The sequence below is a fragment of the Equus asinus genome, chromosome 17, assembly GCF_041296235.1.
Source record: "Equus asinus isolate D_3611 breed Donkey chromosome 17, EquAss-T2T_v2, whole genome shotgun sequence".
NCBI classification, from domain to species: Eukaryota; Metazoa; Chordata; class Mammalia; order Perissodactyla; family Equidae; genus Equus; species Equus asinus.
Window position 1 is genome coordinate 41425721 of NC_091806.1, and position 102141 is coordinate 41527861.

A 102141-nucleotide genomic window follows, 5' to 3' on the forward strand; every position below is an offset into this window, starting at 1 on the left:
TTCTTAGTGCTATTCTATTAGCTTCTGAAATTGCTGTCATCAAAATTGAGGCCCACTATAAAGAACTGAATCTGAGTATAAGGAGAATGCCATAGCTGACTTTCGGACAAGGCAGCAACAGCAAAATCTAAAAAGATAGTGGCACACGTGGATGAAGTCCATTCTGCTTCCGCAAAAGGTGACCATTCATTGCCCATATTTTTCCATGGCAACATGGCAACAGTCTTCTTCTGAATCAGAGAAATTAAGATGGGTAAACAATGGCTGTAAATTAAACAAATGGTTAGGGCTATGGGAAACCAAGATGGCCCCTTGGTTCTTCCCAGCTCCCTGGCAAATCTCATTTTTCAGTTTTACACTCCTATACCCACCACCCTGCATTTAAGAAAAATTATTTTTGTCCCCAGAGGCTTCAGACCTCCTCTCTCTGTACCCTTTGAATACCTGCATCTGGACTTCATTCAAGTGCCACTTAGCATGGGTTACAACTATGTTCTTGTTATCATATAAATGTTTACTGTATGGTTTGAAACCTTCACATGCCACAAGGTGGATGCCCTCACAGTGGCAAAGCAACTGTTAGAAATTACCTGTTCCACTTGGGGTATACCTTCAGCAATCTCCAGTGATAGAGGTACCCAATTCACTGGGCAAATCATACAAGCCATAATGAAAATCTTGCAAACTTTTGGAATTATCACTATTTTTGTCACTCTCAATTATCAGGCAAGGTCAAGAGAACTAATGGCTTTAACGTTTTTCCAGATTTAAAGAAATCTTTTCATTTAAGATATTAACATTTTGGCAAGATATACCTTTGTGAAAAAAGATAAAACAATTACCTTTTCTCTCTTCCTGATCCCTCAGAATTCAGAGACACTCAGTCAGAATTCTTGTTTCACTTATATAAATAATCAGGGAAGTGTTAAGATAAAAAAATACTTTTACTGTGATTATCTTTAGTAAAGGATGGAGGTAATTGTAGTGAGAAAAATTATGTTTGCAGTTTTGAAAATATTAGATTCTAGTCCTGTTAATTTTCTTTGTGATTTTGTTATATACCTGTAGACTGGGCTCCTCTGGTACAAGGTATTGTCATTGTTCTTGCTGACTGTTCTCAGTACCCCACTTGGAAAACATAAACTCACTCCACACAAGATAGTCATTGACATCAATGCTTATTGGTGTTCAACTGTCTGCTGATCCCTTGTTTCCTCATGCTTGTATGACCAGCTACTGAGGCTTTAACGTCTTGTGCTCAAGCCTATCATCAACAGGTTAAAGGAGCTTTCCCACATCCAGTTTTAAAGGATCCCGTAGGTCACCGTCTAGGCCCTCTGACTGGTCATTCTGGAAGCATCATCAGAGGAAGACAGTCCTTGAGCTCCACTGGAAGGGGCATTAGCAGGTGCTCCTGACCACTGACACTGCTGCAAAACTAGAAGGCATTGTAGAAGATGACATCTGATTCTGTACAAATGCTGGAGACCTCTGTATCAAATTGACTGGGAAGAGAAGTAGCTGACATTGATGTAGACTGCTTCTACCCAAGACAGCAGAAAAAACTTCCTACTTTAGTTAAACATGAAACTCTTTTCTTCTTTTCTGTCTTTCTTTCTTTTACTCTGGCATTGACCTTTAAAATAATGCCCAATCTCTACCTCCCAGGTGGTTGCTAAGGTGGGTAACCACCGGAATTTAAAACAACTATTTATATCGGCCTAGGAGAAAATCTAACTGACCCCTGGTGTAAAAAGACAAATGCAATGATTCTTGTGGATGAATCCATTAACAGTGCAACCTCAGGGGAAGTAGCTTGTGCTCCAACAGGTTTTACCTTTGTCTGTTGTGGTTATCATTCTTCTTGGACTTATGAATGCCTAGATGGCTGGCACACAGCTGGCAATGTCTGTTAGGTTACATAACTGTCCCTCACTGCTCTAGAAAGGACCTACCAGGAGACATTTATTAATTCAAAATTAACTCTTTTTCAAAGATCCCTATACCCTTAGTTAGGAGTAAATATTAATGAGGCTATGATCAGAAACATCTCCTTAGCTCTTAAAAATATTGCAGAATTCACTGTTAAAGCAATTACTGCCCAAGAAAAAGGCTTAGACTCTCTGATTGTCCTTGTTAATGGATAGGCCTTGATTTTCTTTCATCTGACCAAGGAGGTAGCTATGCTGTGGCCAACACCAATTCCTATACCTAGACTAATACTCCTAGAGAAATGGAAACTCAATTACATTAGATCATTGAGCAAGCCAGTTGGCTTTAAAGGTTTACTCCTTCAATGAGGTCTTTATTTCATAGGTTTGGGTCTTAGGAACCATGGCTCTGAAGTGCAATCCAAACATTGGGAATTATCCTGCTTATTATAATTATAATAATCTCTCTGGCATGTTGTATTCTCTGAAAAGGTTTAATTGCATATTTTCAGCTCCCAATCATGAAGTAATCTCCCTGAAACTGGAATGTTGGAGAAGGAACAAAGAATAACCAACTTAAAGAATGTGAACTGGAAGACATGGCCCATGAGTATCACTGGGATTGAGCAAAAACATCAGGACCCGCAAATATCACTCAGATGACCAGAAAAAGCCATAAGAATTATGGAGCAGTGGCTGAGAGTGGTGCTAATGCAGTAATTTTTTATCATATCTCTCAGTAAGTCTGAGAGTTTTAATCAAACCAAGGGAATTGTTAAAATAAACAAAAAGCCCCAAATGGCCCCTATGACAGCAAACCAAGATTTAATTACAGTTTCAGGCCTCCCAGGATGTGACCTTTAAACAATCAATCTGAAATTTCCTGAGTTGCACAAGTGAGGTAACCTGCATGATAAAACCCATGCCAATTTCCTTTCCCCCAATAAAGAAGATGTCTGACCCAAAATACCCCTAACTTTTCTTTTGTTATTTACTTCCTTACCTCACCCTCCTTCCTACAAAAACTTTCCATCTTGTATGCCTCCTCATAGTGCCCTTCTAGCAGCTGGATGGGACGCTGCTTGATTCTTGAATCGCTTAAGAAAGGCAACTACATCTTCATATTTACTCAGTTGAATTTTGATTTTTAACAGATGGTATGTGAATTATATCTCAATAAAGCTGTAAACAAAGAAATTTTTAATAGATGAGTTAATGCTAATAAAGCTATGACATTTTATCCCATATTTTCCCTTCATTTCTTCCCTGTCATATTGTGCATGTACCAGAGAGCAATTTTATGAGATCTAAGTGTAATTAGCTATTTACTTCTCCCTTACTCACTGGACTTTAGAGTCATGAAGACCTTGTCTGACACATAGCTGTATTCCCAGAACTAGCATAGAAAAGGTCCCCACAAATGTTGTCTGGATGAATCAATCAGCCAATAAATGTAAACCTCTACAGGAGCTTAACACGGGTTTACCCTTCTGGCCTCCATCACTTCCCACTCTGCCCCCATTTCAAGTAACTCATTTTCAGTGTGAATTTGTGGTATGATTTGAACTTAAGCAGAATGTCACTTACCAAAAGAGGATGATTGCGCCATATTTCACTTGCTTTAGTGTAACTCAGGATTGTTTTCATTACTCTTTTAATCAAAATTCAGTTCTAAACAAGCAAAATGCTTCCTCTTATTTTCAAAGGATAATTAAAAAACATTTCACTTTTGAACCTCCTCAAGTAGATTTGCTGTGAATAACTGCATACAATGTAGCAAGTTTATATTAGATTGTTTACTCAGATTCTGTAGATCAAAATCCAATGCTGACTTTGAAGCGCTGCTGAGGGGAAGAATTTTTACAAAGTACACCTTTAATAGATTTAATTGTCAACTGTCAGAAATACCTCAGCAAAATATTTCTCATTGACTAATGAAAACGGCTACCAATCTGACCCTAAAAAATATGGAGAAATAGTTTCCATGGCCCTGCTTTGCAAGGTCAATTGAAGAGAAAGTGTGGTCATCACACAACTAGTGTGGCAGGAAACTTCCTCTCCCCTTGAAGGTTTCTAGATACAGTCATTTTGCCTCATCACGAGGACAACCTGTTCAACCTCCATGGCCATTATGGAAAATCCAGATCAAGTTGGAGGTCTGAGAAGATTCAGGATTCTTCAAATGATTTCCTTTGCATCTCCAGCCTCATAATGTACCCTCATATTCTATTGGAGAACTTCACTGCAGCCATCCCTAGTCACTACTGCTGGGTCCACATCCTCGACAATGACACTGTATCTTCTAATGGCACTGGGATCCTCACCCAAGATGCTTTCCTGAGAATCTCCATCCCACTGGATTCAAACATGAGGCCAGGGAAGTGTCATCACTTCTGACACCCCCAGTGGCAGTTCCTTCACTTGAGTGGAACCTTCCCTAACATGAGTGAGCCAGACATAGAGTCCTGTGTGACCAGCTGGATGTACAACAAATGCTCCAACTCCTCCACCATCGTGTCTAAGGTAAGACGCCTCATTTACCTCTTGTGAGTACATAGCGTGGTTGTTCAGAGTTAGAAAAATAATGAAGATGCTTCAAGCTTTTTGTCACTATTTAGGTGCTCATCCTTCATTCTTTCAGTGAATATTAATTGCTTCTCTATTACACCCCTCACATTTAAATAAATAATGATCCTAATGAATTAAAAAATAGACATGAACCCTGCTATCATAGTGCTTTTATTCTTGGAAAGACCAAAGTTTAAGCAAGTAATTCATGTAATGTGTTAAAAATGTTATGGTAAGTCAGTAATGCTTACCTTTTGGCTGCAAATTCTAAATTACTGGGAGATTGATTAAAACCTCCATGCTCAGACTGTACCCCAGAGAAATACTATAAGAAGTTCTGTGATGAAATTCAGTCATGAAAAAATTTTAAAACTCAAATAATTGCACTCTATGGCCAAGGTTACAACCATTTATCATGGAGGAAAACAGAGCATCCATAAAACCTACAATTTTAGAAGAGCCTTCCAGAAAAAAAGTTATGTTCAAGCTTAGATCTGAATGAGAAGATCAACTAATTTAGAAGGGGAAACTGGAAAGGAAGACGGGGGCCAATATACTAAAATTTGCAAGTAATGTTAAGGTGTTTCCATGGAAGGGTTATAAACTGCTGTGGAGCTCTCCTTTGCAAATTTCCTTCTCTTGCAGTAGGACCTGGTATGTGAAATTCAGTCACTGCTCTCAGTGTCTAAATTCTTATTCATGACTGGAATGCTTGTAGGAAGCATCATAGATGGCCATTTATCAGACAGGTGAGTGTCTCTGGATTACAGCTCTCATAACTCCAGAGTACTTTCATCATTTCATGAATCATTTCTTCATTAGGAAATAAATATAGCAAATTATACTCTGCTGGAGCTGCCTTGGTCTCCAGTGTTCTAGAAATACAATTGAAGAATTGATCAGTATGGTGAGTGCTATTTTTATGGCATTGAGCTTGGTGTACAGGACACAATAATGACATTTCCATCAAATCTGTAACCACATGAGGACAGAATACAGAGATGAGGTACTATAACTTGTGGATTAGAAAGCTGAGAAAGTGATACCTATTGGAATGGAGAGAAAAATGTTGATGGCCTGAGGTTCAACCTGTTTGAAGACACAGACATGGAAAACTACTTTGTTGGCCTTGGCCAGGGGTGGCATGTTCCTGGACCTTGTGGACTTCCCAAAATGTGGTCATCTTGGCCTAGTTTCCCTTCTGTGATGAGTAGATTTTCCTAAAAAATCTGTGTGGTATAGAGCAATATGTCATTGGTGGTGTGTTGAAAAATTATGCCAGTAGCCTTAATTTTTTGTTTTGCAGAAATAGGTTTTAAAGGTAATTTTTGTAATTATGTAATTAACTACTCATAACTGCTGTCACAGTTTTTCATGTGAGAAGTTTGGGGAATTCTGTGCCTGACAATACCTCTTCTGAAATAGAATTCCTCTGTAATCATTGCCAACACCCAACCATGTCTCTCCTGAGGGAGATGGAGCACATGAGATGCCCCTTACCATTCACCAACATAATATTTACTGTTGTCTCGGCTGAGAAATGTGAACGCTAAATATATAACAGTAAATGTAACATGGAAAAGAGTTCAGAGCCAGAGTGTTCACTTTCAGCAGTCCAGTAATGTGGCCTCCTGTGACAGTATCATGACAAATTATAGATATATCAATTTTTATGAATCTCATGGTAGTAGAGGTGAGGGATGGAACACGCTTAGTAGCATATAACAGTGGAGAACTAGTTGAAATTGAGGTGGCGAGAAAAATCCAAGGATTTTGAACTTCATCAGAAAGCTAAGAGGAAAAACTAAAGTTATGTGTAGGAGAGGGGCATGAACAAATTGACATTTTTTAAATAACACTCTCAACTATTCATAATATTGAAATAGCAGAAACAATATGGAAGTCTGTCAATAATAGAATAAGTTACAGGATATTCACATAATAAATTCATCTACAGTAAAGGGAATGAACAAACTATTCAGTGCAGTAACATGAATTAATATCAAAACCATGAAGTTGATAAAGAAGTAAAATACAAATGATTACATACTAGACAATTACACTTGGGTAGAGTCAAAAACAGGCAAGCTATACTATGTTGTTGGAAGTCAGCAAATTGGTTCTGTTTAGATTTTTATTGTGATTGCCTGGAAACTACTGAGCAGTTTAGATTAGATTTTCATTTTTAACTTATTGATTTTTCTGATCTATGAATATTATGGGGCTCTCTATTTAGATTTTTTAAATTCCTTTTTCAATGTTTATAGTTTGTGTGAATTGTTATGCATTTTTTTCATAAAATATACTTCCATTTAACTTGGCTTTTGAGGCTATGAAGTTGTTTTTGTAACTTTAATTTTTAATTATCCATTGCTCATATGTAGTACTGTAATTGATCTTTGTATATTCATCTTACCAACTGCCACCTTGATAGATTTATTTATTACTACTAGTAGATTTATTGTCAATTCCTTAGAGTTTTCTATTATACTATCTTTTCATCTGCCAGTAAGGATAGTTTTACTTATTTTCCTGTCTTTTGCCTTTTACTCTTTTTCCATAAATAGCTAGAATATTCAGTATCACGCTTAATGAAAGTGATGAGAGATGATAATCTTGCCTTATACTGACCTTAGGTAGAATGCACTTATCCTTTCACTCTTGAGTATAATATGAGATATAGGATTATGGTAGATACCCTTAACGAGTTTTAAGAAGTTTTCTTCTGTTTCTGGTTTTCTGAATATTTTACTTGGAAAGATATTGACATACAATAAGTATGATTTAAGACATACTACAAACCAGATAAGACCTGAAGGAGATGATTTATTGAGACTCTTTGGGAAACTAAATTCAAAAGCAGCCATACATAAAGTAAGGGATTTAGAAATCCATGCAAGAGGCCATGCAATGCACATGCTCAGAAAACACATCAGAACATATAAAGCTTTTGCCTCAGGTGGAAACCTACCCTAGCACAAACCCAGCTAAGGCTTTAAGGAGTGCCCCCAAAGAGATGCAATCTGCAAACATTGGGAGACTTCCTTACACACAAGTAAATCTCTGTCAAAACTTAGCTAAATGTGAGCTAATAGTTTTGCAAAATAGTTTGGAAAGCTCTCAAAAAATAGACTGCCTAACCCTTCAACAATTAAAAAAAGAATGAGCAGTCGCTGGGGCAGAGGGAACATCTGATTTCCAGAGTTACCACATATAATAGTCAAATGTCCAATTTTCAACAACAAAAAATATCAGAAGTAATGCAAAGAAACAGAGAAACATGACTCTTTAAAAGGGGGAAAAACCTGATAGAGACTGTTTGTGGGTAAGCCCAGAAGTCATACATCCAGACAAAGACTTTAACACAACTGTCTTAAATATGTTCAAAAAGCTGAAGTAAAGCATGGAGAAAGAAAGAAAATATCTCTGGAAAATATACCATGAGCAAAATGAGAATATCCACAAAGTGACAGAAATTATGCAAATGTAACCAAATAGAATTTTTGGAGGAGAAAAATATAACTGAATTAAAGTTTTCTCTAGAGGGATTCAACAGCAGATTTCAGAAGGCAGAAGAAAGTGAGCATGAAGATATGACAGTTGAAATTATTGAGTGTAATGAACAGAAAGAAAAAAGAATGAGGAAAGGGAACATAGCCTACGGTACTTAGGAAACACCAGCAAGCAACCAACATGCTAATTATAGGAGTCTCAGAAAGAGAAGACAGAGAGAAAGGTGCAGAGACTTTATGCGAGAAATAATGCCGAACACTTCCCAAATTTGATGAAAGATAACAATGTACAAATCCAAGAGCCTAAAGTAAATCTAAGTAGGATTAACTCAAAGAGACCCACATTGAGACCCATTATAAGCAAAATGTCAAAAACCAAAGGCAAAGAGAGAATCTTGAGAGCAGCAAGATAGAAGCAACTTGTCATATTGAAAGGATCTTTGATAAGATCATTTGTTGATTTCTCATTAGAAACTTTGGAGGCCAGAAGGCAGTGGGATGATATATTTAAAGTGCTGAAAGTAAAAATCTATCAAACAAGAGTCTATATCTGGCAAAAGTATTATTTAAAAATGAGTTAAAATTTAAGACACTTACAGATGAACAAAAGCTGATGGAGTTCAATACCACTAGACCTAACCTATGAGAAATGTTAGAAAGTGTTCTTCAGTTTGAAATTAAAGAACACTAGACAGTAACTCAAAGAAGAAATAGATATGAAGAAAAGAGTTCTCTGATAGAGGTCAATATATAGGCAAATATAAACACAAGTATTATTGTAATTTTGGTGTATTAATTTACTTTTTATCTTCTAAAGGATTTAAAACACAAATACATTAAAAATAATTTTAAATCTATGTTTAAGTGTATAGAGATGTAATTCATGATATCAATGTCATAAACAGGGGGACCATACAGCTGTATAGATGTAGAGACTTTTAAGCAATTGAAGTTAAGTTGGTATCAATTTAAAGTAGATTGTTATAGCTTTAGGATGTTACATGACAACCAAAGAGAAAATACACAAAAGGAAATGATAAGGGAAACAAAGCATGTCACTACAACAAAATGAACTAAAGGAGAAGAGGGGTCAGTAATAGAGGGAATGAGAAAGAAAAAAGCTTTAAGAGATACAGAAAACCATAGAAAAATGGCAGAGGTAAGTCCTTCCTTATTAGTAACTACCTTAATTGTAAATGTGTTACACTCTCCGGTCAAAAGGCAAAGATTGGAAGAATGGGTTAAAAATAGGATACAACAATGTGCTGTCTACAAGAAAGATTCATTTTGGATCTAAAGACACAAATAAGTTGAAAAAGAAAGGATGGGAAAAGATATTTCATGTAAATACTCACCAGAATAAAACTTTGTTGGCTAGACCTAATATGAGACAAAATAGACTTTAGCTCAAAAACTGTTATAAGAGACAAAGAAGGAATTTCTGTATTGATTTTAACAAAGTCAATTGAACAAGAACATACAACAACAATAAACATAGATGCACAAAACAACAGAGCCCAAAACATATGAGGCAAGCACTAACAGAACTGAAGGGAGAAATAGAGAATTCTGTAAGAGTTACATAATTCAATAAAACATTTTCAATAATGCACAGCAATATGAGACGAAATAGCAATGAGAAACAGAAGACTTTAACACTATTATCCAACTAGACCTAATATGCATATAATAGAAGCCAACAGCAGAATACACAAAATTCTCATGTACACATGGAATATTCTCTGGGATAAACCACTTATAGGACACAAACAAGTCTCAAGTTAAATAAGACAGGCCCCAAAGGACAAATATTGTATGATTCCACTTATATGATTCCACAAATTCAGAGAAAAAACAGTAGATTAGTGGTGACCAGAGACCAAAGGGAAGGGAGAAGAGTTATTGCTATATTGAGCACAGAATTTCTGTTGGGGGTGAGGAAAAAGTTTTGACAATAGATGGTAATGATAGTTACCCAACAAGGTGAATGTAATTAACGTCATTGGTTGTATGCTTGAACATGATTAAAATGGCAAAATTTTAATATGTATTTAACTATAATAAAAAGGAAACACTAGTATTAATATAAAAATGAAAAACAAATATGAACATTGATGGATATGATAAGTGGCTCACAAAACATAAACTAATAATTATCTGGTCTTTGCAGGAGATATTTACTGACTCCTGATATAACAGTACTCTCAGGCTCTGTGTTGATTATTTTAAGGCATTGTCTCTCTTTGGTCTTCACCTTCTAAAACTTCTATTGCTCTATCTTCAAGTTCACACAGTCTCTCTCATGTGTCCACATGGCTGTTAAATCTTTACAGTGAAATTTTATATCAGAAACAATACTTTTTGAGTTCTAGAATTTCAATTATTTTCGTTTGTTTGTGTCAACTTCTCTGCTGAGAGTGCCTATTTCTTAGCTATGAATTTCATATATTATTAAATCATATTTTATTTTCATCTTTGAGGATACTTATACAATCACCTGAACATATTTATTGGTTAATTCAAAATTTGTCTCATGGCTGGGGAAGATTTGAATGACTTCCATTCTCTTGAGACTGAGTTTTGTTTTCTTGGTTCTTCGTGTGTCAGGAAATTTTTAATTGTATCTTTATAATTATAAACATTAAGTTGTGGAGATTCTGGATTCCATTATTATTGATCAGTAATACTGATTCTTTCATTTTAGTGGGTAATTTTCATGTCTGGGATTGAAATACAAACTTTTTCTTATGCAACTGGGCTCAGCTCAAATTTCTGTCTTTAGCGGACCTGCTTTGAGCTTATTCTTCACATGCATGTTTCAGGGTCCAGTCCAGGATGTGTGGCAGACATAACTGAGAGAACCCCTCTTTGCCTCTTTCATTCGCTGGAATCCTCAGTCTCTTCAGTGTTCACAGGCTCCCAGGGTCTGTGAGCTGGCTCTCCAGACCACAGGAGGGCAGGTTTTGCACATGTACCCAATCACTGTACTTACTGTGTGGATTGCACCTTAGTTCAGGTTATAGCCATGGAAATGGGATCTTCCTCACATAGCTCCCTATCAGTATCCTCTGAAAGAGCATACACTATACACCACAGTCTACCTGCTTCTGTTCACCCTCCGATACTCCAATACTCTCTTGGTACTTGCTTTTTGTGTTATGCACAGGCTTTACACTTCTTTTATGATGGAGTGGAGGACAGGCTGCAGAGTTAAAGTTCTCAATTCCTGGAAACTGAAATGGACCCATAAAAGGCTTTTAAGAAAAGTATTATGATAGAATCTTTTAATTTTCTTTATAAGTGATTCATTGAATAAACTGGAGGAGAAAAAGCGGTGGTAGGGACATCACTTAAGAGACTATCAAACAATTCTTAGGAAAAATTATGGGGGTTTTAATTAGAAAGGTTTACCTGAAAATGGCAACAAGTAGCTGGATTGGCAAAGCTATCTGTGGAAAGATACAGTAAAACTTCCTGATGGTTTTACATTTTTAAGGAGGTTATGATATGGCAAAAGGAGGATAAAGGATGATATCTGTATCTTCAGCCTGAGCAAATGGATGAATGCTGATACCATTAAATAAGATGAGGGAAGACAGGAAATGGAGTCCATATGGAAGAGAAAGTCAAGACTTCTGTTTTGGGCATAATAAATTGGATGTGCCTACTAGTCATGCAGGAGGAGATGTCAAGTTAGGGAAAGCAGTACTAAAAATATAGACCTGCTTTAAAACAACCTACACCAAATATAACCTCTAGCCAGGCTGATAGTCAGCTACAAAATACTCAAGAAACCACCTCCCCATGAGCGATACTCTACAGGGGAAATATATGGTCCAGCATGCATGTTCTAATGTGACCAGTTCATTGTTAAGGCCAATGTCCACTATTAATCGTCAGGCCCCCTTTTTTATTGTTGCTATATGTTTTTAATATTCCTTCTGCCCATTAGAACGTCCTCTTCAGCCAAAATTCAAAAATATGCAGTCTCATACTGTGTCTGGAGTCTTCATTCCTTTAAAATGTTGAATATATAAATGTTTAGATGTAAATAAAGCAACTAAAAACTTCATGGCATGAATCACTAAATGAAGTCAGACCTCACCTTCGCTCCATTTCAGGGACAGGAGCCACACTGGCAGCTTTGTAAAAAAAAAAAAAAAAAAGCTATGAAAACAGTTGGTAAGTGTGACATAGTGTCAGACGACATGGGCTTCGGGTACTTAGATAGCTGCCTTAGTGATCACAGTCTTGTGCTGACTGAATACTAGTAAGCTTAGAGAAACCTACTCAGCATCATTTCCTAGAATCCCTTCCCTTTGTTGACTCAATGCAATATCCCGACTTCCTTTATTCCTTGAGTTACCAGTCATCCCACCTGCCTGGACACTCTAGGCTTAATTATTAATAACATTCTTTTTTGATCTCAAAAGTATCCCTTTGAGGATAAAAATTTTATGGTCACTCTACTTATTTATGACTGGAAAGTAGAGAGGAGTCTTACAACTCAGAGTTTGGGGAAAGCCAATCACCACTAATGCATGCAGGACTTTTGATAATGATGAAAAATTTATTATGAACCCTGATGTAAGACACTGACTTCGAGAACACACAGAATGTCATGAGATTCTTTTCTGCCTAGCCTCTTTCAGGATAAAAGAAGCCTTAAATAATTGGGGTAAAGAGGTGGAAGTAATGAGCCATGCTCACTGTCGTAGAGTAGAAATTGTTTACTGGTGGCTCTTTGCATGATGTCAGTAACAAAAGCCCTTACCTATTCCTAGTCTCAAGATGTCAGTTCTTCCAAGCTTGATCTATAGATTGAATGCAATCAAAATCAAAATCTCAGCAAGTTATTTTGTGGTTTCTGACAACTAATTCTAAAGTAATCTGGAGAGGTGAAAGGCCAAGAACTGCTAAAAAAAATATTGAAGAGGAAGAACAAAGTTGGAGGACCAACACCGACTTCAAAACTTGCTATAAAGCTACAGTAATTAAAACTGTGTGGTATTAATTAAAGAATAAACAAATAATTTTAAAAAACAGTATTGAGTGCCCAGAAATAGACCCACATAAATATAGGCAACTGATCTTTGATAAAGGAACATAGGCAATGCAATGGAGGAAAGATAGTCTTTTTGACAAACGGTGCTGAAACAACTAGACATACACAAGCGAAAAAGTGGATTTAGCCTGAGACTGTACACCTTTCACAAAAATTAATTCAAAATGCATCACAGACATAAATGTAAAACACAACACTATAAAACTCCAGGAAGATAACATACAAGAAAATCTAGACACCCTTGGGTTTGGTGATGACTTCTTGGATACAACACCAAAGGCATAGTCCATGGAAGAAAAAATTATAAGCTGGACTTAATTTAAATTAAAATTTTTTGATCAAGAAAAGACATTGTCAAGAGAATGAAAAGGGGCTGTCCTCATGGCCAAGTGTTTAATTTCACATGCTCTGCTTGGGTGGCATGGGGTTTCATTGGTTTGGATACCAGGTGCGGATATGGCACTGCTCATCAGGCCATGTTGAGGCGGCATCCCACATAGCACAACCAAAGGCACTCAGCTTTGGGGAGAAAAAGGAAAAAAATAAAATCTTAAAAAAAGGACTCTGAAAGCCATCAGCAAATAAAATGCAAATATGTACTTTAGTTTTTTAACCTTTTGTTATTTTCTGACCAAAGAAATGTGCCATGTAAAAATTAGAATATAGATAAAAATTAAAAACACATTTTAAACTGTCCTTAATTCACATTCTGTAAGAAAACAGACCTGGACTTTTCAAAAAAGGAATGTTCTGGAAAAAATAAGTGGAGTGATCATTCTAGATTGAAAAAAAATGTAAAACAAAATTCAATGTGTAAACCCCAACTATATCATGGATGGAATAAAGAAAAATAACAGCTAGAAAGAGATTTTGAGGACTTTTGTGACAATTTGAATATGGTCTAATAGCTGATAAGATGGAATTATTGTTAGTGTTCCTATGTTTGATAACGGAATAATAATAGTATTGGAAACTGTCCTTATTCTTAATGCATGCATGCTAAAAACTTCAGGAGCCATGTGTCATATGATTTGTAACTGCCTTTCAAATGATTCAGCAAAAAAGTGTGTGTGTTCAAATACATGGAAGGAAATAAAGCCAATGCAGCAAAATTAAATCTCCTAGTGAATCTGGTTGAAATTTATATGAGGATTCACTATAGTATTCATTTAAACTGCTTTTCATTTTTGAAATTTTTCAAAATAAAGAGTAGTTGGGAATAAATCCACCCAAATGGGAGCCAACATTGACATCATTTTGTTATATTTACACACATCACAAGTACATGTTTTAAGTAAAATTGGGACGTCTGATATGTGTATGTGTAATTGTATAACCTCTTTTGACATATTTGTTTATAGATATATATCACATTTTCTTTTCAATACAATATTTTTTAACATAAATTTGGTAACATACACAAAATAATACACACAAATATTCTCTACTTATCTTCATTAAACATCATTGTAATCACAGCATTATTATATTAGTCAAAGTAACTGGTTGCAGTAAAAAATCCAGAATCATAACTGGTTACCTGAGTAAAAGAATGATTCTCACTGATGTCATAATTTCGTGTGGATCAAGTAGCGATCTAGGCCCCCATCTTCTAGACAATGACTAAGGAAACAGTTCCTTTCATCATGTGACTTTTTCATCAATGAGATCTTTGTTTCCAGCCATGTTGTCAGATGGAATAGGTAGAACCAAAATTTATCTTATATGGACAGACCTAGAAGTAGTCTACGTCACTTCTGTCCACAGTTCATGGTCAACACAAAGGTGCATGGGCCATACTTAATTACAAGACTGGGAAGTCCAGAAAAAACAGAAGAAAAGGTGAGCATCTAGCCAGATTATGCAATAATTAATAATTATAGCCATATATTTTGCACAACATGGATTTCCTTTTTGTGGATGTCAAGAACAGATGGTTGAATTATCATGCTCCTCATTACGTAAGACAGTGTTCTCATTCATTTGGCCTTGAAATCTCCTCATATACACGTGTATACATCTGTTTCACTCTCTTTCCATGCTCTTCTCCCATTTCTCTCCTTCACATATAGCAATTATTATAACATGTTAACTAAACTATTTTAAATTTATATGTTTTCACCAAACAAGTGACATTGTTTCATTTACATATATTGTAATTTACTTATTATGTAAATGTGTCATTTTCTCATAATTTTCATTTGTACAATCATCACTATGTTTCTGAGACAAATACACATTCCTATGTGTATTTCTAGTTTATTTTCCTAATTGCTGCAACAGTGTGGTTCCATCACACTGTTCTTAACCCCTCTTTTGGGAAAGGACAACCAGATTGTCTCCAAAGACCTGATACCACAGATGTCACAACACTTAAAACACTTACACGTGACCATTTACTTTGAGTAAATTATATATCTTTATATATAACTGCTTTTTGTTTTGACTGACCAGGCTTTCCAGTAATCATCACTACATCATTTCCTTAATCATAGTGCTTCTTTATATAGATCCTATACCATTCTGAATTGAAACACAAATAGAGGAACAAAGTATATATTGTGCCACAACTCAGACTATAAAAGATTTAATAATTGTATTATAAGTATAGTGTGAGTGAAGTGAAGATTACAGAGCAGTTGCCCAATCCCAATTTTCGTCCTTTGTTAATATTACTCGTCATATAGAATCAGCACAGTTTCTTTATTCCAAGTCGTCTACAGAAAGACGCCCTTTTCCAGAGACCTGTGAAATGTGGAGTTCTCGTTCCCTTTTATTTTTTAACCATATAATTCTCCATTTAGTCATTCTCCATCTTACCTAATTCTTCCTCTTAGAACTTTGTATAAGTTCTTCTGTCTTGATTGTGGCTCTCTTCTATCCTGCTTTAGAGGAAACACTCAGTAGAGAGGAACTCTTATGCAACCCTTTAGTAACTCTGGTATATTTTTTCACAGATGTTGCTTTCACATCAGGTTTGTTTTTCTGTTAGAATGTTCCATATTCTGTTTTCCAGGTTAACTGAGACATAATTAACATATAATATTTTGTAAGGTTAAGGTGCACAATATGATACTTTATACAGATATATTTCATGGAATTATTACCACAATAGGATTAGTTAACACCTCCATCACCTCACATAATTACCCTTTTTTGTGGGTGGTGGGGACATTGAAGGTCTACTTCCTTAATGACTTTCAAGAATATACCACAGTATTGATAACTACAGTCTCCAGGCTGTACATTAGATCCCTAGAACTTATTCATCTCATAACTGAAAGTTTACACCTATTGACCCGCATCTCCCCATTTGTCCACATCCTCCAGCCATGGCAACCACCGTTCTACTCTCTGTTCCTATGAGTTCAACTTTTTTTGTTCCTGGTGACAAGAGAATAACCTATAGTGATTACACAAATGAACATGACGAAGAAGTTAAAGTATATTGGTACCAAAACATCAAAACACAAAAAAACACAACACAATAAGAATCAAGGAAGAACAGGTCTACGGAAAGTCAGAAGACAATTAACAAAATGACAGTAGTAAGTCCTTACCTATCAATTATTACTTTAAATGTAAATTGATTAAATTCTGTAATCAGAAGACATGAAATGGTTGAAGTGATATAAAACAAAATCCAGTGATAAAACAAAACAAACAATCCAATGATATTCTGCCTACAAGAGACTCATTTTAGCCTTAAAGACACAATTTACTGGGATGAAATCATGGAAAAAATATTTCAAGCAAACAGTAACCAAAAAGGCAGGGGTGGATATACTTATATCAGATAAAATAGGCTTTAAGATAAAAGTAGTAAAAAGAGACAAAGAAAATCATTATAACAGAGGGGTTCATACATAAAGAAGATACAACAATTGTAAATATTTATGCACCCAACATCAGAGAAGCTAAATATATAGAGCAAAAATTAACCTAGGTAAAAGGAGAAAAAACATCAATATGATAATAGTTGGGGAATTAATATCCCACTGTCAACAATAGAAAGATCATCCAGAAAAACAATCAATAAGAAAACAGAGCAGTTGAACAACACTAAGGACAAATGGACCTAAGAGACATATGGAGAACTTTCTATTCAATAACAGCAGAATAAACATTCTTCTCAAGTACACGTGGAATATTTTCTAGGATAGACCATAGCTTAGGTCACAAAACAAGTCTTTGCATATTCAAGAAGATTGAAAGGATACCAAGCATCTTCTCTGACTACAGTGGTATGAAACCACAAATCAATAACAGGAGAAAAACTGGAAAACTCACAAATACATGGAAATTAAAACCACTCTCCAGAACAACAAATGGATCAAACAAAAAATTAAAGGGGAGATTAAAAAGTATCTTGGGAAAATGAAATTGAGAATACGCAATACCAAAATTTACAGAATGCAACAAAAGCAGTTCTAAGAGAGAAGCTCATAGTAGTAAACATCTACATTTAGAAAAAAGAAAGATCTCAAATAAAAACCCTAACTCAATGCCTCAAGGAACTATAAAAAGAAAAACAACTTAAGCCTAAACTTAGCGGGAGGAAGGAAATAATAAATGAAATAGAGAACAGGAAAACAACAAAAAGATTAACAAAACTAAGCGTTGGTTCTTTGAACAGATAAACAAAATAAACAAACCTTTAGCTAAAGTAACTGAGTAAAAAAAGAGAGGATCTCAACTAACAAAATTATAAATGAAAGAGGAAACATTACAACTGATACCACAGAAATACAAGAGGCCACTTGAAAGAACCATATGCCAACAAAGGGGATGAACAAGAAGAAATGGAAAAACTTCTAGAATAACCTATCCAGACTGAATCAGGAAAAAATAGAAAATCTGAACAGATCAATTACTAGTAAGGAGATTGAATCAGTAATCAATCATCTCTGAACAAAGAAAAGCCCAGAACCAGATGGCTTCTCTGCTGAATTTTACCAAACTTTAAAAAACAATTAACATTAATCTTTCTCAAGCTCTTCCAAAAAATCAGAGAGGAGGGAACGTTTCCAAAGTCATTTTATGAGGCCCGCATCACCCTGATACCAAAGCCAGAAAAATTCACTACAAGAAAGGAAAATCAGAGGAGTAAAGTCAGCATCGTATCACAGTGAGTTGTTCCCTTTGTCTCTCCCCTCTAGATTTCAAGCTGTAGGACATCCATTGGCCAAAAAAGGACTCCCCAAACAGCACATCAGAATGTCTGAGAGATCCATGCATCTATACATCTGAAGGTGTGTGGATTGGACTTCTGGGAGGCGATGGAGCCAGGGGAACAGCACCCTGCCCCTCCAGTGGCAGTGGTGCTCCAAAAGGCAGATACCCGCAGCAGTGGTGGTGGTGTCCTGATCTGAGATTTCAAAAAAGGCAATGGCACCAGAGACCAAGGCTGCAGAAGCAGCAAAAACATTTTTGGTTTACCCCTTTCCCTCTCTCAGTGGTAGCAGAGGGTGCCTACGATGTGATGATTCCAGAAACACAGCGGTGCTTATGGCCCAGCTCCCTCCCTCTCCCACAGTGGTGGCAATCCAAAACGTGAATACCTCTAGCAGAGGCAATGATGCCCTGACCTGAGGTTTCCAAAAGTGCACCAGCTCTTGAGGCAGAGTCTCCAGGATCAGGAGCAGAGCTCATGGCTGAGCCCCTCCCCCTCCCCCTCCCCCAGCAGTGGCAGGTAGCACTTGTGACCTAAGATTTCACAAATTACAATAGAGCCTTTGACCCAGCCACAGCTGGCAATATCCCCAACACCAGCCTTATCAGCAGCCAGTGACTTATACAAGACTCATGACCCCTGGCAGAGGCAGTAACACCCATGACTCAGCCCCTAGCAGTGGTGTTGCCCACAGCCAAGATAACCCAGAAGCAGCAGCACGGGTGGTGCATGATGCAGCAGCACCTGAGCCTGTGGAAAACCCACAGAGAGCCAGTGGGGGACCATGAGACCCAGGTGACCCCAGAAACAGCAGAGGTGCTTGCAGCCTGGTGACCCGGCAGGCAACACCCGAGACTGAAGAAACATTGTAAGCAACAGGGCACCAGTATGCTCGGAGGCACAAGCAGTACAAGGAGTGCACTGACACTTGTGAAAACATTCCCTAGACTTTAAAATGTCACTTATTTTTCACCCATATTTTTACAATAGGTTGTTCTTGTTCTATCACCTAAATCTTACCTGTTTCTCAGTATTGGCAGGAGGTTAACGTTCAGATGGTGTTTGCACCAGTTCACCGTTGCTGACACCTGTGTGGCGTTTGCTCCCATCTTGCTCCTTGACTGCTTGCTATACTTCTTGGCTGGCCTTTCTGTCGTGACCATCACGGTAAATAGTACTATGCTCAGTAAGTCAACACTTTGATCTTGTACATTTTCCAAGCCTTGACTTTGATGTTGACATTCCACCTTTGTTTAAAGTCAAAATCCTGTTTGTGTCTTCTTTCAGGTGCAAAATGGACAATGCCCCCATTCCAAGCCATGGGAATGACAGTGAACACCTGTGTGAGTGGTATCGGACAGATGACATCAGGAGGTCTGGTTTATGCCATTCAAGACTGGCACACCCTCCAGCTGGTGGTTTCTGTGCCAGTATTTGTCATCTTTCAGTCTTCAAGGTATAAGCTCTCTTAGTCTTAGAGGATTCTGGAATGAAAGATGCATGGAGTCAGGACACATGAATTCTGTTTTGTCCTTGGTCAACACTTGATCACGTGCTCTACTAATATATGTAACTCCAGAAGATGAACAGACAGCATTGCCAGATTACATCATGGACACTAAGTTAAATTTGAATTTCAGGTAATCAACAAATATTTTTGTATAATAATATCCCAAAGGTCACATGGTGCATTGTTACACTGAAAATTATTCATCATTTTTGTGAAATTTCTATGTATCTGAGAGTTCTGTATTTTTATGTGCTAAGTAGACAAAGTATAGAATGTCCCGTCAAATTCAACTTTTGGATAAATAACAAGCAATAGTCTAGTACAAGTATGTCCCAAATATTGCATGGAACATAGTTAAAGAGTTATTTACTGTTTATCGACTACAAGTTTAAGTAGGCACACCGTTTTTAGATGCTGATATTGGCATTTACCCTGAATAAGAGGGAAACCAATATGACTCCAAGTCTGTGTTCCCACTAGTGAAAGTGCACTGCATTAAGATGTCATCCTCATACTTTCCTAGTTATGGTACAAGAAAAAGTAAATTTATATTTTCTGGGGTAACTAAACAGTGGTGGGTATCATTTAATACCAGTGGAGGGGAAAGGCACGAGCAGGGGAGGAAAAACTTATATTCTACCCTCCTAGGTTCTGTGGATGGTTTAAGAATTAAACTGACATAAGATAATTAACAGGAGAAATGCATGTAAATTTATCTAATATTTTATATGTTCATGTGAGTCTTCAGAAGAAAAATTAAGACCCAAAGAAGCCATTAGACCTGAAAGCTTATATACATTTTTACACACACATAAAAACTATAAGTTGTGGAGATGTGACATGACAAAGTGGCTTGGGCTAGGGGCAAGAATTTGTGGGGCTATGGCTAGGAAATATATGGGGAAACTAAGGTAAAATAAGTCATTTCAGTAAGTTTGTTTGTACAGGTCCTTTTTGGTGTCAGCCCCCAGTCTTGGTGATAAGAAGATTCTTCTCTTCCTGGTGCAAGAAGGGCATCTTTTCATGGGAAGTTTTATGACCTACTTTTAGGTAAAAAGTGGAGGATAGAGAGCTCTTCCTGCATCTGCTGTTTCTCAAGTGCCTTCAGCTCAAATAATCAATATATCAAAACAGCATATTTTGGATGGCATAGTCCAAACTCCTTCCCATCTCTGGACAAAGGTAATATGTAAAATGGGCAAATGAGAGTTAACTGCACCTCTGTTCTGTTCTTTGATCAGATGGCTGGCAGAGTCTGCTCGGTGGCTTATTATCATCAACAAACCTGAAGAGGGCTTGAAGGAACTCAGAAAAGCTGCCCACAGAAATGGAAAGAAGGATGCTGGAGACACCCTAACCCTGGAGTTGAGGAGGATGAGAGTTGGATTTTGGATGTAGAGAAGACGTGACTTGACATCCATATTAGTCAGTATTCACAAAAGGAATGCAAGGGAAGGTCTCAGGAGTGGTTATGTGTCTTCTGACCTCACTGTACTGATTCTGAATGAGTGTCAACATCGTTTGGGTTAAAATTAAAAATTGGCATACTGTTGCCGAAAGTATTGAACACCCGTTTTACTCAATGGAGGCAGAAAGCACTGAGTATGAACAATTACAAAAATTGTAGATTCACAAAGAAAAAATAGAGAATGCGCAAAGAAAATTAAAGAAGAAAAAAGGAGAAACTGCAACACATACCACTGAAATACAAAGGATTATAAGAGAAACTATGGAAATTTATACACCAACAAATTGGGTAATCTAGAAGAAATGGATAAATTCCTAGAATTATACAATCTTCCAAACTGAATCAAGAAGAATAGAGAATCTGAATAGACTGATAACAAGTAAGAAGATTGAAACAGTAATCAACACCCCCACAAAAAAAGTCCAGGACCAGGCAGCTTCCCTGTTAAATTATATCAAATATTAAAAGAAGATTTAATACCTATCCCTCTCATTCTTCCAAGAAATTGAAATGGAGGAGATGCTTCCTAACTAGTCTATGAGGCCAACATTATGTTGATACCAAAACCAGACAAGGACAGCACAAAAAAATAAAATTACAGGCCAATATCACTGATGAATAGATGCAAAAATCCTCAAAAAAATATTAGCAAATCGAATACAACAATACATTAAAAGGATCATACACCATGATAAAGTGGGATTAATTCTAGGAATGCAAAAATGGATCAACATCTGAATATTTATCAGTGATACACCACATTAAAGAAAATGAAAAATAAAAATCATAAGGACATTTCAATAGAAGCCAAGAAAGCATTCAACAAAAAACAACATCTATTTACGATAAAAACTCTGAATAAAATGGATATGGAAGGAAAGGATCTGAACAGCTTACTTTTTAAATATTATATAAAACACTGAAGAATCCATCAAAAAACTATTAGAAATGATAAAAGAATACAGTAAAGTTGCAGGGTTCAAAATCAATATACAAAAATCAGTTGCCTTTCTAACACAAACAATGAAGTAGCAGAAAGAAAAATCAAGAATACAATTACATTTTCAATTGGAACAAAAAGAATAAAATACCTAGGAATAAATTTAACTAAGGAGGTGAGAGACATGTACCCTGAAACCTATAAACCGTTGTTGAAAGAATTCGAAGAAGACACAAAGAAATGGAAAGATATTCCATGCTCATAGACTGGAAGAATTGACATACCTAAAATATCCATTCTTCCTAAAGCAATCAACAGATTCAATGCAATACCTGTCAAAGTCCCAATGACATTTTTCACTGAAATAGAAAAAAGAATCCTAAATTCTACGTGGAACAACAAACAATTTTGAACAGCCAAAGCAATCCTGAAAAAGAACAAAAGAACAAAGTTGAAGGTATCAAACTCCCCAATTTCAACGTGTAATACAAAACTATAGTAATCAAAACAACATGGTACTGGCAGAAAAACACATACACATATCAATGAAACAGAAGTGAGAGCCCAGAAATAAACCTACAAATCTACAGACACTTAATTTTTGACCAAAAAGCCAATAACATACAACGAAGAAAGGAGTCTCCTCGATAAATGGTGTTTGAAAAACTGGACAGCCAAATGGAAAACAATGAAAGTAGACCAGTATCTTACACCATACACAAAAATTAACTCAAAATGGGTTAAAAACTTGAATGTAAGACTTGAAACAATGAAATATATGAGAAAAATATAGACAGTACATTCTTTGACATCAGTCTTAGCAATATCTTTTCAAATATCATATCTCCTCAGACAAGAGGAACAAAAGAAAAAATAAACAAATGGGACTACATCAAACTAAAAAGCTTCTGCACAGCAAAGGAAGCAATAACCAAAGTGAAAAGACAATCTAACACTGAGAGAAGATATTTGCACCTCATATATCTATGAGGAATTAATATCCAAAATATATTTAAAAACTTATATAACTCAACACTGAGAAAACAAACAACCCAATTTAAAAAGGGGCAGAGGTTATAAATATACATTTTTCCAAATAAGATATACAAATAGCCATGTGACATATGAAAAGATGTTCAATATCAGTAATTATAGAGAAAATGCAAATTAAAATTTCAATGAGGTATTACTTTACACCCATGAGAATGGCTATTACTCAAAGGACAAGAAATAACAAGTGTTGGAGAGGATGTGGAGAAAAGGGAACTTTCATACACTTCTGTTGACAATGTAAACTGGTACAACCACTATGGAAAAGAGTATGGAGATTTCTCAAAAAATTAAAAATAGAAGTACCATATGATTCATTTATTCCTCTTCTAGGTATTTATCCAAAGAACACGAAAACATTAATTTGAAAAGATATATGCACCCCTATCTTCATTGCAGCATTATTAACAATAGCCAAGACTTGGAAGCAACCTAAGTGCCATAAAAGGATGAACGGGTAAAGAAGATGTGATATATATCACATGTATAACATGAATATACACACAATAGAACACTACTCAGCCATAAAAAGATGAAATCTTGCCATTTGTGACAACATGGATGGACCTTGAGGTTAAAATTATGTTAAGCGAAATAAGTCAGACACAGAAGGCCAAATACTGTATGATTTCACTCATATGTTAGATATTAAAAAACAAGAACTCCAAACACACATGACATAGAGAATAGTTTTGTGGTTACTAGCAGGGAACAGGGTGGTGGGAAGGCGAAAGGAGTAAAAAGGCACATAGGTGTGGAGATGGATGGCAATTAGACTTTGGGGAGTGAACACAATGTGGTCTACATATAAGTCACAATATAATGACATTTACCTGAAATTTATATGATGTTATAAACGAATGTCACCTTAAAAAGTAATTAAATAAAAATTATTTTAAAAGAAGATTGTATATGGTTCTCACTCTAACTGTGTAAGAGAAAGTAATAAGTAATCCATTCCCTTCAGATTAATGTTCTGATGACCATTTTTCAGAGCAGTAGGGTCACTAGAAGGATTAGTGACCATGATTAGTGACTAGAGAATAAGGAGGTTCTCCTATTTGTTCATTCACCCGTGCACTTTCTTTCATGCGATATTTAGTGAGTGCTGACCTGTGGCAGGTTTCTTCCTATCCCTGGAAATACGGCAGTGACCACAACAGTCCAAATCCAAGTTGTGTGGAGTTTACACGATCCTTATTACAAGTTTCAAGAGCATGACTGAGTGGAAACGCCTCAGAGAAGTCTTTCTCATTCTTGTTTTCCATCTCAGATAAGGGAGGCAAATTTTGTCTTGCATAATTAGTTGAATCATTCTTCATGTCATGCACATCTATACATATAAAGTACTTACCGAAATATTATATTGTGCCATGCATGGCACTAGATCATGAATAACAGAATAAATCAGAGTTCTAGCATTTAAAGAGCTTTTACATTAATATGAGAGAGAAAAATTCATAGACATTTTTAAATCCAAATATTTAAAAAGATAACAGAATGTAAAGAATGCTAATGGATAGACGGAAAAAAAATCTACCTTTTATTGACGAAGGAGAAGATTAGAAGTTAGCCGTCCAAAGAAGAGGAATAAAACATTTCTGGAAACATACAATGGCACATCTGGTGGAATTTGATTTTTTTTAATTTTATAAAGATAATTCAGAAACTTGTGGTCTTACTCCTGTTTAAAATTCCATCTGATAGATTGCCAAACACACCTGCTCCAGACAGTTCTTCTAACTTAAAGCTGCGCCACTTTATGTCAGTATCAATCTGTTGATTGCTCCAGATCTCCAGGAAGAGTGGCCTTTCATTTCTCTGAATTCCCTTCATCGTGGAATTTTCTGTAATGAGCTTCATGGTATTGGTTCATTTGTATAGATGGTAAGATAATGGAGCTAATATTATTTGAATAATTAATAAATCAATAACTGCCTGATCTGGACTACATATAATTCTATACGCACATTTGTGACCTCATGCATGCCTTGGAAATCCTTGTGAGGGAGACATTTTTTTCTCCTACTTCTCGTGATCCTAATTCTTTTACATTTTCTTCTTTTTTTTTGATGTATAATCAACATACAACATTATTTTAGTTTCAGGTGTACAACATACTGATTTGATATTTGTAAATATTCTAAAATGTTCACCACAATAAGGCTAGTTATCATCTGTCACGATATATAGTTACAAAATTTAGTTTGCTTGTAATGAGGAATTTTAAGATTTACTCTCTTAGCAATTTTCAAATATAAAGTACAATATTATTAACTATGGTCGTTATGTTGTACACTACATCCGCATGTCTTATATATTTTAAAATTGGAAGTTCTTGACGTTTGACTCCCTTCACCCATTTTGCTCACCAACCCCCGCCCCCCGACTCTCCACCTCTGGCAACAAGTAATCTGTTCTTGGTATCTATGAACTTGGTTGTGTTTTGTGTTGTTTTGTTTTAGATTCCACGTATACGTGAGGTCATATGGTATTTGTCTTTCTCTACTTGACTTATTTCACTTAGTACAATGTCCTCAAGGTCCATCCATGTTATCTCAAATGGAAAGATTTATTTTTTATCACTAAATAATATTCCATTGTATATATACCACATTTTCTTTATACATTCATCCATCGATGGATGTTGTTTCTATATATTTGGCTGTTATAAATAATGGTGCAATGAACATGGGGGTGCATATATCTTTTGAAGTTAGTGTTTTCATTTTCTTCAGATAAATAACAAGAAGTGGAATTAGTGGATCTTATAGTGGTTCTATTTTTAATTTATTGAGGAAGTTCCATACTGTTTTCCATGGTGGCTGCCTTAATTTACATTCCCACCCACTGTGCACAAGCATTCCTTTTTCTCCATATACTCACCAAGGCTTATTTCTTGTCTTTTTGAGGATAGCCATTCTAACAGGTGTGAGGTGTTATCTCATTTGTAGTTTTGATTTGCATTTCCTGTATGATTAGTGATGTTGAGCACCTTTTCATGTACCTGTTGGCCTTCTGTATGTCTTCTTCAGAAAAATGTGTGTTTATATCATCTGCCCATTTTAATCATATTATTATTTCTTGTATGAGTTCTGTATACATTTTGGATATTAAATGGTTATCAGACATGTGATTTGCAAATATCGTCTCCATTCTGCAGGTTGCCACATCTTCTTATTCTTATTCATCTTTTTAATGACAAGGAAATTGAGGCTTGGAGATGTCTTGTTACCTTCCTCAAGGCATATTCCTAGTATGTGGCAGAGCCATTGTATAATGCCAGGTTATACAACCTGGGTATAAATCATACTACATCATGATCTCCCCTGATTTCATCCTCATATTTAATTCTAGGCATCTCAATCAAGGAGGCACAACATACACCAAGATTTCCCTTAAAGACGCTGACCCCAAAACCAGAATAAAAGCTCTCAGAAAATTATTCTCCTTCTTGAAAATAACTGTTTTTCTACTAAGAAAAGCCAGCTGAGAACCAAGCTCACTGGCCGGAATTTTCATGCTTTTCTGGTATAAATGAAGCTTTGGACTCTAAATGGAGCAACTCTTCATTTAGTTTGCTTCCTCATCAAAATCTCTAACCGACACATCCATTTGATGCCCAGCAGCCAAACTGAGTCTCATGTTAGAACATCGTTGTCACTGTAAAATTTCCCGCAGGCCCCTTTAGCTCCCTAATTCATCTTTCATACCACTTTTACACCTGTCATTGCATCTTCCATGGCTATATTTTCCAGAGGAAAGAAAGAAAGTCAACTATCTTGTCCTCTGTTGGGGGCTTTACAATGTCTACCATTTTGTGACAACTAAACAGTTTGCTGTTTTTGTTGTTGTTGAAGTTTTTGAGATCCTTCATGCCAGGGGAGCCGGAGACAGCATAGAATAAACCTGTGTGTGACTTGCTCCGCACACCCAATCTGCAGAAAAGGATCTCTTTACTGGTCTTTATGATGTAGGCTTCAGACAGTGCACGAGGAATGTTAAAATAGTGGAGACATGAAACAGTGGCGATATCTCACTTCAAAGATATAACATGCTATAGGGACAGATTTGAAATAAAACATGAAGAAGCCACAAAGATAATTACTATGTTTGGAGGTAGTGAAATGTTATGAAAAGGCTAACATGGAACTAGTTGTACCATGAGGAGTTCTTTTTTGAAATTGAGGTCATTTTGGCATAAAACATTGTGTGACTTTCAGGTGTACATTATTATATATCAGTTTCTGTTTGTAATGCATCGTGTTCACCACCAATAGTCTAGTTTTTTATTCATCACCATACATATAGATGCCATTAACCCCTTTTGCCCTCCCTGTACCTCCTTCCCCTCAGGCAACCACTAATCTATTTTCCTCATACATGTGTTTATCTCCCTCATATTAGTGAAATCATATAGTGTATGTCTTTCTCTATCTGACTTATTTTGCTTAGCATAACACCCCAAAGGTCCATCAGTGTTGTCACAAATGGGACTATTTTGTCCTTTTTATGGTTGAGTAGTATTCCATTGTATATGTATACCACATCTTCTTTATCCATTCATCCATTGTTGTGCACTTGGGATGCCTCCACATCTGTTTATATCCTCTGTTCATTTTTTTATTTGGTTGCTCATGTTTTTATTGTTGAGTTATATGAGCTCTTCATATATTTTGGAAATTATCCCTTTGTCATTTATATGATTTGCAAATATTTTCTCCCAGTTGGTGGGTCGTCATTTTGTTTTGTTGGTGATTTTCTTTGCCATGCAGAAGATTTTTAATCTGAGGTAGTCCCATTTGTTTATTTTTGTTTGTTTGTTTCCCCTGCCTGAGGAGACGTGATATTCCAAAAGATACTGCTAAACAAATGCCAAAGAGTGTATTGCCTATGTTTTCTCAAGAAGTCTTTTGGTTTCAGGTCATAGGTTCAAGTCTTTAATGTGTTTGGTTAATTTTTGTGTATGGTGTAAGACAATGGTCTAGTTTCTTTCTTTTTCACATTGGTGTCCAGTTTTCCAAACACAATTTATTGGGGAGGCTTTCTTTTCTCCATTGTGTGTTCTTGGCTCCTTTTCTGAAAACTAGCTGTCCACAGATATGTGGATTTATCTCTGGGCTTTCAATTCTCTTCCATCTATCTGGGTGTGTGTGCTTCTGCCAGTACATGCTTTATTGATTCTATAATTTTGCAGTATATTTTGAATTCAGAGATTGTGATACCTCCAACTTTGATCTTTCTTCTCAGGATTGCTTTGACTATTTGGGATCTTTTGTTGTTCCATGTAAATTTGAAGATTATTTGTCCTATTTGCATGAAGATTGACATTAGAATTCTGATTGGGATTGCATTGAATCTGTAGATTGCTTTACACAACGTGGACATTTTAACTATGTTTATTCTCCCAATCCGTGAGCATGGAATACTTTCCATTTCTTTCAATAATGTATTATAACTTTCTGTCTATAGGTCTTTCACCTCCTTGGTTAAATGTATTCCTAGATATTTTATTATTTTTTTGGCAATTCTACATAGAATTGTATTCTTGATTTCTTCCTCTGCATGTTTGTTATTAGTGTATACATGCATTGATTTTTGTATGTTGATTTTGTACCCTGCAACTTTACTGTACTTGTTGATTATTTCCAACAGTTTTTTTTTGTGGTTTCTTTAGAGTTTTATACAGAGAGAAACATGTCATCTGCAGATACTGACAGTTTTACTTCTTCCTTTCCAATTTTGATCCTTTTTATATCTTTTTCTTGCCTAATTGCCATGGCTAAAGCTTTCAAACTATGGTGAATAAGAGTGGCAAGAGTGGGCATCCTTTTCTTGTTCCTGTGCTCAGAGGAATTGCTTTCAGTTTTTCACTGTTGATTATAACGTTAGCTGTGGGTTTGTCATATATGGCCTTTATTATGTTGACTTGCTTTCCTTCTATAGCCATTTTATTGAGAAGTTTTATCATAAATGGATGCTGAATCTTGTCAAATGCTTTCTCTCTTTGTAATATTGGGATGATCATGTGATTTTTATTCTTCATTTTGTTAATGTGGTGTATCACATTGATTAATGTGCCAGCATGGAACCATCCCTGAATACTGGAAAATGTCCCACTTGATAGTGGTGTATGATCCTTGTAATGTATTGCTGTATTCGATTTGCTAATATTTTATTGATGACTTTTGCATGTAAGTTCATCAGAGATGTTGGTCTGCAATTTTCCTCTTTGTGTTTTCCTTTCCTAGTTTTTGTCCTGGGGTAATGTTGGCCTTGTAAAATGAGTTAGGAAGGTTCCCTTCCTTTTCAATTTTTTGGGAGAACTTGAGGATGGTTATTAAATGCTCTTTGACTCTTTGGTAGAATTCACCAGAGAAGCTGTCTAGTCCTGGACGTTTGATTTTGGGGAGGATTTTGATTAGTGTTTCAATCTCTTTACCTGTGATTGGTCTATTCAGATTCTCTATTTCTTCTTGATTCAGTTTTGGGAAGTTGTATCATTGTAAGAATTTATCCATTTCTTCTAGGTTATTCAATTTGTTAGTGCATAGCTTTTCATAGTATTCTCTTATACTCCTTTCTATTTCTGTGGTGTCCATTGTAATTTCTCTTCTTTCATTTCTAATTTTACTCATTTGAGTCTTCTCTCTTTTGTTCTTAGTGTCTGACTAACAGTTTATCAATTTCATTTATCTTTTCAAAGAACCAGATCTTAGTTTCATTGATCCTTTCTATTGTTTTTTTAGTCTCTATTTCATTTATTTCTACTCTTATTTTCATATTTCCTTCCCTCTATTGACTTTGGGCTTTGTTTGTTCTTCTTTTCTAGTTCTCTCAGATATAGTGTAAGATTCTTTATTTGAGATTTTTTGTGTTTCTTGAGGTAGGCTTGTATTGCTATGGACTTCCCTCTTAGTACCACTTTTGCTGCATCTGGTAAGTTTTGGTAAGTTGTGTTTTCATTTATTTGTCTTTAGGTATTTTTTTATTTTTCCTTCAATGTCTTCATTAATTCAGTAGTTGTTCAGTAGCACGTTTTTCTGTCTCCACATATTTGTGACTTTCCAGCTTTTTCTTGTAGTTGACTTCTAGTTTCATACCATTGTGATCCAAACTTGATATGATTTCAATCTTCTTAAATTTATTGAGGCTTGTTTTTTTTGCCAACATATGATGTATCCTTGAGAGTGTTCCTCATGAACTTGAAATGAACGTGTATTCTGCTGTTTTGGGATAGAATATCCTATATATATCTATCAAACCCATCTATTCTAGTGTTTCATTTAAGGCTGTTGTTTCCTTGTTGATTTTCTGTCTGGATGATCTATCCATTAAGGTAAGTGGGTTGTTAAGGTTCCCACCTATTATTGTGTTGCTGTAAATTTCTCCCTTTAGGTCTGTTAACAGTTGCTTCATATACTTTCGTGTTCCTGTGTTAGGTGAATATATATTCATAAGTGTTATGTCTTCTTGATGGAATTCCCCTTCTATAAATATATACTCTCCATCTCTGTCTCTTCTTATCTTTTCTCTTAAAATCTCTTTTCTCTTATATAAGAGTGTATAAACCTGCTTTCTTTTGGTCACCAGTTGCTTGGAGTATCATCCTTTATTTCTTCACTCTGAGCATATGTCTGTCTTTAGAGCTGAGATGGGTGTCCTGGAGGTAGCATAATTTTGGATCCTCGTTTTTAATCCATCTAGACACTCTGTGTCGTTTGATTGATGATATCAATCCATTTACATTTAGAGTGATTATTAATATATGAGAGGTTAATACTGCCATTTTATCCATTGTTTTCTGGTTGTTCTATATTTCCATTTTTTCTTTTTCCTTGTATTTCTGTCTGCCATTTCAGTTTGGTGGTTTTCTGTGATTTTTTCTCATTTTTCTCTTTATTTATGATTTATGACTCTGCTCTGATTTTTTGTTTTGTTATTACTGTAAAATTTGTATAAAAGATCTTGTAGATGAGATAGTCTTTTTTGTGATAGCCTCTTATCTCCATTATCCAATGCAGGTTCCATCCATTTCCTGTTCCCCTTATATGTTTTTATTGCCACAAATTATTTTTTTGTGTTTGAGTTTGTAGCCAAATTGAAGTGGTTATAGTTATTTTTGACGCTTTCTTTCCCTTTAGTTGTTATGTTATAATTAAGTGTTTACTAACCTATTCTGATAGAGAGCTGTAATTTTCTGATTCTGTCTATTTGTCCCTTGCTCGAAGCCTTACAAACCTTTGCCTTTTTGTTTCAGGTAGGAATGCTCTTTTCATTATTTCTAGTAAGGCCAGTCTTGTCGTGATGAACTCCTTCAGTTTTTGTTTGTCTGGGAGAGCTTTTATTTCTCTGTTGCATGTGAAGAATAATTTCACTGTATAGAGTATTCTTGGCTGGTAGTTTTTTCTTCCAGCATTTTAAATATATCATTCCACTTTCTCCTAGGCTTTAGGGTTTCTGCTGAGAAATCTGCTGAAAGTCTGATGGGGCTTCCTTTGTAGGTTATCTTCTCACTTGCTGCCCTTAATATTTGGTCTTTGTCATTGACTTTTACAGTTTTAGTATTATATGCCTGGGGGAAAGTCTTTTTGCATTGAGGCAATTAGAAGTTCTATTAGCCTTATATACTTGCACATCTAGTTCTTGCCCCAGGTTTGGGAAGTTCTCAACTATCATTTCTTTGAATAAACTCTCTGCTCTTTTTTCCCTCTCTTCTAATTCTGGGATACTTACAATCCTCATGTTACTTTTCCTTATTGAGTCAGATATCTCTCAAAGAATTTCTTTTTTTTTTTTTTTTGAGGAAGATTAGCCCTGAGCTAACATCTGCTGCCAATCCTACTCTTTTTGCTGAGGAAGACTGGCCCTGAGCTAACATCTGTGCCCATCTTCCTCTACTTTATATGTGGGATGCCTGCCACAGCATGGCTTGACAAGCAGTGCCATGTCCACACCCGGGACCCACACTGGCAAATCCTGGGCCGCCAAGGTGGAAGATGTGAACCTAACTGCTGTGCCACCAGGCCAGCCCCTCAAAGAATTTCTTATGTAAAAAATCTTAGTTTTCTCTCTTCCTCCATGTGAAAAATTTCTAGGTTTTTTTCTACTTTGACCTCATTAGTTCTCTCCTCCATGCAGTTTGCTTTATTTTTAATGCTTACTACATAAGTTTTTATCTCATTAATTGTGTTCATCTTCCATGGCTATATTTTCCAGTGGACAACAATGAAAGTCACATATCTTGTCCTCTGTTGGGTGTTCACAATATCTACCACTGCAACAACTGAACGGCTTGCTGTTATTGTTCTTGAAGGTTTTGACATGCACCATGCAGGAGGAACTGGTGAGAGAACACACCAAAACTCTGTGTAAGACTTGTTCCACACACCAACCTACATGAAGGATCTGTTTACTGTCCTTCTTGAGGTAAGCTTCACACAGTGCATGAGAAACATTAAAATATTGGAAACTGGATTTTATTTGTTATTTCAGGTGATACCACACACTTGGGGATAGAATTGAGATAAAACATGAGAAAGCCACATGATAATTGCTATGTTTATAGGTAGTGAAAGGGTTATGAAAAGACTGGCAAAGACCTAATTGTGTAATGAGGAGTTTTGTTGTCACATCATTCTACTAGGCTCATCACTGGAGATGAGGCTGAGAAAAATCACAGTACAGACTTCAGCTTTAAGTTTCTTCACTTGTTTGTTTTCATTTTAATTGAGGTAAAATTACAAACACTAAAGTGCTCAAATATATACAGTTCAATGAATATTTCTCTATGTAAGTATAGAAACATCATCCAGATCAGGATATAGAAAAAACTCTAAAACCCTAGAACACCCCCTCATGTGTCCTCCACAAAAACGCTCTCCACTTACCAAACTTTTAGCAACAACTGTAACCTCCCATATCATACTATAATTATATGATAATTTTTAAGTCACTAACTTGCAATGAAGTTGCATTTAAAGTGTACTGAAGATCTGTTTTAATCGTGTATGGTAAGACACACAGACTCAGAAATGATTGTCATGAAAGAAGTTTATACTCACAGATCCTTAGAAACAGGAGGCATGAAACACCAGACAGGGCCATGTGAGAGACACCAGTGTCAGTCCGCAGGCAGAAGAGAATGAAAAGAAAGAGCATGTCCCAGAGACTTTATTGGGGTTCTTGTGAGAAAGAATGGGAGAGGAGGATAGGTACTCTGAGTAAGCTTAGGATTTGATAGTTTGAATAATTTTAGTGGATTCTGGGCTATAGTGGTGGTCCATAGCTGTCAAGCACCTAGCCCTGGGTTGATTTATGGGAGGGGAGACACTGGCTTGGTGTGTGAGTTTGATAAAGGAGATGGTTGAGGGTGTGGGCTCTGGATTGAGAGTTTGTATATGAAAGGTGCACTCACAGGGGAGTCATTTGCTATCTTTAGGAATTAGCTAACCATGGGAAAGGCAGACTCTCCAGAATGAAGGCCCTAAATGCCAGAGCATCAAAAATATGGAAAATAAGAAAATATAATCAACACACAAATATTCCACAAGTCAGATCACACCTTCTTTCTTGATACTAACCTCTGGCTTCCTGACTCAATATCATCATTTCTAAGACAATCAAAACCTTATGACATCTGTGTTTCCTCTTCCTTTCACCACAGATTTGCAACTTTAATTCTCTTATTTGGCCTTAGTCGCCACCTCCAGCACCAGGGGAAAAATATTTTCCTGTTCCAGGTTCTTTTTGGTGTAGTCAAAATGCCAAGCACTTACGTTGTACTTTTAGCACTGAATCACCTTGGCCATAGAGTAAGCCAGATTCTTTCCCTGTTCCTGCTGGGAATCTCCATTCTGGCCATCCTATTTGTGGCCCAAGGTGAGAAAAGAGCACAGGAAAAAAGCTCCTTGACATGGGTCTTAGCAATGAGTTTTTATATATGACACCTGAAGCACAAGCAACAAAAGCAAAAATAAACAAGTGGGACTACATAAAACTAAAAAGCTTCTGCACAGCAAAAAAATTATCATGAAAATGAAAAAGACAACCTACAGAATTAGAAGAAATATTTATAAATCATACATTTGATGAGGGATAATATCTAAACTATATAAAGAACTCATAGAACTCAAAAGCAAAAAGCCAAATAATCCAATTAAAAATTGACAAAGAATTTGAATAGACATTTTTCCAAAGAAGATATACAGATGGCCAACAGGCCCATGAAAAGGGGATCAACATCACTAACCGTTAGGGAAAAGTGAATCAAAACCACGATGAGATATTTCCTCACATCTGTTAGAATGGCTATAGTGAACAAGATGAGAAATAACGAGTGTTGGAGAGGATGTGGAGAAAAGGGAACACTTATGCACTGTTTGCAGCATTGTAAATTGGTACAGACACTATGGAAAACAGGATGAAGTTTTCTCAAAAAATTAAAAATAGAACTACCATATGATCCAGTAATTTCACTTCTGGATATATGTCTGAAGGAAAGAAAAACACTATGTTGAAGAGATATCTGCACTCCCATATTCATTGCAGCATTATTTACAATAGCCAAGACATGGAAACAACCTAAGTATTGATCAATGAATTAATGGATAAAGATGTTGATTATATACATAACTTAGCCATAAAAAAGAAGGGAATCCTTCTATTTGTAGCAACAAAAAAGGACCTTGAGGGCATTATGCCAAGTGAAATAGGTCAGATAGAGAAAGACAAATATTGTATGAACTCAATTAATGTGGAATTAAAAAAAAAGAAAACACAAACCCGTAGAAGAAGAGAACAGATTTGTGGGGACCAGAGACAGGGGGGATTAAAAAAGTGGTCAAAAGGTACAAACTTCCAGATATAAGATAAATAAGTAGAACATGATGATTACAGCTAACACTGCTGTATGATATATTTGAAAGTTAACAGAGTATATCCTAAAAGTTTTCATCAGAAGGAAAAAATTATTTTGTCTTCTTACTTTTGTATCTGAGATGATAGAAGATAACTAAATTTACTGTGACAATCATTTCACAATATATGTAAGTCAAATCTTTATGCTGAACACCTTAAACCTATACCATGCTGTATGCAAACTATATCTTAATAAAACTGGAAAATAATATGTACACCAAACATCGAAATACCTAAATATATTAAGCACTTACTAACAGATATGAAGGGAGAAATAGACAACAATATAATAATAGTAGGGGACAGACATATACAGAACATTCCATCTAACAGCAGCAGAATTCATATTCTTTCTAAGCGCACATGGAATATTCTCCAGCATGGATCATATGTTAGGTAACAAAAAAACTCCTGGAAAATTTAAGAAGATTGAAATCACATCAAGATCTATTCTGACCACAATGGTATGAAACTAGAAATCAGTAACAGAAGGAAACCTTTCACATCACTTTAGCCTTAGCCTGCATGGTCCTGGAGTCCAAAAACAGTCTTCTATCCACTGTGTTCTAGACACTATACAGAATTTCCTCTTGCTAAATGTGTGCTAGTACAAGGAATATTTATGACATGTTAAAATTTCCAATATTACAGCCTTTTATTTCAATTGGTGTCAAAGATCTACTGGTAACAGATTAGAGAAGAAGCTTTGTTGTATTTAGTAGCTGTTTACAAACAGGGAGGGCTGCTTCTGAGAAGATCTGTTGTTGGTTACCTGTTGATTCTGTAACATTTTAAGTGCAAAGTTTCACTTGTGAAAACATTTCCTAAATTTCAAAGTGCACCTTCTTTTTCACACTTATTTTTACAACAGGTTGTTCTTGTTCCCTAATATAACCTGTACCTGCTTCTCAGGTTTGGGAGAAGGATAATACTCAGATGGTGTTTGCTCCAGTGTTTGCCCCATCCTCCCTCATTGACTGCTCATTGTGCTTCTTGGCTGGCTTTTCTGTCGTGAACATCATGTTAAATAGTGTTATGCTCAATAAGTCAACACTTTTTTTCTAGTACATTTTCCAAACCTTGACTTTGATGATGACAGTACACCTTTGTTTAAAGTCAAAATCCTGTGTGTGTTTTCTTTCAGATGTAGAATGGACAGTGCCCTGATTCCGAGCCATAGGAATGACACTGACAAACCGTGTCAATACTTTTGGGTAAGTAATACTAGGAGGTTTGGCTTATGCCATTCAAGACTGGCGCACCCTCCAGCTGGTGGTTTCTGTGCCAGTATTTGTCATCTTTCTGTCTTCAAGGTATAAGAACTCTCTTAGTCTTAGAGGATCCTGGAATGAAAGATACATGGAATCAGGACACACGAATTCTGTTTGTTCCTTGGCCAACTCTCGAGCATGTGCTCCACTAATCTGTGCAATTCCAGAAGCTGAACAGACAGGGTTGGCAGATAGCATCATGGACACTAAATTAAATATGAATTTTGGATAAACAACAAATATTTTTGTATACTAATATCCCAAATGTTGTATGGTGCATAGTTACACTGAAAATTACTCACTGTGACAGGAGATTTTCACATACTGACGTACATGGGGTAACTATTTGGGTTCAAAATTGATTTTACTTGAACTAAAGAAGCCTGATTTATGGCCTATCAAACACTCATTGTACATCTGTTTCAACCATTAAAGAATGCACTCTCTTAAGATAAGAATGCCTACTTCCCCTCCTATGCCCTATTGGTAATGCCCATATTAGTCCCTTTCCAAACATAAGGGTCATGTTGACCTGCTAATTTGCAACTAAATATCTCTTTCCAACTTTGATGAAAATGTATCCCGGGTGTGTTCAATGTATGTTCTTTGTTCTAAAAAGATACGAATCTGCACTGAAAACCATATTTCTCCAGAATGTTTTCTTCCTTTCTGGAAAAGTCCTCCCCAAGTTATAATCATCACTCTGGCTCAGGTAAAACTCACCTTATTTCTTTTCTCTATAGAATGGTTATTGGCTATTGCATCAACAACTGTTTGTGTGAAATTTCTACTTATCTGAGAGTTCTGTATCCTTATGTACTAGCTGGATAAGATACAGAATGTCCCATTAAATTCAAAGTTTTGATAAATAACAAATATTTTAGTATAAGTATGTCCCAAATATTGCACAGACTGTAGATATACTAAAGAGTTATTCACTGTTTATTTGAATACAAATTTAACTAGGCACACTGAATTTTTAGTTAATAAAATGGGCACTTCCCATGAATAAGAGGGACGACAATGTGACTCCAACTCTCTGTTCCCAGCGGAAGAGAGACTTTAATTTAATTACACAATATAATACAATTATGACACTATCTACCTAGAGTTACCATCATATCCCACAGATTAAGGACTCAGGCCCACAAGGCTGCCTCCCCACCACGACAGGTACCAGTTGCAAGCCCGGGTTATTCCCTGTGTTTCTGACCCACCAGCCGTAGATTGGAGGTTCCAATGACCCCCTCCTTGGCTTCTATTAATTTGCTAGACTAGCTCACAGAACTCAGGAAAACATTTACTTATATTTACCAGTTTATTAAAGGATATGATAAAGAATACAAATGAATAGCCAGGTGAAGAGATACATAGGGTGAGGTCCAGGAGGGTTCCAAGCACAGGAGCTTCTGTGGCTGTGGAGTTGTGGTCTGTCACCCTCCTGATGAGGATTTGGTTACCATACTGGAAGCTCTTTAAACTCAATCGTTTTGGATTTTTGTGGAAATTTCATTATGTAGGCATAATAGATTAAATCATTGGTCACTGATAATTGACTCAATTTCCAGCCTCTTTCTGTTCCTTGGAGATGAAGAAGGTGGGACTGAAAGTTCCAACCCTCCAATCACGTGGATGGTTCTCCTGGCCACCAGCCCCATCCTTAGGCACAGTCCAAAAGTCACCTCACTAACATAACAAAAGATACCTTTGTGGATCTCATCACTTGGGACATCCCAAGTGTTTTAGGAACCCTACGCTAGAAATAGAGATGAAGCCTAAATATATATTTCTGATTATAAATTTCAATATCACAAAGAGGAAAAATACCAATTCACTAGAGAAAATTGAAGCCTCTGTCACCTGTAGTTGGTTTTTTTGGTGGTAATAAAGATGTTCTGTAATGAGTGATATTCTGTGGTGTTGGTTCCACAACTCGTTGGTAACTAAAACCCACTGAATTGTACACTTTAAATGGGAAAATTAGATGTGTTACAAAAAAATAATAGGCCCAAATGGCCCCAATGACAGCAAACCAAAACCTAATTACAGTTTCAGCCACCCCCCCCCCCCACCCCCGGAGGAATGTGACCTTTAAGTCAACCTGAAATTTCCAGAGTTGCACCAGGAAGGTAATCTATATGATAAAACCCCTGACAGTCCCTTCCCCCCAAAATAGAAGACGTCCTGGCCCAAAACAGTCCTTTCTTTCTTTTGCTAGTGACTACCTTGCCCCATCCTCCTTTCTATCAAAATCTTCCCTTTTCCCAATCTTCCAATTTCCCAACCCTAGGAGTGCCCTTCTAGTTGCTAAGTGGGATGCTGCTCAATTTATGACTCACTTAATAAAGCCTATTATATCCTCAAATTTACTCATTTAAATTTTGGTTTTTAACAGATTTGGTGAGAGTGGTGGGACTGACGTGAACTTCTGATGGCACTTGGGGACAACACAAAACACAGGCATAATGCCCCATGAACCCCATTTTGAGTTCACTGTCTTTCTTATCATTTCTAAGGGCCATTGGTTAGTTCCTCTCAGTTTTAGCTCTCCTCTCTTTTTATATTCTAGCTCGCAAACTAATTGGCTTTCCTTTACAGGGCAGGTCACCTGTAGCTGGTGGATGATTCTACCTGGAGCCCATTGAGTTCATAAAATTCTGCCTGGAGACAATTGAGCTGTCAGAGGATTCTGCCCAGATCCAAGTGAGCTGGCACAGGGTTCTACCAAGAGCCAAACCCTTAATCTTTCACATGACAATTCCTTGGGTGGAAAATCCCAGGTCTTAGCTCTGTCCTTGGATTTCACATAGGGAACTGCTGATAGTTTAGTCCACAATTTCTCATTTGTTTGGATTCAGTCTCCAGATTCCACATTGGGAATTGTTGGTGGCAGCTCTAGTTCTCCATTACTTTTGGAATCACTCTGGAGTCTCCATTGTTTGGGGTTTGCTGGTTCAATCCTTTTTCTCAGCTCAACAATCCATGGGAATTGGTGGTGGTTACCAGCAAGAGTTGGACTGTGTCTGATTTAAGAACCACACTAGGACTGAGATCAGACTGAGTATGATTTAGGCTGGAATGAGTCTGGTGAGAGGCCTCATGTGAATATTAAATAAGGGCTAATTTGTAATGGGAATCTCTGAAAAAGTTGCAAAATGGGTGTGCTTGGGTCAAACATTTAAAGGCTGTTAAAACACTTGTCACTTCCCAACCCTACAGCAAGTCCCTCTTAGGTATTAGTTTGGCTCAGAGAAACCCAAAAGCCTTAGATAAAAGAAATGAGATCATCAAGTTTCAAAGAATTGCGTGCACAACTGTTTATTTTACATCTAAGAACTATGGTCTCAGGAGTCATAGACTCCTTCAAAAATGGTAAAATTTGTCTAGAGACAATGTAGAACTGCAATGGTCATTCTGGGAAATAATCTAGTTAGATAAAATCAATGCAAAAGCTTAGAAAAGTCTTCAAGATTCAACAGTTAAAGATTCATTGCAAAAGAGTAATAAAAAATTAAAGAGGTAAGAGTTACCTAAAATGAAAGACTATACTGCTGATGTAACACTGGCTTAACTCCTACTGCCTCCTCTATCCTCTCCTACTTGAGTACTTATTCTAGTAACCTTCTGAATGAATTGTTTTTCCACTCTGAAAAAACTACATGACCATAAGCAAAAGCTGCCAAGGTTAATGGCCTTACAGATACTCCCAAATCTACCTTTGAAAAAGGACACCATATGGGCTCCAAAAGATGTTGATGGGACTCTGAGGAATATCCTGGTAAGCTGCTTTAGTTTCCCAAGGGGAAACTAAAATTATAATTAATCAAGTTATCCAATACTGCCAGATATATTTACTGTTTGTTCTGGCCGAAATCCGACAAGATATTTACAATGATTTAATAACTTTACGGTCAGAAATTTTGCCAAATTGAAAACTGATATTTAGAGCCTGATAGGAATTTTTCTGTAGCCTCCTCCGCTAAGTTACAATGAAACTATAACCCAGAGGGAAAGAAACATCCCAACAGGAGGTAAATGCATGTTTCAGTCCTTTTTGTCAATCCCAAAACTTTCTTTATTCATGTCAAAATAATTGTACATACTGAGATATTAGAAACAGAATTATCCTGCAAATATGCCCCAAGATCCCATCTTGAAGAAACTTGGATACCTTCTTTGTACCTTTGTGATGTAGATTTTCTACCCACATCTTCTCTAAGACCTAAAAGCTATTCTTTGAAATGCAATATTTCTCATCAAAAGCAAAAAGAAAAAAGAGATAAAGTACTTGAATTTGGGATAATAAGAAATCTCAGAAATTGTCTCCACAAATATTAGTAACTATAAGTTCTCTGTGTCTGTCTATGTATCTCTCTGTACATCTCCCTATATATACATGTATTGTAGATGTGTGGTAATTTCTGCCTCCTGATGGTATTGCTAAAATTGGTTTGTAAAAGAGCTCTATTGAATAGCATTAAAGGTCAAGCACTTGTAAGCATTGGGCATTTTAACATTCTCAAAAATGTAATACACACTAACCCAAATTCTTTTCAAGTTCAAGTGATCTGGGAAAATATTAGGTATAAAAGCTAGCTTGAGTTTGTTGGTTTAATTGAACAGACATATGTTTAAAGTTACAAACATTGAGTATAATGCAGGTAAACAACTTTTATTCTACGTAGGTTTATTAGTCAAAATTATGTTATCTCTGTTGCAAAATTTGTCAGCAAAAAGTCACTTCAAATGATGGCTGATTTTGTCCAATGCCTAATGAAGTTTTTCTGGGTGATCTAAATATAATTGTTAGGAGCAAATAACTTGGTTAGATGTAATTGAGATAAGAGTTTATAGATAAGCTTTTTGGCAACATTATATTTTATGGCATGTTTACTTAAAAATAGCTCACAAAATGTTTTTGGTAACCCAAAACTTTAGAGTTTTGCTAAGTTAAATTAAATGATGAGAAATTTATTAAATATCTAGATCATTCTCAAATAAGATAAAATAGAGAAATATTAATTGTTGACCACAGGTTTATCTACCCTTGACTCCCTATTGCAGGGAAATTAAAGATAAATTTGGGTCTATTAGTAAACCTGTTTTACGCCATGCTAAAAAATTTTCTTTGAAAAAGCATATGCTTCTAGAAATTATAAAAAATATTTACAAATCTTCCAATCCACAGAATGCTGATATAAAAGACAGTTCATAGTTGTTTATTATCTTATTTTTCACAGAGAAATTAAGGTTTCTAAAGTTAAAAATTCTAATATGAAGGTGCATTTTGTTAAGGGAATTGACAGTAATTTTGTTTCAGAACGGGAAGGAGAAAAACGATGGGCAAATTAAATATATAGAGAAAGAAAATCCAGAGAAATCCTCTCTTCCAGAGAGAGAGGATTATTAATTGTGTGATCAGGCTGACAAAAATTAAATATTTTTACGGTTTTTAAATTAACATATAGTATCAGTAGTGTAGTTACGTAAAACTGACCTTAATTTTCTTTCAACTGCTAAAAGACAAAATTTTCTTGGACCATTAGGCCTGCATCTGATAAGAGATTATGAGAGAAAAGGAAAGATTTAATGTTGTATCAAAATTATCTTCTTTGCTTTGTCAGGGCTTTGATTATGTAGGAAAAATGGAGTCTTCTTAATATTAAAAGAACTAAGTTTTGCTAATAGGTAATTAAATATTAAGTTTCATATTGATTTCCGATCCTATTTAGTCTAGCGGCCAAACCTTTAGGTATCTTTGACGAAGTTCCCAAAATCAACTTCTAAAAGTGAAGTCTTTTTGATCTGGAAGAAACTGGGATTTTTCCAGAGAACACCTGGAACACTTCAAAAGATTTGTTAAACTAACCAAGCTTATTTGATATGTTAAATTACATAGGAAAAATTGTCGAATAAATGATAGTATGCCTTCTTTACGTTGTATTTGCATAAGTATATAAGTGTCCAAGAAATTGTGTGAAATTCCTAGAAATCTGATATGTCCTGGAATAATTCTATTACTTGTAATTCTAGCTATTATCGTAAATGTTGTATAATGTCCTCTGGGACCTCAATCAAAAATGGACAACAAGAGCATCGGGAAAATGCCCCAGCTGACTTTCAGGCAGAGCCAGCAGCAACAGAATGTGTACAGAGAGTGGCACACGTGGATGAAGTCCATCTGCTTCTGAAAAAAATGACACCTCATTTTTGACATCTTGACATCCTTGTCACATGGAAACAATTTGCCGCTGAATCAAAGATGTTAAGATGGGTAAACAATTGTGGTAAATTAACAAACACTCAGGGCTAAGGGAAACACAAGATGGCCCCTTGGTTCTTTCCAGCTCCCTAGTAAATCCCATTTTTCGGTTTTTACATTCCTTTACCCCCTATACTGCATTTAAGAAAAATTATTTTTGTCCCCTGAGGCTTCAGACAGCCTCTATCTGCTCCCTTTGAACACATGCAGCTGGACTTCATTCAAGTGCCGCTTAGTATGGGTTATCAATATGTTCTTGTTAACATATGTATGTTTTCTGGATGGGTTGAAGTCTTCCCATAAAACAAGGCTGATAACTTCATAGTGACAAAGAAACTGTCAGAAAGTGTCTTTTCCACTTTGGGTATACCTTCCACAATCTCCAGTGATCAAGGCACCCAATTCACTGGGCAAAACATACAAGTCTCAATTAAAACCTTGCAAACTTTTTGTAATTATCGCTGTTCTGTCACCCTTAACTATTGCACAAGGTCGAGAGAACTAATGGTTTTAATGTTTTTCCAGACTTAAAGAAATGTTTTCATTTAAGCAATCAACAATTTGGTAAGATATATCTTTGTGAAAAGAGATAAAGCATTAGTTCTTCTCTCTACTTGATCCCTCAGAATTCAGAAATACTCAGTCACTATTCTTGTTTCACTTATATAAATAATAGGGCCAAGTTTTAATATAAAAACATTACGTTCACTTTGGTTATCTTTAGTAAAAGATCTATGTAATTGTAGAAAGAAAAATTATGTTTGCACCTGTGTAGATATTAAAATCTAGTCCTGTTAATTGTCCTTGAGGTTTTGTTATATATGTGTAGACTGGACTCCTCCAGCCTAAAACATTTCCTTTGGTCATGCTGACTGTTTGCAGTACCCACTTTGGAAAACATAAACTCCACACGAGAGAGTCACTGGCAAACCAATGTCTATCGGTATACAACCTTCTGCTGATCCCATGCTGTTTCATGCTAGTATGATCAGCTGCTGCCAGTTTCTAAGTCTTATGCTCAAGTCTATCATCAACAGGTTAAAGAAGCTTTCCTAGATCCACATTTAAATGATCCTGTTAGTCACACTCTAGAGCCTAGTGACTAAGTATTCTAGAAGCTTCATCAGAGGAAGACAGGCTTCAAGCCCTATTAGGAGGGACCTTACTAAGTGCTCCTGACCACTGACACTACTACAAAACTAGAAGGCATTGTATAGGTCTGAAATCTGATCCTGTAGAAATACTGGAGACTTCCAAATCAAATTGACTATGAATAGAAGTAGCTGATGTCAACATAGACTGCTTCTACCCAAGTCACCAGAAAAAAACTTCCTACTATTTTTTTTTTAAAGATTGGCACCTGGGCTAACAACTGTTGCCAATCTTTTTTTTTTTTCTTTTTTCTGCTTTATCTCCCCAAACCCCCCTGTACACAGTTGTATATCTTAGTTGCAGGTCCTTCTAGTTGTGGGATGTGGGACGCTGCCACAACATGGCCTGACCAGCGGTGCCATGTCCCCGCCCCGGATCCGAACCCCGGGTGGGCCGCAGTGGAGCACATGAACTTAACCACTCGGCCATGGAGCCGGCCCCCTACTTTTGCTAAACATGAAACACTTTTCTATTTTGTTTCTTTCCTTTACTCTGGCATTGACCTGGGAAGATAACGCCTTCATCTGTAATGCTCAGGCCACTGCTAAGGGGAGTAACCTCTGGAATTTAGAACAACTTTAATTTCAGGCTAGGAGAAAATGCTCACTGACCCCCAGCTTGAACAGGCAAATGCAACAATTCCTGTGAATGAATCCATTAACAGTGCCACCTTAGTGGAAGTAGTTTGTGCCCCAACAGGATGTATCTATGTCTTCAGTGTTTATCACTCTCTTTGGACTTATGAATGCCTAGATGATTGCTTGGGCAATGCCTCTTAGGATATGTAGCTATGCCCCCATCTATTCTACATAGGACCTACCAGGAGACCTTCATTAATTCAAAATTAGCTCCCTTTCACAAATCCCTAGTTCCCTGGTTAGGGGTAAATATAAGTGAGGCTGTGATCAGAAACTTCTCCTTAGCTCTTGAAAATATTACAGACTCCACTGTTAAAGCAGTAGCTGCTCAACAAAAATCCTTAGCCTCTCTGATGTTCTTGGTAATAGATTAGCCCTTGATTTTCTTTTAGCTGAGCAAGGTGTCTTTGCTATGGCTACACCACCTGCTGTACCTGGATCAACATTCCTGGGGAAGTTGAAACTCAGTTACATGAGATGGTTGACAAAGCCACTTGTCTTTAGATGGTGACTCCTTTAGTGAGGTCCTTCTTTGATGGGTTTGGGTCTTAGGGACCGTGGCTCCAAACCATACTCCAAACATTGGGAATTATCCTGGTTATTGTAAATATAATAATCTCTCTGGCAAGTTACGTTCTGTCAAAGGCTTTAAGTGCATGTTTGCAGCTGCTAACCACCAAGCAAATGATCTCCTTAAGACTGGAATGTCAGAGAAGGAACAAATAATGACCAATTAAAGACTCTGAACCTCAAGATGTGACCTGTAAATATCACAGGGATTAAGCAAAAACATCATGACTTGTGAATATCACACAGAAGATGAGAAAAAGTGATGAGAACCACGGAGTGGTGGCTGACAGTGCAGCAGTGCCTTAATTTTTTTTTAATCACATCTCTCAGTGAGGCTGAAAGTTTTAATCAAATGAGGATAATTGATAAAATAAAAAATATCAAACCCAAAATGGCCCCCATGACAGCAAGCCAAGACTGACTTACAGTTTCAGCCCTCCAAGGAATGTGACCTTTAAACAGTCAATTTGAAATTTCCTAAGTTGCACAAGTAAGGTAATTGGCATGATAAAACCCATGCCAGTTCTATTTCCTCAATAAAGAAGATGTTCTGGCCCGAAATAACCCTTTCTTTTCTTTTGCTAGTGATTTCCTTACCTTATAAAAACCTTCCATTTTGTGTAACACCTCATATTGCCCTTGTAGTAACTGGATGGGATCCTGATTTGTGAATTGCTTAAGAAAGCCAATTATATCTTCATATTTACTCAGTTGAATTTTGCTTGTTAACAGATGCTATGTGAATTATATCTCAATAAAGCTGTAAAAAAAGAAATTTTAATGGATGATTTAGTGCTAATCTATAGTGCTATGACATTTTATCTCATATTTTCTCTTCAATTCTTCTCTAGCATATCATGCATGTACCAGATAGGAATTTTATGACATCACGGTGGAATTATTTATTTGTTTCTCCCTTACTCACTGGACTTTAAGAGCCATGAAGACCTTATCTGAAATATTGCTTTATTCCTTGAACTAGCACAGAAAAGGTCCTCACACGTGTTATCTGGATGAATCAACAAACCAATACAAATAAGCCTCAGTATGTGCTTACCACCGGTTTGCCTTTCTGGCCACCATCACTGTCCATTCTGCCTCCATTTCTAGTAAATTACTGTCAGTGTGAATTTGTGATATGATTTTAATGAAGCAGAATGTCAGTTATGAGAAGGACATGATTACACCAGATTTCACTGGCTTTAATTTAACTCAGGATTGTTTTCCCTAACTCTTTTAATCAAAATTCAGCATTAAACAAGCAAAATGCTTTCTTTTCTTTTCAAAGGGAACTTAAACAGCGTTTCATTTTTGAGTGAAATTAGATTTTCTGGGAAGAACTGCATACTATGTAGCGGGTTTATTTTAGATTATTTGCTAAGATTCTGTAGATCAAAGTCCACTGCTGACGTTGAAGCACTGCTGAGGACAAAAATTTTTACAAAGTACACCTTTAACAGGTTGAATTGTCCACCACTGGAAGTACCTGAGCAAAACATTTCCTGCTGTAACTAAGGAAAACGGCTAACTACAGGCCCTAACACAATCTTGAGAAACAGCTTCCATGGCCCTGCTTTGGAAGACAGACAGGGTCAATTGAGGAGAAAGTGTGGTCATCACACATTTAGCGTCACGTGTGGAAGGAAATATTTTCTCTCAAACTTTTCTAGATACAGTCATTTTGTCTCATCTTGGGGATCACCCGTTGAGCCTCCATGGCCTTTCAGGACCTCCTGGATCAAGTTGGAGGCCTGGGGAGATTCCAGATCCTTCAGATTGTTTGCCTTTGTATTTCCAGCCTCATAGTGTACCCTCATATGCTATTGGAGAACTTCACTGCAGCCGTCCCTGGTCACCGCTGCTGGGTCCACATCCTCGACAATGACACTGTCTCTGCTAATGGCACTGGGATCCTCAGTCAAGACACCCTCCTGAGAATCTCCATCCCACTGGATTCAAACCTGAGGCCAGAAAATTGTCGTCGCTTCCTTCATCCCCAGTGGCAGCTCCTTCACCTGAATGGGACCTTCCCTAATATGAGTGAGCTGGACACGGAGCCATGTGTGAATGGCTGGGTGTATGACCAAAGCTCCTTCTCCTCCACCACTGTGACTGAGGTAAGAAGCCCTGTAGATGTGCTCTGAGTTCATACTGTGGGTGTTTAGAGATAGAAAAAATAATGAAGATGCTTCAAGCCTTCAGTCATTACATAGGTGCTCATTCTTAAATCTTTCAGGAAATATTAATTGCTTCTTTATTAAATGCTTTACATTTAAATAAATAATAATACTAATGAATTAAAAAATAGACTACTATTGTAGTGATTTTATTCTTGAAAAGACCAAAGTGTAAGCAAGTAATTTGTGTAATATGTTAAGAATGTTATGCTAGGTCAGTAATGCTTACCATTTGGTTGAAAATTATAAATACTTTGGAGATCGATGAAAACCTCCATGTTTAAACTGTACCCCAGTGCAGTCACATACGTTGTCTGCGAATAAATTCAGGCATAAATAAAATTTTAAAATTAAAATAATTGCATTCTATTGCCATGATTAAGCACCAGTTTGCATGAAGTAAAACAGAGAATTAGTAAAACTTATAATTTTAGAGGAGTTTTCCAGAAAAAATTTATGTTTAACCTGAGATTTAAATTAGAATGGCAGGTAATGTAGAAAGGGAAGCTGGAAAAGAAGATAGGGGCCTAATATACTAAAATTTGCAAGTAATGTTAAAGTGTTTCCATGCAGGGATTATAAAATGCTGTGGAGCTCTCCTTTGCAAGTTTCCTTCTCTTACAGTGGGACCTGGTGTGTGAATTTCAGTCACTGATCTCAGTGTCTAAATTCTTAGTCATGGCTGGAATGCTGGTGGGAGGCATCATATATGGCCATTTATCAGACAGGTGAGTGTCTCTGGATCACAGCTCTCTTTCCTGAGTATTTTCATCATTTCATGAATCATTCTTTCCTTCAGAAATACATATTATAAATTACACTGTCCTAGAGCTTCCTTGGTCTCCACTTCCCAGATTTTCAAGAGGAGAACTAATGAGTGTGGTGAGTGCTACGTTTTCAACATTGACCTTGGTGTGCAAGACACAGTAGTGACATCTCCATTAAATTTGGAAGCACGTCAGGACAGTATGTATAGAGGAGGTGCTATAACATGTGGTTTAGAAACATGAGCAGGTATTAGCTACAGGAATGATGAGGAAAATGTTTCATGTCGTGAGATCCAGCCTGTTTGAAAACACAGATATGGAAAACTGCTATCTTGGCCTTGGCCAGGGGTGCCATATTCAATCCTTCCTGTACCCTGTGAGCTGAATGTTTGTGGTTTCCCAGAGAATGGTCATCATGGCCTAGTTGCCTTAGTATGAAGAGTAGATTTTTCTATAAAACCTGTGGGGTGTAGAACAATGTGTCCTTGGTAGTACGTTGAAAAATTATGCCAGGAAACTTAATTTTTGTGTTTGCAAAAACAAGTTTTTAAAGGTAGGCTTTTCAGTCATGTAAAGTAATTAATCTGCTAACAGCTGATCAAAGTTTGTCATATGAGTGGTTTGGGATATTCTGTGCCTGACAGTATCCCTTCTGAAAGAGACTTCTTCTGAAATCATTGTCAACACCCAACCACGTCTCTTCTGAGGGAGGTGGAGTGCAGGATGTGCCCCTTAACATTCACCAGCATAATATTTTCTGTTGTCTCAGATGAGAAATGTGAACACTAAATATATCACAGTAAATGTAACATATAAATGAGTTCAGAGTCAGTGTGTTCATTTTCAGGAGCCCAGTAACACAGCCTTCTGGGACAGTGTCATGAGAAATTATAGATATATCAATTTTCATGTGTCATGGGGTAGCAGAGTTTGGGGATGGAAAGGGCCTAGTCACAGATTACAGTGGAGAAATAGGTGAAATGGAGGGGTCAATATAATCTAAGTATTTTGAACTTCGTCAGAAAGCTGAGAGGAATAACTAAAGGATTTCCTTTGTCAACATTTATAGTTTGTAGAAACCATGCATGTTTTCCATTAAATTTATTTCTAATTAACTTAGTTTTTGAGGCTAAGAAGTTGTTTTTTGTAACTTTAATTTCCAATTATTCATTGCTGTTATTTAAAAAAAATGAAATTTACACTTATATACTGAACTTACCAACTGCCACCTTGATAAATTTATTTTTTAGGTCTCATAGCTTTATTGTGAATTCCTTAAAGTTTTCTACAGAACTATGTTTTCATCTGCTAGTAATGAAAGTTTTACTTATTATTTTCCTTTCTTTTTCCTTTTACTCTTTTTCTGTAAATAGCTACAACATTCAGTATCATGCTTAATGAAAGTGGTGAGAGATGATAAAATCTTGCCTTATTCTGACCTTAGGTAGAATGCATTGTTCTTTCAAACTTGAGTATAATGTGAGCTATAGGATTATAGTAGATACCCTTAATTAGGTTTAAGAAGTTTTCCTCTATTTTTGGTTTTCTGAGCATTTTATGTGAAAATATTGTGACATACAATAAGGACTACTGAACACATTCTATAGACCATCTAATACCTGACAGAGAATCTTGCTTGAGAACCTTTGGGAAATCAAGACTTTCAAAAACAGCCATATATAAGGGGGAATTGATAAAGTCATGTCCAAGGCCAGGCAAAGCACATTCTCAGAAAAGACATGAGAACATCTAAAGCTTTTACCTCAGCTTGATACCTACCCACAGTGCAAGCCTAGCTAAGCCTTTAAGGCTTGCCCAAAACCAGATCAAACATGCAAGCACTGGGGAGGAAATCTCCATCAAAACTTAGCTGAACATGAACTAATAGTTTTGCAAAGCAGTTTGGAAAGGTCTGAAAAGAATAGACTACCAAGCCCTGTGACAATTAATAAAAGAATGAGCAAACCCTGAGTAAGAGAGCATATCTAATTTCCAGATTTAGCATAGTATGATAACCAAATGCTCAATTTTCAACAACAACAAAAATATCAGAAGGCATGCAAAGAAACAGGGAAACACGGTTCTTAAAAAGGAAAAACTAAAACCTGACAGAGACTGTTCACATGAGTAAGCCCAGAAGTCAGACATTCACACAATGGCTTTAAAACAGCTGTCCTAAATATTTTCAAAACACTGAAGTAAAACATGGGGAAAAAAAGAAAATAATTCAGGAAAATACTCCATGAACAAAAAGAGAATATCAACAAAGTGATACAAATTATAAAAATAGAAACAAATAGAAGTTTTGGAGGTGAAATATATAATGAATTGAAATTTTCTCTAGAGGATTCAACAGCAGTTTTGAGCAGATGGAGCGAACAGTGAACATGAAGATAGTACAGTTTAAATTATTGAGTCTGATGAACAGGCAGAAAAAAGAATGAGGAAAAGTGAACACATCCTAAGGGACTTAGGGAACATCAGCAGGAACCAAAATACTAATTATGGGAGTCTCAGAAAGAGAAGAGAGGGAAAAAGGGGCAGAGAGAGTAAATGAGAAATAATGCAGGAAACTTCCCAAATTTGATGAAATATATCAATCTACGATGAAATCCAAGAGCCTCAAGGAAATCCTAGTAGGATTAACTCAAAGAGACCCACACTGAGACCCGTTATAATCAAAATGTCCAAAACCAAAGACGGAGAGAGAATCTTTTTTTTTTTCTGCTGAGGAAGATTCACCTTGTGCTAACATCTGTTGCCAGTCTTCCTCTATTTTGGATGTGGGCTGCCAGCACAGCATGGCCACTGATGAGTACTGTAGGTCCATGCCTGGGAACCAAACTAGGGCCAACAACGTGAAGTGTATCAAAATTAACCAATAGGCCAATGAGGTTGGCTCAAAGAGAGAATCTTGAAAGCAGCAGGAGAGAAGCAACTCATCACACAGAAGGATCCTAATTGAGATCATTTATTAATTTCTCATTAGAAACTTTGGAGGCCAGAAGGCAGTGGGATGATATGTTGAAACTGCTGAAAGAAAAACACTGTCAGGGCTGGCCTGGTGGCAGAGTGGTTAAGTTTGCTTATCAAGCCATGCTGTGGCATGTTTCCCACATATAAAATAGAGAAGAATTGGCACAGATGTTAGCTCAAGGCCAGTCTTCCTCAAAAAAAAAAAAAGTCAGTGAAGAGTTCTATATCTGGCAAAAGAATCATTTAAAAATGAGTTAAAAATTAAGATACTCACAGATGAACAAAAGCTAGTGGAGTTCAATATCACTAGACTTACCCTACAAGAAACACTAAAAGGGGAGATTCACTTTGCGATTAAAGGGTACTAGATAGTAACTTAAAAAAGAAATAGATATGAAGAGAAAAGTTCTCTGATAAAGGTAAACATATAGGCAAATATGAAAACAAGTATTATTGTAATTTGGTATTTATGTTTACTTTTTATTTTCCAAAGGATTTAAAACAAAAATGCATTAAAATAATTTAAAATCTATGTTTGTGTATAAAGTTGTAATTTGTGATATCAATATCATAAACAGGAGGAACAGATAGCGGTATAGAAGTAGAGACTTTTGTGCAATTGAAGTTATCAATTCAAACTAGATTGCTGTGACTAGGATGTTATATGGAAACCACAGAAAAAATATCTATAGAATATACACAAAAGGAAATGATAAGGGAAACAAAGAATGTCACTACAAAAAAATCAATGAAGCAAATAAGCAGTCAGCAAGAGGGAATGAAAAATAAATAGCTGTAAGACATACTGAAAACAAATAGCAAAATAACAGAAGAGAGTCCTTCCTTATTATTAATTACCTTATATGTAAATGGATAACACTCTCCATTCAAAAGACAAAGATTGACAGAATGGGTTAAAAAAAATAGGATCCAACTATATGCTGTATGACAGACTCATTTTGGATCTAAAAACACAAATAACTGGAAAATGAAAGGATGGAAAATGATATTTCATGTAAACAGCCACCAAAAGAAAACTTGATTGACTATTCCTAATTCCAGATAAAATAGACTTTAACTCAAAACTTGTTATAAGAAGGAATTCAAATATTGATTTTAAGAAAGTCAGTTCAACAAGAATATATAACAATGATAAACATAGATGCACAAAACAACAGAGCCCAAAACATACAAGGTAAACACTGACAGATTTGATAAGTGAAATTGACAGTTCTAGAATAACAGTTACATAATTCAATAAATCACTTTCAATAGTGCACAGAGCTACCAGATCAAAGAACAATGAGAAATAGAAGACTTTAACACTATTAAGCTAACTAGACCTAATACACATGTATAGGACACAACAATAGCAGAATACACAAAATTCTCACATGCACATGGAATACTCTCTGAGGTAAACCACATGTAGGACACAAACAAGTATCCAGTGAAATAAGACAGGCACAAAAGGACAATTATTGCATGATTCCACTTGCATGATTCCACAGTCTCAGAGAAAAAAAGTAGCGTAGACATGCCCAGAGGCTAGGGCAAAGGGAGGAAGGGGAGTTATTGCTTTATTGAGCACAGAATTTCTATTGGCAATGTTGAAAAATGTTTGGAAATAGATAGTAATGATGTTTGCAGAACATTGTAAATGTAATTGTCACTGGTTTATACACTTAAAATTAATAAAAACAGCAAATTTTCTTTTATATATATTTAATAAAAAGAAACACAAACGTTAATATAAAACGGAAAAGCAAATATGAACATTGATAGACACTGTATGTGGCTCAAGAAGCATAAAACAATAGTTATCTGGTCTTTACTGGAAATATTTGCTGACTCCTGGTGTAGCAGCCCTCTGAGGCTCTCTGTCGATTTTTTTGAATCACTGTTTCTCTCTGTTCTTCACCTTCTATAGCTTCTATTGCTCTATCTTCAAATTCACATAGTCTTTCTCTTGTGTCCACGTGGCTATTAAGTCACAGTGAATATTTATAACAGCAACTATACTTTTTGAGTTCTAGAATTTCATTTATTGTGGTTTGTTTCATCAATTTCTCTGCTGAGAGTGCCTATTTCTGAGCTGTGATTTTCATACGTTATTAAATCATATTTTACTTGCATCTTTGAGGATACTCCTATACCTCCTTAAAATACTTATTGGTTAAATCAAAATTTGTCTTCTCTCAGGAGAGGTTTGAATGATTTCTATTCTCTTCAGAATGGATTTCATTTCTTTGGTTCTTCACATACCAAGAAATATTGAATTCTATCTTTACTATTATAATCATTAAGTTGTGGAGATTCTATCTTCCAGTATTATTCATCAGTAGTACTGATTCTTTCATTTTAGTGAGTAATGTTCATCCTGGGATTGAACTAAAAACTGCTTCTTGGGCAACTGGCCTCAGTTCAGATCTTTGACTTTGACCAGCTTTGAGCTTATTCTGCACGTGTGTGTTTCAGAGACCAGTCAGGGATGTGTGGTACACACAATTTAAAGACTCCCTCTTTGTCACTTTCCATTGCTGGATCTCTCACTCTCATCAGTGTTTCCAATCTACCACAGTCTATCATCTGCTTCTCTAGGCCACATGAAGGCAGGTTTTACACATATACCCCAATCACTGTATTTACTGTGTGGTTTGCAGCTTACTCAGGTTATAGCCATGGAAACAGGATCTTCTTTATATTGTTCCCTATGTGCTCTCCTCTGAGGGGCCATACACACTCCACCACAGACTACTTGCTTCTGTGAACTCTTGAATACACCAGTACTCTCTTTGAGTAGTTGCTTTTTTTGTTATGCACAGTTTTATACATTTTTTCTGAGAGAGTGGAGGGAAGATTGTAGAGTAAAATTCTTTTATCCCTGGAACCTGACATGCACCCATCAAAGGCTTTTAGGAGAAGTATTTTGATAGAATTTTAATCTGCCTTATTAGTGCTTCATTGATAATTAACTGAGGGAGCAAAAGTGATGTAATGATATCATTTAAGAGACTATCAAATAATTCTAAGGAAAAAGGATGGGAACTTTAATTAGCAAGGTGACCATGGAAATGGTAACAAGGAGCTGGATTGGGAAGCTATCTGTGGAAAGATACAATAAGATTTCCTGATGGCTTGACATATTTAAGAAGGAGGCTATGATATGGCAAAAGGAGGATCAAGGATGATATCTATATCTTCAGCCTGAGCAAATGGATGAATGCTGATATGGTTAAATAATCTGAGGGAAGACAGGAAAAGGAACCCATATGGAGGAGAAAGTTAAGACTTCTGTTTTGGACATAATAAATTGGAAGTGCCTATTGGTGATGCGTCAGGAGATGTCAAGTTGGAGAAGGCAGTACTAAGAATATTGGCCGGCTTGAAAACAACTTACCCCAAATATAACCTCTACCAGGCTGATATCCAGCTCATAAATACCCAAGCATCCTAAGTATTCACCATCTCCCCATGACCCCTCCTTAGTAGGCAACTCTGCGTGAACACTTCAAGTGTCAAGGTCAATGTCCATTATTAATGATCAGCGACTCACAAATATTGATTGTTAAACATTTGGAATATCGCTTCTGCTCATTATAACATCCCTTTCAGCCAAAATTCAAAATTTACAGTCTCATACTTTTCTCTGGAGGCCTCATTCCTTAAAAAAGTTGAATATCTTAATGTTCAGTTGTAAATAAAGCAACTAAAATCTTCATGGTTTGAATTTATCAAGCAAACCAGACCTCACCTTTGCTCCATTGCAAGGGAAAGAGCCATGCTGGTGCCATTGTAGACACAAGTCATAGAAACTCTTGGTGAGGGTGACACAGGGTACTGACACGGACTTCTGGTACTCAGACAGCTACCTTAGTGACCACGGTCTTGTGCTGATTGAACATTAGTCTGAGCTTAGACAAACCTACTAGCATCAGTTCCTAGAATCTCTTCTTCCTTGTGCATCCTCAATGCAATAGCCCAACTTTCCTTGTTGCTTGAGTGCCCCGTCATCCCACATGCCTGGGCAAGCTAGACTTAATTATGAATAACATACCTTTATTGGTCTCAAAAGTATCCCATAGAGGATGAAAATTTTACGGTCACTCTACTTATTCATGACAAAAAGAAAAGAGGATTCCTATGTCAGAGGTCGGAGAAAGGCAATAGTTGCTAAAGCATTCAAGCCCATTGATAGTGATGAAGTTGTTAGGAACCCTGATCTAGGACACTGACTCTGAGAATATACAGAATGTCATCAGATTCTTTTCTGCCTAGCATCTTTCAGGATCGTAGAAGCATTAAATATTTGGGGCAAAGAGAAAGAAATGATAAGCCACACTGTCTGCCAGAGACTAGAAACTGTTTACCAATGGTTCTTTGCATAATGTCAGTAACAAAAGCCCTTCGCTATTCCTACTGCATTTTTTTACTTAATATTATTATATTTCATTTTTAATATTTGCCTCATTGATATTTTGAATGAGTACACTTTTACCATCGTCACCAATTCTAGCCATAATGAGTCCAACTTTAAGAGAAGCCTATTCATATAAAATACAGAAAATGTATCCATTTAACTTATTTTAAAAGGTTTTTTTAGGGAGATTAGCCCTCAGCTAACATCTGCTGCCAATCCTCCTCTTTTTTCCTAAGGAAGATTGGTGTCCATCTTCCTCTACTTTATTTTTATTTTATTTATTTATTTATTTTTAATTGCAATAACGTTGGATTATAACATTATATGCCTTTCAGAGGTACATCACAATATATTTCAAATTCTGTGTAGATTACATCATGTTCACCACCCAAAAACTAATTATAGTCCATCCCCTCACATGTGAGCCTAATCACCCATTTTGCCCTACCCCCTTCCCCTATGGTAACCACCAATCCAATCTCCAATGCTATGTGTGTGTTTGTCATTGTTTTTATCTTCTACTTATGAGTGAGATCATACAGTATTTGACTTTCTCCCTCTGACTTATTTCACTCAGCATAATACCCTCAAGGTCCATCCATGTTGTCACAAATGGCCAGATTTTTTCATTTCTTATGGCTGAGTAGTATTCCATCATGCATAAATACCACATCTTCTTTATTCATTCGTCCTTTGATGGGCACCTAAGTTGCTTCCAAGTCTTAGCTATCGTGTATAACGCTGCAATGAACATAGGGGTGCAAGTATCTTTATGCCTTTGCGTTTTCAAGTTCTTTGGATAAATACCCAGCAGTGGAATAGCTGGATCATATGGTAGATCTATCCTTAATTTTCTGAGGATACTCCATACTGCTTTCCATAGTGGCTGCACCAGTTTGCCCTCCCACCAGCAGTGCATAAGTGTTCCCTTCTCTCCACATCCTCTCCAACATTTGTTGTTTCCTGTCTTGTTAATTATAGCCATTCTGACCAGAGTGAGGTGATACCTCATTGTAGTTTTGATTTGCATTTCCCTGATAGCTAAGGATATTGAGCATCTTTTCATATGCCTGTTGGCCATCCATATATCTTCTTTGGAGAAATCTCTTCTCAGATCCTTTGCCCATTTTTTAATTGGATTGTTGGTTTTTTTGTTGTTGAGCTGTATGAGTTCTTTGTATATTTTGGATATTAGCCCCTTATCTGATAAATGGTTTGCGAATATCTTCTCCCAATTGTTAGGTTGTCTTTTTGTTTTGTTGATGGTCTCCTTTGCTGGGCAGAAACTTTTTAGTTTGATGTAGTCCCATTTGTTCATTTTTTCTTTTGTTTCCCTTGCCTGGTCAGACATGGTACTTGAAAATATGCTGCTCAGACCAATGTCAAAGAGCGTACTGCTTATGTTTTCTTCTAGAAGTCTCATGGTTTCGGGTCTTACATTCAAGTCTTTAATCCATTTTGAGTTGATTTTTGTGCATGGTGTAAGGTAATGGTCTACTTTCATTCTTCTGTATGTGGGTGTCCAGTTTTCGCAACACCATTTATTGAAGAGACTCTCCTTTCTCCATCGTATGTTCTTGACTCCCTTGTCAAATATTAGCTGTCCATAAATATGTGGGTTTACCTCTGGGCTCTTGATTCTGTTCCATCGATCTGTGTATCTGTTTTTGTGCCAGTACCATGCTGTTTTGGTTACTATGGCTTTGTAGTATATTTTGGAATCAGGGAGTGTGATACCTCCAGCTTTGTCCTTTTTTCTCGGGAATCTTTTGGCTATTCAGGGTCTTTTGTTGTTCCATATAAATTTTAGGATTCTTTGTTCTATTTCTGTGAAAATTGTTGTTGGAACTTTGATAGGGATAGCATTGAATCTATAGATTGCTTTAGGAAGTATGAACATTTTATCGATGTTAATTCTTGCATCCAAGAGCACGGACTATCTTTCCATTTCTTTGTGTCTTCTTCGATTTCTTTCAACAATGTTTATAGTTTTCGGTGTACAGATCTTTCACCTCTTTGGTTAAGTTTATTCCTAGGTGTTTTTATTCCTTTTGTTGCAATTGTAAAGAGGATCGTATTCTTAATTTCTCTTTCTGCTACTTCGTTGTTAGTTTATAGAAATGCAACCAATTTTTTGTATGTTGATTTTGTATCCTGCGACTTGACTGTATTCACCTATTATTTCTAAAAGTTTTTTAGTGGATTCTTTAGGGTTTTCTATATATAAAATCATGTCATCTGCAAAGAGTGACATGATTTTCCAGTGGGATCCCTTTTATTTCTTTTTCTTGCCTGATTGCTCTGGCTACGACTTCCAATGCCATGTTAAATAAGAGTGATGACAGTGGACATCCTTGTCTGGTTCCTGTTCTTAGAGGGACAGCTTTCAGTTTTTCTTCGTTCAGAATGATATTAGCTGTGGGTTTGTCATATGTGGCCTTTATTATGTTGAGGTACTTTCCTTCTATACCCATTTTATTTAGAGTTTTTATCATAAATGGATGCTGTATCTTGTCAAATGCTTTCTCTGCAGCTATTGAGATGATCATGTGATTTTTATTCTTCATTTTGTTATGTGGTGTATCACATTGATAGATTTGCAGATGTTGAACCACACCTGCATCCCTCAAATAAAACCACTTGATCGTGAGGTATGATCTTTTTAATGTATTGTCGTATTCGATTTGCTAGTATTTTATGAAGATTTTTGCATCAATGTTCATCAGTGATATTGGCCTGTAATTTTCTTTTTTTGTGTTGTCCTTGTCTGGTTTGTATCAGGATGATGTTGGCATTGTAGAATGAGCTAGGAAGCCTCCTCTCCTCTTCAATTTTTTGGAAGAGTTTGAGAAGGATAGGTATTAAGTCTTCTTTGAATGTTTGGTAGAATTCACCAGGGAAGCCATCTGGTCCTGGACTTTTATTTTGGGGAGGTTTTTGATTGCAGTTTCGATCTCCTTACTGGTGATTGGTCTATTCACATTTTCTACTTCTTCTTGGTCCAGTTTTGGAAGGTTGTATGTTTCTAAGATTTTATCCATTTCTTCTAGGTTATCCAATTTGTTGGCATATAGCTTTCCATAGTGTTCTCTTATCACCTTTTGTGTTTCTGAGGTGTCTGTTGTAATCTCTCCTCTTTCATTTCTGATTTTACTTATTTGAGCCTTCTCTCTTTTTTTCTTGGTGAGTCTAGCTAAGGGTTTGTCAGTGTTGTTTATCTTTTCAAAGAACCAGCTCTTGGTTTCATTAATTCTTTCTATTTCTTTTTAGTCTCTGTCTCGTTTATTTCTGCTCTGATTTTTATTGTTTCCTTCCTTCTGCTAATTTTGAGCTTTGTTTGTTGTTCTTTTTCCAGTACCTTTAGATGCGCTTTTAGATTGTCTATTTGGGATTTTTCTTCATTGCTAAGGTAGGCCTGAATTGCTATAAACTTCCCTCTTAGAACCACTTTGCTGTATCCCATAGATTTTGGCATGTCGTATATTCATTTTCATTTGTCTCCAGGAATTTCTTGATTTCTCCTTTGATTTCTTCAATGACCCAATCGTTGTTCAGTAGCATTTTGTTTAATCTCCACATTTTTGTGGCTTTTCTGGTTTTCTTCCTGTAGTTGATTTCTAGTTTCATACCTTTGTGATCAGAAAAGATGCTTGGTATTCTTTCAATCTTCTTAAATTTATTGAGACTTGTTTTGTGGACTAATATGTGATCAATCCTGGAGAATGCTCCATGTGCATTTGAAAACAATGTGTATTCTGTGGCTTTTGGGTGGAATGTTCTGTATACATCTACTAAGTCCATCTGGTCTAATGTGTCCTTTAAGGCCAGTGTTTCCTTATTGCTCTTCTGTTTGGATGCTCTATCCATTGGTGTAAGTGGAGTGTTAAAGTCCTACTATTATTGTGTTACTGTCTATTTCTCTTTTTATGTCTGTTAATAATTGCTTTGTATATTTAGGTGCCCCTATGTTGGGTGCATAGATATTTACAAGTGTTATATTTCCTTTTTTTTTTTTTTTTGAGGAAGATTAGCCCTAAGCTAACTACTGCCAATCCTCCACTTTTTGCTGAGGAAGACTGGCCCTGAGCTAACGTCCATGCTCATCTTCCTCTACTTTATACATGGGACACCTACCACAGCATGGCTTTTGACAAGCGGTGCCATGTCTGCAGCACCCGGGGTCTGAACTGGTGAACCCCGGGCCACCAAGAATCAGAACATGTGATCTTAACCACTGCGCCACCAGGCTGGCCCCTACAAGTGTTATATTTTCTTGTTGCATTGTTTCCTTTATCATTATGTAGTGTCCTTCTTTGTCTCTTGTTACAGTTTTTGTTTTAAAGTCTATTTTGTCTGATATAAGTATTGCTACCCCTGCTTTCTTTTCTTTGCCATTTGCATGGACTATCTTTTTCCATCCTTTCACTTTCAGCTCATGAGTGTCTTTAGGTCTGAAGTGTGTCTCTTGTATGCAGCATATACATTGGTCTTGTTTTTTTATCCAATTGGTCACCCTATGCCTTTAGATTGGAACATTTAGTCCACTGATGTTTAAGGTAGCTATTGATAAATACGTATTTATTGCCATTTGTTACTCCTTTTTTCTGGGTATTTTAGTAGTTCTTCTCTGTTCCTTTCTTCTTCTCTTGCTCTCTTTCCTTGTGGTTTGATGCCTTTCTTTAGTAATACGTTTGATTTCTTTTGTCTTACTTTTTTGCTTACTTATTATATGTTTCTTATTTGTGATTACCATGAGAATCCTATTTAATATTCTATGTATATAACAGTCTATATCGAGTTGATAGACTCTTTAGCTTGACCTCTTTCTAAAACCTCTACTTTTTCACTTCCCTCCTCCCACATTTTATGTTTTTCAAATCATATATAGTCTCTTGTTTAGTGTGTGTCTATCCATTACCCTCTTATCATTGAAACAGATTATTTTAGTACATTTGTCTTTTAACCTTCACATTATCTTCACACATAGTTGATCTGCTACCCTAACTATATTTTTACCTTTATAAGTGATTTTATTGCCTGGGTTTTTTTGTTGTTGTTTTGTCTTTTTAATAATCTTTTTAAATCTCTATTTGTGGTCATTTCTTTCCCACTTAAATAAGTCCCTTCAGCATTTCTGGTAGAACTGGTTTCTTGGTGATAAACTCCATTAATTTTTGCTTGTCTGGGAAGCTCTTTATCTCTCCTTCCAATCTGAATGACAACCTTGATGGGTAGAGTATTCTTGGCTGTAGGTTTTTTCCTTTTAGCACTTTAAATATGTCGTGCCATTCTCTTCTTGCCTGTAGGGACTTGGCTGAGAAGTCCGCTGATAGCCTTATGGGCTTCCCTTTGTATGTCACTTGTGGCTTTTCTCTTGCTGCTTTTAGGATTCTCTCTTTATCTTTAATTTTGGACATTTTAATTATAATATGTCTTGGTGTGGGCCTCTTTGGGCTTATCATGTTTGGAGCTCTCTGTGCTTCCTCAACTCGGATGTCTGTTTCCTTCCTCAGGTTAGGAAAATTTTCATCTATTATTTCTTCAAATAAATTTTCTGCCCCTTTGTCTCTCTCTTCTCCTTCTGGGACACCTATAATCCGAATGTTAGCATGCTTGATATTGTCCCAGAGTTCCCTTAGACTGTTCTCATTCTAATTCTTTTTTCTTTTTTGTGTTCTGCTTGGGTGATTTCCTCTAGTCTTTTGTTTAGCTTGCTGATCCATTCTTCTGCATCCTCTACTCTGCTATTGAGTCCATCTAGTGAATTTTTCATTTCCAGTATTGTATTCTTCATTTCTGATTTTTTTTATATTTTCCACTTCTTTGCTGATGAGCTCACTGTGTTCATCCAATCTTCTCCCAATATCTGTGAGCATCCTCATGATATTTTGTTTGAACTCTTTGTTGAGTAGGTCACTTGTTTCTGTTTCAATGAGTCCTTTTTCTGAGGTTTTGTCCTGTTCCTGTGCTTGGAAGCATTTCTTTGTTTCCTGCTTATGCCTCTTTCTCTGTGCTTATTTCTATGTATTAGGTGAGTTACCTATGTCTCCCAATCTTGGAGAAGTGGCCTTATACATGAGATGCCTTATGAGGCCCAGCAGTATGCTTTGCTCTCCTCACCAGTCCAGAAGATCCAGGAGTGATCCCTTTGTGGGCCAGCTGTGTCCTTCTGCTGTGGCAGGGTTGTTCCCACTTCAGGTACCCAGGGATTTAGTCTTTTCTTCCCTGGCCAGCTGTTTGTAAATCCAGTTTGGGGAGCCTCAGCACCGTTGGCTGCAAAGTCTATCAGCATGCTCCTATTGCAGTTTCCCTCTTAATTGGGTTGGTACCCAGTGTAGCTGGTTGCTAGGCTCAGGGGTGTACAGTTGTGATAGACCTCAGGCCTACAAGGCTGTTGTCATTTCTCTTAGGAGTGCAGCTGAGTGGGGCTGGCCCTTGGCATGAGGGCACTCAATTGTTTCAGGCTTTGGAAGGTGGGGTTAATCCTTTTTATGGCTATTTGTGAAACACAGATTTTCTGCCACTGATAAGCCTCACCCCCCATAGGACCACACACACCATCAACACAGTCTTTGTCCATGCAAACTTCTCAACCCCCTGGAGTGTACCCTGATGCCACACTGGAGAGGCCCCCACCTCTCCACCAATGCCCCCGTTAGTTCACCTGGTCCTCACATCAACCCTGCCCCACAGAGGTGGACACCCTTGCCTGCCTGTAGAGGATCAAGGCACCCAGTTGATGCAGGCTGAAAAGTAGCCTGAGGGCTTGCTGTTAGGTGGGGCCAGACCTTAGGGTGGGTTGCCTGCTCTGACTGAACTGGATTAAATCTGTGCTCTAGTGAGCGTGGCAGACCCCTGGGCTAACAGGCCAAGGGATGAACTTCAACGGCACCTACCAAGGTCTTTTCGGATTTCAGACGACAGTTTTTCTGGGGGTATCCTCGTTGCAGTTAATAGCCAGCACGGCAAGACAGTAAGACCCCCGTCTCAGTTGGGCTGAGTCTGAAGGATGCTTATAGCAGTATTGGCCCCTGCTCCAGAGCTCACTTCTCCAGGGAGGGCTGCGTACCTTAGGGTGTCTCCCGCCTAGCCACTGCTCCCAAAGGTGGCTTTTTTCCTCTCCAGCAGGAATTTCTGCCTTTTCAGCCTTAGTCAGGACTGTCCCTTGTTGTGGGGGTTCTTTTTATCCAGTTTTCAGTTTTCGATCTGGCGTAATTTTTCCAAAAATAGTTGTAACCTGGTTGTGTTCATGAGAGGAGATGAGTTCAGAGTCTGCTTATGCTACCATCTTGACGAGATCCCTCTCCCTACTGCATATTAAAAGCACTCTCAAGATGTCACTTTTCCTCAGCTTGATTTATAGATTCAAGGCAATCAAAATCAAAATCCCAGCAAATTATTTTGTGGCTATGAACAACTAATTCTAAAGTTAATATGGAGAGGCATAAGACCCAGAAGTGCCAACACCATATTGAAGAGGAAGAACAAAGTTGGAGGACTGACGTTATTTGACTTCAAGACTTACTATAAAGCTACAGTAATCAAGACAGTGTGCCATTGGTAAAAAAATGGAACAGTGTAGAGTTCTCTGAAATAGACCTACATAAACAGAATCAACTGATCTTCAACAAAGGAGCTGAGGCAATACAATGGAGCAAAGATAGTCTTACTGACAATTGGTAGTAAAACAACTAGACATAAACATGCAAAAAAGTTAATTTAGACAGAGACCTTACACCCTACACAAAATTAATTCAAAATGGATCACAAAACTGAATGTAAACCATAACACTATAAACTCCTGGATGATAAGATAAGAGAAAATCTAAATAACCTTGAGTTTGATGATGACTTCTTAGATACAAGCCCAAAGGCCTAATCCATGAAAGAAGAAAATTATAAGCTGGAATTCATTAAAATTAAATTTTCTGCTCTACAATTGACGGTCAGGAGGCTGAAGAGAGCTGCCAGGTGGCAGAATGGTTAAGTTGGCACGTTCTGCTTCAGCAGCCCGGGGTTTCTGGTTTGGATCTCGGGTGCAGACCTACGCACCATTTGTCAAGCCATGCTGTGGTAGCCATTGCACATATAATGTAGAGGAAGATGGGCATGGATGTCAGCTGAGGGCCAGTCTTCCTCAGCAAAAAAAAAAAAAGAAGAGAGAGAGGAAGACTGGTGGTAGATGTTAGCTCAGGGCTAATCTTCTTCAAATAGAAAAAATAAGAAACTGAAGAGACAAACCACAGACTGGGAGAAAATATTTTCAAAAAACATATATTTACCTAAAAAAATAATTTTTAGGTAAAAAATACAGGGAGCTCTTAAAACTCAGCAATAATAAAACAAAACAAATAACCTGATTAAAAAAGAGGCCAAAGACCTTAACAGAGACATCACCAAAGAGGATATATGGACAGCAATGAAACATATGAAAAGATTCTCCACATCATATGTCATCACAGAAATGCAAATTAAAAGAGCAATGAGATACCACTACAAACCTATTAGAAAGGCAAAAATCCAGAATGCTGAAAACACCAAATTCTGGTGAGAATGTGGAGCAACAAGAACTCTCATTCATTGCTGGAGGGAATAGAAAATGGTACAGCCACTTTAGAAGACAGTTTGGTGGCTTCTTACAATACTAGACCTACTCTTACCATATGATCTAACAATTATGCTTCTTGGTATTTACCCAAAGGAGTTGAAAAGTTATGTACACACAAAAACCTGCACATGGATGTTTATAGCAGCTTTGCTTATAATTGACAAAGCTTGGAAACAACCAAGAAGTCCCTCCATAGGTGAATGGCTATATAAACTGTGGTACATCAGACAATGAAATATTACTCAGTGATAAAAAGAAATGAGCCATCAAGCCATGAAAAGACATGGAGGAAACTTAAACACATGTTGCTAAGTGAAAGAAGCCAATCGGAAAAGGCTACATATTGTATGATTCCAACCACATGACATTCTAGGAAAGGCAAAGTTATGGAGCCAGTAAAAAGTTCAGTGGTTGCCAGGGGTTGAGGTGGAGTGTAGGAAAGATGAATAAGCAGAGTGCAGAGGAATTTCATGGCAGGGAAAATACTCTGTATGATGCTATAATGATGAGTACATGTCATTATACATTTGTCCAAACCCATAGAATGGAAAACCCGAAAAGTGAACCCTAATGTAAACTATGGACCTTGGATTATTATGTTGTATCAGTAGTAGGTTCACCAGTTTAACAAATGGAACACTCTGGTGGGGAATATGATAATGGGGGAGGCTATGCCTATCGGGGGGTGCAGGAGCTATATGGGAAATCTCTATATCTTCTGCTCAATTTTGCTGTGAACCTAAATCTGCTCTAAAAAAGAGTCTATTTTAATAAAATTTTCTCAAAAGCATCAGCAAGGAATATGCAAATATATTTTTTACCTTTTTAATCTTTTGTTACTTTGTGACCAAAAAATGCTCCACGTAAAATTAGAATATAGATAAAAATTTAAAATACATTTGAAGTTGTCCTCAATTGACATTCTATAAGACAACGGACCTGGACTCTTCAAAAAGATAATGTCATGCAAAAGATAAGTGGAGTGATCATTCTAGATTTAAAAAGACTAACAAAACATAACAGAAAAGTGCAATGTGCAAACCCCAACTACATCATGGATGGAATAAGGAAAAATAACAGCTAGAAAGAGATTTTTTTGGATTTTTGTGGCAATTTGAATATGGTCTAGCAGCTGATATTAAGGAATCATTGTTAGCATTCTTACTTATGCTAACGGAATTGTAAAAATATTGAAAACTATCCTCACTCTTAATAAACCATGTTTACAACTTTGGGAGTGATGTGTCATGTGATTTGTAACTGCCTTTCAAATGATTTAACAAAAAAAAAAACAACAACACAGAAAGAGTGTGTGATGTGTTTGCATCCATACAAAGAAATACAGCCAATGCAGCAAAATGATATCTAGGGGTGAATCCAGTTGAGGTTTATACCAGCCTTCACTATAATATTCACTTAAGCTATCTTTCATATTTGAAAATTTTTAAAATAGAGTGGTTGGGAATAAATCCACCCAAGTGGGAGCCAACAGTAAGATCATTTTGTTATATTTACGTAAATTACAAATACACATTTTAAGTAAAATTGGGATATGTGTGATATGTATATGTGTAATTGTATAACCTCTTTTGACATATTTGCAGATATATATCACATTTTCTTTCTTTTCAAATAAATTTGGTAACATATACAAAAAGAAATACACACAAACCTTCTCACACAAATCATTATAATCACAGCATTATTGTATTAATCAAGGTAACTGGTTGCAGGAAAAAAAAATCCAGAATCATAATTGATTACTTGAGAAAAAGAATTATTCTCACTGATGTCATAATTCGGTGTCAGTCAAAGAGCCATCCAGGCCCCCATCCTCTAGGCAATGAGTCAGGAAACAACTCCTTCCATTATATGACTTTTTCATCAATGAGTTCTTTGTTTCCAGCCATGTTGTCAAATGGAATGCATAGAATCAAAATAGATCTTGTATGGACTGGCCTGGACATGGCCTGTATCACTACTGTCCACAGTCCATGGTCAACCCAAAGATACCTGGACCTTACTTAATTATAAGACTGGAAAGTACAGTCTTCATCTGTGTCCAGAAAAAAAGAGAAGGAATGGTGAGAATCTAGCCAGATCATACAAAAATTAATAATGAAACAAATAGACAAGCCATAAGAACATAAAGAATTTGAACAACAATAAGGACAAAATGGACCTAACAGATGTGTATAGAATATGAATTCAACAACAGCAGAGCACACCTTCTTCTCAAGTGCACATGGGACATTTTCTAGGATAGAACCTATGTTAGGCCACAAAACAAGTCTTAACAAATTTAAGAAGATTGCAGTCATCTTCGCTGACCGAAATGGTATGAGACTAGAAATCAATAACAGGAGGAAAACTTGAAAACTCACAATAATCTCCTGAACAACAGCTCCTAAACAACAGGAGAGAACAACTCTCCTAAAATAAAGCAATACTCTCCTGAACAACAAATGGATCGAAGAAATTAAAGGGGAGATAAAAAAAAAAAATGTATCTTGAGAGAAATGAAATACAACATAATAAAATTTGTGGGATTCAACAAAAGCATTCCTAAAAGAGAAGTTCATAGTAGTAAATGTCTATATTAAGAAACAAGAAAGATATCAAATAAAAAGCCTAAGTCAATGCTTCAAGGAACTAGAAAAAGAAAAAAAATAATAAGCCCAAACTTAGCAGAAGGAAGGAAATAATAAGTGAAATAGAGAACAGGAAAACAATAAAAAAGGATCAACAAAACTAAACATTGGTTCATTGAAAAGATAAACAAAATTGACAGACTTTTAGCTAGAGTAGCCAAGGAAAAAGTGAGAGGGCCCAAACCAACAAAATTTTAAATGGAAGAGGTAATATTACAAGTGATACCACAAAAATACAAGACGCCACTCTAAACAGCTGTATGCCAACAAACTGGACAAACAAGATGAAATGGAAAAATTCCGTGACACAAACAACCTACCCAGTCTGAATCAGGAAGAAGTAGAAAATATGAACAGATCAATTACTAGTAAGGAGACTGAATCCAGCAATCAATATACTCTGAACAAAAAAAAAGTCCAGAAGCATACGGCTTCTCTGCTCAATTTTACCAAACATTTAAAGAATAATTAAGACCAATCCTTTTCAAACTCTTCCAAAAAACCAAAGAGGAAGGAGCATTTCCAAAGTCATTTTATGAGGCCAGCACTACCCCGATACCAAAGGCAGAAAAGGACACTACAAGAAAAGAAAACTAGAGGAGTGATATCAGCCTCATGGCAGTGTGAGTTCTTCCCTTTGTCTCTCCCCTCTAAGGTGTAAGCAGTAGGACATCCACTGGCCAACAAAGGACTCCCCACAGAGCACATCAGAATGTCTCAGAGATCCATGCATCTGTATGTCTGAAGGTAGGTGGTCTGGACCTCCAGGAGGCAGGGGAACCTGGGGATCAGCTCCTCCCTCTCCAGTGGTGATGGTGATCCAAAATGCAGAGCACCCTGGCAGTGGCAGTAGTGTTCTGACCTGAGGTTCAACAATGGCAATAGCACCAAAGACCAGAAGTTGCAGGAGCAGCAACAGCATACATGGCTTACCCCTTGCCCTCCCTTAGTAGTCGCAGGGGGAGCTCACCATCTGAGGCTTCAGGAAGCACAGCAGTGCTGATGGCCCAGCTCCCTCCCTCTTCCCCAGAGGTGGCAAACCAAAAGGTGGAAACCCTTAGCAGAGGTCGTGTTGTCTTGATCTGAGGTTTCAGAAAGCACACCAGCACTGGAGGCAGAGTCTGTAGGAGCAGCAGCAGCACTCATAGCTGAGGCCCCCCCACTCTCACAGCAGTAGCAGGTAGCACTTGTGACATGAGGCTTCACAAACCACAGCAGAACCTGGGACTCAACCCCCAGCTGTGTCACCATTGACAGCAGCCCTACCAGCAGCAGGTGATGCATACAAGACCCTGGGTCCCTGGCAGTGGTTGCAACACCTATTAACACAGCCCCCAGAAGCGGTGCTGTCAGCACAACCAGACAACCCAAGAGAAGCAGCAGCCCAGGTGGTGCATGGGAAAGCAGCACCTGAGCCCATGGATAACCCAAATAAAGCCAGTGGGTGAATATAAGGCCCAGAAGATCTCAGAAGCAGTGAGGTGCTCACAGCCTGGTGACCCAGGAGGCAAAACCCGATACTGAAGCCACATTGTAAGCAACAAGGCATAAGCAGAACAAGGGGGCCACTGACAATGCCTGCTGCATAAGCAGAGGAGGGTGGAAAGTGCAGAATCTCAAATACAACCAGAAGCATATCAGAATCAAAGTAACCAAAGCCTTACCCAAGTAAGAAAGATGTGTACTACCACAAACACACTGGCAGAGGATCAACTCATCAAGCACTGTGAATAATTGCAGCAGCAACATGGTAGAAGAGAAAGAAAAGGACAACTCTCCAGAAACCCAACTTGAAGTCAAAAAAGATTGCAATCTAACTGATGGAGAATTCAAAACAGCGGTCATGAAGAAATCCAACGAGTACAAGAAAACTAAAAAGACAGTTCAAAGGTCTCATGAATAAAACTAATTAACAAAAGGAGTACTTCACCAAAGAGATTGAATCTCTAAGAAAAAAAATCTGGAGATGAAGAACACAATTAATGAAGTGAAAAATAAACTTAAAAGCATTGGAAATAGAGCAGACCATGTGGAAGGGAGAATTAGTGAGCTCAAAGATAGAAATCTAGAAATGATTCAGGCAGAAGAGGGGAGAGGACTAAGATTTTTTAAAAGTGAAGAAATTCTGTGAGAAGTATCCAAATCAATTAGGAAAGGCAACATAGGGATAATAGTAATACACATTTTTCTCGGGGGCACATGGAATATTCTCCAGCATAGATCATATGCTAGGTGACAAAAAAACTCAGAAAATTTAAGAAGATTGAAATCATATCAAAGATCTGTTCTGAACAGAATGGTATGAAACTACAAATCAATAACAGAAGGAGACGTTTCACGTCACTTTAGCCTTAGCCTGCAGGAACCCCAGAGTCCCAAGTAGAGGTTAAAATCCACTGCATTCTTGGGGCTGGCCCCGTGGCCGAGTGGTTAAGTCTGTGCGCTCCGCTGCAGGCGGCCCAGTGTTTCGTTGGTTCGAATCCTGGGCGTGGACATGGCACTGCTCATCAAACCACGCTGAGGCGGCATCCCACATGCCACAACTAGAAGGACCCACAACAAAAAAAGAATATACAACTATGTACCGGGGGGCTTTGGGGAGAAAACAGAAAAAAATAAAATCTTTAAAAAAAAAAATCCACTGCATTCTAGACACTATCAGACTTTCTACTATGCTAAATGCATCTGTTAGTACAAGGAATATTTATGATGTACTAAAATTTCCAGTATCGCAGCCTCTCTTATTTTGTTTCAATTGGTGTCAAAGGTCTACTGGTAACAGGTTAGACAGGAAGGATTTTGTACTCAGTAATCTCTTTACAAACAGGGAGGGTTGCTTCTGAGAAGATCTATTGTTGATTATCTGTTTATTCTTTAAGGTTTGAAGTGCAAAGTTTCACTTGCGAAAACATTCTCTAAATTTCAAAAGGTGCTTCTTTTTGCACACTTCTTTTCACAATAGGTTGTTCTTGTTCTCTAACTCATACCCATTTCTCAGGTTCGGGAGGAAGTTGATACTCAGATGGTGTTTGTTCCAGTTAGCCGTTGCTGGCACCTGTGTAGCCTTTGCTCCTACCTTCTTCATTTACTGCACACTACGCTTCTTGGCTGGCCTTTCTGTCATGACCATCCTGTTAAATAGTAATATGCTCAGTAAGTCAACATTTTTGATCTTGTACATTTGCCATGCCTTAATTTTGAGGCAGACATTCCACATTTGTTTAAAGTCAAAATCTTGTTTGTGTTTTCTTTCAGTTTTAGAATGGACGTTACCCCAATTCCAAGCCTTGGGAACGACACTGGCGGTTTGTTCCTATAGTGTTGGGCAGATAATACTAGGAAGTCTGGCTTATGCCATTGGAGACTGGCGCACCCTCCAGCTGGTGTTTTCTGTGCCCGTATTTGTCATCGTTCTGTCTTCAGGGTATAAGCTCTCTCTCGGTTTTAGAGGATCCTGGAATGAAAGATGCATGCAATCAGGACACATGAATTTTTTTGGTCCTTGGTCAATACTTGAGCTTGTGCTCTACTAATCTGTGTAATTCCAGAAGCTGAGCAATCAGGGTTGCCAGATAACATTGTGGACATTAAACTAAATTTGAATTTCAGATAAACAACAAGTGTTTTTGTATAATAACATCCCAAATGTTATATGGCATATAGTTACACTAAAAATTATTCACGATTTGTGTGAAATTTCTATTTATCTAAGAGTTCTGTATTTTTATGTGCTAAGTGGATAAAATACAGAATGTCTCATTGAATTCAAATTTTAGATAAACAACAAATAGTATTTTAGCATAAGTATGTCCCAAATATTGCATAAATATTGCATGGGACATAGTTATACTAAAGAGTGATTCACTGTTTATTTGAATACAAATTTAACTAGGCACAGGGAATTTTTAGTTTACAAAATTGGCACTTCTCCTGAATAAGAGGGGAGTCGACATGACTCCACTCCTGTGTTCCCAGCAGACGAAGTGTGCTGCGTGAAGGTGCCATCCTTCTGTTTTCATAGTTATGGTACAAGAGAAGGTAAATTTATTTTCTGGTATAAACGAACTGTGGTACTTATTAGATAGGATGGGAAAGGCATCTGCAGGAGAGGAAAAACTTCCTCCTACCCTCTTAGGTTCTGTGGATGGCTGAAGAATTAAACTGACATAAGACAGATTAATAGCAGAAACACATACAAAGTTATTTACTGTTTTTACATGTACACATGAGTCTTCAGAGGGAAAATGAAGACTCAAAAAGCCATGAGGCCCAAAGGCATACATACATTTTTACACACAAAAATAACCTTGGAGATGTTACAAGACAAAGTGGCTTGGCCATGGGGCATTATTTTGTGGGACAATTACTAGGAAATATATGGGGAAACTAAGAGAAAAGAAGAGTTATTTTACTAAGTTTCTTTATAAAAGTCCATTTCAGTGTCAACTCTCGGTCTCTGGTGATAAGAATGTTCTTCTCTTCCTGGCACTGGATGGGCATCTTTAATAAGGGAAATTTTATGACCTACTCATAGGTAGAAAGGGAGACTTCAGAGAGATCTTCCTGCATCTGCAATTTCTCAAGTGCCTTCAGCTCAAAATTATCAGTATGTCAAAGCAGCATATTTTGGGTGGTATATTCCAGACTCCTTCACATCTCTGGACCAATGTTATGTGAAAAGTGGGCAAGCGAGAATTAGCAGCACTTTTGTTCTTTTCTTTGATAAGGTGGCTGGCAGAGTCTGCTCGGTGGCTTATTATCACCAACAAAGCTGAGGAGGCCTTAAAGAAACTTAGAAAAGCAGCACACAGAAATGGAAGGAAGAATGTTGCAGACACCCTAACTCTGGAGGTGAGGAGGATGGGAGCTGGATATGGGATGTAGGGAAGATGTGACCTACATCTAGATTAGTCAGTATCCATAAGAGGAATGGAGAATAGGATCTCAGGAGTGGTTATGGGTTTTCTGACCTCACTGTCCTGGTTCTCAGTGAGTGTCAACATTGTTTGGGTGTACAGTAGGAAAAGACATGCTGTTGATGAAAGTACTGGACACATATTTTACTCACTGGGGGCAGAAAGCACTGAGTATTAACAATTATAAAGATTGTAGACTCACCAAAAGAAAAGAAGAAGGCTCAAATAAGTGAAATCAGAAAATAAAGAGGAGAAATTGCAACAGATACAAGGAAATAAAAAGAATTATAAGATAAATCTATCTTATTACATCAAAAATTGGATAATCTAGAAGAAATGGATAAATTCTTAGAATTATACAACCTTCCAAAACTGAATCAGAAAGAATAGAGAATCTAAACAGATAGATCGCTAGTAAGGAGATTGAAACAGTAATCGAAAACCTCTCCCCAGAAAAGTCCAGGACCAGGTGGCTTACCCAGTAAATTATACAAAATATTCAAAGAAGATTTAATACTTATCCCTCTCACTCTTCCAAAACATTGAAGAGGAGGAGATGCTTCCTAACTCAGTCTATGAGGCCAACATTACCCTGACACCAAAATCAGACAAAGACCAAACCAAAAAAGAAAAATTACAGGCCAATATCACTGATGAACATAGATGCAAAAATCACCAACAAAATACTAGCAAATTGAAAACAACAATACCTTAAAAGGATCATACGCTATGATCAAGCGGGATTTATTCCAGGGATGCAATGATCGTTCAACATCTACAAATCGAACATGATTTACCATGTTAACAAAAGGAAGGATAAAAAAACACGTGATCATCTCAATAGATGCAGAGGAAGCATTCAACGAGATATAGCATCTATTTATGATAAAAACTCTGAATGAAATGAGAATAAAATGACAGTGTCTCAACATATCACATATTTTATATTATAGAAAACTGTAAAGAATCAACAAAAACAACCTTTAGAAATAACAAAAACACGTTGCAGGGCACAAAATCAACATATTAAAATCAGTTGTGTTTTTATACACTAGCAATAAATAGCAGAAAGAGAAATCAAGAATACAATTCCATTTACAATCACAAAATTCCATTTACAATCACAACAAAAAGAGTAATATACCTAGGAATAAATTTAACGAAGGAGGTGAGAGACCTGTATCCTGAAACATATAAAACATTGTTGAAAGAAATTGAAGAACACGTGAAGAAATGGAAAGGTATTCCATGCTCATAGATTGGAAGAATTAACACACTTAAAATATCCATTCTTCCTGAAGCAATCAACAGATTCAAAGTTCCAACAAGATTTTTCATGGAAATGGAACAAAAATTTGAAAATTTACATGGAACAAATTATCCCAAATAAATAGCCAAGGCAACCCTAAGAAGAAAGAACAAAGAGGGAGGTATCACACATCCTGATTTCAAAATGTACTACAAAGCTATAGTAATCAAAACAGCCTGGTCCTGGCAGATAAACACACACACAAAGATCCATGGAACAGAACTGAGAGGCCAGAAATAAACCCACACATCTATGGATAGCTCATTTTTGACAAAGGGGCCAAGAACGTACAATGGAGAAAGAAAGTCTATTCAATGAAAGGTGTTTGGAAAACTGGAAAGCCACATGCAAAAGAATGAAAGTAGACCATTATCTTACACGATACATAAAAATTAACTCAAAATGGATTAAAGACTTAATGTAAGGCCTGAAACCATAAAACTCATAAAAGAAAATATAGCTGGTATGCTCTTTGACATCAGTTTTAGCACTATCTCTTTGAATATCATATCTCCTCAGGCAAGAGAAATAAAAGAAAAAATGAACAGGTGTGACTACATCCATCTAAAAAGCTTCTGCACAGCAAAGAAAATCATCAACAAAAACAAAAGACAACCTAACAATTGGGAGAAGATATTCACAAATCATATATCTGTTAAGGGGTTAATATCCAAAATATATAAAGACTGATACAACTCGCCAACAGAAAAACAAACAAACCATTTAAAAATGGACAGAGGATCTGAACAGACATTTTTCCAAATAAGATATACCGATGGCCTTGAGGCACAGGAAAAGATGTACAATACCACTAGTTATTAGGGAAATGCAAATCAAAACCACATTGAGATATCACCTCACACCAGTCAGAATGGCTATTATTAAAAAGACAAAAAGAACAAGTGTTGGTCAGGATGTGGAGAAAAGGGAACTCTCATATACTGCTGGTAGGAATGCAAATTGGTGCAGCCACTATGGAAAACAGTATGGAGATTTCTCAAAAAACTAAGAATAGAACTACCATATGATCCAATTATTCCACTTCTGGGTATTTATCCAAAGAACATGAAAACACTAATTGGAAAAGATATATGCATCCCCATGTTCATTGCAGCATTGTTCATAATAGCCGAGACTTGGAAACAATCTAAGTGCCCATCAAGGGAAGAATGGTTGCGTATATAAATATATGCATATATAAATATATAAAGAGGTTGCATATATGAATATTATGTAGGACTACTCAGCCATAAAAAAAGAAATATTGCAATTTACAACAACATAGATAGACTTTGAGGGCATTATGCTAAGCAAAATAAGTCAGACAGAGAAAGTCAAATACCATATGATTTCACTGGAAGATAAAACAACAACAAACACATAGACACAGAGGACAGATTGGTGGTTACCAGAGGGAAAGGGGGAAGGGAGGAGGGCAAAAAGAGTAAAAGGGCACAAGGGTATCGTGATGGATGGCAATTAGACTTGGGTAGTGAATGTGGTGTAGTCTACATAGAAGTTGAAATATAGTGATATACACCTGAAATTTACATAATGTTATACACCAAAGTTACCTCAAAAATTAAGTAATTGAAAATAATTATTTAAAAGAAGCTTGTATATTGGTCTCACCCTGTGTAAGAGAAAGTGATAAAAACTAATCCATTCCCTTCCAGTTAATGTTCTGATGGCCGTAACACCAGTAGAAGGACTAGTGACCATGCAGAATAGAGCATAAAGAAGTTCTAGTTTTTCATTCACTTTCTTTCATGGTATATAAGTAAGTGCCTACCTGTGGCCATTTTTGTTCTGTCCCTGGAAATATGGCAGTGATCACAACAGTCCAAATCCACATTGTGTGGAGTTTGTATTCTCCTTATTACAAGTTCCAAGAACATGGCTGAGTGGGAATGCCTCAGAGAAGTCTTCCTTTTTCTTCTTTTCCATTCCAGGTATGGAAGGCAAATATTGCTGTGCATGATTAGTTAAATCATTCTTCATGTCATGCACATATATAAACTATTTATTGAAAAATTATGTTGTGCCAGGCATGATGCCAGATCATGAATATCAGAATCAGTCCTAGTCCCAGCCTTCAAAGAGCTTTCACATTAATGTGAGAGAGAGAAATTCATAGACATTTTTAAGTTCAAAGGTTTACAGTGATAACAGAATGTAAAGAATGCTAACGGAGTTAAGGAAAAAAATTTATCCTTCTTTTATTGATAAACGAGAGGATTAGAAGTTGGCCACTCAAAAAGAAGGAATAAAACACTTCTGGAAACATGTATAATGGCACATCTGATGACAGATATTATAGTCCCAGAAAAAGCAGAGGTCCTTTAGAAGATTTCAGATAATGCTCCCGAGATTTCAGATCCCACTGAAGATGGCTGGAAGGAATCAGGTTTCCCCAGAGGTGAAGCATTACACAGACAATGGCACTGAGTGTTCCTGATATGATGGGGAGAGCACTGGCTTGTGCCTTAAAAAAAAAAGAACGGAAGTGGACATTGAAATTTAGGTGGAGCTCTATGGCACTTCAATATTGTGTCAATATACGCCTAAATTATATAAAATTCTTTTGGACCAACTAACTTATCCGGAATTATCTTTGGTTCCAATTATCTTTGGTTCTATCTATCTATCTTCTCCTAGTGTTTGACCTACCAGATTGGCCCAATCCGGAGAAGGAAAGCTTAAATATTTACAAGGGTCAGGCAGATACAAGAGCAAGTGACACTGAAAGCAGGGAAAAACCACAATGCATAATCAAGGTGAATGGCAACTGGCAATCACCTTACTGCCAGGTGGAAGAAAGAGAGCATGGCAAGAGTAGCAGTCAAAATGTGGTTTACGGAAGAGATTTTCTTCATGAATGGGTAGCTAATATGCCTTCATTTGATTTTTTTTTAATTCTGTAAAGATAATGCAGAAATTTGTGGTCTTAGTTTTGTTTGAACCTCCATCTGATGGATTGGCAAACACACCTGCTTCAGACAATTCTTCTAATGTAAAGCTGCTCCACTTTATATTAACACAAATATGTTGATTACTCCAGATCTCTGGGAAGGGTAGACTTTCATTTCTCTAAATTCCCTTCATCCTGACATTTTCTCTAATGAGCTACATGGCATTGTTTCATGTGCAAAGATAGGATGAGAATGGAGCTAATATTATTTGAATAATTAATAAGTCAGTAACTGACTGAGCCGTGCTAGATATAATTCCATATGCACATTTGTGACCTCATGTATGCCTCGGAAATCCTTGTGAGAGAGGTATTATTTCTTCTACTATTTCTTCTCATGATCTTGATTTTTTTTACATTTACTTCTTTTTCATTTGAGGTATAATTGATATATAACATTATATTAGTTTCAGGTATACAACATAATCAATATTTGTATATATTGCAAAACGATGACCACAATAAATCTAGTTAGCATCTGTCACCATAAATAGTTATACAATTTATTTTTCTTATGATGAGAACTTTTTATATCTACTCTCTTAGCAACTTTCAAATATGCAATTCAGTATTATGAACTATAGTCACCATGCTGTACACTGCATCCCCATGACTTATATATTTTATAACTGAAAGTTTATACCTTTGATCCCCTTCGCCCATTTTGCCTATCCCCTCATCCCCCACATCTGGTGACCACCAATCTGTTCTCCGTGTCTATGAGCTTGGTTTTGTTTTGTTTTTTTAGATTCCAAATGTAAGTGAGATCATACAGTATTTGTCTGTCTCTGTCTGACTTATTTCACTCAGTATAATGTCCTCAAGTTCCATCCATGTTATCTTAAATGGCAAGATTTCTCTTTTAGGGCTGAATAATATTTCATTGCATATTTATATCTCACATTTTCTTTATCCATTCATCCATAGATGAGCACAGGTTGTTTCCATATCTTGGCTGTTGTAAATAACGCTGTGATGAACATGGGGATACGTATGCCTTTTGAAGTTCATGTTTCCCTTTTCTTCAGATAAATACCCTGAAGTGGAATTGCTGGACCACATAGTAGTTTTATTTTTAATTTTGGGGGGAACTTCCATACTGTTTTCCATAGTGGCTGCACTAATTTACCTTCCCCCCAACAGCGCACAGGGGTTCCCTTTTCTCTGCATCTTCATCAACACTCGTTATTTCTTGTCTTTTTGAGGATAGCCATTGTAACATATGTGAAGTAACATCTCATTGTGGTTTTGATCTGCATTTCCCCAGTGACTACTGATTTTGAGCACCTTTGCATATACCTGTTGTCCCTCTGTATGTTTTCTTTGGAAAAATTCCTATTCAGATCCTCTGTCCATTTTTAATCTGTTTGGTTTTTTGCTCTTGAGTTGTATGAGTTCTGTGTATATTTTAGAGATTAACCTCTTATCAGACATATGATTTGCAAATATTTTCTCCCATTTGGCAGCTTGCCACATCTTCTTATTCTTATTCAACTTTTTAATGAAAAAGAAATTGAGGCTTAGAGATGTCCTGTTTCCTTCCTCAAAGTATATGCCTAGCATGTGGCAGAGCCGTTGTATAATGCCAGATTATAAAGTCTGGGTATAAATCATACAACATCAAGATCTCCCCTGAATTCATCTTCAGATGTAATTCTAGCCATCTCATGCATAGAGGCACAACATATGCCAAGATTTCTCTGAACGACACTGACCCAAGAACCAGAATAAAGGCTCTCAGAAAATTATTCTCCTTTCTGAAAAGAGCTGTTTTTCTACTGAGAGCAACTAGCTGAGAACACCTTTCATGCCCTTCCGGTATAAATGAAGCTTTGGACCATAATCCAAGCTACTCTTCATTTAGTCCCCTTCCTGATCTAAATCCCTAATGTACACACCTGTTTTGATGTCCTGCAGCCAAATTGAATGTCACATTAAAATATCCTTGCCTCTGCATAATTTCCCTTAGGCCCATTTAACTCCCTAAATCACCTTTCATACCACTTTTACACCTGTTGTTACATCTTCCATGGCTGTATTTTCCAAAGGACAAAAAGGGAAATTATCTATCTTGTCCTCTGTTAGGAATTCACAGTGTCTACCACTTTGTGACAACTAAACAGTTTGCTGTTGTTGTTGAAGGTTTTGAAATCCGCCATGCAGGAGGAGCTGGAAGCAGCACAGAACAAACCTCCTGTGTGTGACTTGTTCCGCACACCCAACCTGCGTAAAAGGATCTGTGTACTGTCCTTTATGAGGTAGGCTTCACACAGTGCATGAGGAACTTTAAATAGTGGAGACAGGATTCTATTTCTTATTTCAAAGTTATAGCATGTTATAGGGACAGACTTGAGATAAAACAAGAGGAAGCAATAAAGATAATTGCTATGTCTGGAGGTAGTGAAATTGTTATGAAAAGACCAACATAGAACCAATTGTACAGTTAGGAGTTTTGTTATCACGTCACTCTACCAGGCTTATCACTGGAGATGAGGTCGAGAACTTCAGTTATGGTACAGACTTTGACTTTAAGTTTCTTCACTTGTTTGTTTTCATTTTAATTGTTTTAATTTTATTATAAAAAGTAAAGTGCTCAAATATATGCAGCTCAATGAATGTTTCCATGTGTAAATATATAACCATCACCCAGATGAGGATACAGAAAAAATTCTAAGACCCTAGAAGATCCCCTCATGTATCCTCCACAAAAACACTCTCCACTCCCACAAAAAACTAAGCAGCATTATAAGCTCCATTATCACACTGTTATTTTATGATAATTTTTAAATCATTAAGAAATTTAATCAGTTTAAATCCTGGGAAGGAAATTGTGTTTAAAATGTACACAAGATTTGTTTTAATCATCTAACAGACTCAGGAATGATTTTCATGAAGGAAGTCTATACCACAGATCCCTGGAAAGAGGAGGCATGAAACAGCACACAGGGCCATTCAGGGAGGCAGCAGGGTCTGTTAGAAGGCAAAAGAGAGAAGAAATGAAAGAGCATGGCCCAGAGCCTTAATCAGTTTTTTTGTTGGAAGGAATGTAAGAGGCGGGTAGGTAACCTGAGTGAGCTTAGGATTGGATAGACTGAATAAGTTTAGTGGACTCTGGACTGTAGTGGTGATCTGCAGTAGTCCACTACAGGGCCCTCGGGTGATTTAGGGGAAGCAGAATATTGGCTTGTTGTGAGTTTGATAGAGGAGATAGTTGAGAGTGTTGGCTCTGGATTGGTGGCTTGTAAGGTTGGCTCACAGGGGAGTCATTTGCTACCTCTAGGAATTAGCTGGCCCTGGGAAAGGCAGTCTGTCCAGGATCAAGGCCCTAAATGCCAGAGTATCAAAAATACAGAAAATAAGAAAATATAATCAACACAAAAATATTCTACAAATCAGACCACGCATTTATTCTTTACATCCATCCCTGGTTTCCTGGCTCAGTATCATCATTGGTAGGACAGAGAATCTAAACCTTCTGATTTCTTTCCTCTTGTTCACCATAGATTTACAACCTTAATTCCCTATTTTGGCCTGAATCTCCATGTCCAGCACTTGGGGAAAAATGTTTTCCTGTCCCAGGTTCTTTTTGGTGTAGTCACACTTCCAAGCAATTATGTTGCACTTTTGGCACTGAATCACCTGGGCCGTCGAGTCAGCCAGATGCTTTTCCTGTTCCTGCTGGGAATCTCCATTCTGACCACCACGTTTGTGCCTGAAGGTGAGAAATGAGCACATGTTGAAGAAAGATGTGTTCCTCCCATTCCTCATGAATTGTACTGGTCACACCTATTCGAAGCCAGAAGGAAATGCAGATTCAGTTCTAAAGTTCTCTGAAATCAGTCTGAAAGTGTAGTATATATTCTGCACTTAAGTTGCTGGGGAAAGAGCTCAAGGTCACTTAAGGTTGGCTCTGATATATGATGTATTCATTATATCCAAGAAGTATCTGGAAACTGGTGTCGTCTATTACTGGTAGTTTCTCTATGACAGAATTGCTCACTTACGTTAGGCAAGTCATTCTTTATATAGCAAGCACTGAGGGTCTGGATCTTGACATTGTATGCCGTGTGAGAACACAATACAGTCACTTTGTCTGGGCCCTTGCTTATTATTACAGCTTCAGTGACAATTTATTCTCTAATCTCTGTGTATCCACTCACGTGTCTCATATCAAGTCTCCATAACAGAAACCCTAGTTTGGGAGAATCATCTTGACTTCAAGAAAACAAAAATTCCTTGTCTTCAGGCAAAGAAGTGACAGCGGGAACTAGGTACTATGCAGCTAAGAGCCTGTATCAGAATCTATTTTACTCAATTTAATGATCATATGTCATGAATAGGGTAACCCAGGTGATCATCTTGCTTCTCCTAACTCCCAACATAGTTATGTATGTTACAAGATACCAGATTGGAGCCTCCACTCTTCATCTTGAACATCAGCAATGATGCAAGTTTACTGCCTTACAACAGAGCCCACTCCAGTGTTGTGACTCTTGTAATGAAATTTTTAGTGAAGAGGAGGGAAAGCAGGCAATAGAAAACTGACTCTCTGAAACTTCCCTTCAGAGGTTTCCAAAGTCAGGCATTTTTTTTTTTAAAGATTTTATTTTTTCCTTTTTCTCCCCAAAGCCCCCCAGTACATAGCTGTATATTCTTCATTGCGGGTCCTTCTAGTTGTGGCATGTGGGATGCTGCCTCAGCGTGGTTTGATGAGCAGTGCCATGTCCACGCCCAGGATTCGAACCAACGAAACACTGGGCCGCTTGCAGCGGAGCGCGCGAACTTAACCACTCGGCCACGGGGCCAGCCCCCAGGCATTTTTTTACTAATATAGGTCCTTATACTTAATTATTGAAAAATTATTCTCGCCTAGCCTATTGATCAAGCTTGATCCAGCTTATCAATTAACATAGGAGTTCTATTCTTTTATTTTTCTCTTCTGCTTGACTAGCCCTGTGTCAATATTGTGTAAGCTCCTAGGTTTTAAACTCAAAGATGTAGATGAGTCTTACACCCTCAGTAATTGCCCACATGACAGTCTTATATTCTATGTTAAGGGCAAAGGAGATACAGAACAGAATTAATGGAAGACAGCACCTGTGGGACTCAACTCCCCCTCTCCTTTTCTGGAAAAACTCAGCTATGCAGGGAGAGTTGATGAAATAACTCAATCCTTTTATTCACGATAAGCCATAATATGTACATGTCACATTTCTGACCTGATTAGACATTGCACATTTTCTGCCTCTGTGCAGTTACTCTACAGTACATGTTATCCTTGCAAACACCTCCAATAGGATCTTCTTCAGCTGTAATTGGAGGGATGTTGATTCCTTCAGCTCCCACTTCCTGAGCCTCACTGGTCTTCCTCTCTCCAGAAATGCAGACCCTGCGTGTGGCTTTGGCAACTTTGGGAGTAGGAGTTTGTTCTGCCGCTATCACCAGTTCTGCTACCCATGGAAATGAACTGATCCCCACTGTAGTCAGGTATAAAGCTCACGGGTGATGTGTCAGGATCAAAACAGGCCTTTCCCAGATAATGGACATGTATTGGGGGAAGAAAACTAAGACTGGTTAGTTATCAAAAGTAAATTACAATAATAACAAAAGTTATAGCCAAATTTTATCAAAAGCTGACTTTTTGCCCTGCACTTTTATGTTTCTTCTCAAGTAATCTTCTGAACTACAAGAAGGGTAAATGTTATAGGTAACAGTGTTTTTTCAATGATCCAATTTTGTCTTAATGCACATGTGAACTTGAAAATAATTGCTAGTAAATGAGGAAATGTCCAAAACGAGTTGTTATCAATTTCCATGTCTAAACACAATGATGTGCTGTCTCCCATAACCAAAGCAAACTAAAAAATCATAAATTATATGTGTGGATTTTCACCAGATTTTTTTGTATTTTTGTTTGCACCCCAAGAGCACTAGTTTTAGGAGTCATTGGAATTGCTGCTAACATTGGGTCAGCTGTGGCTCCCCTCCTGATGATCCTAACGGTGTATTCCTCCCACCTGCCCTGGATCATCTATGGAGTCTGTCCCATCCTCAGTGCACTTGTTGTCCGACTCCTTCCTGAAACCAGGAATCAGCCCCTGCCTGACTCCATCCAGGATGTGGAGAATGAGTGAGTAGACCTCTGAGCTGTCCTTGAGGGTTGCTGTGCACTATAGGTCTGTAATGAGGAGGGCAGAACACCATTCAGGGTCATTATCTCCAGGGAAATGTTGAGACCCAGACTATTGCCATGTGGTCCGTGCTTTGGTTTGGCTACAACCTCATCCCACCCCCACAGTGACCTCAGATTCCTCCAAGCCTCCCCAGATCACACAGATCCACTCTGCCCAGGCTGCACCAGTAGGTTCAGTGGTAAAGAGGCCAAAATTTAGTATCCTAGTGTAGCTGTCACAGCCCTGAAGATATTTCACAAATATGCACAGAATCAAACATCAGATTCTCATCCCTCTGTCCCTGGAAGCCTTTAGCCCAGGGAGTGAAGGCAAGCTCTCTGAAACTTTTGGTTCCTGTAGGCCTGTATAATCTGATTCTGACTCTCTGTAGAAATAGAACCAATAGGATGTGTATATATACAGTGAGACAGATTTATTTTAAGAAATTTGCTCACGGTATTGTAGGGGCTGGAAAGTCTGAAATCTGCAAGCAGGCAGCAGCCTGGAGACCAAGGGAAGAGCTGAAGAAAGAAAAGAGTTCTCCAGTCTAAAAGCAATCTGGAGGCAGAATTCCTTCTTCCTCTGTGGGACCTGTCATTTTCCCTTAAGGCCTTCAAATGATTGGCTGAAGCCCCCCTCACATTATGGAGAGTAACGTGCTTTACTGACAGTCTGCTGATTAAAATACTAATAACGTCTAAAAAATACCTTCACAGAAACATCTAGACTAGTGTTTGACCAAATATCTGGGCACTATGGCCTAGCCAAGTTGACATATAAGATTATCCACCACAAGACCTGAGGAGTGGCCTGTTCACTGAAGAATCTTAGGGAGCTCAGGGAAAGGACAAGAGTCCCCTCTCCCACAGAAGACAGCGTATCTCAGGGAAAGGAGTCCTGTTGTGCTGCCTATGATAGTCAGACCATCTGGGTTTCACTGGGAAGGAAAGTGTTGAGAATACAGAATTTAAAGTGATAAATACCGGGAAAGGATTCTAAAACTTTTCTGTACTTCCTTTGCCTTTTCTAAAACGCTTCTTTCCAATGCCATGGTGTCCAAGGGTAAGAGTAGAAACTATCAAAGCTGCCTTCCCAGATCCTGCCTGAGACCTGGGTCTTTTTCTTCACAAGATTTACACAAAACCTTGTGGCAGCGTTCATAGTTTATAGTAAAGCTGGTTGGTGAAGGATAAGCTTGCTCTAAAGATTGCAAGACATGTATGATTTTCCATGTCTTTTCATTTTTTGTGTTCATTTCTTTATTGGTTTCATTGTATTTTTACCAGGAGAAAAGGCTGGAGAAAAGCAAAGCAGGAAGTTATTTCCATGAAAGTGACAACATTTTAAGGAATTCCAGGAGCTGATGCTGATTCAAGAGCAAAATATATGGGAGAAATGAGATAATTTCTCATAGGGGAAAATTTGTAAAATAAATAAATAAAAATATATAATGAAGAAATGGACTTTTTCCAATTGCAGTATTAAACTTCTAAGTATAAAATACCTATAATTAATCATAATAAGAAATGTGAAGGAAACCATAATATTTTCAAAGAACTTAGGACTTTTGTATAATTGTGGATAACCAGCCTGTTTCTGGATAGGAAGATTGAATAGTACTAAAAATAACAATACTTCCTGTAATTAATTGGTAGAATAATTGATGTAATTATAATGAAAATCTACTTACTTTTAGAAGAATTTAAAAAAATAGTTACAAGTTCATCTAGAAATTACAGGTAAACAAAGTGATTCCTAAAAAGAGGATCACAGAGTGAGGGGAGGCTGACTATCATATGGGGTAGCATATACTGGACTTTATTATAGATGCAGTAGTCAAAATAGCAGTAGCAGATGCATTTACATAACAAAGGAAATCCAGAAACAGACCATAGTAAATATAACACTGAATATATAATTTTGGAACTGTAAGTCACAGGGCAAAAGAAAAGATTATGCAGCAAATAGCATACATAACTATTTAAAAATAAATGACTAATAATGTGACATCATACCCCACACTGAAAAATATTCTGTTTTAATAAAAAGTAAAATGGAACAAAAAAACTAAAATTTTCACTAGAAAATTTAAATACAAAATAGTGGGATAAAAAAGGTTTTGAAAAGTAAAACAAATGTCAGAAATTTAAAGACAGGTGGATTTGAATAACACCCATTTAAAGCCTCTGCTGGGCTAAATCCTAACAACTTGCCAAAGAAAACTAGGAAAATATTTACCAAAATGATAAAAGCACTTAACTTTTGCTGGTGAATTTTTAAGTGATTGCTTCTTTCTTCTTTGTAAGTTTCTGTATTCAAAGCTCAAACAAAGAATATGTGAAATTCCAAAATATTATGTCAATAGATGTCAAAAATGAAAGAGCAAATGACAAAATAAGCAGTTTTCAAAATATACTTTTAAATATGTAGAATTCTATCTACCCAAAAGATAAATAATTCAATAGAAAATGAATAAAAGGCAGAATATATCATTTTCAAGAGAAAAAAAGCCACATAGGCCATAGATTTATGAAAAACTGTAGAAACTCACCGGAAATTAAAGACAGACACTCAAAGGAAGACCAATTTAATGAAAGTGTGCTCAATTCAATGTCGGTGAGAGTGCGGTTTAAACAGAAACTCATTGATTGATGGTGGAATTATAAAATAATTCATGCTGGAGAGCTGCTAAAAACGCAGTTTGGCATCATTATGAAGAGCTCTGAAATAAACACTCATGCATTCAGTGTCCATTTATTGAGCATGTAGTAACTACCAAGCAGTGTGGTAAGCACTTGTGCACATTAATATAAAATGAAAAAAGAGACATAAGACAGATTAACAGGTATATATCTTAGCACACAAGTGCAGGTGTGGTCTCACATTTTTATTTTCTGCAAGTCAACATAATTTTAATTTAAGTTCCCATTTCCTCCAGGTTGGCAGGAAATCACAGATCAGTTATCTTCAGGGATTCTTTGCACAATCCTTCCTCACCAGAACTATCTAGATCCCATGGGCATATGCAATACCACAATGACGAGGTGAGAACAAGCGAGGGCAGCTACTGGTTATCAGTACTCCGTTCAAAGAGATTACCAGGTTAATACTGGCCTTTACACGCATGCTACAACTCCCCATTCACGACATGAGGTATTGGAATCTGGGGTTTCCAGACTATCTGTTCAGCTCCCTATGCAGCCACTCTATTTGGGTCTTCTGCTTCTTTGGGGAACTAAGACGGGTCAGGACTGGGTCCCTCTCCCCCATAACCTGAAGAGAATCCTCTAATTTCAACTCTTCCCAATCACCCAACTTCCTTCCTCTTTTCTCACTACCTCTTCCGGAGACCCTCTAGTTCTCCTATGGACTTTAGATTTTGAAAATAAAATCAATCAATCTCACAAGCATCTTCTGTTTTTCACCTGTAAAATGCCTCCCAAGAGACAAAGAAGCATAAAAATGACAAACTATAGAATGCGGAAAAGAGACAAGGAAAAGAAATTTTGAGGAATCGTCCATAATGAATACCTTTGACTTATCCAGCCTCATTCTTCCTCCTAATGAAATGTTTGAGATCTTATCATGGAAAAGACCAGGTAGGACCTCTTGTTGTTCACCTTGAAGGATGCTGGCCAGTCCACCGATTCTGGTGTTTCTGGGGGAAAGTGTCCCGCAGTTCTTCATGGGCATTTGATGTTGTAAACCAGCAGCTGTGTTCCATGAGATGGTCAGTGGTGTAGGGCTTGAAAATGAGTGAGGTATGGAATGACATCAGGGAACAGTAGGAATAATCAGAAATTCCTCTTTTCACATGGACAAGAAAAGGACTGGCAGAAACTATCTGGTTAAATTTTCTAGAAATATGAAGTATATTCAAACCTAGCAGCTCCTAGGTGAGGGGTTAGCTGATAAATCATAATTAATTTCAGTTAGTTTCAATCATTACCACAGTAGTGGTTACCATCCACACACCTCGTCCCTATGGCAAGGAACCATACCCATGTTCCTGGAGCCAATTGAGGGAACCAGAGGGGGAAGAAAGGACCTCGTCCTTCAAACACCAGGGATCCATGTTCTGATTCCTGATTCTGATCACAGAGGTGCCTACATACAGGCAGCTGGCCATTCTTTCAAATACCACAGGCTGAAGCAGCTTCAAGAGATATAAAAGAGAAAACACTTACTTTTTTTTTCTTCTTTTCCTTTTTTCTCTTTTTTGGGAGATATACATTTAAGAAGTAGGACAATCAAAATAAACCACATATACAGGGAAATTTACAAGTCAAAACACAAGCTCAGGTAAAGATTCAAGCTCAGAAAAGAACTGAGAAGAGCTTAAGATTTTATCTTAAGCTGATCTCTGGCACAGAGACACCCTGTAACAACTTTTGTTAAAAAAGAAGAAAACAAACCCTGGGAAAGGCAGGAAATCTGACTTCCAGTTTTACCACATTAAGATTCAAATGCAAAGTTTTCAACAAAAAGTTGTAAGAGACACAAAGAACGAGAAATACATTACCCATTCAAAGGAACAATGAAATCAGAAAAGCATCCCTGAAAAAGCCTAGAGGATGAATTTACTAGATAAAGCCCTTAAAACAACTGTCTGAAAGATACACAGTGTTGAAGGGAGACTTGATAAAAGAGAGGAAAATGATGTGTGGACAAAATGAAAATATCAATAAAAAGCTTGAAAATATAAGAGGGACTGAAAAGAAATTACAGAGGTGAAAAGTACAATAACAATAGTGAAAATTTCAATAGAGGAGTTCAAAAGAAAAGTTATGCACGCTGAAAAAAGAATCAGTGAACCTAAAGATAAGGCCATTGAAATGGTCAAGTCTGGGAAACAGAAAGAGAAAATATTTTTTAAAAATCAAAGAGAGGAAGAGCCTAAGAGACCTGTGCATCACCATCAAGATAACCAACAAATGCATTGTGAGATCTCAGAAGGAGTGACAGAAAAGAGAACAAAATAAATATTTGAAGAAATAATGGCTGAAATTTTCCCAAATTTAATGAAAGACGTGAATCTACAAATCCAAGAATTTCAACAAACTCCAGCTATGATAAACCTAAAGAGACCCACACCAAGACACATTTATAACCAAGATGTCAAAAGATGAAGAGAGACTCATGAAAGCAGTAAGAGAGAAGCAACACATCACATAAAGAGACAACCTCAATATTATCAGCCAATTTCTTCAATTGCTTGGAGGTAAGAAGGCAGTAGGCTGATATATTCAAAGTGCTGAAAGAAAAAAATTATCAACTGTGAATTCTATACCCAAAAACAGTCCTTCAAAAAGGAGGGATAAATTAAAATATGTCTGGATAAAGAAAGCTTAGGGAGTGAATTACCACAAGATCTGCCCTGCAAAAATACTAAAGGTCATTTTCAGGTTGAAATAAAAGAACACTAGACAGCAAATCAAAGCTCCAATTATGTGCTGTGTATAAGAGGCTCACTTTAGAGGCAAAGAATCAAATAGGTTGAAAGTGAAAGGATAGAAAAAGATATTTTATGCAAATAGTTATCAAAAGGGATCTAGTTGGCAATAGTAGTACCAGACAAAATAGACTTGGAATCAAAACAGCTACAAGAGATAATAAAGAATATTATATATTAATAAAAGTTTCAGTACAGAAGAATATCTGACATTTATAAACATTTAAAAACCGAATAACAGAACCTCAAAATATATAAAGCAAGAGAGAGAAAGAGGGCAAGCTAGGAAACACAAGGCAATTATTCCCCTATGTCAACACTAATTTTAAAAACTAGAGACTGAATAAAGTAGCTTTATATGAGTTCTGGAAAACAGGCAAAGAACTACATCAAGAAAGCGAATATCAATCAAGAGAAAGGCATATTGAAAAACATGGGAAATTTTTACTTACTCTTACCCCACCTGTTGCCCACTGCAGCAGAGTAATAGTCTGGAGGAAGCCACAGCCCAGCTCACAAACCTTATGCACAACTGGAGGGAGCATATACGATCTTATTTGCAGTATTCTAAACTGTCTGGGAACTGCAAGAAGTAGTGGCCTCCGTTTTGCCTAAGAGCTTGAGGCAGGAGAAGGAGCAAAACTCAGGACTCAGGCTGGAAACAGAGACTGAGAGTGGTAGGCAATGGTTGTAAAGGCTGGAGGGACTATAGTCCTATACCACATGAGGACATTTGATCAACAGAAGAACGCATATTCGATCATGGTCCCATAAGATTATAATGGAGTTGAAAATTTCTTAAAAGTGTGATATCTCCTCAAGAAAAGCCCCAGGAAGGTCCTCCAACACACATTCTGTGGGAAGGCATTGTTATCATAGGAGATGACAGCACCATGCATGTTATTGCCCCCAAAGACCTTCCAGTGGGACAAGATGTGGAGGTGGAAGAGTGATATTGATGATCCTGGCTCTGTGTAGTCCTAGGCTAACATATGTGTTCGTGCCTTAATGTTTAACAAAAAAGTTTACAAACTGAAAAAACATAAAAACCTTAAGAATAGAAAAACGTGTATAGAATAAGGATATAAAGAAAGAAAATGTTTTGGTGTTTTTACAGCTGTAAAATGTGTTTGTGTTTTAAGTTGTTACTATGAAAGAGTCAAAGTGTTAAAAAAATAGAAGTTTATAAGGTAAAACGGATAAGAAGCTAAGAATAATTTATTATCAAGGAAAGAAAAATATTTTTTTATAAATTCGGTGTAGCCTAAGTGTACAGTGTTTACTAAGTCTGCAGTAGTGTACAGTAACATCTTAGGCCTTCACATTTACTCATCACTCACTCACTGACTCACCCAGAGCAACTGTCAGTCCTGTTAAGCTCCATTCATGGTAAGTGCCCTATACGGGTGTACCATATTTTGTGTTTTATACTGCATTTTTAGAGTATCTTTTCTATGTTTAGATATGACTAGATTCATGAATATTTACCATTGTGTTACAATTGCCTAGAGTACTCAGTACAATAACATGCTATACAGGTTTGTAGCCTAAAAGCATTCAGCTATACCATATAGCCTAGGTGTGTAGTAGGCTATACTATCTAAGTTTGTGTAAATACACCCTATGATGTTCGTACAACAACAAAATCTCCTAATGATGCATTTCTCAGAAAACGTCCCCATTGTTAAGCAACACACGACTGTATTGATCGATAGAAGCCTGGGGCAGACATTAGTCATGGGGAAATACAACAGACCTTCTAAAGCTCCAAGTGGAAGCTGTGGTGAGACTCTTTGCAAAATAAATAAATTTAGAAGTGGCTGTGTATAGCTGGGAATTGATAAGGCCACAAAACGACCCACACTGGATGCATTCTCAGAAAAGAATTGAAAAGACCTCAAGCTCCACTTTGAGCTGATTGCAAGTCTCAAAACACACTCTGTTAATTAATGAAGGACATCCTCACAGAGCCAGGCTACAAAGATTAGCAGAGGGAACTGTTTCTTCAAATGCCCAGTTTCCAACAAAGCATCACAAGGCATACAAAGAAACAGAAAAACACAGTGCAATCAGTGGAAGAAAATGGCATCGGAAACCATTCCTATGTAAAAATAGACCTCGGACATACCATACAAAGACTTTAAAATGACTGTCTTAAATATGCTGAAAGAGCTAAAGGAAAACAGAGACAAAGAGCTAAAAATTGTCAGTAAAACTATATGTGAACTACATGAGAATGTAACAAGAGGTAGACATTATAAAAAGGAACCAAATGGGAATTCTAGAGCTGAAAACTACCATAACAGAATTGAAAATATAAGGAATTCATGCAATCAATAGCAACCCCCTGACCCCCCCCCGACCCCCCCGCCCCGCCAAATAACCCAATTTTAAAATGGGCAATGGAATGGAATAGACATTTTTCCAAAGAAGAAAAATAAGTGGCCCATAGGTATATGCAAAGGTGCTGAACATCACTAATCATCAGGGAAATGCAAATCAAAACCACAATGAGATGTCACCTCACACCTGTTAGAATGGCTATGATCAAAAAGTGAGGAGATAACAAGTGTTGGTGGAGATGTGGAGTGATCTATTGCTGCAAAACAAATGACTCCAAAATTTAGCAGCTTAAAGCAACAAACATTCGTTATCTCACACAGTTTCTAAGGGTCAAGAATCATGAAGCAACTTAGCTGGATACTTCTGGCTCAAACTCTTCCGTGAGGTTGCATAGCTGTTAGCAGAGGTTGGACTTGTTTAAAGGTTTGACTGGTGCTGGAGAATCTACTTCCAAGGTGGCTCACTTTCTGGCTGCTACTGATAAAAAGGCTCCGTTCCTTGCTATATGGGCTTCTTCTCAGGGAATGTCCTCATGACATGGCAACGTGCTTGCCCAGGAGCAAATAACCCAAAGATGGAGCAATCAAGATGGCAGCAACAGTGCCTTTTTACCACTTCATCTCTAAAACCACACATTATCATTTCTTCTTTGTTCAGTTATTCAGAAGTGAGCCACTAAGTCCAGCCCATACTCAAGGGGGACAGGGCATTCCGACTGTTAAAAGGAGGTTTATCAAACTATGTGTGGATATATTTTTTAAAAAAACATGAACTGCCCCCCTGTTCAATTTCTACCTTCACATCCCTAATACGCTTACAAGAGCAGGTTCTAGAAACACCTCCCATAAAACTTCCTGATAAACATTTCTTCCTCAGATTCTCTTTCCCAGGGTAGTGACCAAAAAAATCTATGGCAATGGCTAATAAAATACAGTAATACTCTGAGCAAAAATAATGGACTGCCAACAAGAGTATTCCTTAATATAAACACTCAAAAGAAATCAAGGAAAGATAATCAGCAATTTGAGGGTAGCTGCCCCAATAAAAACTCACGACCCTTTGTATAATTTCCACACCAGAGCTATTTCTCAGAACCCAAAACCACTGACTGGAGGAGAAGCCTCATCCCCAGAAGGAAGAATGCTGAAACACCGCAGTAATTGCACACATGAATGATTCTACCCGTCCTTCTCAGAGAGATATTACACCAGTTACTTGGGTGAACACATGCTGCAAAAGTTTTGAGGACTGCAGTATACAGAGCTCATGGGGATAGTAATATAGAAGAAGTCAAAAAGTCATCATGCTGCCCCTCTTAGAACAGGAACTTGGTGGTCAGGTAACTGAGTATCCTGACTACAGCCTCACTCACAGTAGATCCACAGGGTCCACACTCTGAAAATGATTATGTCCCACTCCATGCATGTATAATGGGATTGAATATGCTCAGAAGTTTGCAGAAACCCCTCATTGTTCCCTTGGCCTCTGAGGTACGAGCTATCCTAGTGGAAAAAAACAAGTCATATTGTTAGGTGGAGCAGCAATCCATCCTAACACAGAAGTGGTTCTTCTGGGACAAGCTCAGATAGGGACAGAGGACACAAATAAGCTGCATAAAAAGGATGTTCAGAGACCCTGTCGTCTACAAATGTTACACCTCATTTCAGTCCACACCAAGCCCCTCTGGGTGTCTGTTATGACTACATCACAGAGGAAGAAAGTAATTGAGCTAGGTTCACATGTGGAATGATTCAGTATATGGATAAAGGCCACAAGTGTACTGCTCTTGAACTACTGGCCCACTCTAGGTGAACTTGACAGTCAATACTGGCAGAAAATTCTCTAAAAGGGGAGGGATTCAGGAATTACACCTGATGATGAAATTTGTGTAGAAAGAAAAGTACCCTTCCATAAGATATATGAATTAAAAAGTTTTCAAATGGCTGAGCTTGTTGGTCTGACATGAAAAGAGAAAGATTGGATGATAGGAGGCCTTTGCAAGAGGCATGTAGAGGCACCTATGAAAGTACATGAGGTGTAAAGATCATTGTATCATATTCATCTATGACTAGACACCACAGACCATAGAAGAGGCATTTAAAAAGCAAGAAACCAAAATTAGTTAAGAGTTGATACCAACCGTCTTCTTTCATCAGCCACTCCAGTGCAGGCAAAACTGGCTTCTGATTGGAGGCAAGGATTGAGGCTATGGACAGGTCCAACAGCATGGGCTCCCACTCACCACCACTAAACTATCTGCTTTTGCTGCCAAATGTCTAAACTACAAGGAACAGAGACATAATCTGTGTCATCAGTATGGCACCATTCCTCAAAGAGACCAAACAAGCACCTTGCTGACAAATTGATTACATTAGACCCTTTTCATCTCCAAAGGGGCAGGGGTTCATATTGAATAGAATCAACATATATTCTGAGTATAATTTCTCTTTCTTGCCTTCGTGGCCTCAGCTGGCACAGCTATCCAAAGGCATTGAGAGTGGATGATCAACCAAAAAACTATGCTTCATAACATTTCATTGAACAGAGGGTCACACATAGAAGGAAAAGAGGGATGGCATTGAACTCAAGACCATGGGATCCCATGATTCTATCATACCCTGTGCCACCCAGAAGCTCTGAGTTCCAAGAGCAATGGGACAGCCTTTTGAAAGTGCCGATGAGATTTCAGTTAGGAAATGGTACTCTGCTAAAATGGGAGATCATTTTCCAGGATGCGGTATATACTCTAAATTGAAGGCACACTATATGGTGCTTTTTTCCCTCAGAGGCAGAATAAATGGCCTGGAAACAAAATGGTGGAAGTTGACATGGCTCCATTTGTGAAATTCTCTGTGCCCCACTTGGGGTCTTGTTCTGTCTGTCCTTGCAAATCAAGGCTCTGTGAGTATTGAGATCCTGTTATACAGAGTGGAAACATTTCCACCAAAAGAAACAGGGAGGGCCTCAAACATAAAGCTATGCCTACCCCTTAGTCACATCAGATTTCTGGGTGAAAGGCTAGAAGGCAAGGAAAGGAGTCACCAATCTGCCTGGATTAACAGACACTGATCATCAGAAGGAGTAGAGCTGAACTTTTCAATGTGCCCACATAATTTTCTCTGCCATCGGTAGTCCATTGGGGCATCTCTTGGTACTACTCTCCTTGATTTTGATAGTAAAGGGACATGAGCACTTGCCAGGACATGAAAAGGGCATAGTGTTTAGGGTCTCTGACACTGAGGGATTGGATCTGTATCATTCCTTGTATGCCACCTAGACCAGGAGACTGAGAGATGCCTAGGATGGATTGTGGAGGAGAGAGATGATGAATAACATTTACAGCCCTGAGATCAACTATAATGGTGGGATGTGTGTGTGTAGATCATCACTCTAGCTCCCTTTTATACGTTTTCCCTGAAGCAGGTCTTCTCTGGTGAGATGAACTTATAGAAATCAAGTGGATCCTTGTAGCATAAATAGTGGACTGTGATAGATGCCATGATAGCTGTAATGCATCATCCAGGTTTCCCTTTCAGGATCAAAATACTAATTCCCCAATGCTCTGTTTTGGCAACTGATGGTTCATAGCTTCCGCTGGAATTGCCCTCGGCCAAAAGAAACTACATCTTCCAAGGTTATGCCCCACTAGGGAGGGACAGCCTGTATCCATTGACTGGTCAATGTGGGGTTACAATAGTTTGCATGATGGCTTCTTTCCAGACATTTCTGAAGGGCCATCCCATCACATTTGCCCATGGGCTGGCTTAAGGACTATCTATCATGATTCAACATGTACCTCTCAGTAATCATGCCTCCCTCACACACTTATAGATTGTAGTTCTAAAAGTATGCTCTTCTAAACCTCCTATGTGTAAATTTGTGCCTCAAAGTTTTTGTCCCAGGAAACCAACCAATGACAAATACTAAAATGTCTGTGGGCCTGCAGTGGAGCAGCCCAAGAGCATGAATAATGTTTCTTCATTTTTGACTGGAACCATATTGAGTTCCCTACAATTGAGAAACCTACAATTTTCTCTCTGGTTTTATTGTGATGACGCAAAAATATTTACTAGGTAAAATTGACTGGATTTGGAATTGACTGAGCTTTGAGTCATTGTAAAGGGAGAGTCAAGGGTATTGTAAAGGTTTTTGACATGGGTAACTGGTGGATGGGAGTACAATTTACAGAGATAAGCACAGCAAGTAATGGCAAGAGGAGGAGGATCTGAAGGAGATAGTAGCAATGATACATTTCTGTTTCTCTTGTGATTTTTCTAGCCATTCCTAATATCTACTTTGCTGGCTTTCAGGGCTGTGTTTAAAAACCAGAGCCACAAGACTTCATCCTTAGCCATCTTCTCTACTATTTTGACATAACTTCTTTGGTGCTCCCGACACTAATAGGGACTTAACTTGCATGTATATCTGCAATGTTTCCAGTCCATAGCCTCTATTTACTCTAGACATATATTTCAAATACCAACTAGAAGACGCCACCTAGATATCCCCAAGCAAATAATGGAAGGAAAACATATATCTACTCTTCTTATATTTTGAATTTAGAGAATGTCGTTCAGATGTACAAGAAAGAAATATAGGAGTCAATTTAATTTCTTCCCTGTCCTTGTTCCTAAATTCGATATTCAATGATTCGCAAAATTCTGATGATAAAAATATATCACCATATAATATCTCCATAAAACATCTCTCGAAATCATCTCTTTATGTCCATCCCCACTGCAACATCTTTAATTAACACCTTTTTCTTAACTCACACAGCCTATTGCAATATCCTTTCAACTAGGTTTCCTTGACTCCAGTAATATTCTGCTTTCTCTTTCCTTTTCCACTTTCTTGCCACCCCTCTTTTAAAAATCCTTTGGTGGGCCTTTTAAGTGTGTGGCAAGACCCACTTATCCATTAAGTATGGTAGGCACAGTGCCTGAGACATATAATACTTTTAAATACATTTTTATTTACAAATGTTTTTACTTTTTTCTAAATTCAGGAGAAAAGGGAATATAATAATAATAATGATAATAATAATACTGCATATTTAATGATGAATCTATCCTGAATAATTATTCACCTTTATACCAAGCAGTCATAAAACATGATTTTTGGAGGAAAGTGTGCACAAAGGCAAAGTTCTTAGGGCCCACAAAAATCATAATTTGATCATTAAGAAGAAAGGAATGGGGCTGGCCCACTGGTGTAGTGGTTAAGTTCAAATGCTCTGCTTCAATGGCACAGGTTTTGCAGGTTCAGATCCCGGGCATGGACCTATACACCGCTCATCATGCCATGCTGTGTCAGCATCCCACATACAAAATAGATGAAGATTGCCACAGAAGTTAGCTCAGCAACAATCTTCCTCATGGAAGAAAAAAAAAAGGAAGGAATAAGAATACCCCCAAACAACAAATGACCTCTACACTTGGGATAGAATTAGTTGTCCTCATCACACTCTGGGGTATTCAGAAAAGCAGGTCTCTTCCCTCCAGCCTCACCCTAGACACAGAATCCTCTTTCCTGATGTTCCTCCTTATTGGAATCCATGTTGTTACTGTTATAATGTGTTAAGTGAAAGAACTCAAACACAAAATACTGCATACTGTAGCATTCTATTTATATGAGAATCTAAAAATGTCAAAACTTTAGCAACAAAAGGCAGATTGTCAGCTTCTGGGAATGTGATGCGGAGAGTGGGGGAGGAAAAGAGGAGATCGGGTGGTGGGGAAAGGAAGTGGTTGCCAAGGGGCTTCAGGGAATTTTTTCGGGTGCTGGAAATATTCTCTATTTTGATTGTCATATGGTTACATGACAGAATACAATTGTTAAAACTCATCAAATTGTACACTTTGGTAAATTGTACTTGTGTAAATTATAACACAATAGAGCTGACCAAATGAAGGTGGGATGTTTGCCACACTTTTCCAATGTCTCTTCCACATTTTAAGTGCTTTTAAACCAGCAGCAACAACCAATAGAGGGGCCAGCAATGGACATACAGAGAGTTCCCTGGGTGGGCAACAGTCTCATTTTTCCTTCACCATCTCCCTGAGCCCTGGGTATTTTTGGAGACCCTGAAGTTTAGGTAGGGGGGAGTGTATGGTAATTAAAAAGCCTGGATCTTAAAAAGTGAAAAGAGAATCCTGATGCACAACATGGGGATCTCTTTTCAATTATCTCATGGTAATTAAGAGACTGTTCAATGGGATTGCATAATGGCCCTGAGTTTCATGTTGTGACATGGATGGATCACATCAAGGTTTCACTCTCAATTTCTCATTATTAGGTATGCAGAGAAGCTAGAATCCACTACCTCAATCCAGAGGCTCTCCTTACTCATCCACTTTACATTAGGCATAGACAGCACCTTCTTTCTCACTGAAGACATGGAACAGACAACCACAAATTGATTTATCACTGTGTGTGTGTCACAGGCTACAATTTTTCTGACCAGGAGTAAGGAATTGGAGTCTCACTGACTTTTGACTCATCTTCGCCTGGAAAAGAATTCCTGAAAATCAAACATGATTTATGTTCGTTTGGGTTCTTTAAACTGCAAGCAACAAAGCCAGCCAGCTTATGCAAAAAAGGAGGGTTTTGTGAAAGGATATTGGGGCAGCTTAGAAAATCAAAAGAAGACCTGAAGGACCATGTTTCAGGAAAGCAGGGACAGGGGCATTGCTGGAACCTGGGCAGCAGGAATCTGGAACCTTCTCTCTGAAGCCATTAAAATGACCCAGCCCCAACAATTTCCTTTCTCTGCATCTCTTTAGCCAAGTTTCAAATTCTCAGGAGAGAGTCATTCACTCAGAATGACTCCACAGTAACCTTACATGTGTTTCCCATCCGTACCTCCTAGCCATGAATGATTCATCCAAGGGCAGAGGTATGGCACTTAAAATAGGTCAGTTTCACTCACTTACTCATCCATGGCCAGGGATAAATGGACTTGGTTCTTCTCTGAATAAAAGGCCTTCTGTCGCTCCTGTCTATCAGAAGACTAATGTATTTCAGGGTAGCTACTATCATTAAGGGAATAGCTTCATCTTTCAGACACTTGAGTTTCAGGTAAGTTTTGCAGTCATGTAATTAATCTAATAACAACTGCTGTCACAGTTTGTCGTATGAAATTTTGGGATATTCTGTGTCTGCCAGTACCTCTTCTGAAACAGACCTCTTTTGATCACTGCCAGCACCTAACCGTGTCTCTCCTGAGGGATATGGAAGACGTGAGGTGCCGCTTACCATTCACTGGATATTAACTGTTGTCTTAGCTGAGAAATGTGGACACTAAATATACCACAATGAATGTAACATATAAAATGGTTCAGAGTTGGAGTGCTCATTTTCAACAATCTAGTAACCCTGCCTTCTGTGACAGTGTCATGAGAAAATATAGATTTATCAAAACAACAATAAGCAAACAAACATATAGATACAGAGATTATATTGGTAGTTACCAGAGGGGAAAAGGGTAAGGAGGAGACAAAAGGGGTAAGAGGGCACATGTGTACAGTGATGAATGGTAATTAGTCTTTGGATGGTGAACATGATGTAGTCTACACGGAAATCAAAATATAATAATGTTATAAACCAATGTTACCTCAATTTAAAAAACAGTTAATAAAAGAAAAATAAATAAATAGCATAATTTAAAATGAAAAAAGAAAATACAGATATATCGATTTTTATGGATCATAGGGTAGTAGAAGTGGGGAATGGAAGGGGTCTAGTAGCAGATTACAGTGGAGAACTAGCTGAAATTGAGGGAGCAAGATAACCTAAGAATTTTTAACTTCATCAGAAAGCTAAGTGGAAAAACTAAAGGATTGTATGTAGGAGAGGGGCTTGATAAAATTGATATTTTTAAAATAACACTCAATTATTCATAATATCCGAATACTGGAAACAGTCTAAAAGTCTATCATTAATAGAATAAACAAATAAGATGCAGGATATTCACATAATGAATTCACATACAGTAAAATGAATGAACAAACTACTCTTTGCAGTAACATGGATGAATATAAAAACAATTTAGTCTAGCAGAAAAAGCAAAATACAAATGATTCCACACTAGACTATTGCATTTCAGTGCAGTCAAAACCAGGGAAGCTATACTATGTTGTTGGAAGCCAGAAAATTAATTCTCTTTATTGGGGTTGCATTGAATCTATAGAGCAGTTTGGGTAAGATTGCCATTTTTAACATATTGAATTTTCTGATCCATGAATATTATTGAGCTCTCCATTAATGTAGATTTTTTTTAAATTTTCTTTTTCAACGTTTAAAGCTTGAAGAAATAGTCATGCTTTTTTCCATTAAGTTTATTTCTAATTAATACAGTCTTTGAGAATATCAAGCTTTTTTTGTAACTTTAATTTCTAATTATTCATTGCTATTATGTAGACGCAATTGACCTTTACACCCTGATTTACCAACCACCATCTCTGTAAGCTTTTTTATTAGTTCTAGTAACTTTATTGTGAATTCCTTAAAGTTTTCTCCTACACTATCTTTTCATCTACAAGTAATGATAGTTTTACGTATTTTAATATCTTTTGCCTCGTACTCTTTTTCTGCCGATAGATACAACATTCAGTACAATGCTAAATGAAAGTGGTGAGAGATGATAACCTTGCCTTATTTCTGACTTTAGGTAGAAGCATTGACCCTTTCACTCTTGATTATAATGTGAGCTGTAGGATCATAGTAGATGCCCTTAATAAGCTTTGAGCAGTTTTCTTATATTTCTACTATTCTGAGTATTTTATTATGAAAATATTTGGACATACAATAAGCACTAATGAAGAAATACTATAGACCATCCAGGGCCTAAAAGAGAGGCTTTGTTTAAACTCTTTGGGAAATCAAGACAATCAAAAGCAGTCAAACATAAAGTGGAATTTAGAAAGCCATGTGCAAGACCAGGCAAAGAAGGTGCTCAGAAAATATGTGAGAGGATCTAAGACTTTTCCCTCAGGTTGATATCTACCCGCAGTGCAAGCCTAACTAAGTCCTTAAGGAATGCCCTTAAACAGATCCAATCTGCAAACACTCGGAGAGCACCTGGCATTCAAGGAAATCTTTGTCAAAAAATTAGTTGATCATGAGCTAATATTTTTGCAAAATAATTTGTAAATGTCTCAAAGAAATAGACTACTAAACCCTTCATCAATTATAAAAAGAATGAGAAAACCAGGGGAAATAGGAGAAACGTGATTTTCAGAGTTAGCACAGTATAATAGTCAAAAGCCCAATTCTGAACAACAAAAAAGATCAGAAGGCATGCAAAGAAATAGGGAAACACAGCCCTTAAAAAGGGAAATAAACATGAGAGACACTGTTCATGAGGAAGCCCAGAAGTCAGACATCAGATAAAGGTTTAAAACAACTGTACTAAATATGCTCAAAAAGCTGAAGAAAAACATGGACAAAGAACTAAAATAACACATGAAAATACTATATGAACAAAATGAGAATACCAACAAAATTATAGAAATTATAAAAAAGGAACCAAATAGAATTTTTGGAGAAGAAAAGTATAACTGAATTGAAATTATCTCTGGGGGAATCCATCAGCACATTTGAATAGGCAAAAGAAACAGTGAACAGGAAGATAGTATAGTTGAAATGATCAACTCTAATAAACAGAAAGAAAAAAGAATGAGGAAATATGAACACAGCCTAAGGGACTTATGGAACCCCCAGCAAACAGATCAACATACTAATTATGGGAGTCTCCAAAAGAAAAGAGAGAGAGAGAAAGGGGCAAAGACATAATTTGAAGAAATAATGCAGAAAACTTCCTGAATCTGATGAAAGATGTCAGTCTACAAATCCAAGAGCCTCAAGAAAATCCAAGTAGGATCAACTTAAAGAGACCCAGACCGCAAAAACTGAAAACAAAGAGAGAATCTTGAAAGCAGCAGGAGACAAGCAACTCATCACATAAAAGGGATCCTCAATGAGATCATTTGTTGATTTCTCATAAGAAGCTATAGAGGCCAGAAGGCAGTGGGATAATATATTTAAAGTGCTGACAGTAAAAAAATGGTCAGAGAAGAGTTCTATATCTGGCAAAATTATCATTTAAAATGAGTTAAAAATTAAAAGATTTACAGATAAACAAAAGCTGATGGAGTTCAATACCACTAGACATACCCTACAAGAAATGCTAAAAGAAGTCATTCAGATTGAAATTAAAGGGTGCCAGACAGTAACTCTAAGAAGAAATAGATGTGAAGAAAAAAGGTCTGTGATAAAGGTAAATGCATAGGCAAATACAAAAACAAATATTATTGTAATTTTGGTGTATGAATGTACTTTTTATTTTCTAAAGGATTTAAAACACAAATGCATGAAAAATAATTTTAAATCTATGTTTAACTGTATACAGATGTGATTTGTGATATCAAAGTCAAAAACAGGGTGGTAGCGTATAGTTGTACAGAGACTTTTATGCAATTGGAGTTAAGTTGGTATCAATTCAAACTAGATCGCTGTAACTTTAGGGTGTTATATGGTAACCACAGAGAAAATATCTATAGAATATACACAAAAGGAAATTGTAAGGGAAACAAAGGATGTCACTACAAAAAAATCAGCTAAACAAGAAAGAAGGCAGAAATAGAAGGAATGAGAAACAAAAAAAGTGTAAGACATGCAGAGAACAAATAGAAAAATGGCAGAAGTCTTTCCTTGTTACTAATTACTTTAAATGTAAATGGATTACATTCCAGTCAAAAGACAAAGATTGGCAGAATGGGTTAAAAAAAATAGGATCCAACTATATGCTGTCTATAACAGATTCATTTTGGATCTAAAGACACAAATAATTTGAAAATGAAAGGCTGGAAAAAGATATTTCATGCAAATATTCACCAAAAGAAAACTTGGTTTGGCTAGTCCTAATATCAGACAAAATAGACTTTAACTTAAAAACTGTTATAAGAAACAAGAAGGAATTTATGTATTGATTTTAACAAAGTCAATTCAACAGGAATATATAATAATGATAAACACAGATGCCAAAAATCAGAGCCCAAAATCTACGAGGCAAACACTGACAGAGTTGAAGTGTGAAATAGACAGCTCTATATCAACAATTATATAATTCGATACCGCACATTCAATGGTTGACAGAACGACTACACCAAAGAGCAATGATAAACAGAGGGCTAGAACACTATTAAACCAACTAGACCTAACACACATATATAGAACCCAACAATAGCAGAATACACAAAATTCTCATGAGCATATCAAATACTCTCTGGGGTAAACCACATTTAGGACACAAACAAGTCTCAAGTGAAATAAGGCGAGCCCAAAAGGACAAATATCGTATGATTCCACTTATATGATTCCACACATTCGCAGAGAAAATAGGCCACTTATAAATTGTTAAATGTAGTGATATTTGTGTTATCAGACCTTTGGTGGCAATCTGGTAGTACTTTACCAAAAAGGGGTTAGGAACATAGTGATGGAGCCACACTGTGCAGCACTGTGCAACAATTAGGAAAATAAACCGGAAGCACACACATAGTACCATGACTGAAATGAAAATTTCACTACAGGGGTTCAAAAGCATATTTGAGCAGTCAGAAGAAAGACTCAGTGAACTTAAAGATAGGTCCATTGAAATTATCAAGGCTGGGAAACGGAAAGGCAAAATATTGAAAAAAGACAGACAGAGCCTAAGAGACCTGTGGGACACCATCAAGATGACCAACAAATTATTTGTGGAAATCCCAGAAGGAGTGACAGAAAAGTGGAAAACATATTCTTTGAAGAAATAAAGCTGAAATTTTCTCACATTTAATGAAGGACATGAATCTCCAAATCCAAGAAGATCAACAAACTCCAAGTATGATAAACCTAAAGAGACCCACACAAAGAAAAACTATAACCAAACTTTCAAAAGACTAAGACAAAAAGAGACTCATGAAAGCAGCAACAGAGATGCAACTCATTACATAGACAGAGCCTCAATATTATCAATTTCTTTAATTTCTTGGAGGTAAGAAAGCAGTGGGTTGATATATTCAAAGCATTGAAAGAAAAAAGTTATCAACTGAGAATTCTATATCTCACAAGTATGTCCTTCAAAAATGAGAGGTAAATTAAGATATACCTACATAAAGAAAAGCTCAGGGAGTTCATTACCACCTGGTCTTCCCTGTAAGAAATGCTAAAGGTAGTTTTCAGGTTGAAATGAAAGAACACTATACTGCAATGCAAAGCTCCATCTATAGCTGCATTCAAGAGGCTCACTTTAGAGGAAAAGACATAAACAGGCTGAAAGTGAAAGGATAGAAAAAGATATTTCATG

General features: G+C 37.2%; 1 protein-coding gene and 1 pseudogene across 2 annotated transcripts; both read left to right on the top strand.

Moving 5' to 3' along the window:
• Positions 1-4053: 4053 nt before the first annotated feature.
• Positions 4054-36639, top strand: LOC106822071 (organic anion transporter 7-like; annotated as a pseudogene).
• Positions 36640-46608: 9969 nt separating this feature from the next.
• LOC106822084 (organic anion transporter 7-like) lies at positions 46609-83473 on the top strand. 2 transcript variants are annotated; one of them, XM_014827104.3, is made up of 10 exons: positions 46609-47146; positions 47831-47934; positions 69627-69781; positions 69884-70052; positions 71356-71479; positions 77967-78082; positions 79328-79542; positions 81203-81311; positions 81751-81954; positions 83284-83473. In XM_014827104.3, exons 1-10 carry the CDS (start codon positions 46745-46747, stop codon positions 83342-83344), a joined length of 1659 nt encoding a protein of 552 aa, XP_014682590.1. In that variant the 5' UTR covers positions 46609-46744; the 3' UTR covers positions 83345-83473. The 2 variants fall into 2 exon arrangements, with proteins under 2 accessions (XP_014682590.1, XP_014682591.1); XM_014827105.3 differs by lacking the exons at positions 69627-69781; positions 69884-70052.
• The last annotated feature ends 18668 nt before the right edge of the window (positions 83474-102141 follow it).

Bases quoted from the DNA above. Each gene is read 5' to 3' on its own strand.
- LOC106822084 (XM_014827104.3), top strand. From the start codon at position 46,745: ATGGCCTTTCAGGACCTCCTGGATCAAGTTGGAGGCCTGGGGAGATTC. The intron at 71,480-77,966 runs GTGAGGAGGATG...TTGTTGTTGAAG, and splicing joins CAGACACCCTAACTCTGGAG to GTTTTGAAATCCGCCATGCA. The intron at 81,312-81,750 runs GTATAAAGCTCA...TTGCACCCCAAG, and splicing joins CTGATCCCCACTGTAGTCAG to AGCACTAGTTTTAGGAGTCA.